This window comes from Blennius ocellaris (genome assembly GCF_963422515.1).
Source record: "Blennius ocellaris genome assembly, chromosome: 17".
NCBI classification, from domain to species: Eukaryota; Metazoa; Chordata; class Actinopteri; order Blenniiformes; family Blenniidae; genus Blennius; species Blennius ocellaris.
Window position 1 is genome coordinate 3,550,954 of NC_137666.1, and position 114,826 is coordinate 3,665,779.

The 114,826-nt window shown below is 44.0% G+C and overlaps 4 protein-coding genes across 11 annotated transcripts in view; all 4 read left to right on the top strand.

The window, feature by feature from the left end:
- Window positions 1-6,513: 6,513 nt before the first annotated feature.
- On the top strand, window positions 6,514-30,758 carry gphna (gephyrin a). 7 transcript variants are annotated; one of them, XM_080512425.1, is made up of 24 exons: window positions 6,514-6,871; window positions 11,797-11,875; window positions 11,971-12,028; window positions 12,290-12,382; window positions 13,258-13,352; window positions 13,478-13,544; window positions 14,248-14,580; window positions 15,901-16,002; window positions 18,601-18,738; window positions 20,235-20,277; window positions 20,469-20,606; window positions 22,056-22,163; window positions 22,398-22,453; window positions 23,226-23,345; window positions 23,488-23,546; window positions 23,647-23,800; window positions 23,938-24,059; window positions 24,775-24,862; window positions 25,018-25,091; window positions 25,593-25,657; window positions 25,985-26,088; window positions 26,235-26,331; window positions 26,554-26,692; window positions 26,790-30,758. In XM_080512425.1, exons 1-23 carry the CDS (start codon window positions 6,664-6,666, stop codon window positions 26,685-26,687), a joined length of 2,535 nt encoding a protein of 844 aa, XP_080368551.1. In that variant the 5' UTR covers window positions 6,514-6,663; the 3' UTR covers window positions 26,688-26,692; window positions 26,790-30,758. The 7 variants fall into 7 exon arrangements, 6 of the variants coding, with proteins under 6 accessions (XP_080368551.1, XP_080368552.1, XP_080368547.1 ...); XM_080512426.1 differs by having other exon boundaries at window positions 22,071-22,163; XM_080512421.1 differs by having other exon boundaries at window positions 11,971-12,382.
- Window positions 30,759-43,887: 13,129 nt separating this feature from the next.
- pals1a (protein associated with LIN7 1, MAGUK p55 family member a) lies at window positions 43,888-55,418 on the top strand. Of its 2 annotated transcripts, XM_080512428.1 has the most exons (16): window positions 43,888-44,027; window positions 45,648-45,825; window positions 46,327-46,427; window positions 46,934-47,041; window positions 48,495-48,572; window positions 48,806-48,946; window positions 49,291-49,452; window positions 50,279-50,356; window positions 50,474-50,657; window positions 50,748-50,819; window positions 51,527-51,598; window positions 51,742-51,909; window positions 52,000-52,089; window positions 52,191-52,303; window positions 52,396-52,506; window positions 53,190-55,418. In XM_080512428.1, exons 1-16 carry the CDS (start codon window positions 43,941-43,943, stop codon window positions 53,364-53,366), a joined length of 1,920 nt encoding a protein of 639 aa, XP_080368554.1. In that variant the 5' UTR covers window positions 43,888-43,940; the 3' UTR covers window positions 53,367-55,418. The 2 variants fall into 2 exon arrangements, with proteins under 2 accessions (XP_080368554.1, XP_080368553.1); XM_080512427.1 differs by having other exon boundaries at window positions 50,279-50,657.
- Window positions 55,419-58,689: 3,271 nt separating this feature from the next.
- ccdc88c (coiled-coil domain containing 88C) lies at window positions 58,690-95,702 on the top strand. Its single transcript, XM_080512901.1, has 31 exons — window positions 58,690-58,785; window positions 62,337-62,449; window positions 66,534-66,642; window positions 75,751-75,820; window positions 76,623-76,681; window positions 77,627-77,710; window positions 78,030-78,173; window positions 78,763-78,989; window positions 79,404-79,485; window positions 79,699-79,857; window positions 79,953-80,099; window positions 80,185-80,335; window positions 80,747-80,928; window positions 81,543-81,680; window positions 81,776-82,060; window positions 82,144-82,941; window positions 83,408-83,535; window positions 83,662-83,803; window positions 84,201-84,338; window positions 84,490-84,651; window positions 84,797-85,074; window positions 85,229-85,372; window positions 85,468-85,654; window positions 85,793-85,938; window positions 86,033-86,122; window positions 86,911-87,218; window positions 91,554-91,637; window positions 91,768-91,881; window positions 92,850-92,984; window positions 93,084-93,322; window positions 94,887-95,702. The coding sequence occupies exons 1-31, from the start codon at window positions 58,726-58,728 to the stop codon at window positions 95,676-95,678; spliced, it is 5,895 nt and encodes a 1,964-aa protein (XP_080369027.1). The 5' UTR covers window positions 58,690-58,725; the 3' UTR covers window positions 95,679-95,702.
- A 17,014-nt stretch (window positions 95,703-112,716) lies between these two features.
- The window catches only part of gpr68 (G protein-coupled receptor 68), a gene marked incomplete at both ends in the record, with an annotated part of 2,763 nt that continues 653 nt past the window's right edge, over window positions 112,717-114,826 (top strand). The window contains 5 exons of the mRNA XM_080512596.1: window positions 112,717-112,803; window positions 113,455-113,604; window positions 113,777-113,910; window positions 113,992-114,214; window positions 114,304-114,484. Of these exons, the coding sequence (XP_080368722.1) occupies window positions 112,717-112,803; window positions 113,455-113,604; window positions 113,777-113,910; window positions 113,992-114,214; window positions 114,304-114,484 (775 nt within the window). The remainder of the gene's footprint in view (window positions 112,804-113,454; window positions 113,605-113,776; window positions 113,911-113,991; window positions 114,215-114,303; window positions 114,485-114,826) is intronic.

A 114,826-nucleotide genomic window follows, 5' to 3' on the forward strand; every position in this document is an offset into this window, starting at 1 on the left:
AAAAAACATTTGATTTATGACGATAAAATATTATGATTTTAGGGAGCGGTTGGAGTTGAAGTGACTGGTCAGGTTTTACAGTGAGAAAGTCTCCTGTCACACTCAGATAAACACATCCATCACCGGCTGTCGGTGGAAGAAGTGAGATCACCGGGCAGGTCGGCTGATCGGCTCGTGCAGGACGGTGTACTGTGTCACCGCACCAAAACATGTAGCTCAAACTATATATATATATATATATATATATATATATATATATATATATATATGTGTGTGTGTGTGTGTGTGTACATATAAATACACAGAAGGAATCTGCAATATGAAGACAGATCCAATTTGCCACAACTACATCAAATAAATAAATGTAGCTCCTCGTTCACCATGTTATATAGGACAGATCTTTAATTAAATGCAGTTGAAGTGGAGTGAGATGAAGTCACAGGGAAGTCTTGACCAGAGAACGTGACTTGAAACTGAAACCTTCGGTTTTGTTTTGCAGGACATGACAGTCGTTTCCTGTCTTTACTATACTTTACTCCTGTGCATCCCCAGTGACAGATCGAATAGCCGCAATTCACTGGCAACTGACGCAGACATTCCACTTCACTGATGAGGACGGCGATCAATAGAAATATAATTTCCAGGTGCATTTTTTGGAGGGGGTCCATGGTTGTTTTTTTTACTTGTAATTAAGATCGCGATGAAGGCATCTGATTGGTACTTTTATATTATATGTTTGCAAATCTGATCAGGACTGGTAAAGGTCAAAAATGCAATCGTTTGTATCAGTGCAATTATTGTTTTAAGTAAAGTCTTGTAAGTGAAAACAGGTCATGTTGGTTGTTGTACTTTAGAATCGTATTTTTGAATTGCTGTTGCTTCAAGTCTGTCTTACTATAAATGAGTCTTCTGGCTAAAGAAAAACTTGTCCCCCTCAATAAATGTCCTTTTCTTTACCTTCCACCTCATTTACAGCAGCAGCTACACTGTATCTTTGAATAAAAATTATTAATAATTAACTGATTTTTCACATTGACTCCAAGATGTGTTATTTTAGTATTCCATCTCAAACTGAAGAGAATTAGGTTCACAAAAGAAATGTTAGCAGGTGTGGAGGCCTTTCCTGGATTTTTTTCATCAACCATCTACTAAGGAGCAAAAATGACTTGTGTTATATAATATATTCTGGTTGACTTGGTTACTGAGGGTCTTTTTTCTGTGTATTTAAAGCTTCATTCTATTTTTGTGGTTGACGGTGGTCATAGGGGTTGTTTTCTCTCTGTGTGTGTGTGTGTGTGTGTGTGTGTGTGTGTGTGTGTGTGTGTGTGTGTGTGTGTGTGTGCATGGGAAGAGTTTGTTTTTCTGTGGCTTTGCCCTGTTCTAAAACTTGAATAACTACATTAAACACAAAAATGGAGTGATGCTATTCATTCTTTTGTTATTATATATGTTCATATTCGCATCTGATGATTTTCCACAGATTGTGATGCATGTATATTCAGCTCTGACGAACAAAATAGTAACCAAAATGTGCAGTGAAATTCGAATTCTGTTTGGATTTGCATTCGTTGTACTTCCCTTACAACTTCCAGGGATTATTTAAGTCGGTGATTATTTCCATGGAGCTCTATTTACCAAGATTGTTCTGTGAGCCTGACACGTGAACATACATAAATGATATGCAATTTCTACAATGCATATTTTACTTAAACCTTGTGAGGGAATTCTTAAGGGTATTTTCCATTTTCCTCCCTAAAAGATTTCAGATTTAACCAAGAAGACATTTGGAGAAAATGACGACATTCCAATTGTATTTGCACGGGTTATTATTTAACTGTGAGCAAAATTCATGAATGAGCCTTTATGAATCTATCCTATTCTGTACGTTGTGGAGGCGGAGAAAGAGGAGACGGACGAAGGAGTCGAGTCGCTTTTTCCTTTATTTTCTCCCACCGTCTGACAGTTCACCTGTCAGATAACCAACCCCCTGTGTCACCGCACTTCCCCTTATATCCCCTCCCACTATCAACACCACACCACGTGCCCGACACACCCACTCCATTCTGGTTGGGAGAACCTCCCTCTCAGGTGCACACCACAACGTCAATGATTTGCGTTATTACCAGCTACATAAAGCATATGTGCTTTGTCAGGCTATAAGTGTGCAACAATGAGTCGATATTACACTGGCATGCATCTCTGCAAGCCAATGAGCTGAGAACAGGCGCCTAAAATATCCGTAATATGTTGAATGTCTTTTCTTCACATAAAAGTAATGTAAAAAGCGAATTCTGAATTTTGCTTGTATCCATTGTTCAAAAATCTGTATGGATATATGGTTGTTTTCTGTTTCAGTTTATTTTTTAATTATTAGATTGTTCTTGTTGCCATTTTTTTAAGGAAATACATACTTCAGAAGTCTGCATTGTTTATGTTGACACTATCTATAATCAGTAGAGAGGAATGTATTTTCTGAAACTGTCACTCCTCCCGATTGGATGGTTCCCTTCATTTCTCACCAGCTGCGACACAAACTCAACTCTTGCAAAGACGTTTTGGAAGTTTCCTACAGCATGATAGAAATAGGAATGGGTTTCTTTTGTGTGTTGGTTCTTCATCAGCCGTGAGACCGTACGGGCCCTCAGCAGTAACCTATAAGGAGTACTGTTACAGATCAAGTGACAACTCGGGGTTGTGCGTATGAAGTGGGCGGCGTCGTGACATGGAACAGGCCGTATAAAAGAGGTTGACAGTCAATACCGAGTCATCAAGGATCACTTTGCCTGACAAGGTGTGTTGGCTGAGGCTATGAAAAGCTCCGACACGGCTGTCCACAGGAAGCCGGACTGGTGGTCGGGCTTGAACTGGAGCAAATCTGGACGATCGGGAGTGAATCCTTTGGAAAAGAAAAGCCGCAGTTGGGAATTTAACATCCAAAGGATTGCCAGACCAATGCGGTCGTTGTCTCAACTCCAAGTATCTGCAAAATTTGACCACTCCGTAAGGTTCAGGAATGCCATGGGCCAGTCCGGGCTGAGCCAGGCGGGCTTGAGCGCCCCTCTGCCGCCGATAGGCCAAACGAGGACAATCTATGGGAAGGTAGAAGCCCCTCGACCAGTGAAGCGAAAGGTGTCAGTCAGACCGAAAGGAAACGGTCCAATCTTGCCTGCTTGTGACAAAAACCCAGCGCTTCGCGAGTTCAATCACGTACAATGTGGGAAAACGCACCGGAAGAAAATCAGTGTTGCGCCTGCAGCAAGACTCAAAGAGCCCGTCAAGGATTCGGAGACTTGCAGCAGGCTGATCAACCAGGCCTTTGAGGATCAGCCGGCTACAGCAGTGACTCCAGAACCAGTGGACCCTCGGGGACAACAAAAGAAGAGTGACGCCACTGATTCCGGTGACGGCTGTACGATGATGCCAGTCAGGGTTAAACATGATGCCAGTGTCTGTGAAGGGACACAACAAAGAGCTTTCTGCTCCGATGACTCGGAGATTGAAACAGTATCCGAGGACTCTGAAGGTTATCCTGAAAGGCTGAGAGACGACAGCGGCGAGGAGTTCTACACCGATCAAAGGATCGCGGAGTGGGTCCTCGCAGTCAACTCAAGCTTCTTCTCCACGAAAAATGTTGACGTCCAGAGTGTGAAACCTGCAGAGGAGCCAAACATGGTCGCTATAAGGATCATCTATAGTGGGGAATGATCCAATCGTGTTTATCTCTTCGGGACATTATTTCAACTTCTTGCTGTAGTTTCTGTGTGCAAAATCTGTATATTGTAGCTGTTTTGTGTATAAGCTGCATTCAAACAAGTATTTCAACTATGTTTGAGTTATTATTTGCAATCAATCTGAGACAAACACAAATTTTGCCTGATTGTATTACATAGAAACATAAACTAATCCATGATATCTATATGTGTTTTATGCCACAAATATATGGGTTTTATTTTCCTTTGCAAAGCACAATCAATTGTGCAGCAGATTTAAAAACGTTTTTATATTCTCCCAACATGGGTTCGCAATGTGACACAGTTTCACCCAATATAACAGTATAGTGGAGAAGGGTCGAAGTGGGAAACCTGGCTTCTTTTGCGATGATCTGATACCTAAAATTTCAAGTCAAGGCAAGTTGAATTCTAGCGTTGAGGCAATTATTTTCTATTGTACGTATAGGAATCTTTACAATTGTCACCACTGTACAGTTTAGCTTCACCCAAATAACTTATATTATCTGTATTTAGTCGACCATCATCCAAGGCGAGAGCCTCACACAAACAAAGTTGACCTCAGATGAACACGAGCTGAAACATTATTTGTGCGTGTATGTGTGTGAAGAGCAGTACTTGTTGATTTTGCTGCCCCCTTGTGGACACTTTTCTATTGGGGTGGGATCTGAACTCCTGCAGAGAGTCACGTTATCTCTACTAGAGGGAAGAACTGACATGAACTTACACCAGGTCATAATCACTGGATGAAACATATAGTCCCAGCAAGTATTGACCTTACCAAAGGCCTCCTTCCTCCTCCTCCTCCTCCTCCTCCTCCTCCTCCTCCTCCTCCTCCTCCTCCTCTGCCTCATCTTCCTCCATAAGTAAATTGAATGTATTGTATCAGGTTGGTGTCAATCAGACCAAGTGTGTCACATCTGCAGACCCGCGGTGCATTCCCGCCATGATCTTCATTCATCATGAGCTGATTAGCCTGTTGGCGCACCACAGAGTCAATCATAAAGGAATTAAAATAGAGACAACAGCGAGAGACCTAAACAACACAGTTGTATCCACTGGGTGACTTTAAAACATATAGAAAAATGGGTATTATTCTGTGGTGGCAGTCACTGCCCAGGTCGAGGAGCACTGATTTGTTCACTGCTGCTCCTCAATTTGCAAATTAAAGCAATTCTCACATGTTGGTTAATTAATCAGAATTCAAGCAGTAAACACAACATCCAAATGTTTACATGTGTTAATAAACTCCGATGTTTTCAGGAAATCAGTTTCCTTAAATTGTTTAAATTTAACAAACTGTTCATAATTTTGTGTTGCAACGTGCTAAATGCATCGCCGTGGATGATCCCTATGGTGGAGGAAGCATCATGATTAAAGGCTTGCATGATTTAAGACAAACAATCATCACCACATCCATCAAGATATAATTTATTCACTGACTACTTTGGGGGCTTTCTTTTGGCCGAGAGATAACAATATATTAGAACCAAAGATGTAACTTTGTAATGGTACATCCATGAAAAGTAGTGAAATGGTAAATGTCCCACTTCACAGAGTCTCAGAAAGCTACTCAATATAGTAGCGTGTGTGTATCCATATAACATAGAACACTTCCCGATAATGCACTTTTTAATTAACAAATCCTATCGCAGTTGAGTGGAAATCTAATTACTCTGAAAGAAACTGTATTTTCCTGACACTTTTCTCCATTTGGATTTAATCAAAGTAAGCTGACCATAAAGTGCATTTGGAAACTCAATGTCATTATCTCCTGCTGGTGATGTAATGAGGGCTGTGACGTGTATTTTAGTGGACAATCTATTGAATCATTCTTGACCTTAAAGGTCGCATTTATTAGCTTGAGCCGTGTGATTAGCAAGGCTGATGCACAAATAAAATTAGAACGCTCAAAATGGTTATTTTCTTATAATTCTGTTAAAGCTTTATTGACCCGTGAGAGAAGGACCACATGCAGCTCCAGAGCCACAGTCCAATCGACACTATTAACATTGGTCTGGAAACGAAATACATAAATGATTGTGAATATATGCACAGAATTTGGACTGTTTTTCTACATTTATGGGTTTTTAATTGATGATATCAGTTATCATTAAACACAAATTTTTGGGGTGAACCTCTCATCTGTTAATTTGCTGGAATTTTTTACTGTCATTAGAACGCTTCTAAATTGGACATTCACTAGCTGGTCAAGTTCACAAGAGAAATTCGTACTTTAGCTGAAGGAAGCTTAACTTCAGAGAGAAAATGATTATCCCTAATTATGGTGTTTAGTATTGTATGCTATTAAGAGCTTTCTTTTGATTTTGTCATTTGGGGGGTTTGTTTATATGTTGCACATATTCTCGGTTATTCCATAGAATTTGTGGGACAGGTATAAATAAGTCACTGGCTTCAGCCTATTCATGCTCTCGGTCATTTTAAGTGAACAGTATTCATTGGTGTTCGTATTTTGTATTTGTTCATTCCACCCTTTTGCAAAATGAAGCTTTATCTGTGAAAACGTATATAAAAAAAGACATCAAATATAAGTGTGTGATGTTATATGTCAGCTGCACATTTTATACTCCATGCATGCAGAAAGGTAGGATTTTTTCCCCCCTCATCCATGCATGCAATATAAATGCATTTCTTTTAATGACAGTTTGGGAGAACATAGACTTTCTTTTTTTTTGGGGGGGGGGGGGGGGGGGGGGGGGGTGAGATGTCTTCTTAAAGGAGCACTGACTGACCAGACAATACTGGATGATCATCTGCACAGAGGTCACCTCACTCTTGTCCGGGGCTTCACAACATACCAGACCTGAGGCCGAGGCCCCAAATCTTATTAGTTTTGGAGGACATTTAACACTTAAAGGACACGAGTACACGCACACACACGTACACACACACACACACACACACACACACACGCATGCACACACTCCAGCCGTCCTCCAGAGGTGCAGCAGCAGCGGCAGCGGCAGCAGCAGCAGCAGCAGCCCGCACACCACCACCTCCACCTCCACCACACAGTTTCTATGTATGCGCCGTCACAGTGCAGACGGAGGTTGTAAACATGGCGGCGGACGGGATGGTCCTCACCAACCACGACCATCAGACCAGAGTGGGGATACTGACGGGTAAGGCGGCCGCCTGGCTAAATGCGGCAAAACGCCCGCCGACGGTGCGGGGCTCGGTGGCGTTTTGTCGTCGGTGGTTCTTGTCGCCGCGTCCGTGTCACGATACCGAGCCGTCTCCGCTGCGGAGCTAGCTGGCGGCTAGCCGCTCCGCTAACCGGCGCTGCTCGCGCCGAGGTGCGGGCAAGAGCGAGGCAGCCGTGACAGGTCGGACAGGTGTGAGGATCGCGTCCGAACGCGCGTGTGTGCACGTATATGTTCATGTTTGACACTTTTGCATTCGCACACGGGGCACAGCTGTCATAGCCTGGTTGTACTTGTTAGCTTTAGGACAGTATAGTGAGATTTTTTTTTTTGGACGTCAAGTCAGAGTCGACGGGAAAAGTCCCCCGGCGGAGACTTTCAAAATAAGCTTCGAGCCGCACGCCGGTGGCGTATCTTTCCTGGGATTCGGCGCCTCTACTGTGAAAGGAACACCGTCGCGTTTCCGGTCTGGCTTTGCCGCGTTCGCGCGAGCTTGACGCGAAGTTGAACGTTGTATTTTCCAGCAATGTAGCGTTACCGAGCCTACATGAGCTGCATTATTCATTTCCCTTTGCAGGTCCTATATGTTGCCCCCCGTTCCACGGTGTTTCCCCGATACATCGTCTCCCCGAAACGCTCTTAAGGGCGGCCGCGGCGTTTCACGCTGGACGCCCCTCGCTCCTGTTTATACCGCACATATCAGCATTTTATTAATCCTAAATCGTGCGTTTGGTCGCTTCTTTAAAGAGAGAGAGAGATAGAGTGAGAGAGAGAGGCGGCAAGGCGCAGCGCCACAGGGCCAGATGATGAAGGGAGCTGTGCGGTTTGTGGGAGCTGCTCCTCGGATTAGCTCGGCTGATGTTCGTCGGTGAGTCGTGCAGAGGAGGAGGAAGAAGAATAAGAAGATGATGATGATGAGGAGGAGGAGGAGGATGAGGACGACTGGGACCAGTGTGGCAGCCACCAGTTAGCACTGCTGTCTTTTTTTTGTTGTTATTATTTTATTTTTGCATTATTTATTTATTTATTCTTACCAAAGCAAGGAGGGGAAGACGTGAGGATAATGCTAAAAAGGACGGCAGCCAGCAGCTGGCTGAGCATCCGAGCTGAGAGCAGCTTGACCCCGCAGTCCGTCCAGCAGACAGCAGTGCTCCTGTCTGTCACATGCAAACACACGATACTAATCCATTCATGTGCTGCTGGGATCATCTCTCTCACGCGGACGTCATTTGAGGTCGAGCCAAAAGCAACTTCAACAGAAAATTATTGAAGCAAGAGCCCCCCCCCCCCCCCCATATTACTGACAAGATATTGGATGTTCTTGTCAATCCAGGTCCCTTGGAACATTTGAAGTTTCCTCCCTCTTCCAATATAAAAGCCATCATTTTGAATATTGTCAGAATTATGGATGCAGCTAAATGGTTGACCATACGCCCCCTCTGTAGTCGGGACCAGAGATATTTGTTCATCTGAATCAAGGCACATGAGGCCAAACCGGCCTGCAAGAGGCTCCAATCTGGTCCGCTAAAACCGTCAAGCAAGTGGTAAATGGATTTCACGAATATAACCCTTTTCAGCTGCTTGAGAGGTCCCAAAACCCCTTCAAATACCCATCCATACGCCAATGGAGGTGACCGCCACGCCAAGGCCTAATCCATCCATTGGGATCAGTGTCTTGCTCTTCTTTAACATGTGGACAAGCAGAAATGGGGAATTGAACCTGCACCCTTCCGATTGGGAGACAAGTGCTCTACCAACTGACCCGGAGTCTAAGAATTCATTGATTTCTTTTGTCCAGATAGATAAATTATAGATACTGCTTTATTGCGTAGGCACATACAACAACGTAATGTTTCTGCACAAGGATCAAAACTAGGCTAAAGGAAAATATTGGTTTTCTATCACCTGGTAACTTGATTATGTGTCTTGAAATGATTATAACCCATATTCATCACTACTGGTCTCTTGAATACACACAGTACAATATGCTATAACCATTAAAAAATAGGTACGACAGGGACGTTTATATAGACAGATGACTATTTTGGATTGCTCTTAGGGGTGGCACTCTGGACGCAAACCTTGCGGTTATTGTCCGTCTACTTATACGTGCGCAGAAGAACTATTCACTAGTGTGCAGTCGTGGCAAGTTGCATTTTCAGTTTCCAAATACATTTGTCATGTAAACGGGCACCTAAAATGCAAGCCAAAGTTTTCTGTTGTCGCTTGAAAACATTTTTAGTAAATATATTGGGGATAGCTGATGACCTCTGTGAAGTGGCTCGACCAATTTTCTATATCTTTGTGGCCCTCAATGAAATACTCCCCCGATGTAGACGAATAAACACTAAACTCGCCATAACCATAATTTACTCCTTTTACAATAACGGACCTTGCACAGAAATGTTTATCTAACATCTTGAGCCTTCATTCCAGTTATTTTGAAGCTCTAGTATGAACTCGATTGAATTTAAGTCCCAAAATACAATTACTAATTATGACGTGCCCAGTTTTATTCTTTTATTCTAGTGCGACGTTGCTAAATTTTCACATTAGACTTTAGCATTGCCTCACATCAGACAACCCGCAGAATTGAACTGTCAAAACCAAATTCTTGTGACGCCGACATGCACAATATACATACAGCAAAAAATTGTATTCATGTGTATTTGTGCTTTGTTTGTCATCCTATTTGGCCCGTCAGATGGCGCCCTGCTGGCCGAGATGCCCCCCCCCCACACCCACCCCTCCCCACCCCCCCACCCCCTCCACTGGGTAGATGGTGAAGAGAGCTTAGTGAGTGATGTGATTGCAGGAAAATGCGGATGCAAGAGAACGAGCACTGTTATGAATGAGAACCAATCGCGAAGCGAGAAGTCATTAACATCATATTTATTACACGTTACATCACAATCACAATTATGATTTCAGACCGCACTTTCACTTAATGTCATGCAGCCCGGTAGCCCTGGTTGTAATCTGATTAGAGCCGATGCCAGATTGCTTCTCGCTTTCGTAGCATCGTGCAAAAATGGCGATTGCAAAACATGAGCAGTCGTCTCAGAAGGCGATGCTTTACGATTTTTTTTACGATTCTGTTGCCTGTCACGTGTGGAGGAAATCAAGGTTTTACGGAGACGGCAATTCTCCGCCGATTTGTGGATTTCCGTAGATTTGAAATTGATGATTTAAAAAAAATATTTTTTTGACATTTGTTAAATTGTTTAGGGGGGTGTGAGGTCCTTAAATTATATTGCTATCATCAAGGACAAGGATAGATTGGCGCTAAATTGAATCAAAACTCAATTTTCTGCTACTGCCTCGCTAACAGGAAATGAAACGTATAAATAATTAGTATAACCGATCAGTGATCAGCTGAGAATTAACGAGTTCAACCCGTTAGAATGCTCGTTTCACTCTTAGTCAGACATACTGTGTGCGGCTTGTCAGATTCCAGACTGTTAGCAGTATTTTCCGTTGATATAATACATGTTTTAAAAAAAAAAAAAAGACCAAGAAGCATTGCATCAATGCAGAAAGATAGTGACTTATTTTAACCCTACATACTCTCACTTTTCAGCAGATATCCGAAAGATTTGCAAGATTTTGTTTCCATGTCTTATCTTGTACTTGTACAAAATGGGTAGAAATTGCTGAAAACCATTCGAGACCCTCCGGAACCTTCAGCTTTTGCCATCCCTGTGTTGTACCGTGAATGTTTCTGGACTTAAAGTGCCGCGGTGGAAACGTATTCAGAGTTTGGTCTGGTGTGACGTGTTGAAGGTGTTGCTTTGGTAGGAATAAAATGGGATTCCCAATACGTGTGCTGTTGGTAAATAAGGACTTGGTACAGGACTGTCTGAAATTCTTCTGGAAGTAGTCTTATTTTTCCAACTTACGAATTGTCCCAATACTCGCCATGCTTGTCTGTTTTGTAGTGTATTGGTGTAAATGGAGGCAAGGGCTGCTCGTGAGAGACTTTTACCCAAACACCAGAGTTCACAGTCGAGAGTGATTGTTCAATATTTGTGTCCTTGAACTCAGTGTAGCAGAGTTTACCCAACAAAACAAATAAACAGTTTGTAGATTCTTTTGTCACAGCGAAAATAGGCTACAAAATGGTTTAGAGGTGTGTGATTTTTAGTATTTACCTTGATTATTAGAAGGCAACCATTTCATTCTTTATGGGGTTGTCACTGCTGCCTGTTAAGATTTGACTACAAATCCACAATTTAGTTCTAAATATTGAAGTATTTGATGGTTTATCCTTGAATATTTTCTGTTCCTGAAATATTTGATGCTTTCCGCAAACCAAAAACCATAAGAACTGTCATGTGGAACAACGTTCTCATTTTTAAAAATGTACTTTTGTAGTTCGGTCTTCTAATCGACGTGAGTTTCTTATCAATCCCATGTTTCACACAACTCAACAGAAACGAGCCTAATTCAATAATTCCGTCTTTCTTTTAGTGTATTCATGTCCACGGCTAAAAAGCAACTGATGACTTAATCTGAGGAGAATAAACTGTGGACAGAAATATGTAATTATAAAATAAAAAGCACCAGAATCTATTCAATATCTCCCAAAATGCTGACGGAATTAGCCGCAATGAACTGTGTAACGACTCTTTTGAATAATTAAAAGCTTCTTTGAGTCTTTTTCAATGTAAAGTTCTGATTCCAGTTCCCTGAATTGTGACTCCTCTGGTTGCCGTAGTCAGTCAATATAATAAACAGTTTATTTTTTGGTTGAGAGTGGAGGACTTCAAATAGAATTTTAGCCTTTAATCTCAGGATTGGTAGAACATTTACTCAATTATTTCGTTGTTTTTTTTTTAAAACTGTGTCATCAAATGCGTCACTTGTTTCTTGTCTGCTCACCGGGACCTCTGTCCTCCTTTCAGTCAGTGACAGCTGCTTCAAGAACTTGGCTGAGGACAGAAGTGGCGTCAACCTGAAGGATCTCGTCCACGACCCTTCACTGTGAGTCCACGTGGGAGAAGCTCAGAGCCTCCACGATGACTCGTACTTGTGACGGTCTGATCGGATTAACCGTGGCCCTCGACTCTCTCTTGCAGACTCGGAGGAGTCATATCTGCCTACAAGATCGTCCCGGATGAGATCGATGAAATCAAGGTAACCCCTCCCTGGCTTTGGGTCGGTCGAGACATCCCGACGGAACGCTGCAGGAACACTTCGGACTTTTACACGCTGTCCCACTCTGACCTAGAAATAATAAACCTTCCTCCGGTTAATCAATCTCAAAGTCGTTGGCAGCAACTCGTCACCTGTTGGCGGAGAACTGTTCTTTCTTCTATTTGGTCGTTGTGGAGAAATCGGCTTGAGTTTGCATGCAAAATGTTTGTGGTGTGTGTGTGTGTGTGTGTGTGTGTGCAGGAAACACTTTTGGACTGGTGTGACGACCAGGAGCTGAATCTCATTCTGACCACTGGGGGAACTGGCTTCGCGCCGCGAGATGTGACACCTGAGGTACGCGCCTACAGTTGCTGGGCTCGACTTGACGGGGGAGCCATTATTCTTTATGACGCGCAGTACAAATCCATCTGATGTGTTTTTATATCGCCGCTTAAGTTCATCTTGTCGGCTCACGTGAAGGAAGCCATTTTAGGTCCTGTGTTTTCACCTCTTTTAAACAGCACTGGACCTGCGATTCTGCAACATTTCGGCCTTGTAATTTGACACCAACCTCACTGTCTTAAGGCTTCTACACGTTGTGCGATAATAACAACGTTATAACTTCACAGCTTGCCGCACTTTACGACAGGAATCGAGTAAACTTAGGCCACGACATGAAGTTTGTTGTGTGCGGTTTGTTGCACGATGAAAATGAGGAGGAGGATATGGTGACGCGTGGTAACGGCTCGGAAAAAAAGAGGCCCAACTTGGGATCCTCATTTTGGAAAGAGAACTTGTAACGATGTACTAGTTATCATCTACTAGCAATTTACTCGATTTTCAACAAAACACGCCGTCGATGTCAGCAGCAGTCACGATGACCCTAAATTATCTGACGCTGAGTTTTATCGCCGGTTGTCTTTAGTCGCAAGGCTGTGATAGCGGCCGTCCTTGAATCAATCTCACATTGTGACGTAGGGCCACAGATTTAAAGCCGACACCAAAGATATCGCCGCGATTGCTGTATTTCCTCTGAGACGGCGTGTATCGCCCCTTAAAAAGTTGTCAAAACTGAGTTAACATACACGTGTCATCAGATTAAAAAAACAAAAAAACACGACGTGTCCTCTTTAATCATAGCGAAAGAACATTTTCTCAATCAGAACCACGGCTCTTTGGGGACAAACGTGTTGGTACATGGTGTTAATCGGCCGGCGATTATGCCGCAGGCCACCAGAGAGGTGATCGAGCGGGAGGCTCCGGGGATGGCCCTGGCCATGCTGATGGGATCACTCAACGTTACGCCGCTCGGCATGCTGTCCAGGTGAGCCCCGGATAATCTCGCTGTTCTGTTGGGCTCGAGCCGCGGCGTTAATCCCCTGTTTTCTCACCAGATTAGTGCGCGTGATACCCGCTCCCCTAATCTGCTCTCTCCTCTGTTGTTTCCAGGCCCGTTTGCGGCATCCGCGGGAAAACTCTGATCATCAACCTTCCGGGGAGCAAGAAGGGTTCCCAGGTACGAGTCTTTGACGTTGCAGCTGCGCCGGCGTGTCCATCAGGGATTCTTCAAGTTAATCCCATCTACATATCGCGTTGGAGAAAAAAAAGTATATATACGGAATTGAGGTGCAATACAGTTTTCTTCCTGTTTTGACAAAGTTGTTGCTAAAAAAATGAATAAAAGGGAAGTTAAATAAAAAAAAAAATTAAACCTTTATTGTCTTTTTCTATTTATGACATGTTATTGGTTACATTTCAGAAACTATATGGTGATAATCATAAATACTGTGCCTCGTTGAAGTTACTTTTTTTTATATATGTATTAGGTTTTTGTCACGTTTACATGTCTTTGATACAAAAGATATACATAAACCACTCAATTGAAATATATGTTGGAGATATTTTAATCTGTATAAGCAACAATCTCTAGGCCACAAATTTGCACTATGATAGGCATGATTACTGTGAGTACATAAGTTAGACGACAGTTGAATAAACTTAAATAGCGCGATTAAGTGTGGGACTTAGAAATTCGATGTGATCCAAGTTCTATGTTTTGTGATCCTTTCCACCCACGTTGATTTAAGGAAGTTGGAGCTTTTTTTTACAGATACTGTAAACATACCTGCTTACCCGCAATTACAACGATCCACCTCACTCCGTGAACACTCGTCGTGTTTCTGAAAAGTGTTTCCTGAAAGCGCTTGTCCGTCTCGCAGGAGTGTTTCCAGTTCATCCTGCCCGCCCTGCCTCACGCCATCGACCTGCTGCGCGAGGCCACCGTCAGGATCAAGTCCACGCACGCCGCCCTGGAGCAGCTGCCCTCTCCCACCCCGCTGCTGGCCAACACGCACGCCAACATGCACGCCAACGCGCACAGCAACACGCACACCATGGAGCGTGGCACCCAGTGCGAGGAGGAGGAGGAGGAGGAGGAGGAGGAAGAGGAGGAGGACCGGAGGCGAGGGCGACACGCTCACAACCACCACCATCACCACCACCACCACCAGCATGGCTCTTCCCACATCACTGCAGCCGCCATCGCTGCCAAGGTAACCGGTCCGTGGGACGGGCGAGCGCCGCCGCCTCCTGAAAGTTGACAGATTAAATTTTAATGATCACTTTTGGGGGAAAATGGGTCATTGCAGCAGCAGGCTACTGTACTACATACAGTGCTGCTGCAGGACTCGGTACACATGGTGGTAGTAAGAGTGGGGGGGGTTTACAGAAAGTAGGGATTTTTTTTTATTTTTATTTTTTTAATTTGTCAAATAAACATTGTAAAGACAGAAAAGCAACGCACAGCGCGTGTAGTCAGATCAGGGCATTCAGCATCCACATTTGCTCTTCGTAATCTATGTATTTTATTATGGAACACTTTGCAGACGTAACATGATCGGATACTATTGCTTGCACTATTTTAAAGGTCAATTCAAGTGCATGTGTATTTTCAAAACAACCCACCATGTTTGTAGTTTAGAAACAGCAGGTCATAACTCACAACTGAAAGAATGTCGACATCTTTTTATTTTTCATTTGGGAGTTTGTTCTTTAAGTACCGCCTAAATTCACTTTTAAGTCCGACACAAGCCGTTTCTGCTGCAGTATCCTGAACCCTCTTCCGGTGAAAGCCTCCTCCCTCAATTTTTGGCAAACTTCCAGCTGTTACGAACCTTCCCCACGTATAGCATCGGATGCTTGTAATTTGACCCCGGTGTCATCCTCTCCCGTTGCAATTTGACGCGGCCCTTGCCATTTCATATTCGCCTCACTGTTACAAATCAGGGCGATTAAGGCGGCGTCGCGTTACAAGGTGTCGTGATAAAGCTGGAATCAAACTACAATGAGACCGGTGTAGATTTTTCAAGGCACCACAGAGAGGCTGGTGTCTAATTACAATTCAAGACAAAGAGCCTGCTAAAACGCTGCCTAAAAATAGACTTGGAAGCTTGCCAATCAGATGAAATTGGACTTTGAAGCTTGGGAGACTGTAAAGCAGCTTATAGGAGTCGGATTATTAACTTTAACTCAATGTTTTTTGTAAATATAAAAAAATATTTTAAGTTACCCTTGACTATGAGGAAAAATGTTGGAGGCATCTTTATTTATACCTCATAATGCAGCAACCAGAGGTCTATATATCATAAACAGATATGTGCAAAAGTACTGCTCTTTTCTGACAGGGGGGGTGAAAACACTGCGCATCTAGGATTTCTCTAGAATGTCTTCATTTTGTGACCTCAAACCATTTCATGTCATTCACATGGTCTGTCTGTGTCAACATGTGCGTGTGTGTGTGTGTGTGTGTGTCTGTGTCTGTGTGTGTGTGTGTGTGTGTGCATGCCTGCATGCTTGTATCCGTGTCCCATCAGACGAGCCATGCTGTCGTCATGGCTAAGGGCGCCCCCTACCTGCCCGGCAACACGCCCGCCCCTCCCTCTCATTTCACCTGCTCCTGTACTCATGACCAGCAGGTGAGGCACTCGCACGTACACCCGCCCGTCTCCTCCTCCTCCTCCTCCTCCTCCTCCTTTCTCATCGGCCAGTTCATCACATCCGTCAGTCACAGCGCCACTCGGCACTTCGCTCCCCACACTCTGGGATTACCTGATTTTGCAGTTTTGTGGGGAGTTAAGTCGGCTTTTGAGTTCTGAGACTCACACTGGTTCTTACATATTTCTCCCTTTTTAGAGTGGGACTGTGAACGGGTTGAATGTTTATCAAACCCGTGCCGGTAAACTACAGCGGAAGCCATCGAGAAATACTGAAACACATCCTGCCTTAAAGGGAGAGACACCCTCATGTCGCCTGCAAATGTGCAGCAGCCGTGTCTAATACAGCTTCCTGAATGAAGTCATTTCAACATCAACTTTCAGGTTTAGATTTGAGAATATGAAACACTTAACCAAAATACAAATTCGAATTTAGATTCTGCACAACATTAATTGCACAGTAAACACCGGCCTCTTCAGTGTATGAATATTCACTTTCTTATTCGCTTAATTCTTCCTCCTATTGCCCCCCATATTCAATGTTCATAATCGGCTTGTGTCAGTGGAGCAGATTTGTTTGACCTTTCTGAGCCGCCATACATTAGTAAAGTTAGTAATACGAAGGGAGAAGGGAGAACATGCAAACTTCACACAGAAAGGCCCCAAAGCCGTGAAGAGACGGTACTCATCGCTACTCATGTAGTCCTATTCGGAAATGTCAAATCACATTACGGAGTTATAATTTAACACATGTTCTCAATGCAGTATTTATTTATTTATTTATTTTCAACTGATGGCTTATACGCGTCAAGCATTTCCACATTTGTATTTTTTTTTTTTACGAACTGATTTCAACCTAAAATTTGCTGGAAGCTGATCTTTTAAATCCTGTTCACATGGGACTAGTGAGATCGATTTCCGTTTAATCCTACCTTAATGTTTCACTGTATGTATGTATGCTGTGTGTCTGCTATTCCCGTTCCCGACACTGAGATTTAGTCTCTTCTCATTTCTGTTTCTTGTTTCGATAATGGGCTGCAGCGAGATCCAATAATGAAAACTTTTGATAGTATTTCTTTTTTGGGGTGCCATTGAACGACCCATTGAAAGCAAGAGAGATCAAATTGTAGTCGGAGATAATCCCTTGCTCGGTAAATTTGAGCAAAAACACGGGCTTTGTTTACCCCAATGTGAATGTGCCACACACTGATGTGGGGGTGAATTGCTAAATCACATGAAGTCCTTAGTTCCCGGTGTCTGATCGGTTGCTTACAAAAAGCTGTTGTACACATTGTCGCTTTGCCTTCACGCCCACCGTAGCACACGCTGGTGTCATTCCGTGTCATACCAGGTGGAAAACCCCTTTTTCGTCACCCAATCTCGATCTTTGCGAGAAATAATTAAATGTCTCCTCCAGGTTGTGCATAAAAAATGTCTCTATAGTCTTTTTAAATTGTTTTTTTTGACATGTCTTCATGTATTTCATTTCTAACTTTCCCTCTAAGAGATGACGGAAAGTCCACACACAGCCACAAAGACAACCAGGATCTGCAGAATACCATCACTGAACTAAACCCTGGTCGTTGCCATTATAAGGGATTTACACTCTGTTCATATTCCGACACCGTGGCATAAAGCTTCAACGATCACCACACTGCTTTCTTGAACATAGCCGTGACTCCAATTACGTCAAAACAACCATGGGATCTTGAGAAGTCGAGGAGAACGCTTTTGGGATGTGTGTGGAACAGGACAAATCTATTAAATCCAATCGCCCAGGAAAACCTTTGACGGCTGTTCAACTATCAAATAAAACTCCATGTATAAAGAATTAAAAGTCTAAAGTTGAGAATAATATCACGCTTCTTAGTGCATTTTGCAAATAGTGTCGCACACTCCCTGAAAATATTATTCCTCAAACATGAATTCAAGTATTAACTCGTTTTGCAGCCACACATGTTCCGTGAACCTTCCCAATAGTTTGAGGATGTATTGCTATAGCTTGATATCGGCTGATAATATTTCTGCAATTATGGATATAAGTTCTTTTCAGCAACATTTTTTTTTTTACAGCTACAGGGTTTGTTTTTTTTGGCAAAGTCCAAAAAATAGAATTTTACACATGAGTTGTTGAATATAGTGACATTATATATCAGTTTGGAGGCTCTTGTTGATTTAACATGGAAGGATTCACACACAACCTCAAAAACCATTTATGTTTTGGTCTGTATAAATTAAAAATATTTATATTATACAGCCTACTTATCTGCCATATTTCTCCCCTCGGTGTCATTAATGTGTTTGCTTCCTAGCCAACACCAAAAGCAATCTTGTAGCAGATGATTTTGTCAGTGTTGTCATAGCTTGTGGACAAAAATTGTTAGTAAGTTTAAATCCAAGTATAAACGTCGGTAGCATGTAAACCAATGTCCCATCTCATTTATTCCCGATTTACTTAAGAAAAAAAAGTGACATTTTCAAGTTGTACACAAATAAAACGAGAATTCTTTGACAAGCATTCAAGTGTGTGTGCGTGTGTTGTGTGTGTGTGTGTGTGTGTGTGTGTGTGTGTGTGTGTAGATCCCGGACTCGATAATTTCTCGAGGCGTTCAGGTGCTTCCTCGAGACTCTGCCTCTTTAAGCTCCACCCCTTCCGAGTCACCACGGGCAACACAGGCGACATCCCGCCTTTCCACCGCCTCATGCCCGACACCCAAGGTACACACAAACCTGCACGCACGCACAAACCAAAACAAATCGGAACCGACCAGAAATCGGGCGCCTCTCTGCCAACGAGAATCGATCCAGAAACCAGTGTCACTTTGCTGAAGGGTAACAAGTTTCCTCTGTCTATGGAGCATGCCGTCGTAGATGTAAGTTCCCCTGCTAACAGGCGTAGACAGGTGCCCCACCACTTCCCCCATCAATCACACTGGCAATGGACAGTTCCTGCATAATTCGAGTTCCTACTCCGCTCAACGAGTCCTCCTACCTTTCACCGTCGGTTGTTTTTTTTTAATTCATTTTGTAACGTACTCCCCAGCGACAGAAAAGCTGCAAATTTGAATCCTCGGCGCCAAAATTAAGCAAGATGTCATCCACTTCCTTGTGAGAGAGCATCCAATGAGTACGCCAACGATAAGACGTATACCTCCCAGCGCTCTGGCAAATTCAATTCCTCATAGTTTCTCGACGGATGTAGTCATCCTGACTCGGCTTTTCAACACTTAACAACTGTGTCCCTCCAAGTCACGTTCGAGGTTTACAGTCTCGGGACTTGTGTGTTGTTTGGAATTGAATGGGAGTGAATGGGACTTGTGAGATTTGGCGCAATCGCCACAGAACGATCCTCAGTTGTGGTACATTCACAATTAAAAGTGGACGGTGGGATTCAAAAAGTGGAAAGTACTCAAATTATGCTGGAATTGTTGTTTTTTTTTTGTTGCTGCTGTTGTTGTTGCTGCTGCTGTGTGTATGTGTGTTCACAGATGGAAGGTTTGGTAGGATTAAGAAAGTCTTTTGGTGTGAACAGGTGAACTACGGGTTTTGGTCCAGCACCTGACGGTTCAGACTTATTGATGTGGCTCAGTTGAAGGCCCAATGCAGAGCAATCGCACCGATTTTCTTTTCGTCAAACCTTGCAAGTGTGAACACAAGAATTTTAATTTGAAGTCTCTCGGAGGGCGTTGGAAAATGTAAAAAAAAAAAAAAAAAATGTATTTCCGAGTTCTGGCTGTCACATAACTGTCACTCTGATAAAATGGTCGTTATAGAAAAATCTGCCCCTCGTCTTTGAGCGAGCTGTGACTTCTATATCAATTTTCCTTTCAATTTGAGGCGACCAGACATAGGAGTGACTGATTTATTGAAATGTGAACAGATGTGATGTAAAGAAGAGTAAAATGTCATGACAGCTTTTTACACAGTGCTTTCAGACATGCTTAGCACACATCGATATCCGAGGCGTGTCGGTTAGTTTGAGCTCAGCCATTCAGAATAACCTTCCCCCCCAAAAAATCATGCATTTTTCCCTCTGGAATCAGATGAGTCGCCGCTAAAATCCATGTTATTGTTTTCACCTCTTGCGTACGAGACATGAAATAAAGCGCCCGGGGCTGTCCCGTTGCAAAGCGGCGCCGACTGAATCGACTCCGTTACAATGCGTTTCCATCGACCGATGACCAAATGCAGAACATGTGTCTGTCTCTCTGCAGGTTCAGTCACGATGTGGCAGTAATGAGAACATTCTGAGAGCCAGTAAGTTCTCTGTGTCTGTTTGTGTCTCATTAACATGCCAAAGCTTTACCCAAAAAAAAAAAAAAAAAGGCAGTTTGCATCACTGAGGAAAGTGTAGAAAGACACTCTGCGTGTTGTTTACTCAAGAGCATGTCTTCACCGTCTGTCCACTCACGCCCCGTCCTTTTTCTCGATTGTGTTTGCGTGTCCAGGCCACAGCGCGGTCGACATCAGCAAAGTGGCGCGTCGTCATCGCATGTCCCCGTTCCCGCTGACGTCAATGGACAAAGCCTTCATCACCGTTCTCGAGATGACGCCTATTCTGGGAATCGAAGTCATTAACTACAGAGGTGAGTCCTCGGAGCAGGACACCGTGTGACTCACGTCTTATTTTACCTTTTTCTTTTTTTTCATTTGAACAATTCATAAACGTCACTGGTCTGAAGCTGTCTGATGCTTAAAGGCGTGATTGGGGTGCTCTCACGCATATATTCGATCGGTAGCGTCGCGTTTACATGTCTTGCCAACCGAGTAAAAAAACGGTGTTTTAAGAAGAGTTTACAGTGGTGCTGGACACGATGTTTTACCTTGTCTTCGTTTTTCATGCAGTCCGAGCGTTTGGATTATGCACGCTATCGGAGCGGAACTGGACTTTGATGTTAGTGGTTGGTTGGTTATTGTCTTAAATAGTTTAGAAATGCAAAATGAGGCCCCCTAAAAGAGGCATCATCAGTTAAGATTTAAAGGCCAGAAAGTGATACCGTAATTTCCAGACAATTGAGCGCACATGAATGAAAGCCGCACCCGCGACATTTAAAAACAAAGCTCGGCGTTTCGTGACGCACCTGAATGCATCGGCGACGTATCTGTGGCATGAAGATCATTAACACGTAAAAATCCCTAAATTCGCCGTGTCGTGGTTCAAAGCGTGTGAAAAAAAGTGTGGTTTATAGTCCAGAAATTACGGTAAACTACTTTAGCGGTATAATGGACCTCTGTTGATTCCCTGCTCACCCTCAAAGGTTCAACCATAGACTTTCATTTATTTATTTATTTATTTTAATTTACCGTTAAAGTAATAAATACTTGAATCAGAAATTTGAACTTTGTCATGGATCATCAGTCAACTCCTGTGATTCTCGGTATTTCATCACTCGAGTCTCGACAAAACTGCTTCAGTAAAACTAAATATTGACACCCTGAAGTTCATAATGAACATTAAAGACAAGTCTGGGTTTGTCCGGTTCCTAATATCCTTCCAGTGTAGTTGACGGATCATGTGCAGGCTGGAGTTGAATCGTATCTTATAAATGAGCAAAATTGGCCATATAATGTCTTTTTCTGACACTTTCTTTCCAGCAATGTTCAATATTTGCCACAAAAACAATTTGAAAACGATTAGCTCCGGTAGAATACGTCGCTCTTTTAACTCATCGGGCCAGAACATTTATTTGTTAGGTGAGCATTAAATGAAATCGACTAACAGCTGTAAATTAAGTAAAAAAAAAAAAAAAGTTGACTCCTTCACGATCAGTAAAAACACCGGGATTCAGACAAACGTCACGTGTTGCTTCTTCTGTTCAGTTGCTGAAAGCTTCAAACATTATTTACAGTTTCATCTGCAGTGTCATTAATAGCAACTGTTTTTTGGGGGGTTTTTGTTTTTTTTTTCCTCATTGGAGCAAGAACATGCAAAACACTATCTCTTAAGCTGTCCCACAGTTCTTTGCAGTCACTTTTTTTTTTTTAACAATCGTATATACCAGTGAAGTGCAGAAGCTCTAAATTGAATTGGTCAGTGCTGCTTTCTGCAGATGGTTTGGGTCGAGTGCTCGCTCAGGACATCTATGCCAAAGACAACCTTCCTCCGTTCCCGGCCTCCGTTAAAGACGGCTACGCTGTACGAGGTGAGATCGCCGTTTCCCACGTGAAACTGGGACCCACGAGGTTCACGCTAAACATTTGCTTTCACCCGTTATGAATTCATGGGTTCGCCGGCAAATATATTCACAGGTCAACCTCCTCGCAGAATTTCACGACATTAAACATGTTCTTTGGCGGTCCTTAAACAATTTGAGCTGAGCCACGGTGATCTAATTTTCATAATTAACACAAACGCCATCTCTGTCATTGACCTGTAGCTGCTGACGGCCCAGGGGATCGCTTCATCATGGGAGAGTCCCAGGCTGGACAACAGGTCAGCGCTAATACAACTAACACTGTTAACAACACTGTCACTACCTCAAGTTGTCTCAATTTAACCCCTGGTCGTCACACTGCTGCATAAATACTGTGGATCGACCAGTTCCAGCGTGACAACAGTCAATTCCAATGCTCCTATTAAAAAAAAAAAAAAAAAAAATGCCTGGGACGCTTTCTAATGGTTTGATCAGTATGTGTGCAGAGTGAGAGCTCTTTAAGTTTTGAAGTAAATATTGATTTTCTATTAAAACTGCAAACTAAAGAACATTGTCTTATCTTTCCAGAGTGGTGCAAACCATTATTTTACATAAACAATACATAAATCCAGGTTCAATGCGATCTCAATACGACAAGAAATTTGATAAACCCCAATAAATATATTTCATGTTGTATGAAGAAGCTGTGGCGAAACACTGAATTGCTAATTGTTCATAGATAATTAGTAAATAAGTAACAAGCCGATCATTCGGCTGTTCCTGATTTCTTTACACATCAACATTGTTTATTTGTTTTTTTAAATGGGTTCTTTCACACATAGTGTGAATATGTTATATATATTATGTCATTGAGATATTTTATTTTTTTCCCCCCCACACAGCTATTCTGAGCTTTCACACTACAAATCAACACATAATCCAGTCACAGTGAGAAAAACAGAACGACTCGCGACAACAACCATGGGCAGCCTGCTCCTGGTCCCTGCGCGTCTGCCTCTTCATTTTAACCCAGTGAGCACTTTGCGTGTTTGTGTGCATGAACATCCGCAGCCCACCCACACAGTCATGCCGGGCCAAGTGATGAGGGTGACGACCGGGGCGCCGATCCCCTGTGGAGCCGACGCCGTGGTCCAAGTAGAAGACACAGAGCTGCTGAGGGAGTCGGAGGATGTAAGAAACAGCGCGCCGCGAGCCACTTGCGTCTTGTTTTAGTTCGTCTGACGAGGTTCTCCCGTCACTGCAGCGTGGAGGACGAGGACGCGTGTTGCGTTTTGCAGCTGGGGTCATTTTTGAAGGCTTGTTTTTATTGCAGGGCACGGAGGAACTGGAGGTGAGGATCATGGTCCAGGCTCGGCCCGGCCAGGACATCAGGTACAGAACCGAGTGGGGGTGGGGGAATCAACTTTTCAAAGATCGCGTTAGAAAGAGAATCTTGAGTTAAAAAGTGTCGTATCGTTGTGTACTTGCACAGGCCGATCGGTCACGACATCCGGCGAGGCGAGTGCGTGTTGGCCAAGGGAACACACATGGGCCCGTCGGAGATCGGCCTGCTGGCCACAGTGGGAGTGACCGAGGTCAGCGTGCACAAGTTCCCCGTGGTGGCCGTCATGTCCACTGGCAACGAGGTAAACAGCATGCAAAGTACTTTTGGAACTTTTTGGGGTTACTACTGAATCCACAGACCAGACATATTTTGAACAGTTTAAAGTTGGGATTAAATCGGGTGACGTTGTCGTTATCGTGTTTGCTCCTGTGTGTGTAGCTGTTAAATCCAGAGGACGATCTCCACCCAGGGAAGATCAGAGACTCGAACCGCTCCACCCTTCTCGCCACCATCCAGGAGCATGGATACCCCACCATCAACTTGGGCATTGTGGGAGACAAGTGAGAAGATTTTTCTTTTGTTCCCTCATTTGACTGTCACTACCGATCAGGTGGATCAGTGGAAAAGGAAAAAGTGTGAACTTAAGGTACACACAAGGACGAGGCAGAGATCCTGCAGGATTTAGATTCTGTCTTGAGACAGGAAATCACAGGACACAGAACGGAAAATGTACCATTAATAAGTTTATGCCGATGATTCACTTTTAGGGCACAAAAACTACAATCCCAGACATTCAATGCCCAATGAGGAGTCCTGATTTAAGGTCTCGTCAACATTGGTGTCGCTTCATGTTAGACGATATCCAACAGTAAGTTCTCACTGCTCGAGCGTCTTCCAGGTTACACAGAAACAACTCGCCACACAAATGCACTCTGTCTGTCTACTGCAGACTCCAACAAATATAAACTGACCCGGAGTGACTTCTGCAAGGCGACGCACTGCCACTTTGTTTAGATCTCAATGACCAGAGTTGAACTTCAGAGTGCAAAAACAAACAAAAAAAAAGAAGCACTAAATCCTTCACACTTCATAATGTGTCTGAACACATTATCCATCAACAATGTCCAGTTAATATTGTAATTATGATGACATAACGTGGCTACAGAGACAAAGTGACCTCCTCGGATGTGACCGACGTCCTTCACAGCCCAACAAGGAATTCAAACCGTTTGCTTCAGTAACTCCTCCCCGGCGCTGTGTTGTGTTGTGTTGCAGCCCCGATGACCTGCTGTCGGCTCTCCACGAGGGAATCAGCCGCGCCGACGTCATCATCACCTCAGGGGGCGTGTCCATGGGCGAGAAGGTGAGCGTTCCACTCGCGGCCTCTTACAGCTGACATGTCGAGCTCCCAAAACCCATTTTAAATGAGGATTCTCGACATTAGCTCATCAATATGGGGCTTCATCAGACATGTTGAGCTCTAAAGTGTATTTTCCCCGTGTGCTTTTTGCTCATCAGGACTACCTGAAACAGGTGCTGGATATTGACCTTCATGCTCAAATCCACTTTGGACGAGTTTTCATGAAACCAGGGTGAGATGCGAGACGGGGGGGTAGCTTATATGTTGCAAGTGCTAATATTGTGCCTCATACGTTATGAAATATTAGCGGAGCGATATGGTGGGCGTTGTGGTTTCCAGAGCTTGATAGTGGAATATGTTTGACCTTTTTTAATGAAACTAGTTCCCCATAATGTTAATATATTGAGTTGAATAGAATAGTTTTGGATTTCCACAACAGATTCTTTGTAAAGTATCATAGTAAGTATAAAGCACAGTGAATATTAATACTAAAAAAATAGTTTGTATATGTTTGAAATTTATGCTCTGACATCAGTGCTGTTTTTATTTCCCGGTGCCGGTCTACCTTTTTCACGTGTAATGTCGTTTGTGTGATTGTGTATTTGTGTGCTCATTTATTAGTTTTTGTTTTAGATTTTCCTCGGGGTTGCAGTGGCGATTACCGAAGCTCCCCGTTAGCACTGTGAACACCGTGACTCACGACCGCCCCGTCTCTCTCTCTCTCGTCTCTCAGTCTTCCTACTACCTTTGCCACTGTCGACATCGACGGGACGCGGAAACTCATCTTTGCTCTGCCAGGTGCTTATGCCGCCGCCTGTGGAGGAGGCGAGATGCAGACTTGAAAAAGACGAGCGCCCCCGCTCCGTTGGGAGTTGACGCCAGACAGTTTTTGTTTGTGTCGTCGGTGGTTTGGGACGTCGATCAAGACGCGCTTCCTCACGACGCACAAAAGATCAGCTCAAAGAGTCTCGCGCAGATATCAGCTGCTAAACACACTTTCACACGCGCCAGACTTGGATTAGATTCAAGTGTACATTTATAGTCTGCTTAATCTCAAAATTTCCAGCCGTCAGTCTTCCTTCATACGAGCCCTGTGCTGTGTTTTTTTTTTTTTTTTTTTCGTAGGTAACCCAGTGTCTGCAGTGGTGACATGTAACCTGTTTGTGATTCCTGCTCTGAGGAAAATGCAAGGCATTCTGGATCCTAGACCTACAATTATTAAAGCTAGGGTAAGAAATGCACACATATGTGTACAGCACCTCTTCAAATAAACCCTGTTGTGTCTCTCACTCTTTGTATCTTGGTATAAATATAACATGAGTGGGGTTTTTTGTTTTTTTTTAATTCTTTTTTAATAATACACATATTGTTTCAGCTTTCCTGTGATGTTAAGCTGGACCCCAGACCAGAGTACCACCGCTGTATTCTAACCTGGCATCATCAGGAACCACTGCCCTGGGCACAAAGCACAGGTACAAACATGGACTCATTGACATGACGCATTCCCCAACTCTAACCTCATCCGAGTGAGTATTCCGACCCTTTACCCCGCGATCAAGCATCTCCACTAACCGCATTCCATTGTGTCTTTTCACACGAGTCCGAATACAGGCGCGCGACGGAGGCTCGGCTCGACAGATGTGCATTTGAATTGCCTCGCGCTCGGCGTGACGCTCCGTTTCCTGTCTTCTCAGGCAACCAGGTATCCAGCAGGCTAATGTCAATGCGTAGCGCCAACGGCCTGCTGATGTTGCCTCCCAAAACAGAGCAGTACGTGGAGCTGCACAAGGGAGAGGTGGTGGACGTCATGGTCATCGGACGGCTATGATGCAGGTGTGTTGTTGCAGCAGTGTCGCCCCCCCCCTCCCACCCCCCCCAATCGGCCGCACTGTCTGGGCTTGACTCACTGGCGTCTGCTTCTCCCTTCCAGACTTCATTGTCACTCGCTACCGATTCACCGTGGCGGTGCCAGGACTTCTTGTCTGGACAAGGAAAACGGGCGAGGGCAGGAAGTGGTGCATGTCTACCTGGTCGCCATTAGCTGTGATGTCATATGCAACAGCCAATCGGAGCCAGCGCAGGCTGAGTCCTCATTGGTCTGCTCTGAGGAGATCACTGTATTTCAATGAAGAAGAAAAAAAAAAAAAAACGTGGAAAAAATATATAAAATATGAGATTTATTCTGTAATATTATTATTATTATTATCCTGATGATAATGATTATTAATATTCTTAATTAATATTCTATTTATTATTATTATCATGGTTCTGATTGAATATTCTCATCTTAGTAGTATCCATGCCCTCTTCTCTCCTGTTCATTTGCTTTGTGCGTTTGACATTTTTCCCTGGTAGATATAGAGAAATAGAGACTTGCCTCATCCTTCCCCCACTCCTCCTAACCTTTTTTAGCCCTTTCTTGTCATCCTCCTCCTCCTCCTCCTCCTTCTTCTTCTTCTTCTTCTTTTTCTACTTCTACCTTTACTGCTACTCTGTTCTGGCGTCGTCTATCCAGATATAGAAAGTCCTTGATAACCCGTCCCTGTCGTATCAGTACTCCCCTTCTCAGATACCACATACCGACCCCTGACATCAGTAGAGACTGAAGGGGAAAAAAAAAGAAAAAAGGAAAAATAATCGTTGGGGGAAGGCATTGAAGCTGCTCATATAGTTTGTGCCAGTACAGTCACTATTGCCAAAAAAAAAGGAAAAAAATACAAGGATTCTTTGTATTTACTACTTTAAGTTTAGTCTTCACGTATGATGCTTTTGAACCACACTAAATCTCATCATGACTCTCAATGAAAGCCATGAATTTCTTCTTCTTAGCTGGGTCAGCGGGTCACGTTTAGGGAAGAAAAGAAAAAAAAAATCAACAGCTTCATGAGTCCGATATTGAATCAAAAGGAAAAACACAAGACTTTTGGGATTGTTTTGTACTGCTGCCAATATTGTTTTAACCCTGCATTCAAGTGGTGTTTTACCCACAAGTCTCAAGTTTACACCATTGAGAACACAAATTGAAATATTTAGACTTTGATGAAGGGAAGGTGAGAGTAATGTCCTCTTAGCAGACCACTGGTTCTCCCAGAAAAAAAAAAACGACAGTTACTTTAAAAGGAATCATGTGGGATTTCAATAAGTTGCATTTCTGTCGCGGAGCTGAATGACGAGATTAATGTCTCCTGTCTGTTTCTTTCGAAAGACCGGAAACAGTCACAGAGGCTGTGTCCAAAGCGAACCAAATGAAATATTAAAACTAAGTGTTTGTTTTACTCGTTTAGTTCCTGATCTGACGTGAATCAGAAAAAAAACTTCAGGTGGACTTTCTTACTGCCAGACAGATATTAACACAGACGGTTTCATATCCGGGACATTGATGTAAGAGTGGCATCAATATAAGAAAGTGTTGACTTAAAGCTGTGAAATGTTAATAAACAGTTTACATGTGTAACAGAGTTTTGCGGCCAGTTCAAGTAAATTCAAATATGAGCGAGAGTGTTTGTTACGGACAACGATATAAAAATTATTATGAAGTAACTACGAATGAAATGTTCAGACAAAAAACAAAAAAAGAAAATTAAGTAAAAATGTCAACTATAAATTTTGAAAATGTTAATAAATATTGGCTGAATTTAAAAATGTGAGCGGTTGAGATCAAAGTAAAAACTTCCGATGGATATAATATTTATGAAAAGGGGGAAAAAAATCTTCCTGGAGAAAATTATTGAATTGAAAAATGTCAAAAAGGTTTGAAATATGACAAATGTAGGAAAGACCGAAAAACAAAAATTGTTTACAGTAAATACAACATGCAAAAACTCATGAGTATAGTTGGAAAAATAAGCTGGCTCAAATCCGAATGGTCACAAATATTTGGAATCACGTAAAAAAGTAATGAGCGATAAGGAAAACAACCTCGTTTAGATATTAAAAGTAAAAAATTCACCAACAAGATGTAAATGTGGTCAAGAAACACGTTGACAATTCAGACAAAATCAGCTTTTAACTTGACAGTCATTCTTCAAGCTGCAATTTGGTTTTAATCTCAACATTTTTGTACTAAATCATCAAAGAAAAGAACAAAAAAAAAAAAAGAATTTCCACCGTTAATTGGCTCTCACATGCAACCACATCGAAAAAGTGTAACTAACATGTAAAAACGACATTTATGTTGGGATCTTTCCAGCTCTGGATCCATTATTTGGTGCTTCAGTGAATATTTCTGGTGACTGGATGGTGTGTGTCGAAGACAAACAAGCAAACAAACAAACAAAAAAAAAAAAGATCTAGACTGTCTTAATCTGTTAAGGAGCCAAAGATTATTGTAGTTAGTTTTGAAGGCTAGCTTCTGTTTGGCCAGTCATTGGCCTCCATATCATTTATTTATTTATCCGTTTATTTCCTTTCTCAATCATAAAACTGCTCCAATCATCCAAGAGTTGTGACATACTTGATTCCCAACTTTCCAAGGAAGCTCTTGACCCGGCATCACTTGAAAGCAGGGTGTCACATTCAGGTGCTCGTAAAACTGCGCTTATTATCCACCAACGGCGGTGTTAAGGTGCTCGATCAAAGTCAAAAAGAATCAACACGGCTGAAGGCTGTCGATCAAGGCGTCGTGCGACTGCTCGTCTCTCTTATGTACTGTACCTAGTCTGAGCGTATAGAAAATCTCGTTTGATATTCAGCCCGCTGCGACTCCAAAGTTCTCCTCCCGGCGCGAAGTGGAAAAAAAACAAACAAAAAAAACAACCTGTTTACCGATCGACGGAGGCCACTGGGATGCGTTACGCGTGGGCCCGATGCACCGTGTTAATTCCTCTCATTGCTGTTGGCCTCGACACGACTTTGTCGACACGGTCAAAGGTCGGATGCTGCGTTCAGGTCGTATGTATCGGATGAAACTGCCACTTAAAAATCTCTTTTTTTTCTTCTTTAAAAAAAAAAAATGAAATTAGAATTATACTAAAAAAAGTCACCAAGATGATAATAACCTATATGTCTGATAAATCTCCGATGGTCGTCTTTTAACTCGCAGAGATGCGGGGCGGACCGTGCACTCTGCTCGCCATCTTTCCTCCATGACTTGAATGCAGCATCAGTCAGTAGTTTTCGAGCTCTGACCGCTCTCCTGACCGGCCGACACTCTATTCCGTCCCGCCCTTCCTCTTCTTCCTCATTATCCTCTTTTTTCCTTCCTCCCCTCTTCTCACTTGCATGCCCATAAAGGGGGGCGTGTCTTCCTCTTTGGGCAGGTGTTGTTCTGGACCAGGCCACCCCCCCCCCCCCCCCCACCCGGATCTGACTTAAAACCTTACGTAATGGAAATGCGATTACCAGTGCCAACAGTTATTTATTTATTTATGTTGTTGCTCCTTCATGAGGTTTGGTTCTTAGAAACCAAACAGAAACCGGTATTTTCATCGTTGGCTCATGCTGCGTTCATTGAAGAAAGACTGGAGTAGAAAAAAACCAAAACAAAACAGGGTGATATTTTGTAAAGGCAGTCGTTAATGCTGTGAATACCATTCGATTTACATTAAGAGTATTAAAATATTTCCATCTTCATAGGTCTTTTTTTTTTTTTTTTTTTCTCCCCTCCAAATTTGACAGCTCACATCAGCGATATATAACTCGAACGCAGCATCAGAGCGTGTCCCGGCACCTGCCCAAGGAGGACCAATCAAACCCAGATAGATTCATTTGAGTAAGAAGAAGCAGGTTATTGTTAAACTGCCTTTGTACTGAGTGATTCGTAACACTGGACTGAACTCAGTGTCACACTGCACACACTATAAACTATGACCAGCACTTGTAATGAAGCAATGACACAGCATTCTACTACTACTGTATAAATATAATGAAGAGGATGTTTTTTCTGTAATGATATTATTGAAACTGAAGATGAATTAATAAAAAATAATCCTGATTATTCTGTAACTCGTGGTCGAGTCTCGTTCTTTGTGGCCTTCCTCATGTGTATCGTTCGCGTTGTTAAAGTTTTTTTTGTTTTTAACACTTAAACTACAATAATGGGAGTTTATTCCGGAGTTCATCAAACACAATACATCTCAAGCTTTTAGAATTTTTCCAGCTCCAAGTTCTGAATCTGCAATCATTTAGTTTTGTTTTTCCCCCCCATTTGGAACTCGTAACTTTCCCACTTCCTAATTACTCATTAATACAGCATACGTACATCAAAAATGTAGGATTACACTATATTGGTGTGTAAAAAGCGTGAAATTCAGTTATCACAGCAGCTTCTTATTGCATTATAATATGAAGAAATTATTATTTTTAAGAACATATATTGAAATTAGGATTTTTTTATATTTCTAAAATGTGTTGATAGATAAAGTATTACACAGTATAATGAAAACAAGAAACCAATACAATAAGTAATTGTAATAAAAACACATGTTCATCATATATAGTTTATTTGCATTTAGTAACAAGTGAATGATTGACACACTAGAAACATTTTCAAACGGCAAGAAAATACATATTTAGAGTGATTTATAGTGGATTATGTTTAGTTTGACACATAAACCCACAAAATAACCTAATATATTGTGCTTGTTTATTTTTTTATTTAATGTAAAATTTGTAAGACTATCACTGACACACTGGTACACAAGCAAACCAGTTTCTTTTTTAATGTTAATATGCAGTCAGATTTGATTTAATTAGATTTTCCTAACCTAAAGTAACTTTAGTAGTCCTTCCAATATAATATTTTTTTTCCCGGAACACTTGTGGAAATTATTGTAATAAATGTACATTTGTGGTGAAAATGTGGATTTCACTGGCATTTATATTTTATCAAAATCCTAAAAAAAAAAAAAATTTGTAATTTTTTTTTGCATCTTTTACACGAATTCGGGATCAAACTGACTTGTCGTGCCCTCACGTGCCGCGTCCCTTGTAGCGACGTCACCGATTCGCTCAGAGCAGATTTCTTTAACGGCCTCGTCCAATCAGATGCGGCGTTTCATAGCCCTTGCGGGGCACGCGCGTTCCTCCCCCCCCCCCTCTCGCCTCAGTCTGGAGCTGGAAGTGACAGTCTGAGCGGAGCGGCCGGAGGAGGAGGAGGAGGAGGGAGAGCTCTCCCGACGAGCAACAAAAGTCTGTTCCAGCCAAACTGTGAATCACCCTCCGATTCGCGCCTGCTTGCGACTAAAACCGGGAACTCCCGGGCGGATGTAGCAGCGTGAGAGGGGCAGGCGGTGAGTCTGTTGTGGGGTTTTTCTCTCTCTGTCTCTCCGCTCTGAAGTGGCTTTGTTATCAACAGGTGCCGCAGCTAGCAGTTAGCCGCTAACGATAAGAAGCACTTAAATGTGTTTTCCAAACTAAGAGCGTCTTTTTGTGTGTGTGGCTTGGATGGACTCGTATTTATAGAAGGGGGGGACGGGGGACTACTCTTCTGCAGAAGAAGCAGTGGGGGTAATTGATTAGTTTATAGCCGCCCAGTTGTTGCTCTTAATGGGACCAAAACAGTCATAATTTGTGTGAGCTAGGCTAGCTAGCTGTCACTCCACCCTGAAACTGCAGCCCACTAAACCTTGGGTCAATTTTTAACTATTCCTCGTGTTAATAGTTCACAGAGGCTGTGCTTGACATTCTCTCACAGATCTTGGATTGAGGTTTTCGTCACTACAAACTTCCTATAGTTAGGCTGCTTGCTTGTTTTTTCGCCCTCCCATCACAGCTGTTACGCGAGTTTCTGGATTTTGTATATTGATAAGGTGACTGTGCCCAGTATTTGCTGCTAAACACCACATGGATGTGACATTAAACGTGGTTTCTGTGGTTATTCGTACAGATTAAAGTATGTTGGATGCTCTCTGTGGTCGGTGTGAAGCGGATTGGACATGTTGGACACCAGAGGATCGTTTTTGTTTCACTATGTTGCAGATAAACTTTGTTAAAATGCAAATGTGTGCTTGTTATCTCGGTAGAAGATGTGCCCACTTCAGATAACTCCAGCGGTACTGTTGATGGATTGTGTTGTGCTCTGATTACTGTTTTAAGCTCATTCCTGATTGACAATCTCATTTGAGATTAGTCACTATTTTAAGATAATCTGATGGTCCCAGACATGTTCTTTTCTTTTCTGGTATTATCATCGTAGTTTGGTTAAAATCAGCTGCTTTAAAAAAAATCTAATTTCTAATTATTAAAAGTAGGATTTGTAGTTGTTTCTGACTTTATTTCGATTTGTTGAATAGGTGTGAGTGTTTACTGATTCACTCATCATACTAAATTATACTAAACTAAACCAATACCAAGAAAAACTATCAAGCCAGATACAGCTTTATTGTCATACATACGCACCATAGGAGCATGCTCAACTTAGGCTTTTAAAAAGTGTCTAAAAACAAATAAGAATGATAAAAGTATAAAACCACACAGTAAAAAAATATAAAATCACACATTTAAAACAGTGATAAAGTGCCAATGATGCATCACAAAATCTGTAGTTGCACTGAGAAACTATTGCACCGGGTTTATGATACATTTTAGAGATTCTTTCACTTGATTGATAGATCAAGCTTCAACCCTATATGGTTCTCATTGAAATCCCAAGAAGTTGTGTGTTATTCCAAACGGTAAAGCCAGAGATTACAGTGCTATTTTTATATCATGAAGAGTGTTCATGAAGATTCACCATTTCAGCCTTATAAAAAATTCAAAAGATAAGCGACATACTTATGAATGCTACTATTCTTCCATGAATTGTCCTCATTTATAGAGCAAATGACCATTTTTAGAAACGTCATGTATCATCAAAGGTAACGAATGTGAATTATTTCATCTGATGGACAAAGATGTGCAGCTCTTCACATGAATATTAGTGAACTGTTAAGTCTCGACACGTGTCATTGGCCAAGCATAACTCTGAATTCACTGTGCATGGTGTGTGTGTGTGGGTGTGTGTGTGTGTGGGTGTTTCACACACAAATGGAGAATGAGGAGTCGGACGGCAAACATGCAGCTCACCGAGAGGTGTGTTGATCTTTACCGATACTGTGGCTGAGACTAGCTCATATGAGGAAATGCAACGTCATGCACTGGGCCTCAGGCTGTCATGATAATAGTGTACCATGCTGCTGTGGCAGTTTCCTCAACACGTGGTTATACTAGCCACTTTTTTTTTTTTTTTTTTTTTTTTAGAATTTGACCGAATGACAGTGTCAGCAAATGAGATGCCTCAAGGTAAAAAAAAAACCAACAATCATATACTAATGCTGACGCTGTTTATTTTTTTGTTTTGTTTTGTTGCTGATGATAGCTGAGGGTGGTGCTTTAATGACAGTGGAAAAAAGTGTGATGGGTGAAATTAGTGTGCTAAAGATCGGCCCTGCAGATTCTCTCTGTTGCTCATGAAGCCAACAAACTAAATGACGTGGTCGAGTAAGTCTGTGATGGAAGAGGAGCACCAAGCACTGCAAACAGTTACTTTGACTTTATGAGACACTCCCAAGCTGGTTCGCTTGCTTACTTGAATGTTTTGCTGAAGTCCAGCGTTTCAAAAACTCCACTTAAATAAAAATGTGTTGTTATATCGTTGCTATAGTCATGCTAGTACACTTTGTGTTCGTTCAGTTTACACAGTCGTTCCGTGGTTTGCAATATTTTGTTGTGACGATGAATACAAGTCGTCAATCTGCCATCAACACGTTTGTACCTGACTTATTTTTTTTGTTTATTTTGCTGGAAATGACAGCTGGGGCGAATAATTTATGTAACAGGCCTTTGGAATGAGGTTTCCCCCCCCCCCCTGATGTATGTGACAATATGAAATGAGCGTGCGAGGAGGATGAAACTCGCCACCTGTAGGTGTACTCCCTTTAAAAGTGATGGGCTGTCAGCTGAGTCATTGAAGCTGCAGGTGCATGCAGTTGATTTTAACCCTTTGTAGGACATTCACTATAGATTTTTTAAGACTTTAAAGCCAGTTAAAGATTGTTTTGCATTCCATTTGCATAGAATAAAATAGAAGTACTATAGTAACCCCAGAAGTAAATTCTTCAAATTGAAATCTTGATATACTTATATTATTAGTTAAAAAATATTATACTAAAATCACACACATTTCACCATTCCTGGCTTCAAAAAAGTCTTTGGATACATTTCTCAATGCTTTTGTTTTCCTATAAAATGTATCCTTAATGAAAGGATCAAAGGGCTAAAACATAATTTAATAGTGTGTTATATGATCATCAGCATTGATATTTGAGTATTACAGGATTTAGCAGATAAAGGGTTAAAACTGTACTGTATATGTGAAGACCAATATCCCCCGAAACTGCCAGCCGACCTTTAAATGGGCTCTGCTGCCAGGTAAGAGGTCGTGTCACCATGGCGACGGGGTCAGAGCCATGCTTTTACGTCCACCCGGAGTGAGCTGGAGGAGCGGAGAGGTGAGGACAGGCACGCCGGGCCGCTGGCCAGTGAAATACAGCAGTCCTCTGTTCTCTGGAATGCTCTCTCTATTTCTCTCTCTATCTTTTTTTTTTTTTCTCTCTCTATTTTTTCCCTCTCATTTGCTCACTCTGGGTCTCTGACCCGCTTGGAAGCCGGAGTTCAGCAGCTGTCAAATCCAAATGCCACAAAGGCAGGGTTTGCTTTCCCCACGGCTGACTTTTTACACCGGCCGGGTTTCAGCCTCAGCCTTTGGTGAACGATCTCTCTGTTTTTAAGCTCCAGGTACAGAAGAGGAACTGATCCTTTGGAAAAGATAACGCCAAATGATTCGACGGCTCATTGCAGACATCTGTTGCTGATAATCGACTGGCCTCACCTCAGATTGACGAAGTGCAGCCAAGTCCTGAGAATGTTCACAGGGTCGGCGGGTGGAATGAGGCCGCATGGGATGCTTCTTTTTCTTTTAGCAAGTGCCACTGTTTCGAAACCATACGTAAAAGCATCTCCTGATTTATTAATTTTTTTTCTAAAATGGTCCAATCTCCAGGTTAAAAACTGCTTAATAAGGTTGAAAATCCAAAACATCCAGAATAGCTGGAATTGCTAATGGACAAAATAGTAAAAATCACCAAAAACAAATATTGGGGGAAAATTGCAAAAAAAAAAACAAAAAGGCACAAAATGACGTAAAAAGAAAAACTGCTCGTAACCATTAGGAAGCACACAGCACCTATAAACTGAAGAGATTAAAGTAGCCAAGATGCATAAAATGACTAAAGTGGGGGGAAAAAATCCACCTTTAAATCTTTAAAAATGGCAACAAAAGCTAAAAATATAAAATATATTTAAATTGTATACAATACAAACTATGTGTTTGCAATGACAGCAATTTCTATTTCTTCAAACCCAATAACTGACAAGTTTTGTGGCAAATTTGATTTGGTGGAAAATTGTGAAAACGTCGTAAAGGTTTCAGAGCCCTTTTCTAGATGTTTGACTCAAGATACTGGAGCTCTTCATTTTCACTCGCTCTACTCCTGGCGCCTCCACCTTCCCACTTCCCCTCTTTGTCTCTCCTGCCCACCTCTTCCGTATTTATTTCATGCCTTGTTTATGTACAGCTATGTTTAATATGTCTTTATCCCAATATCCACATGCACAATAATTACACTGCAAAACGCTGACGAGAGCGCCGCAAAATCACAATGGCAGAAATTTAAGGATGAAAACGAAGCGTAATTAACTTAGAAAAATTGTACAATGAACACATTTTAATTTCAAACAGTTAGCAGACATACAGTAACAGATAATCAATGGCTCGCTGGCGTCTTCGACTGACGTTGGTAAAAACACGCAGGTGTCGACTGCAGGAGCTGCAGTAGCTGCTAAAGCATTCTGACATCCTGTACCCCAGTTTCTTCCAGTCTGAAATTGCTCGTTTCTATTCGTATCCACTTCACAGAAATCTTACTGTCATCTAAAGCACGTTTGATGCCATCAGGCCTGCTTCCTCTCATCAATCGGAATTTCTGTCTGTACAGTTTTTAAAGCCACCCTGTTGAAATACTGTCTCTGTCTACCTAATACAATCTGTGCTGGCTTCCTTTAAGCCACAGGAAACTGTTGCACAAGACCTTATTGCTTTAAAAAAATAAAAGACATGCTGATCCTGAGATTTACCCATTAAATAAATAAAAAATGCTGATAGGAAAGTACCAGCTAATGGGTACACTCTTTAGCAGAGCAGGCCTGTGTTTCTGTCAGGCCGGAGGGACAAATACATGAAATGTATGTCACTGATCAGTCCTCAGATGTGCTCCCATTGTTGTTAATTGCAGCATGACTTCACAGTTGAAGGATCAGGCCTCTCTCAGTGGTAACTAACATGAAAACACTGTGAAGCAGCCTCTTTACGTCCCCTTTTCTTTCTCTCCCACTCTTTTCCATGCCGTTGCTCGTCGTCTGGTACGGAGCGGTACGGCTTTTTTAGCTGAGGCATGTGTGTGTGTGTGTGTGTGTGTCTCTCTCTCTCTCTCTCTCTCTCAGAGTGAACTGGCGAACGCAAGATAACAGTCCAACTCTGCTTCTGCTCCCGATGACCAACTTGCATTTTGGGTTATTTTTTTTAAAAACACTTGTTAAGTCGTAGGCCATTTGTGTCAGATGAGTTGTCATGCGATGTCGGTGAAATGAGAGAGATCCAGTGTGACAAGCTTGTTTTGATACAACTCAGTGGGTGTTTGACAGTTTGTGGCTGCAGTCGTGCCGGAGCTTGTGCTCAGGAAAACAGAATGCATCTTGGCTGCAGACGACGTCTCTTTCGCCCATTTTATTTATTTATTTTTTCCCCCCCCTTCCTTCTCAGTTTTCCACTGAAAGTTCTGCTGTTCTGCTCTCACTGATTATATTTGGGAGGAGGCAGTTTGTGTAAAATAACCTGAGGTTGTCAACTTTAAAATCAGAGATGTGTTTTGGAATACACTATTAAGGCTGTGAACTGTGTGTTTGAATTCTGCAGTTGGATTAGTAAACATCCATCCATCTATTTTACCTCTTAATCCAATTTTCTGTCTTTGTAGATTGTGTTGATGGTGTTAAAGTTAGACGCTCTTAAAAGGATGAGTTGAGGATTAGGCGCTACACCTTTAATCAGCTCTGATGGTGACTGAGATCATCTACTTTGGTTTAACATGGTTTACGCTGCTATGAAGCATTACGTTTTTTTCTTTTTACATTTTGAAATGATTTGAACATGTCTTGGGTGACGACACTATTACATCAATTTCCCCTGCTGTTATAGCCAAGTTAGGTTTGTGTATTAAACACAAAGTGCTGTTTGAGGAAGTGTGTAAACCCCTCAGCTCTGTGCTTCCATGTGTTGTTTAAATTTTTTCTATATATGCTTTTAGCTTGAGCTTCCTCAGCGGTTAACATTTCCTCCGTTTCAGTTTGGAAGTGCTTTCATGTAGCTGAATGGCGTTGATCGCAGTTTTGCCAGTGGAATCAATTCCAACGTGACTTCGTGCCAACAACAACCTTGTTCTGACAGTTATTGTTATTGGCACCCCAATCGACTTTTCACATCCTCCACATGTTGACCTGCTGGGAGATCAGTTTTTAGACGTCCTTGCTGTGGCTGCGTCTCTGTCGGTAAGAGTTCATTGTCTTCCAATCGCAGTGTTTCTGGCTTGATCTCTCGTCTGTGTCGCGTCCTTGGCCGAGACACTGAACTCTTCAGTTGCCCCCAAGTTGAGGTTGAGCGCCTTACATGACGCCACCTCTACCAGTGTGAATGTGACTGACTGTGACTCAGTACTTTGAGGTCGGTGAAGCGATAAAAATGTGCTTCATAAGTGAAGTGCGTTTACCGTTAAAGATGAGCTTGCAGATCAGTTTCACGATATGGGTAAGCTGATGTTGAGATTTTAACGGGTAATCATGTGCATTCAGATTGTTTCCGAGGTACAACGCATTAAACGTAGTCCAGTAGGTGCAGATTAAGCACGTTCATGGAGGTGAAGAGCTGGATCACATTTACACATCGTCTTAGGGCGTGTTCACATTCTCCTGTTTGGTCCGGATCAGAGTTCTCTTCTGGCGGAAAAAAACGTTTCATTTGAGTGACGTCAACACACCCAAACAAGAGATCTCTGGTCCCCTTGAAAACATGGGTCTCGGTTAGTTTACAAACAATCTTTCTCGTGGGCGGGGTGAGAGGATGTGATGTGTGCAATGCATTCTGGGTAGTAAAAAAAACAACAAAGCGAGTCGCACGAATCAGAAGAAGTAGGCGCAGAAAGAAAGGGTTGGAAAAATATATCTCGTTCAGACGTGGAAGAAGTCGTGAGAAAGATTCTCATTGATGTCTGGTCTGAAGACTATAAATCACCGTTGTTTGTGGTAACCCGTTAGCCACAAGCTAAAGACGGGCTAAAGTGGCGGGACTTGGTTTCAGGCGACTAACCCAAACCCCCAAACCAGCAGCTGTTGCGATTGCGTTGCTTTTCCCAGGGGGTTTGGCCAGGTCTCAAATGTGACTGTGAAAATTCTCGGCCCGCCCTCCCTCCCAAGAGAACCGAGTCCCAAACCATCCCAGTGTGGAAGCCCCCTGAGACTCTCGCCTCAACCAGACACACATGCATATACACATTCATGCACGCACAGCAGGAGGTAGACGACGCTGGCAGATGGTGCTGTTGTGTGTTCGGAGGTTGGTGAGGGAAAGGCGGGGGTCTCCATGTTATGTATGTTCAAGCTCATGAGCCCTATCTTAAAGTGCCGTCAAGCAGGTTAGAAGATAAAAGCTTTTACGCAGAAGTGATTGGAGTGAGGGCAAGGGTCCTGGAGGAAACAGCAGAACTTCATCACCCACCACGCAGGCTTTTCCAGTCAAACTGGGTGTCTTAACGCAACCCCCTCCCCCCCCCACCCTTTCCACAAACACCGACTTGGGTGCCTCTCGCTCACAAATCTCCACCTATTGTTGCTAACAAAACTAGTAATGAATACAATCCATAGATTGAAGCCGTGTACCACAAAGACGACACGGTGCCCTGTTTATTGTTTCTGCTCTGATTTGATTGTCTTGAATCCAAAGCAAATGGTTGGCAGCAGTGTCAGACGGCAGTCTGGCCTGTGTCCAGCAGGAGAGACGGACCCAAACCTTTTTTTTATTCCTGAGCGGCGTCATTGTGATGTTAATGTAGCGTGTGTTAATTTCTGCTCCTGACCATGTTACTCAGGTAACCCATCTCATGAGAACCAACGAATCGGGAAACAGAAAATCTCTGAAAATCAAGTTTTCCAGTCGGGAGCGTCGGGCTTCGATTTGCTTTTGTCTCCAGTTCTCTCTGCGCCACAATTCGTCTCCGTGTACAAGTTAGTTGTTTAACGCCAGTGCCATTTTTCTCTGATCGATTGGGAAAATGAAGTAAAATGGGCCAGTGTTCCGGCTACGCGCTCACACAGGTGGAACCGAATCCAGATGTCGGATGTCATGAATCTCCTTACGTGAGAGACGAGCAACTCATTTTAACTGACCAACACTTTACATGTAGTAAAAGTTTTTTTTTCTTTTCTTTTCTTAGTCTTGACTTGAGTTTTTCCCCTTTCCTTGAATTTGTTGTCGACCTCCTGGAATCCTCGTCTCCCGTCTCGTAACCCGTCAGACTGATTTGAGTTTGGGTGGGTGCCGACTCTCGATTTGAGACTCATCAAATAAGAAAAACAAATGTTCCCCTTGCCAGAGGGCTCTGAGAGAGTTTGAACAGCCCTAATTTTGATCCTTCGCTCGTCCAGTAAACCTCCCAGTGAAGTTCACAGCTTAAGGCTTGTTGTTGTAGGGGGGAACCGGAGCCCTCCATTGGGTCAATCTTCGGCACTTCTCTCCACTCTGTTACGTCTCAGCATCACTGACTAACTGCCGTCTTCATGGCTCCACTGGATCGTACCAGTGCTTGCTGCACCTTGATGTTCATGCTCGATGCCACCAGTTTTGAGCGAATGAACATTTGTAGAGTTTTGTTTGGAATGATGCCTTTTAAATTTGTCTCTGAATTATGACAGGTGGCTATTCTCCAGTTATGTTTCTTGACCATTATTTTCAGAACAGTTCTCACTACATCTGCAGGCGCTGCGTTGACCATCCCTGCTCTAAAACCGTCGGCTGTGTTGTGGTTTTCCAAGTCTTGACACCAAGACGACTGGCGATTGTCCGCCTTCGTCACGTGATTGATTTGAGTATTATCAGCACCTTGTCATTACGTTAATCTTTGTAATGACTGTGTTGGACCGCAGATCAAATATACCTTTGCGAAGGTCATGTGGTTGGTGATTTACTAACCCGGTGAGTTCTATGTTGACCGATCAGTCCTTTATGACACAAGACCAGTAAAATGCTTGTGTGAGTTCAGGAGTGTCCCAAGTAATTTTGTTATTGTCTGAAGAAAAAACTCTGACTTGTGTCGAGGGCTGGACTCAGTTCTTTCCTTAAAAACATAATTTTACTCTGTTTTTTTTCTCTCTGCATAACATTTTTCCTCCCGTGATTCAAAATGTGATGGATTTATTTCTTCACTCACAGCTGTACCTTTGATTTCAGTTTATCGGCACTTAAATATCCACTAATTGTCAAAAACACTGGTCTTTCTTTCCCCTTAAGAAAGTCTGTCAGTAGTGACTGGTAGCTCTTACTGATAAACTTGGTAAAGAGGTAAAGATGATCTATTACTGTTGGTTGGATTCAGCACTCGGGCTGAACAAATCCCTTATATCTTTCTCGATCATCAATTGTTCACCTTAATTTGTGTTGCAGCAATTTTTGCTTTCTATTTTAAAGCTTCTCAAACTTTCTGCAGATGCTCTATAGATTTCTGTGCCAGTCAAGTGTTCAGTGGGCGAACATGATGGCTCCACACTGTGTTGCGTGTGGATCATGACTTCAAAAAGGTCTGTGTCAACAATCTGAAATAATAGAGAAAATGGTTCGGTTGTGTTTTTTTTTTTTTTAAAGTGTGTTGGATTTTGTTTTGTTGCACTATTATTCATCATGTTTTAAGGTCAGTGCAGATGAACTGAGAAGGCGAGTGGAGTGTGTTTTGATTGCGTACACACACACACACACACACACACACACACACACACACACACACACACACACACACACACACACACACACACACACACACACACACACACACACACACACACCTTCCCCCATCCAAGGAATTTTGTTCCCAGGACTGCCTGGCATTCCTCACTGCTACATCATGGGACCTCTGACTGTGTGTGTGTGTGTGTGTGTGTGTGTGTGTGTGTGTGTGTGTGTGTGTGTGTGTGTGTGTGTGTGTGTGTGTGTGTGTGTGTGTGTGTGTGTGTGTGTGTGTGTGTGTGTGTGTGTGTGTGTGTGTGTGTGTGTGTGTGTGTGTGTGTGTGTGTGTGTGTGTGTGTGTGTGTGTGTGTGTGTGTGTGTGTGTGTGTGTGTGTGTGTACACACATGTTTACAGTCCTGCTGGTAAGAGATAACATATCAAACCTGTTGTTGTTATTGTGGCGCTGACAGATAAGACATCCATCCATCTTTATCTCTCACAGGGTTTATTTTTACCTTCTCTCTCTTCCTCTCTACCTTCCTTGCCATGTCTCATCCCGCCCCTTTTATTTTATTTTATTTTCTCCACCCTCCTACCCACCTCCCTGTGCCGCACGCAGGACCACCCGGTTGCTGACAAAGCCGTTGCCATGGTTACGTGTGCCAGGTGGGGGGGGGGCGTCTGCTATCTGTCATGATGTTGTCTTTGAGCGACTGAAAAGAGGGACGTAAATGCGGGAGGAGGGTTCGATATAACATGACCATGTTATATTTCACGTCTCATCCACCTGTCAGCGACACGGACAATCACGTGCCTCGGTGACAGGAGGGCGGGCTTCGACGCCGCCGTTCACGTGAGCTGGAAAGTTCCAGTGCAGACGACTGGTCACACTGTGTCAGGTTTTCACTCTGTGGGGTTGGTCAGGTGCAGGAGGTTTTACCGAAAGTCAAGATAAGTTTGTTTGTGTCGCCTTGATTTGGGTTTCACTGTGTTCCTTTTGAGTTTCTCTTCAGTGCAACGCTGAATGAATGGAATTCCTTTTTTTTTTTTTTTGTTACAGATTAGCATCACAAACTGCTGGAGGGATTATGCAATTCTGCAGGCCAGACTTGACCTGAGCATTACCCTGGTTTCTTGGAGGAACACCAAGTGGGATTTTTTTTTTAAATGACAGTTTTGGGCTATTTTTTAATTACATTTTTTTTTTTTTTTTTAATTTAATGTTGTGATGCATATCACAATACAGAGTTAATAGTAATATGTTGCTACACTGTATATTTTGTTGAAATAGATATTTTATTGTATAGCGATGTCTGATAACATAGCTTTGAAAATGCGACTTGTACGTTATCACCAGATACCCACTAATAATATCCAGTATTTACATGCGAGTGTCATGCTATAATATAGAATGTGGAAATGTGTTGGTTTAGGAGATGGAAATTCACAAATTGGATGAAAAATGCAGTGATGGTGGTAATTAAAACTGAATAATGGAGGTGTAGCCGTTCATTATACGTTATAGACTAATCTCCAGCTTTAATCTCCTGTGCATGTATCTTTACACAAAGTAACGACTAACACAATAATTTCTGAGAAACGTGGCTCAGCGAAGCTGATGAAAGTAAGACTTCTGCTCTGTCTGTTCACTTCAGGGTCTTATGTCAGTTATTTTCACTAAAACACTAAAATCATGCGATTATCCTGTGGACAAGTCAGCAGTAACAATCACTGTTCTGTAATGAAGGCCTGCTTTGGCCCGCTGGTTGTACGTTTAACACCCACATCTATATTAACCCCCTCCCCCTCTTCTCTCCACAGGTGATGGTATCATGGCTGCTGCGTTCACCGAGTTGCCGTCCTAGACTTCCCCATCACACAGACATACTTTCACCTGCACTGCCGTAGGATCTGCTCAGACACCAACGCTCGGCGCCCCACGTGTGTGTGGGATGACAACCTCCCATCTGAACGGCCACGTCGCCGGAGAGGGGGGAGGAGGAGGAGGAGGAGGAGGAGGAGGAGATGAAGAGCTGAAGGGAGGACAGCAGCATCGGGAAATGGCCGTGGACTGTCCGGGAGAGCTGGGCAGTCGGACGCTACCTGTCCGAAGGTCGGCACAGCTGGAACGGATACGGCAGCACCAGGTTTGTGTACACACACACACACACACACACACACACACACACACACACACACACACACACACACACACACACACACACACACACACACACACACACACACACACATTCTTTTGTCTTAAAGTCATCCCACTCTGTTAGCGAGTTAGTTCTCCGCTATCGACACAGCAAGGAGAGATAACTCTGATTTTTGATTTTATAGGATACATAAATATGTTGGGTTTTTTTAATATATAGAATGGGGAGACTTGCGTGACACAGACTTGAAATTCAGATAAACAATCAACAGACAAATGGTCTTCACAACAAAGACATGGTATCCGGAAATCCACGTTTCCAACTATGCTACCAGTCTCATGCTCACCCACCTCTGATTAATGTCACTGTTTATCTCATTTCATTTGGATTATCAAATTGAAATAACGTCACATCATCACTGACCAGGAAAATGTTGTATTGTGGTCGCAGACAGATTTGTTGACGTTATTGCGTCATGCTGTACATTTCGGTTTCATTTATGGAGCGCCAATAAAAACACGGGTCTTCTCGCCGCAGCTTGAAATCGCTTCAAAATACAGATTAAAACACAACAATCCAACGTGTGCAAGAATTAGTGATGATGGAAAGAAGGAAAAAAAACATGTAAGCGATAGAAGGCTCTACTGAATCACACTCGCAGGTTTGAGTTCTCGGAGAGAAAATGATACGACAGAAGCATATTGCAACAAACAATTAACTGGCTGCAGACCTGATGGCGGCAGGAGACACAGGTCAGGACCAGGTCAGCGCCACTGTCTGAGATCCTGCGCAGAGACGAGAGGCTACAGGAGAGGGACAAATAGTTAGTGGAGTGTGTATGGAAGCAGCGGGAAACATAAAGCAGCTTCACTACAAAGTTGTCCAACGTGACCTGATCCAGCTGAAACAGTAAACTTTATGAAATATGATTTTTAAATTTTTCTTTTTAAGCCCGAGTTCGGAGTTTATGGTAAAATAAGTATTTTAAACTCTGTTGGAGACGTCACAGGAAGCCACTGAAGGGAAATATCACTCGTGCGAGATCCTGTTGACACTTAAAGGGTTATTTTTATCTCGATAGGATAGGAAGGAATCCTCATAGTTTAGTGTGGAAATAACAAATGCATGGTTTCAGCGATACTTTGAGCCAGTGTGTGTTCCTGACTGCACACAGGTGAAAGAAAGCAGTCCCGCAGACTTGTTTAACGTGGGAGGATGGGAAGGATAAGTTCTGGTCAAAGAAAACTCTCAAGTAGTGCTGGAGGTCAAAGTCATACCATCAAGAGTGAATATCTGCTCATGTCTGTTTAGTCTGAATTCAGGATGAGAAAATGTCTTTGGGTTGGTGCATCATATTTGTACCTGTGACTGATGATGTAAGTGTGTCTGACTGCCACTGGGTTGAAAAATCCCATAAATCTTTTGCTTGTTTTGGTGTTTTCTTTTAAAAATGTTTGACAAAAGGAAGAATTAACAAGTTCAAGTAATTGTAATGGCGTTTATATAATTACTTCATAATGATAGCCACTTCCTACAGTCGCGGCAATACATTATCTCTGAGGCCGCGTGCCGACGATGGCCTTTTAATCCGCGTGCGTGTTTTAGGAGGACCTCCGGCGGCGGCGAGAGGAAGAGGGCCGCCAGCTGGATCTGAACGCCTCGCTCAGACTCCGGAAGCTCGCCCAGAACCCTCAAATCGGGATCGACAACCCCACATTCCTGCAAGACGCATACACACCGCAGCAGCCGGCGCTCGGCGGCCAGCAAACGCACCCACTGCCGGGTAAGGAGAAACTCACACACACACACACACACACACATATCGGACAGTTTGTGGAACAGTAAAGATGTTCGAGGAAAAAACAAAAAAAATGGAAGAGGTTCAAGTGCAGGAGGAGTTGGGGTTAAGAAATTCAAGAGGAGACTGAAGAAAGGGTGAAAGTGAGGAGATGAGAAGAGAGGGGAGCAAGGAATGTGAGGAGGACAGGTCTCCCGTGAGGGAGGGAATTCCTCAGGGAGGGGGGAGGAGGCACTCCAGGGCGACTTAATTAAAGCTCTGTTTGCGGGGGTGGCACTGTTGACACACACAAACAGGAAGACACGGTGCAGCATGGGGAGGAAATGAAAAGCAGAAAGCCGGGACGGGCGGAGCAGGCCGCCTCCCGCCGCCTCCCTCTTGAGCATCTGAGACGCGTCCCATTCCGAGCCCGTTCACCGACTCCTCCCCTGGCGATTCCCGAGCGTGTCCCTGTTTACTGATGCGACGTGCGTGTGTCTTTGGCAGAGGTGGACGAGCTGCTGCTGTCGCTGAAGCAGATCCGCGGCTGCCTGCCTGACCAGCAGAGTCAGAATGACATCGAGCTGGTTCTTGCACTACTAAACAAGGTAATTTAGAAGGAATTAGATGGAAGGAGCCTCCAGTCACTCTGGAGTAATTCTTTTTTTTTTCTTCTTCCTGAAACTCGCCGACCTCTGGAGGTAGAGGAGATTTAAAAAAAACAAAAAAACAAAAGGCATCCATGACAACAGTGGCCTCAGAGGCTACACAGAATATCTTAGAAACAATGCATGTCACATATACTATGTTATAAAGGTGTGGCGGAGGTGAGATTGCCTTTGCTTACAATGGTAACAATGATTTAAACACTCCCATAAAACGATGTCTGCTCCCAGCAGTGCCAACCAGCCACACGCACTGTGATCCTGATAATGAAGATGTGCTTCTTACTTAATTCTGAAGATAAACCGGGGAGTGAATTCAATATGTTGGGCCCTACGGATTTTGTGATACAAAAAAATTCACTAATTATAAGTGCAAATGTGGGTGTCGGAAGGGAAAACGTTCCCAACACTATGACCATGTGAACTCCATTTCTCTCTCCCGTCTCCAGTCTGACTTCCAGTCGGCGCTGAAGATCCATAATGCCGTGGCTGCCAGCATGCACAGGCCCTCTCCCCCATACCCACACACACAGCAGGCACTTCCTCTGGCCATGGAGGTAACCTATATTCTCATATTCCCTTTAATTTCACTTTTTTTTCCTTTTTTCCTTTTTTTTCATTTGTCTCTTGCTCGTCGTCTGACAGAAGTGCAATTACACAAGAGTGCGACAGTGTGTTTGAATACAGTTTGAATACAGAGCAGCTCTGTTCAGCATCAATTATGTCTGAAACACTCGTGATCATAGCAACACGCGCAACTTTTTGCAGTGGGGAGTTGTTAAAGTGACTGTTTAAAATGTTTCAAGGCAAAAAAAAAAAGAAAAAATTGAATTCTGCTGACTGGCTGATGACGAGTTGTGGAAAATAGGCATTTTCCAGTCAAGCTATCGTCCATGATGCTCATATGATCACAGCCGCAATTATATCCCGGCTCCTGTGTGGAGTTGGCGAGCCGTCAGAGCTATTCATGGCTCATTTCAGTGGAATCTCATTATAGGCAGCACATTATTTGTGCCCTGCGCCGGCATCTCCGCCCCCCTGCCCTGCATTTGGCTTCAAAAAGAGAAAAGCTCCCGGTTCACACTGTACTCCGAGAAACACGTCCCTTTGTCACGCTTAATGAAGTGGAAAAGTAATGAGGAGGAATATAAACTGCCACAACGGGCCGGATTATTCGAGGATCTCTCGGTTTCCGATGCAGCTCGCCGCCGCCGCCGCTGCCATCACACTCTTGTGTTTTTGCAGAACTTTCCGGGCCAGGTACCAAGTCAAGAGAACTGAAATCTAACTTTGAATGAAGCTCGTTTTAAGTGAAAAGCGTATTTTATATCTCTTCATCATATCCATTTCTAACATAACAAGAGCAGAAAGCAGCAGTCTTTCTCAAAAGGCCTTTGTCTAAATACATCGTTATTGTTGCTGCAATTTGAAATCCCCTCCTGGGCCTGTTTTAAGAGGTAACTACAAAATTGGAGTCATTCAGTTAAATGGATGGTATGATACTTTTGGATTTAGTCACAAAACGGCAGCAACAGGAAGGTTTGGCATTTTATCGTGGGAACGTGTTTTTTCGAGATTCGGCACGTCAGTGCTGGGTGGAGTACATTCACAGTCGGTGATGAGATTGATGTCAAACTTCAAGAGCCTGCTGCTACATGTTGGCAGACAAAGTGCTGCTGAAATCGCATTCTGTGGATACGAGGCGATCGGGAGAAAGCAGCGTTCACGGGGAGGGAATAAAGGAACGTTTAAAGGAGTAAATTAGTAAAGATTTTGTTTGCAGGAAACCCAGAAACCCATGAAATCCAGCATTTAGAGTAGGAATATGTTTTGAAGCCTTTTAGAAGATGTTTATTCTTAAACTGTGTGGAGTTTTACACATTCCAGGTTCAAGTTAAATCTAAATGTGGAGTAGTTTAACAGGCAAATGCGACTAAGACAATGTGTCACGACTGTAAACTGCTCTCCTGTAACACACCGTAATGTCATTTGTTGTTGCCATGGTTTCAGGTCAGGAATATCATCCAATCAAGTCACAATAAAGAAGGACTCGAACTCCACAGCCTGCTGTCAGACACGCACATCCAGGTACACACACACACACACACACACACACACACACACACACACACACACACACACACACACACACACACACACACACACACACACACACACACACACACACACACACACACACAACACGTAGTTGCTCTTTCTGACTAAGGAATCCCAAACATTACCGTTGATCTCTCAGTGGTTTCTTGCACATGATCCTATCTCACAGCTGAGCGGTGTGTGTGTGTGTGTGTGTTTTACAGTCACTGCTCCTGGCCCATGATGGCATAGCAGAGACGGAGATGCAGCCGGAGTCGCTGCCCGCTGAAGGAGAAACCCTCGCCCAGTGGGGAGGGGAGACGGTGAAGATCGTCCGCATCGAGAAGGCCCAAGACGTTCCACTGGTGAGACTCTGTCCGTCACGACGTCAGCCTCTTCTTCTCCTTGATGCCAAAACTGCGACGTCTTTGGATCTCTGTTTTGTCTTTTCTCTGAATATCGGATTCCAGCACGAGCCAGTTTCCATCAAAACACCTATTAGACACAAGGTCCTGATAGGATATTCTGTAAATATCAGAGGTTGCCGTGCCCCGCCGGAGTCGAGCTGCTGATGAATGACGCGCGTGATCTTTCGTCATTTTCCCTCAATGTTTAATTCTCTTCAAAGCATTAAAAGCTGTCCACTAATTATAACTTTGGCAACACGTTATGCGCTCATATTGGATCTGCGCTCTTGTTTGTCCTGCAGGGGGCGACCGTTCGAAACGAAATGGAGAGCGTGGTGATCAGCCGAATAGTCCGAGGGGGAGCAGCCGAGCGGAGTGGGCTTTTGTCAGAAGGAGACGAAATACTGGAGATAAACGGCATCGAGATCAGAGGCAAAGACGTCAACCAAGTCTTTGATATTCTGGTAAATAAGAGTCTTTTGGAGAGCGGAATAGTTTCAGTGTCGCACAAGACTTGCGATCATTATTGGAGACCAGTAGTTTGAGCTTTTTTTTTTTCTCTCTGCTGGGACACAGTGTGACGACGTACGACGACTCCTCAAGTAGAGGCAAACGTGGAATTTAGGACTTTTTATCTGTTTGTGAAAAGAAGACGATTGCTGTTTCCCGTCATTTGTAAAGTGTAAACCAGGGGTGTCCAACTCATTTCAGTTGAGGGGCCACATTCACCTAATCTGACCTCTGGAGGGAACAGAGGAACAAGTCAAACATAACATATTAAACTGCAGCTACGGACAAATGCAAAGTCTTTCCTTCTTTTGATCCTTTTGTAACTGCAAGAAATTGCCAGTCTATTCTGAAATTTACATATTAAAGGAAATCAGATATTATTATATTGCAAACATTTTTTATAAACACCTGTCTCTGGATATCGTATTCGGGTTTACTACAATTTGTCATCTTCTGGAAATTGTTTTGAGTTTACGTGTCTAAAGTATCACTTCGCATAAGTTGGACTTGTTTTATTGTGAAAGTGTGTTGCGTTGTGTGACCTCCACAGATTGCATTAATGTCGGGGGTCAAATTCTGACCAAGGGTGGTTTTGAATGTCATTTTTGCCGATCTAGTCTTTTTAGATCAGCCTCTTTGTCAGTTTTCATTTTTAATACTTCACACTTCAAAAATCCCATGGCAGGCCGGGTTAGATCGTCTGGTGGGCCGGTTCTGGCCCCCGGGCCGCATGTTTGACACCCCTGGTGTAAACCTTCTGTGTGTGTTTGTGTGAATCAGGCGGACATGCACGGCCTCCTGACCTTCGTGTTGATTCCCAGCGCTCAGAGCAAACCTCCTCCCGTCAAAGAGTCTGTGGTGAGCGCTCGCTTCTCGGCAAAAAACCCCCCAAAAACAAACGCCGCCTTGTGCTTTGTGACGCCCGGGGGACTTAAGAACTTCCTTTTTGCCTGTTTGTTGTCAATCACTCCTCAGGTGCACGTCAAAGCACATTTCGACTACGACCCCTCGGATGACCCTTACGTCCCGTGCAGAGAGCTGGGCTTGTCCTTCCAGAAAGGAGACATTCTCCACATTATCAGCCAGGCCGACCCCAACTGGTGGCAGGCTTTCAGGGACGGGGATGAGGACAACCAGCCGCTGGCTGGACTGGTACCAGGTACGGCCGCCGTACCGGAACGGCCCCCAGCCGCTCTCCTATTGGCCGATCGGCGAGCTGATCAGCGTTTGTCCCCCCCCCACCCCTCAGGGAAGAGTTTCCAGCAGCAGAGAGAAGCCATGAAGCAGACGATAGAAGAAGACAAGGAGCCTGAGAAGTCTGGTCAGTTCCTCCACAAGCTACAGTTCCAACTCGTGTCGCCGTCATCTTAATGACCACATATATTAAAGTTACTTTCCCAGAACAGTTAAAAATGTAGGACCCAGTTTTTTTTTTTTTTTTTTAATACTCAATTTTTATTGAACAGTTTTCCACATAACAGTTACAGCAAAGCATATAAACATTGATCAACATTAAGCAGCATTCATGTAACAATAATCTTGTATCTGTTGTAATGAACCGCTATGGAAAGTAAATGGTTAATGAGGTGCCAGCATACATCAGTTGTCTATACGTGATAGCGATGATTTGTTCGGATACACTGTCCATTTTGTCCATTTTAAAGAGTAAATATCAGTCTGCAATCTTAAAACAAAAGTCAACCTTTCCATCTCATGTATGTCCTTAATGATTTCAAGCCAATCATCCACTGTGGGAGGGGGAGGACCCAGTTTTAGTTGTTGATATATATATCTCTAATACTACAATTTCTGGTTTGTTTGTAAACAAATCAGCTCTGGTGTGATGGATTTGGGCAACTGCGTGTTGGAAATGTGCAGAAATGAGTGGTGGTGGTCTTGTTTTGGTGTATTGGAAGTACATTTTCTAGATTTTTTTTTTTTTTTTTCCTGGTGGAGTAACTTTAAGACTGGGGAAACTCTCCAGTATTTGATTTCACAAATGAACGTCACTGGCCATGTCGTGTGCAGGGAAGCTGTGGTGTGCAAAGAAGAACAAGAGGAAGAGAAAGAAGCTGCAGTACAACGCACACAGGAATGACGGTACGTCCTGTTTGTGATTCTAACAAACATTAAAAACTGACGCTTAAAAAGTTCCTCTTGCATTTTGTTTTGCCCCCCTGCCCTCCCCCCCTCTCCTTCCTCTACTTCTTCCATCATGTTCTCTTTGTATCTCCCCGGCCTAGATCTGGACAACGAGGAGATCCTCACCTACGAGGAGATGGCGCTGTACCACCAGCCGGCCAATAGGAAGCGTCCCATCGCGCTGATCGGCCCGACCGGCTGCGGGCAGGCGGAGCTCCGGCAGAGGCTGCTCAACAACCAATCGGATCGCTTCGCCGGGGCCGTACCCCGTAAGCTCACCGAGACACGCGAGGGCGACGGATCGTTCCCATCCAGCCTGTCGGCTGAACTCGTGTGTGTTTTGGGTTTTTTTGTCGCAGACACCACGCGGAACCGCCGCGACGGAGAGCTGAGCGGTCGAGACTACCAGTTCGTTTCACGTCAGACGTTCGAGGCGGAGCTGGCGGCCGGTGAGACTCGTCGCGTTATGTTTCGTGTCCGAGGAGCAATGCGCCCGGTGAGGGAAATACAAACGGGTTTTTTTTTTTTTTTTTGCTGGGTTTCCTCTCAGGGAAGCTGATCGAGTCTGGAGAGTTCGAGAAGAACCTGTACGGCACCAGCACGGACTCGGTGAGGCAGGTCATCAACACTGGAAAAATCTGCGTGCTCTGCCTGCACACACAGGTCTGTACACACACACACACCACACCACACCACACCACACCACACCACACACACACAGTGTGATGACAGTTTCTCTGCGTGTGTGTTCTCAGGCTCTGAAGGTGCTGCGGGGTTCAGACCTGAAGCCTTACATCATCTTCATCGCTCCACCTTCCCAAGAAAGGCTACGAGCTTTGCTGGCGAAAGAGAACAAGAATCCCAAGGTTCCCATCTCTGCCCACCTCCGTCTGTGAACACAAAGCTAATGCATGCGGCTGAGATTTGACGGCGTATATGTGCATATCGCGTACAATCTGCTCTGTTTTTACTGAGTTTCCTTCATATGAAGCTTTGGGGGTTTTTAGTTTGCCCTCATAGTGTTGACTGGCAGGTTGATTTAGATATATTTTTTTGTTTGGTCTGCGCTGTGCCTCGTCAGATCTACGACATTTTTACCACTGGGTAGTAACTGTTTCGTTCAGCGATTATACAAAGTATAATAGAACACATAAGCTTGAATAATGTGAGCCCGTGAGTCCAAACTGAGTTTAAAAACTGAGTTTAAACGAGCCCTTCTGTTACAAGTGCAACAACACGGGCAAATCTTTGCAAATATAAATTTTAAGTGAGCACGCACAAATATCTGAAGTGTATATAAATGCCATTGCAGACAAAACGAATCTCGCGACAGACGCATCAGTGTAGACCCACACACGTAAGATATCGGTTGCAAAGAAATTCTCCCTGCAGACACAAAAACATCCATATATAATTATAGGCACTATTATTAAGCGCCTACACGCAATTATACTTACACACTCGCAGCTCTCTTCATTGTTAAAGGAAATAAATATTGGAGGCGTTGATGTCACTGATGGCTCACGCGTGTGTGTGTGTTTCCGTGCAGCCCGAAGAGTTGCGTGACATCATCGAGAAGGCGCGGGAGATGGAGCAGGGCTGCGGCCACCTGTTCGACGCCGTCATCGTCAACATGGACCAGGACAAAGCCTTCAACGAGCTGCTGCGGCTCATCAACAAGCTGGACACTGAGCCCCAGTGGGTTCCCTCCTCCTGGCTGCGCTGAACGGACCCGACGCACAGTCGCACGCAGCGGCGGTAGCGTAGAACCACAGAGGCCCCGCCCACCCACCCACCCACCCACCCACCGCCAACACGCCCCCCCCCCTCCACAGGTTAGAGAACCCAGACGACGAGACGCAGGTTACAACTTGGGGAAGGAAAAGCTTTTGAGGTTTTTTCTGTGTTATTACACTAAAAAATATGTGATATTACGCCTCATCCTTTGAGAAAAATATCACAGTCCAATTTTCTGCAGTTAAAGAAGCAGTTTTTAAAAGAAGCGTCTCCAGAATAAGTGAAGCCAAGAAAATTAATTATAATTCCAATGTTTAAAAAAAAAAATGGTTTCACATCACAGTTGAAAAACAACAGCTGTCATACACTTCTGTGACAAAAAGTAGATTATTATTACTGAGCTTTACTTGGATCCCCCCCCACCAAAAAAAAATACTGAGTTTCACCATTAACTGGCCTGATCCTGTGACCTTTGACCTTTGTCTTCTGAGTCTTTTGAGAGAAAAACAGAGTTGGATCGATCTCCCGCCTCAAAACTCGTCCGTCAGGTCACTCACACCGGCTCAACGCTTTCGTTTCACCAAACTTAAAAAAGGCAACTATGCATCCACTTCTTGTCTTTTTAGTCCTCCAAATATGACATTATAAAAAAACAAAAAACAATTATATAGATTTTTATCTCTAAACATTTGATCACAGGATGCAACATTTCATTCCTTGACAAGATTATCCGTTTGATTCACTGATTTCTCTCTTAAAATGATACAATTATACTTAAATTGCACAAGACGGAAAAGGTGAAAGTTTCAGCACTTGAGATTTTTGCTAATAATCCTCAAATTAAAACAGTGTATTTACAATACCGGTTGATGTGTGTTGCACTGGGCTTGGTAATTGGACGCCAGGCTCATCGACTCCCGTTTCGTCGGATGATGTTACTTCAAGATGATAAAAACAAACAGACAGAACTTGTGGGGGGGAAAAAACTAAACTTTTAAGATTTTTCGGTTAAAAAAAAAAAGAAAACTTGTGTCATACAAATCCAGCTTGACTCTCCTTCCATCACTTCCTAAAGTCTCAGAAGTTCCACTAACGTGTGTTGTCTCTTCACACACTCGGCATCTCGTCGTGTTCCCACCTGGTGGCGCTGTGCCGCATCCTCACGAACAGTGCCTGACTGACCTGTGTCGTTTTACTGTAGCTGTCACAGCTGCAACATCTGGACCTGGATTACTCGTCTTTTTCTATTTTGTTTTGTTTTTTTGTTTTTTTTTAAAGAGTTGTCAGTGACTTTGGGCCTTTTGGGTTTTTAACCCTCTGATCATTTCAACCGTTAACATTCAATCCTCTGAAAAGTTGTTTGGATCTGCGTGCAGCGTTTGTTTAGATTCACGACTCTTTAATTGAGCTTTTTATGGTGGATCCGACTTCCAACAAGTCCTGACCGCGGATTCATACAAACCAGGCGCAACACCGAATGCAAAAAAAAAAAGCTACAACACGAATCGACTGCCTTTAACATTTACCCGTCTGTGCCGCCATGTTCGTCCCATCAAAATAAAGGCGTTAGGCCTCTGATGAAGATAAATTGTGACGCTCGCACGCTGTGTAGTGCACACGTAGATACACACACACACACACACTGTGCCTGTTTATTCCCACGAACACTCAGTACCTCTGTGCTTTCGCAGTGGCTGACTCCCTCCAGCAGGGGGCAGTCTGCTGAAACTACAGGCAAATGAACACTACGACTAAAGAGAACACGGACCTGCTTCTGTTGGCAGGGCAGGTAAAACACTAGCTGTAGTTTATTGTTGTTGCTCCTGATGGCCTCTCGATGCTGAATTCATTAAAACTGTGTGAATGTGTGTGTGCGTGCCTGTTTGTGTGTGTGTGTGTGTGCGCGTGTGTGTCTTGTCCTTGAAGACAGCAAAGTATTATTATTATGACCTGAAGTAGACCTGACACCGTATCACTGTCATCACTGTGTAGAGCATTTATATATTTGTAATATTTAAAATAGATTTATGAAGTCCAGAGTGCACCAATAGAAGAGAGGGGAGGGGAGGGGAAGGGAGGGTTTTTTTGGGGGGGAATTAACTGCATTGAATGTAAAGTTAATTGATGCCACTTGAAGTCACTTCTTCCTGAGAGAAAACTTCTTTTTGTATGGATATTCACAATGAATAAAGAACTAGATGATTGGTAGAAAGTCGGTGACTCTTGTCTTCTGTTTTTGTTGAAATGCTGAATATGTGGGGAAAAAACCTCCCAAGAACAACTTTAAAATGTTGAAAGTAGTGTAAATATTTAAAATATTCAAATTATATATTGAGTCTAATGTTAAATGCCAGAAGTAGTATGTCAATAAATATTGATCACTTCCATTACATTTACATTAAATGTAAACAATACCATTAAAACAATTACATTAAAGGTCAAGAATCTTGATTAATAGTAAAAACATTGAAATATTTTAAATTGCTTCATATCTCTATTGCATGAAGCATTGAGATCATTTTAATCATCGCAAATATCCTCCAAATCATTGAGAATAATGAAAATATATCACAAATGGCCTGAAATTGGCTTGAATAAAGTAAAAAAAAAAAAAAAAATTACATGTGCAACAGATGCCTTTTAAATTTTAGTATTACAGTCGAAATGCTTAAAATAACATTGCAATACAGTTTCAACATTTAAATTTGAAATATTCGGGAATAATATACACATTTGAGAATTAATGTTCTTATGACAAATCTGTTGCATTTCAGGAATACAATGTTGAAAGTGAATTTGAAATGCGGATATGCTTTATTGCTTTAAATGTGAAAAATTAAGTCCTGAAAAATGAATATAAAATCTTAAAAATGAAGTAAAATGCAAACTCTAACTTGTATTTACTTGAAGGAAATGCAATTTTTCCCGAATTGCATTAAAAATGTTGAATATAAAGTTAAGTTGCATTGGAATATTATAGAACTGTATAGAATAGAATCACATTAAAACAGTTGCAAATAAAGTCAGACTGTAGAAGATACATGAGCAAGTACAATTCCGATAGTTGCATTAAAATGTGAGAAAACGGTTTGTATAAAACATTGTGGAATATCAATGTCTCTTTTCAATTGGAATAAGCATAAAAAGAAAATGTATTCATTAAAAAAAAAGTCTTGAACTATTTATTTTGTTGTGTGCTCTGAACGATGTACTCGGGTAGATGTAGTAACATCCATCCACCACTGAGGGGCGCCGTTCTCCACATTATGAATGCAATATGCGCGATCAGGTCAGAGAAAAGTTTGTACCGTCGTCTATCGTTTTTTTTTTTTTTTTTTTAATGTCTTCAAACTTGTGTGTTTATTTGTGATCCTGCAGGTTTATATACGGGAAACGTGCTCATGTTGAATCTTTTTGCACACTATGGATTTGAAAAGACAAATAAAATCATAAATGTTTCAGGACAAACATACGGACGGTTGAAAAAAGCCACATTTAAACTTCAATTAAGTCACGGTTGAGCTTGAAGTGTCAAATCTCCTCCTCGTACCATCAGATCAGTCTCGACTGCTTTGCATGTGAGCTGATCTTTAGTTTCCCTTTTCAACTTGTTTGAAGAGCGATCAAAGACGATACAGGTGGAGTGAGAGTGTTCCCTCCACCTCATGTCTCTGTTGGCTTTTAACGAGCCACGTTAAAACATGACCCGAATAACGTTGAGTTTATGTACAGACGCGCATATCTAACCACACACTTATCGCAAGTCAAATATAAAAGCCATTTGTAAACGAAACATAATTCAAGGGCAGGAAGTTATAAAAAGGATGTGACTGCCTTATAATAACATATATTGTCATATTTTAAAATCAACTCAAAATTCCCCATCCCTTGTTTAAAGTGAAAATGTAAACAACTCCCAGTGTCAACAAATACAAAAAGAAATCTGTTCTGCTTATGTCTTCATTGCTTTTCCTTTGTCACTTTATTGTTGATGAGATGTTTGTAATGGAGGCACATGTACGACAACAAGAAAAAAAAAACGGCCCCTTCCTCAGATTTTACAGAAAAATAAAGCAACAGTTAAAACATATTACAAATTTGTTGTGCTTTGAAAGGTGAAATTGCTCAAATGAAAACATGATCGAGCTAACATTGGGACAAAAACCTAAACATATTACACTGCATGTGACACCATTTAGTGCTGCAGGTGTCATGATCTCGCCATGGTTAAATAGCTACGCAGCAATATATTGGCTTCTTCAAGAAAGTCAACATATTCCAATATAAAATCTTTGATTTAATTTAAATTGAGTTATCTGAGCCATAGTAAAAGCTTGTTGGATAAAGTTGCAATCTGATAAAAAAATGTTATCTGATGAAGATTAGGAATTATTCAACCCTATTCCCACAATTTTGACCGTAATTTCTAAACATTTTGTCAACATTGTGACTTTATATCAATTTCTACTAAACTCAACAGTTAATATACTAAATATTTTAAAAATAAAATAAAATAAAATAAAATAAAATTAAATTAAATTATGGAGCGTTCTTATCTTGTCTCTTCTCTCCTCTTTGGCTGTCTGTCGTTGCACGGTGACGTCACAGGAACCTCAACTCCTGCACCATGATTGGCCAGTTCACACCAAAGGCGGGACCAACGTGGCTGCGGCTCCGGATTGGTCAGCTCTTGCTGTCAGTCATTCGGCTGGCGCACACTCCTCCCCGCCCCCTGTTCAGTCAGGTTGATGGAGAGCGAAGTAAACGAGGGAGGCAGAGAGACTCTGAGTGGATGTAACAAATAACTGGCATAACTTTTATTTTTGACGTCTTTTTTTTTCCCTCGCTGGTGCTTTTTTATCTTCTCCTCTTGTTTTCTTTTTTCTCCTTCGCTAATTTCACGGCGGTGTGGCCGCTTTACGGTCCGAGTCGTGTATCCCGTGGCAACACGATCAACTGTCTCTGAGAAGTTTTGGATCAAGTGTTTCACCGACAGCCGGAAATTTTCACCGGATATTTACCCGCTTAACTCAACGGAACCGAGTCAGCGGGGGCGACGCGGCGAATGTGGACGTGGTTTTTCTTACTTTAAACTTTTTTCTTTTCGTTTCCCCCGGAGTTCACGCCGAGTGGGAAACGGGACAGCGCGAGACAATAGTGGTGCGTGAGGGAGAGCGAGCTCGTGCAGAGGAGGAGGAGGAGGCGGAGGAGGAGGAGGTGGGGGATCGATGCCTCGCGGGGGCTTTGTTCTGTCCCGTGTGGTGACCTCCCGCGAGCCCGCCGCGGAAATCCACTCCATCGATTAGATGATCGATTCGTGATCGAGCGGTCCGTCGGAACCTCACAGCATGGACGTGACTGTGTCCGAGTTGCTGGCCTCCTTCATGGAGTCTCCGCTGGTGGTGTGGGTGAGTGCTGCAGGGGGTGGGGTGGGGGTGGTGGTGGTGGAGGGGGGTTGTTGTGCACACCTCAGGTGCATTAATTCACCTTCAACCCCCTCCTGCCCCCCAAAAAAGGTTTTATCTTGTGCACATTGTCAATAAACTCAAATTGCAATCATGTGCAAAATACACAAACACCTTCCATGTTGGATCCAGGAAATCCCCCCCCCCCTCCCCACACACACACACACACACACACAAAAAGAAAGTTAAACACAAGATAGAAAATGTTGCGTAATGCAAAAGAATAAAGGTCAACTTTAAAAACTGCAACATTAAGTGTAAAATCCTAAAGATTGTGCACCTTTCATGAGGTATGATTGAGGAGAATAGCAGAATATCTGCATTGGGTGGCTGTAATCCAGCTCTGGGGGTTGGATTGCAGTAATAAACAGGCATGAATGTGGAGTGGAATCCACTGCATGGACACAGTGGTACATCTGAAATCCACTGCCAGTGAACACAGTCCATCACAATGTCCAAAGGTTATGAATGAAATTGGAAACCGGAGCTGTGTGAACCTGAGCATTTGGATATATTTCCACAACGATTCCTGTACACGTTTAATTTTTCCAAGTTGTTTTAATCTTATTGATTCCTTAGTAAAGTATGAGGATATCAGGTTATCATGCTGTCAGATCAAAACGATAGTGCAGATCAAATTTGCAATAAATACAAACACTTAGTGGGCTAATTTATGTTTGTTTAGGGATTTGTCCTTCCAAATAACAGTGTTTTCTATCCCGCCGGTCACCCTGACTAATCTCTCTCCCCGCGCACCGTGACCTCTGACACTGGCGTCTACCTCGGAGGCGGGTATCGATGGCAGATCTCCATCTGATTGGCCAAATATAGAGTAATTGATCACTGCTCACACGATAGCCACTGATAACGGTAGTGGGAATAGTGGGGCATTGCAGTGAAAAGTAAGAGTTATACAGTAGGTGTAAATGTACTGATGAGAACTGCAGTAACATTTTGGATTTTTGCATTCCATCTGAGTAGGAGAAATAGTGACGCTGCCGCCGCTCTGTGTCAATTTCACCCGGGAAATTCAACAAGTAATTGGGGGGGTGATAAGGCCAGAGAACAAGTCTTGATATTTATGTTTACGGCGCGGCTGAAAACGGTTTCACCACATCTGAAGAACTGCGTCAACCCTCATACACGCCTGCGTCTCGTTTATCAGTTCTAACCTTCCCGCGGCGCGACGCTGGCAGTCGACGGGTTATCGGTCTCGGGCAACGTCCGGTTTCCAGGTGACCTCACATCCCGCCGACCTGAGCGGTTTGGCCTCTCGGAGCAGCTTTCACTTTTTTTTTTTATCTCTCTCTCTCTCTCTCGTTCGTCATTGCACATCCAGATCACTCCAAGGTCAGAGGTGCAAAAACCTTTGTTGGTCCCTTGAGGCCGATCAGACAAAGCGTCTTGTCTTCGATAAAGGGGTGGAGGGGGGGGTGGGGGGGTGGAGGAGAGTTAAGTGCCTTCCACCTAGCGTGGAGCAGCCGCTGTGGTCGCGCTGGCATCTCCCCAGCTGAGCAGGGCGTTCCTCACCAGAGGAAGAGGGAGAGCACAACTCTCAGAAAAACCCCTCGGAGTAAGTAGAGGTTAAGGGAAAAAAAAACATGCTGTCGATGGCATTTTAACTGCGGCATATGTCAAATTTGGCATGTTGTAATGCGTACCAACGCTCAGTCGGGGCTCACAACCGCGCTTTGGTGTCGTTCAGACTCGAGTTTCGATCATGTGATCACGAGCGAGCGTCCCCAGTAGAGAATTGTGTTTTTGTCACTGTGAACGGGGAATAAGGAAAATCTAAGGTAGTGTTGCGTGAACGCCCTCGAACGCCCACCAGGTACCGGCCTCTTGAGAGCATATATCCGCTGCATTGAAGTGAGGAGTCATCCTCCTCCTCCTCCAGGGTACCTGGCTGCTTTTCATCTCTCCTCTCTCTCCTGGATGTTTCTGACTGAAGCTCCACGCGGGTTTGAAACGCCGAAGCCCGCTCCCTCGCCAAGTACCAGTCCGCTGGTTTGACCCTCTCATCAAATCCTTTGGTCTGGCTCGGAGCGGCCGTGCGACGCTCAATGTCGTGCTTTGTCCGACCAAACGGACCACGACTCTTCTGATTTGTCGTGCAGCGAATCGTTTTTCCTCTGAACTAAAGTCTGTTGTTTGTGGGGGGAAAAAACAAGCTCCTGACATGATCACAGACGTGGGATCCAAGCTGTTTTCTCTTAGAAGAAACGGTTATACCTCAGTTCAGGGTATCGCTGTTTGTTAAATCACTGTAGGGACACCTGTTCAGGTATGTAGAAATAATCAAATCAAGCTTCAGGATAGAATATACAGTGACGTTTGTTGCCGTTTCATGCTAGAGGTCACATGGAGATGTTAAGATTGTTTATCGGTACGTCCAAAAGGAATCAAGCAACCACCTGTTACATCCGAGGTGCTTCAAGGGTCAAACTTATTGAAGCTTGACCCTTGACAGCGGTGCCCATTTGTGAAAGGAGCTCCCAGTGTGCCTCAAGGCCGATTCATACTCCATAAGAATAAGAAGAAAGTTAAAAATGATGTCATTTTCTTCTTCTTGGTTCCAGATCAGTCACATTTTAATAAGGTTCAGCATGTAACCTCGCTACTGTACGAACCCCGCAGCTTGTTAACATGCCGGAGGGCGGAGTTACGCGATGCCCCCGAACGCATCACACAGGGCTGTCAGCTCCTGCGGTTAAAACCGGACCAACGTGACACAAACTTTCTCTTCTCAAACAGTTCATCGAAATGTATTTCTGAAAACATTTGAAGTTTTTAGAACTTCTTCACGACACAGCCAAACTTTTCTTCCTGTTCTTATGCGACTATGCAGGGGCCTTAAATCCTAATGGGCTTGTTTGTCGTCTTCACACCCAAAAAAATGCTGGAAGGCTGACGTCATGGACCCGCCTCTCCCTTCACCTGCATGTTGTAACCTTTCTACCCAACAGCAGTGGCAGATTACAGGGTTTTTGCTCACGATACAGAAAATACCAAGGTTTTTCGACAAAATCCTCCTCTACTGCCAGAGAAACAAGTGAGGACAGCAAACGCCACATGAGGACTCTGTCTTGACTTTCTCTTCATATCTTCTTTGGTGTATTTCTACACCTGCTACAAAGACAGCAGAGTTCTCGTCGGGCACATTTCTTGACGTGATGTCTCGGGTACGGAAAACCTTTTCCTCTCGGACGTCCCGCATTTAGTGGAAGCGACACGCCAGCATGGATCCATCCTGCAGGATGAAGCTGCTGCTGGCGTGAGGGAGGTTCCTGGTCACTTTTAAACCCCACTGATTACCCGGCGATTGTTGTGACTATTTACCACTTCCAGCAGGATGATTCAGTACGTCAGTGGTGGAAGTTAAAATCGAACGCTACCAGTTACTGGTGTGTTCAGATCACGTCCGACTCCAAACAACCGCGACAGTGCAAGACGGTGAGTTTGTGTTGACGTCTCACACTTTGTTCTATCTCCAGGTGCGGACGCTGGGCCCGTTGAGCTCGCCGGACGACGCGGCCTCCGGGGACCGGGTCAACATGTTCATGGAGCTGGTGGACGGCGTCTTCCTGCACAAGATCATGACGCACATGTGAGTGGCGGCGCCGCTTTTCATCTCCCTGTGTGTGCTGTCTGGACTGGGTATATAAAGGAGCCAGGTTGTGTGAGTTAATCCAGTGTTTCCTGTGCGTGAAGTGTGTGTCGGCCCAACCACATCCTGACTCGCTGGTTTCAGGTCGTAAACGTCACGCGGCCAGATGTGCCGCTTCAAAAAGTGGCGCGGGGTGAAACGGAGCGGGGCAACGCCAGGCAGGGAAAGCAAGAGCCAGCCGAAGCCACTTTGTGGTCAGGATTGTGTGGAGAAAAGAATCTGGACTCACCTCCTGGTCGCTTCGTGTGTAACCATAGCAACTCCCACTCATTACGTAAGACTCCGTTCATCGTGGCGGACGGCGTTCCTGGGAACTTTCGCCCGTTTATAAATCAGTCGTTGCCGTAAAGGTGTTGTGCTGGATCCATCCACGCTTATCAGACCGTCGTCAGGCCGCGGCTCAGGTCATCCACTGGCTCGTCGCGTGATCTCGTTGCCTGGCAACCATCACCACCGGGTGTGAGAGTGATTGTGTGTGTGAACAGGTGAATGTGACTGAACTTGTAAACAAGAAGCTAATAATCAGATCCTGTTGAAGGCGCCCCGTTTACATGATGACGGTGCCCGGAACCGCTGAGAGCGCAGCTTTTTGGAAAGGTGGAACTTTTCGAAAGAGTCCATCTCCATGTAAATGGGGGGAAAACGCAACTTTTTTTGAAATGCTGCTACTGCGCATGCGCACCACAGTCATAGTAAATATCCCTTCTGCACATGTGCAAGGAGATGAACAATAACGACAACGGCAGCATCAAGAGTGTCGTGACTCCCAGTCAGTTTTCGTAACAATCCAAGTTCGTCGTCTGCCCATGCGGATGTCCGTGTGCCCGCCATGTTTAGGGCGTGTTGTTTCTACCCGCATGTTTTTGTGGTTTCATTGCAAAAACAGCCAACAGCACCCACTAGTGGCTCAAAATTAAAACTGCATGCTTTTGTCGTTTTCGTGTGAACAAACATCTTTTTCCAAAAAAACTTCTCTGAAAGGAAAACACAAAAAACGATGTGTTTCCACTATTAAAGAGGGCCTTAAAGTTACGTCACTTCGTGAGCAGCAACTTTCCAGGCTAACATGAGGTTGTTCAGTTGTTGATGTGTTTAAAAATTCTAAACAAATATCAAGAGGCTGCAGGGCTCAGCTGCCATTTCCAATCAGAATGCGATACTTTTAAGTGGTTTCAGTTTTCTAACAGAAGTCATGAAATTGTGTTTTAAAGAAGGAACTTGGCTCCTTTCAGTCATGCACTTTATTCTGGTGAACAAAAACACTGAAAAGTGGCGGAAAAAAATCTTTTTGTATCGAATGGGCCGTGTACAGGAAGTGATGTATGAACATATTTCCTCCCGTTTTGTCTTCATATCCACGATTTGTTCTTACTTTATTTTTTTTCTTTCAAAGAGAGAAATTTTATGCAACATTGTCGGAGCTTATCTCGTAACAAGATAAGAGCGAACATCCTGTTTTCACAGCCCACTGATTGTCCAGAGGAGGAAAACATGAGTTTCACATAAAGGAACGCCAAAATATCATCCAATCAAATGTCGATTTCTACATGTTTCATGTTTCATTTTAACCATTGGATTATTAAATTAGTGAATTAAATGGCTGCTGATTCGAATCAAAACTGTAAATATCCCTTTTTTTTTTTTCAAATTATGGCGTGTATTATTTTTTTTTCTGCCTCTATGCTGCTGTAGAAGCTTTGTGTGCAGATAATTGAGAGATTATACAGATTTATTTGAATTATTTCATGTGCTGTTCTCTCCCCGTGCTAACAGCTGCATGTTCTCTCGTCTTTTTTTTTTTTGAGTCGTATCCTTCCATAGCCGATCATCGGGCACACGTTCCACAGTGTTGGTACACACCCCGCTCTCAGACTGATTTTCATGTCTGTTACTCGCGATAACAACCGACGGTCTGGCTCGTCCTTCCGACGTGTGATAAACCTGCGGTCGACCAAAGAGGTGATAAATGAGCGCGACACCTTCTACTCGTAAAAGGTCAGCTCCTTGACATGTTGCTTTCAGAATAATTAAGAAATTCAATAGAACGCCGATGAGATTCTTCCCGTGTCAATTATTTCCACATCGAAACAGTCAATTCTGACAGATTAGAAGTCTACATATGTATCAGATTATTATTAACATAATAATTTATAGGAATTATTCGACAGTGTGAGTCTCTCTGGACTTGTTGATGGAAGCTGCACACTCTAATGTCACCACACTTTTGGTATTGTTAAAGTTTAGAAAAAAAACAAAAAACTTTTTGGAGATGGCACCATATCTGGCCCCATTTCCAACATAAATGTGTTGAATCAAGTCCCATCCAGACAACCTCCCTCCCACCTTCGCGTCCCCAATCACACCACATGTTCAAATGTTAGTCATTGTCTTCAGAAACAATGATAATCTCGCTATTGTTCTCCATGCTACGGCTGGCTGAAGTGGGGGGGTGATTAGGACCTGTTTGGGGGTGGTAGTACAGGAAAGTGGGTTACGGAGGAGGAGGTCAGGACAGAAGAGCCATGAGGAATATTGGAGGAAAGCCTCTCAGGAAGCGTTTGCGGAGAAGTCAGTCAGGGAGGCGGTCAGCTGTTAAAGCAGCGCCGCCTTCCAACAGGCAGGCATCAAGCCGCTTAGGAATTTGCACTATTTAATGTGGCTGTCCAACTGACTCTTGCATGACATTTTAACTGGGACTGAAGCTGGAAAAGACAGACTTTCCCGGAGAAGAACGCTGCTTGGCTGCCTGCTGGTGTTCAGGCTTTAGAAACCAGTGAAGAGGTGAATGAGGCACAAGGAGGAAGCTGGAACTGGAGCTAAAGAGGGACGAGAGAGCACTGAAAAGTTTCTTTTTGATAAATCTGAACAACTGAACCACAATGTCAAACATGGCAAAGAATATAGCTTACATTTTTAACAATGTCTTTCTTACAATAATCAAGCCTGTAGTCCAACAAGCGGAACCGTTAACACCAGCAGCTTTTCAGCGGTGGAGCTTTTTTTAAAGAAAATGTATTTTTTTTGCTTGATTTTTGTACTTTTCAACTCAGTGTTCTTTGTCATAAATAAACTTTGAAGAGATTTGCTTGTTTTACCAGATGCCAGTATCGGATCAGGACCAATGTACGAATCAGGGACCACAAGGCCCATATGTGCTCTGAATTACTCGAATAATTTACTGCAAAAAAAAATGACAATGAGCCTGTGTACTCACCATTGTTTTTGTGGAAAAACAAGCAGCAGTGCCAACTTGTGGCCTGGCATGCAAACTGCATCGTTTTCAGCGTTTCTCTGTGGAAACGGATATCGTTTTCAGAACGTTGCCGTGTAAACGTGAAACTTTTCTGAAACGAAAACGCAAAATCGGTGCCTTTTAACACTTTTTAAAAAAAATTTTTTTATTTCTAAACTTCATTATGATGGAGGTTGAAATATGAGCTGAACTCTAAAGAAGAGGCGAAAGCAGCGAAGTGGCCGGTGATCGGTTAGCGTGCGGCTCTGACCTCTGAAAACACCAGTGCTCTTGTTTCAACAAAATCAATGACTTGTGTAAAAAGAAAAAAAAAAAAAAGTTGCTGAGAGCATGCAGGGAATGTCTTTGTCGTGGAGCCCCCCCCCCTCCTCCTCCTGACATCAAACTGACGTCATGACAGTCACAGTGCGTTGGCCAGACAGCGCTATACACACACACACACACACACACACACACACACACACACACACACACACACACACACACACTCACTCCTCCCCCCACTGTTCACATGCAAATCAGTCTGGCCCAGGCTGACATGTGGTGATGTGGGTATAAATCCTTCTCATGCACAATAGTGACTCTGACACACACACACAGTGTGTGTGTGTGTGTGTGTGTGTGTGTGTGTGTGTGTGTGTGTGTGTGTGTGTGTGTGTGTGTGTGTGTGTGTGTGTGTGTGTGTGTGTGTGTGCGTGTAACGATCGCTGTCCTAAATAGCCTGAAGCATCGGTCTAAGCGGTGTGTGTGTGTGTATGTGTGTCTCCATAGTGACCCCAGCCCGGCCAATCAGAGGCTAAACAAGAACATGAACAACGACGTGGCGCTGCGCCTTCACAACCTGACGGTTCTCACCAGACACATCAGAACGTACTACCAGGTATGTATATGTATACCACACAGCGCCTCAACAACACAAACAACAACAACAGTCACAAGCCACAGCTGCTCCTGACCACTTGCCCCTTACGCTGCCGCGTAATCATTGTGGTGAACCGTTGGGATGCGGTGTCGCCGTAACCTCAGCTGATAAAGTTGGCCTCCGGATGAATGTTTGGCTGTTTCGTCTCATCTCTTCGCCGTCGACGGGTTTGGGCGCCGCGCAGACCCCCCCGCAGGCCAACATGGAACAACAGTGCTGTACATATTCCTAAACCGCTGCAGTTTGAGTGTCATTTGACTGCCGGCTTAGTGATGAAGGGTTGTGGATATCCAGCAATGTGCTGTAAACCATACTGGCAGGAAGGAACACAATTCTCATCGTGAATCACTGGGTTAGGGTCACACTATTTGACTTTCAATTCGATTTCCCGATTTTTTATTTTTTTTTTGTCAGTGTAACTTAAAAATGACTGCAGCCATCAGATTTTCCCAAAAGTGCTGTGATTGTCCTCAGAACTAAAATGCATAAATCTGAAAATAATAGATAAAAGAGGCTTTACCGTTCGTTAAATTCAAGCTCTAGCCCACGTTTAAGCAAAAGTGTAACAGCAACTACGGAAAACTACAAGGTACGGTAGAACGGAATGCCAAAAATGCAGAATTTGCAAAATATAAACCCTTTTTAGCTACAGAGTTGAGAAATCGATTAAATCGTCACTTTGCCCAGCTCTAACTCAACATTAAAAAAAACAAAAAAACTTCGTGAAGGTCTCTGGTTGTGACCTGTGTTGGACTTGTGGTCTTTTCTGTGTGGAGATTGCATGTTTTCCCCAGTGTGTGTGTGTGTGTGCATGTACATGCGTGTGTGTGTGCGTGTGTGTGCGTGTGTGTGTGTGTGTGTGTGAGAATCAGAGATAAGGAGCTCAGATGCAGTTGATTTGGCTGAGCCGCTCACACACGCACACACGGCTTCCTGAGCTCTGGCTCCATACACCCCCGATGTATTGCTTGCATGTCGGCCTGGTTGTTGGTACACAAGGAGGATTAGTTGATATTTAGTTCAATAAACTGTATTTTTTAATTTTTTTATTTATTTTCTAACTGGGTAAGTTCAGGCCAGTTCACGTTTTGCTGCACGAGAGAGTTTTACACGAGCAAAAAAGAAGAAGAAAAAAAAGCATGTGAAATCTGACTTTTTGCATGAATTGCTTGTAAAAGATCTTTGGATTTTCTTTTGAATCGCACACATAAACACTATATATCACCAAACACCTTTATGGTTGTAATATGTAATATTCGAAAACGTGAAATCTGCTATGACATTGCTTGTGTCCCATCCAAAAAAGCGGATTCTCTTATTTTGACGTCATTCTGTGGAAGATTTGCTTCTATTCTTTTTTTTTTTTTTTTTATCATGTGTTTTTATCAGGTGTTCTGGAATGTTTTATGTATGATTGATCAATGGACGGAGGCGGTAATCAGTTTAACTGGACATCCAAAGGTGAATTTTCCTCCCCTGAACCTGAATTTTTACATATTGATCATCTCCCGATACTTCCTTTGTAAGACATTTGATCGTAGAGGTACGTTCAGGTTTTTTTTTTTTCCCCCCCTCGATGCCTGTAGCTGCATTATTATCAGTGTAATCCCGTTTTAAACGGCCTATTGTTTGTCACTCACTTTGCTGAAGCTCTTGTGTGGCGGAGTGTTTTTAAACACAGTGTGGAGATAGCAGGTCATGACCCCGATTCATTCTGTCAACCATTTATAATCTATGGTGGCGTTCACCGGTAGCGGTCGGACTGTTTATTGCTTTCTAGTTTGATGTTGTGTTGTTTACAGCTGATATTTCGTAGATTTTGCAATCTTTGTCTTGAAAATAGTTCATTTGTGCTCAATCCAGTGTCATTTAAGACGATTTTAATGGTTTTCAATCAAGTTCTGGATTTGTTAGATGGAAACTAGTTGTAAAAAATATTAAATTATTAACATTGTGAGACAATCAAATCAATACAAAACATATTATTGGTTTTAAAATGCTACAATCAAAGACTAATACTATATTTATTGTGTGTAGCACGTGGAGGTCACGCATAGTAAAGATCCTTACTGTTGTGGTGTGTGTGAGCGTGAGCGAGTGTGTGTGTGTGAGTGAGTGAGTGAGTGTGTGTTTACTTTGGGTGAAGTGGGTCATTCTGGGCGGTGGAGAGTTAATCTGCCACGATGGTTAATCTCCCCAACCTGAACACACACACACACACACACACACACACACACACACACACACACACACACACACACACACACACACACACACACACACACACACACACACACACACACACACACACACACACACGTTTTAACATCAAGTCAGTGAGGTATGGCTGAGCATGTTGTGGGATTGGATTGGCTGCAAGGACCATGTGTGTACACACACACACACACACACACACACACACACACACACACACACACACACACACACACACACCAGCAGACCTCCAGCTGTTCATACGGAGCCAGGCGTTGGCTTTCTCCTAATTAGATGATGTCCCAGCAGACACACCGGCTGGTCTGATGAATCCTCGCCGTCTCCCCAGTGACAGAGCCCCTGTGTGTGTGTGTGTGTGTGTGTGTGTGTGTGTGTGTGTGTGTGTGTGTGTGTGTGTGTGTGTGTGTGTGTGTGTGTGTGTGTGTGTGTGTGTGTGTGTGTGTGTGTGTGTGTGTGTGTGTGTGTGTGTGTGTGTGTGTGTGTGTGTGTGTGTGTGTGTGTGTGTGTGTGTGTGTTAGTGTTGCATATGGGGATAGCGTCTGTCACATCCTCTTGTGTGTCCTTTCTATTGTACAAGCCGCTGTAACCTGATCTCACAGGCGTGGACCAGCGAGCCATGTCTTTCCACAACTCCTGCTGGGTCTCTCGCTAAGTAATTGATGAATTGATCACTTTTTCACTGGGAAATAAAACCGGCGACGGCCCAGTCAATGGAAAGGCCATTTATCGGTTGCGTAATAGCAGCTTTCCATTGTCCTGCCTCACACGTGGTTTTGGCTGCAGGCTGGACAAAAGAGAACTGATGTCACAGTTGAACTTTGGTCACTTTCTTTGGGGGGGCAGTTTGAAGAATAACAGTTGGTTGTTCATTAATTGACGCAGCTGGTAGTTGTCGCCATTCCTTAAATGCCAATAACTTTACCAGCTCAAATCAGATTACTGGCCTCCTTCGGCTCCGGGTCTGTAACGTGTTAAAACTCTTGGCTCTTTTTTTTTTTGTGAGAGCAGTTTTGTCGTCGTGCAGTAACTTAAGCGGCGGTCTCCGTCCCCTCTCCCCTCTCACTTTACCCTTCCTTGGTTACCGTGGGAACTGCAGAACAAAGCCTACATGGGATGTTTTGAACTTCGTATCCTCTGGCCTACTTTGTACACACTCACTCACACACACACACACACAGGCAGACACATACACATGCATTTTTTTCCCATGCCTTTTGTGAACATTGCATTCACTTACATTAATTTCCTGTTGATAAATTAAATCTTTACCATAAAGCCTAACCTTAAGCCTTCATCTAACGAGTTCCTATAGGAGGCTGCTTGCTACAAGTCCCAATAATGTAAGAGTATAATAACAATATCAGTGTTCACACACACATAAACCTATTCTATGTCTTCTCATATGTTAGTATGGTCACCGGTGTGCTGGTGAGACAAGTCGACAGGGTTTTATTGGGCCTGAAGAACTGCCAGTAAACACTGCTGTCGGTGTGTTGTGAAGGGGGTGAGGCTGGACTTTAGGTTGCCTTTAGATTTTTATCTCACTTCCGTCTGACAAAGTTTTGTGCTTGAACCTCGTCGCGAGCCCGTTGACTCAATCACAGCCCTGTGCTCCGTCTTATCTCCACATTAACCCTCTGTCATCCGTGCAAACAGGTTATCTGCGCCCATCCCAGCGCCTGTTACCACCGCCAGAGCAAAATAATTGGTTCTCAATGGTAAACTGGTCACAACTGGTCTCTCTGGGACTTTTCATTCTCCTCTTCTCAATAAGTTGGACGAAGAGCGGGTCCTTAATCGGGCCCCTTGACTCTGCCGGTCGACAACCAAGAAGTGTTTTTGTCGCTCTAATTGGTGCCAAAAGTCCACGCATGCCTCGCCAGATACTCGTATAGAACAAAGTCTGGTACAAAGGACAGATTTAGCTTGTGAAAAGTGTTTATAAACATAATAACTGAATGAAATCAGGATGCAGTTCTCAGAGACCTATAATTGATTCTGTTTCAGCATCAGTGGGGAAACAAAAAACGTGTACTGTCAGACTCACATCGACTTAAGGAGTCAAAAAAATATAGTTTACACAGAGAGAACCACTAGCAAGCATCAATGAAGGGATAACCGGATGAGCAATTTGCAACCAGTGATATAAATTGTCAATCTTCGAGGTGTAAACAAGCCTGCGAATGCGGATCTGTCGTTGAGTTTGCTTCATTGTCTTTGTGCTTTGTGCTTTGTAGTTCAGCCTTTCATCCCTCGTATACACGAGAGGAAAAAGCCTCTCTTTTAAAGATAGTTTTCATCCTCTTTATGCCTCTTAACTCGTCAAATAGAGTCGGGATTTCCTTTTTATGCAGCGAAGGCGGACAATTATGGGTGAAACGACTCCAGGATTCCACTCGAAAGCAGCCAAGGAGTGAAACCGTTCAGCCGCAGCGAAGCGTCGGCGGCGAAAGCAGAAAGTAATCAGAAAAGCAAATACCCGGCATCTCTTCTCTCTTTATTTGTAGAGTGTTACTTAGCGCGTGTGTGTGTCGCGGATCGCCAAAGGGCTTGGCGGTGCAGAGTAGTGGCTCCAGCGCACGTGAGCGGATCCAAGGTCTTAAAGTATTCCAGTCGTTATTTTTTTTTTCCATTAATTTTACCGCCGGATGACAAACGGCTGCTGCTTTTACCCCCAGAAAGTGATATTTTTGATTAATAAGAGTGAACAGAGCAGTGTTTTACTCATCCGACTATTTTTTAAAATGAAGTGTGAAAAACAACAGACAAGACTAGAAGCCTTTTTTTTTTTTTTCCGAGCTTTGTTGTCACTATAAGTGATCCAGATCAACACTTGTGCGCTCGGACTGTTTTGGCTACTGCGTACAGCTTTTACAAGGTCTTACAGCTTTGTTTTTTTTTTCTTCATATAATTGTTGTGGCCAAAACACATTTTTGTTTTGTTGCGTGTGCTTTTCTTTAATCCTTCTTGTCAAAGTAAAGCTTCCTAGAATAGGAATGTGTTCTAAAAAGGTCCGTTTGTTTTTTGTTGTTGTACATTTTTAAAAAAGAAATCGAGATTTGAAATGAGTAGAGCGTAGTGAAGACAAAATAAGACATAGCGTATGACAATTGGTAGCGCGTACCTCAGGATGGGCCTCTTTCCAGAGGGAACAGAGACGAATGGTTTTGGGCTTTGTACTCAGGTTTTGGAAAGACGGAATTAATTTCTTAACCTAAAATCCTTTAAACCGAGTCTTTCCGATTCGGTTGAGACTTGTTGCTTGTTTTTTGGAAACGTCTCCCGAGTTGGAACTTTTTGAAAAAGATTGAAGTGAAGCAGATTAATTATTTTTTGGTTTATTGCTAGAATGTTAAGATTTTATTTATTTATGAATTTTTTTTTTCGTGATCTCTGCATTTAGCTTTCCTTATGTCACACCATGAACCTCCCGTCACGGTTGGGCAGATTACAGCTGGTGGTGAGGAAGTTGTGAAACACTCGACCCGGTGCCTCAGTTAAAGTCAGATCTCCTGTGAACTGCCACCACTTTATTGATCCGGGATTAGAAATATGATCCCGCGGTGTTACTGTGCCATGGATTTATGCCTCGTGTGTGTGTGCGTGTGTGTGCGTGTGTGTGTATCTGGGTCAGTGTAGCAGTGGATATTGATCCCACTTGTCAGTTTTAAGTGTGATATCCCGCTGGTGACGCTGCTGCGGGATTGATTTGACCTGCCTCTCTACTAATAAACATGCTCTCACGCAAAATCATCTGAAATCAAAATCGAGCAGAAGTGACTTTGTGAATATCTCATTCCCCTTTTGGGAACGGTACAAAAATGTGTCCTCAGAAATCAATCCAGTCGTCCTCATGTTGTCGTCCAGAGCCGAGTTCCCAACAGAGTTAAAGTCTTAACTTTTCGACTATATTATTTAAGTCATGCTATACACGATCAGTAACAACTTGTTCTAAATGATAATTAATAAACAATATATTCCACCTGGTGTTTTGCTTTTTCGACTTGAAGTTTTAAGAGTGGGGTTTCTAATAAGCGGCGTACTTTTTCCTTACAAATACTCCTTTATTTGTGTGTGTGTGAGTGAATGTGACGAACAATGCAAAGCGCTTTTAGGCCTTCTCACACAACTGTAAGCCACTATATAAGTGACGTCCATTTACCAAATACTGTCAATTTTGCTCATAGTAATCATTTCTTTCAAAAATCAGATTTTTTTTTTCTTTCTTTTGAGTTAATATTCCCAAAGAATTTGCTTTATTTGCATTTTTTGTGAATGCATGCAATCAATTAGGGTATAATTCATCTGTACCTGTCAGACCAGACAACATTGTATGTATGTGTGTGTGTGTGTGTGTGTGTGTGCGTGTGTTCGTGTGCATGTCCTTTATGGTTTAAGGACACATTTAGCGTTTACTTTTGAGAGCTGTCTGTTACATTCTCACTCTTCCAGCAGAGCTTCTCGAGTTTCAGGTGGAGCTTCTGCCTCCAAGACACCTGGTGGTCAGCTCACATGTTTAATTCAAAATGTACAGTATGTGTGTGTGTGTGTGTGTGTGAAGACAAAGAGCGGCCGGCTCGCTCTCTCGTTACCCCGCGGCGTATAGAGCGGAGTGTAACGTTACCTGCAGGTATTGCACTACCTCTCCACTCGGAGTTCTCCCCTGGCGGGTCAGACGGAGCCGGGGTAAGATGATCGGGGGCGCAGTTATTTGCCTCGGTTAGCAGGCGACACTCTACACCTGAGCCCCGCTTCTCATCAAGACGCCATAAACCCGGCGCATCGGCAAGAGGGCGAGCAGCGGCGTGAATGGGCGCCTCCCAGTCCGATGGGAGTTTGGATGTTTCCCTCCTGTGAGGAGGTGTGTGTGTGTGTGTGAGTGTGTGTGTGTTTGACTGTATTATTGCAGCCAGCCTCTCCCTGTTGACAGTGACTTCCCTCCCGACAAAACACACACAGTGATCGGTGTGTTTCCCCCTCCTTAGCCAGAGGTCACGTCAGCCCAGCTCCCTCCCACGTGGCCTCTCTCTAACCTCTTCCTATGCACCCCCCCCCCTCCTCATCCCCTCCTCCGCCATGTTTCCTCATCCCAGAACCACTTGCTTTGGCGACCAAAAATGACATGTTTTTGATGTTTTCGTCTCGGGCGCCAGGTCGTCAGGGTTTTTTTTTACCAGGCTGCGTCTTGCGCGGTCAGGTGTGTTTAGGGGGGGGGACGGCTGGAGGATATTCAGGAATGGAAAGCATTCCCACCTAGTGGGCTTTTTCTCTCCTGGCTGACAGTTTGTTGACTGCAGGGTGTGTTTCCTGTTGGCCGTTTGCCTGAACACACACACACACACACACACACACATGCAGACATGCACTCAGGCTCACGAGTCTGGGTCAGTTGCTGGACTTTGATTGTTTTTTTTTTTTACACAAAAGGTGTTTGGGTCAAAGTTGAAAACAGATCGGCTACAGGCGGCTTGATTTTAAAGGTGCATACTATGTAAGATAATGGCATTTAGTTGAATGGGTGGCAGCACTGAGGCACCGTTGTGTCCAGTATGTCCTCGATCTGCTCCGAGACTTGTGTTTTATTTGGCGTGAGCAGTGTGAAACTAGGTGAAATCTGAAGGTTAACAGGAGAATACTTTTACAGGGTCATATCATGAAAGTGGCACCATGTTTTGCTACGAAAGCAGCAGCAAACCATCGACATAGCGCACGTCTTCCAAATGATTTTTAATTGACATTAATGTAGTTCAGGCCTCAGTGTACAGATATCCTGGTTGTAGACGGAGTTCCAGGTCAGACGCTCGGATCATTTATGTCTCTTGTTTGTCTTCTCCGCTGGAAAAAAAAACACAACATTCCCAAATTTAGATCCAAACACCTGCAGGACTGTGAGGCTGAATAAACAACTTTATGGACGAGAGACACTAGGAAGGATTTTCTAACACAATAAACTGTCCTATTGTTTCTATCAGGCCGGACTGAGCGCAGAAAAAAATAAAAGTATAATAAAAGAAACAGAAGCTTTTGCTGCACTTTGAGAGCAGATTTCTTCTACGTTTACACTTTCTCAGGGTTATCTGGTCAGTTTTGCTATTAAAAGTAATTATGGATCTTATTTTTGACTTCTTATAATTATATTTTGAACTTCCCTGTTTGATTTCTCAACATCCAGACTCATTTCAGCCCTAAATGGACGAACAGGCACAAACTTGTCAAGTGATTTGATGCCCGACAGACTTAAATAGACCAAATCGACTGTACAGACAAGAAACATGACCGAGGAAAATAATGGCGCCTTTTGAATATGAAGAGAGGATAATTGGTCGATCCCTCGTGGATCGTCTAGCTTTTTTTTTCTTCTTTTTTTTGAATACCATCCAATAATGGATAATGTTACCAATTATCTCCAACATTGCTATGTAATAAACATTTTTTCCAATTAATTTTATGAGAATGTTTCTAATCTAATATCTTCTTTAAATGAGTTACCAAATTCCTACATAAAATATTAAGCATTTTTATGGGGGGGGGGCAACCTCCTACTTTGTGCAACATACCAAGGAGCGGTCCTTTCTGTTTTGATCCAACGGTATTTGTATTGGCGGAGGAGAGCATGCACACAATAACAATACATACCCAATGACCTCCGATTGTGGAAATTCAGAATTTGTCTGATTTACTGTGCTGCTTAATCGTCCACATTGGATGTAAATAAATCAAGAGTTTGGCTTCACTCTAATGTTGGTTCTTGTAGACCACAGTATGATGTTTATGATTAATGTACATTGATGATTAACTGTTTCTCTCTGCTTTCGATTTTTTTTTTCCAGGAAACCTTACAGCAGCTCATCGTGATGCCACTTCCCAACATCCTCTGCATCGCCAAGGATCCTCTGTCGGGTAACAGATACTTCCACTTCTTTTTCCATCGAACTCTGCTGATTTCAGATATTGTTCCCTCTTGTCTGTCAAGTCTGTAACGATGTTTGCCAATGGCTTTTGTTTGCTGGGGAATCTAAACAGTTTAGAGGTTTTCCAGTTGGGGGGAAAAAAGACACTGGAGATAGAAAGACACTTTTTCTGTGCACAACCAAGGTGGAAAATTGCTTGTTTTATACATTCATTTTATACATTACAACACCTGAGTGGGGAGGTGGGGGCAATTTTGCTTTTATGTGGATGACGCACATTTTTTTTCATTTCATGTTGCCTGAATGTTTTTGTTTTTTTCAGTTCATAATCAAACTGGCAGCAACATTTTCCTTCTCTTGACTTTCTAAAGCTTGTACATGTCAGTAAATACAGCAACCCGGAGACGACCCAGTTGAAATGACGACAAAAAAACAATAATATTAGAAATAAAACTTCTATTAAAAACACTTCAGTGCCCTTGAGGGAAATAAATATGTAAAAAAATAAGCTCATGCTAGCAGTGTCAAAGCCTGGCCTTACATTTGCGGGGGGATTTTCCAGTTACGTGAAGGAAAACAGTGTCATCATCATTCAGTCAGTGATTAACAGTGTATGTACTTGAATACTTGGATACTCTGAGCGCGGCCTGAGGGGGCTGCGGCCGTAATCGCCGTCAAGGCTTCAGACATCAAAGACTGACAGTGTGACTTTATATTGTCACGTGAATCCAGCCGTGTCATAATGACTCCAGAACAGATCCACGAGTGTCTCTGTGTTTTGTCCCCTGCAGCCAAGAGCATGGATGAGCTCAAAAGGCTTTTGTTGCTGCTGCTAGGCTGCGCTGTACAGGTAACACACACACTTACACACACACACTTACACACACACACCGTGCCTCTCCCAGGAAGCTTTCGCGCATGTGTCTGTGTCTCTTTTCGTTTTTTTGCATGTCTGAGCACAGCTGTTGATTGTGCCTCCCGACGAGGTGAAGGGTTGGACTGGATGTAGGTGGGACTTCAGAAAAAGAAAAGAAAAAAACCCCCCAAAAAACCATCAGTGATTTAGTGCAGCAATCACTCAACAGTGTTGTACCACAGCGAGGCGGAGGTGTTCGAGCGGCACAATTAGGCCGTTGAAGCCCGAGGGAATGTTTCCGTGTTTGCGTTTGGGAAGATAAACCGACTAAAATAACAAAACCACCGAATCTCACTGAAGAATTTCAGTGGCGCGGCGAGTGAAGAGTTAATCGGGTAATTGCACAGAAAGTGGCTATTCACGGGGGAAGTGGGGGTCGCAGGTGCTTCCTGTGTGTTTGTTTTCCTTTCCGCCTCTCCCGTGGCTCTGAACCCACCAGGTAGTTTTCTTCCTCATTTCATCCCGCCCCCTGCTTTTTTTATTTATTTTTTTTTTTTTCACCTCGGCTCTACCCTCCTTTCCTCTTTCCCCTCGTTCCATCTCTCCTTCTGTCCCACCTCCTTTTGTGTTCCTTTTCCCCAACCTATACTGGTTCGACTGGTTTCTGAAAGAAGGAAAGAAAAAAGAAAAAAACCACATGGGAGCCGTTGAGTGGGATGACGGAGGGAAAAAGAGAGGGAAGGTTGAATGAAGTAACACACAGATCCCTTGCTGATGACTAAATAAAATGATCATTGAAGGTCGTTCTCATTTTCCTCTTCTGTTCCAACCACATATACAACATAAACAACAGCTTGCAGCTTTTGTTTTTTAGTGCTGCTAAATATATGAGTTGTTTGAATTTGAACTGTGTGTGTGTGTGTGTGTGTGTGTTTTCAGTGTGAGCGTAAGGAGGAGATGATAGAGAAGATCAAGCTGCTGGACATTGAGACCCAGGCGGCCATTGTCTCTCACATCCAGGAGGTCAGGAAAGCGCCGCATCTGCCGCTGGAGGGCAGCTCATTATGATCCCCATAGTTTCTCCAAATCAAAAGCAAAACTTAGCTGAAAACTGTGAATCAGTGCTGAGAGTTATTTCTCTTCGTGCAGTTTTGAATGTTCCGTGATCGCCTCACATTATAAGAGTTGGTGGATTGAACCGTAAACTGTGTCAGCTGCTGTTGCACAACAGCCTGGTGGACAGCCATCGATTTTTAATTAATCAAGCCAAATTATAGCAACATTAAAGATAATGTAAAATTTTGTGTTTAAAGAAGCTTGGTGTGTGGCTTGCTTATTGCAGGTGACCCACAACCAGATGAACGTCCTGGACCTGTCCTGGCTGGAGGAAGAAACCGAGGTGGCTCACGAAGAGCTGGAGCCGCTGTCCCGGAACATGGCCGTGTCCCTGAAGCAGCTCATCGACCAGCGAGACAAGGCCAGCGAGGTACAAACAAACACAGCAGCCAACCCCCGGCACATTTTTGTTTTTTAATGTCTGGTTACATATTTGAAATCAGTGATCTGTTTTAATGTGTTGAGAACTTCCCTCAATCGAAAATGAAGTTGTGGCATTCCAGTTAATCACAACGTCAAGTCAGATATCGATTTAGTTGCCTCTAATAGTCATATACGGCCCTCAAAACCAGTAAGAAATCAACATTAACGTCCAAAAACGTGACTAAAATGACTACAAACCAGGAAGTCAACCTACTTGTCTAATTTTTTTTTTCTTCTTCACACTGTCAACTGCTAAATGCTGCTGCAATTTGGCTTCAGTCCTACTATAATTTTCTTCCATCCAATCAAATCTCACAGCTCCTTGCTTGTCCGGGCAGTTCCTTACCACCCATGTAGTACTAGAAGACACAACTCAAAGGCTTTGTTGTTCTCTGGATACCAGAGTTTAATTATCACTTCTTACAAACTTTTCAGGTTGTATTTTTATTTTATCTGGCATGTCCTTTTTCTTTTTTTTTGACATGTGATTAAATCCCCTGCAATGTTGATGTGATGATAATCACCCTGCATTCCAGGTCATAGTTGATCTCACCCAGGAGAGAGACTACCTCTCCAGTCAGCAACCCCAGGAAGGCTGCCGCAACCTGAGCATGGGCAGCCCGGAGCGCGGGAAGACGTCCGGTGGCGTGGGAGTGAACGGCGGCGGCGTGGCCACGACGGCGTTGACCAAAGAGGAGAAGCAGCATCTGTCGGTGGAGCTGGCCGACACCAAGGCCAAGCTCCGCAGATACAGACAAGAACTGTGAGTCCGGCTGCCAAACCAAAATCATGTTTCCAGAAGGTGGCGTGGAGAAATCTGCGGATATTTCCAGCGGGAAAGGCCACAGCGTGGCGCTAAAAGTGGCAGCTGGGACTCATTATACAGTCAACATAGCTTATTATGCCGTCTACCTCTGATAGATCTGCAGCGTAATCACACAGCGGAGCCATCTATTTAGAGAATACACCCCCAATTTACTATCACCCTCTGCAGGACATGCTCTCTGAAAAGATGTGTAATGGAGTCGTATTCAGTTGTTCTGCTGCTGGTGGAGTTGTTTGACTTCACTCGTGTCAGCTTCTCGAGATAATTCACGAGTGGAGTTGGTCACAAAGGCTAATGATGAATAGTAAATTATTTATTTATACTTTACATGTGGTGTGTGTGTGTTTACAGGGAGGAGAAGACGGAGCAGTTGATGGACTCAAAACACGAGGTGGAGCGTCAGGATCAGGAGCTGCAGAGGCTCAAACAGGAGGTGAGGACCTGCTACACTACTACCATGTAAACAAGCGGCTTCAGATCAGTGGGACAAACGCCCCCTGCTGGCTGAGAAATCCCAAGCAGGCGCCTGAACGCAACACCGATCTCCCAAACCTGATTAAAGCATTAAGTTTAATGTCATGTTTAGGCGACTTAAATTAGATTATTGATTGGATTAATGTTATGTGTGTGTGTGTGTGTGGTGCAGACCCAGTCGCTGTCCTGTGAGGCCCGTTCGGTGCGAGCGTACCGGGACGAGGTGGACTCTCTGAGGGAACGAGCCTCGCGGGTCGACCGGCTCGAGACCGAACTGGGCCGATGTAAAGAGAAACTGAACGACGTGCATTTCTACAAGACCAGAGTGGAGGTACGATTCCGATCATCATGACACGAGGGAGTGAGAAAATTCAAACGCATGCTTTGTCGTTGAGGTTGCGTTATTGTGTGTGTGGGGCCTCTCAGGAGCTGCGCGACGACAACCTGACTCTGATGGAGACCAAGGTGTTGTTGGAGGAGCAGCTGTCGGCCTCCAGGGGGCGCTGCGACAAACTGCACACGCTGGAGAAAGACAACCTGCTGCTGAGAGCTAAAATCCACGACCTGGAGATGGTATTCACCCGCTTTCGCCGCAGCGAAGAAACATCGGTTTGAGTTGAATAAGTGTCGTTGATGGACATTGATCTCTCCTGTGCAGGAGAGGGACAACGAGCGGCGCCGGCTGGAGGAGCTGGTGGAGGAGAACATGCTGCTGGAGATCGGACAGAAACAGAGCATGAACGAGTCGGCTCACCTGGGCTGGGAGCTGGAGCAGCTCACCAAGAACCACGACAACTCCAACACTGAGAGTGAGACACACACACACACACATCTCTGACTTCCAGTGTTTTATTTTTGTTTTCTTAGAATTTAATAGGCATTATTACCCTCGTGATATTGTTCCAATATTACAAAAACCAATATTGTTCAAAAACTAGACAAAGCAAAGATGACGATCTGCCAGTTGCAATCAGGATTAATCGTTTAAAGCAATAGCTCCTTCACTTGAAAACAAAGTTTGATGTAAATAGTTTGTGTTGTTCATTTGTTCTCCTGGTAGCCAAGGCCCTCAAGGAACGATATCTTAAAGTGAAAAGGCTCTTTCACTGTACACTCGCGAATTAAATGCTGTGAAATTCCGTTACCCAGAGACGCCAAACAAAATAAACGGTCTTGGGAGTTTTAAGGGGTTGACCGATGTCCGTCTCTCTCTGCCACAGCTCGCAAGTCACTGGTCCACGAGTTAAATGAGTGCGTATCCAGCCGGGTGTTGAAGCTGGAGAAGGAGAACCGGGAGCTGCAGGCCTCCATCGAGAGACTGAAAGAGGAAAGCCACGTCCTGCAGGAGCAGCAGCTCCAAAGCCAGGAGCTGGATCGAGAGAATCAGAGTCTCAGCAACAAGGTCTGAAGCCTGAATGGATCTTGAGTGTTTTTACACTCATCATACGTCTTTCATCAGCACAAAAAAAACAACCTTATGTTGTTTGAAATCATAACTGAAACGGTTCAAGATGTTAATCAAAATGTATTTATTTCATTTCCCTTATTAGTAACAACAATATTGTGACTCAGTAGAATCTGTGATATTTGCAGATCATCTCGAAATCATTTATCTATTTATCATTTAATACAAACTTATACAATCAAGAATTCCGAAGTTATCTGAAGAAATATTAGAACCTGCCAATGCATCATACAAAACGCATCCTCATACAGGCTGATTTGTATCACCTGGAAACAGTTCTACATTATCTTTTTGCATTAGTGGCTTATTTTTTTTTCCTATATTATGTCGCATGGCCAAAGTATCACTCTCTTTTTCCTCAGAGGACAAAGCTCAGATTTTTCTCTGCTGCTGTGAATTAGCGAGCGAAGATGGGCTTTCAGGAAAATGCTTCTAAACGGAGAAGCTTTGTCGTATGAGATTATACTGTGAATCGTTCGAAGCCACTTATGTAGAGCAAACCATGAACTTGTCACTCAAAACTGCTTCTGTCTCCTTGACATGTCTGCTAGCTGGAGCGTCTGCAGGGATTATTGGATCAGGAGAGGCTCACCAATCAGGACATGGAGTCTCTGGGAGACGAAATACTGAAGGAGAAACAGAGTCTGCAGAGAGAAATGCACGCCCTGAGGGCGGAGAAGGACCGGCAGGTCAGTCACACCCACACCTGCAGCCAGGCATAGTCCAGGCCAGGAAAAAAAACAAAAACCCTTCCTTTAATGATTCCCCCCCCCCCCCCCATCAGATCTCGGAGCTGGAGAGTGAGAAGCAGCACCTCTCCGAGGCGGTGAAGTCCCTTCAGGAGCGCGCTCAGTCCAACAGCGAGGCCCGGGTCCGCGAGGTGGAGGCGAAGAACCGCCTGCTGCACCAGAGCATCACTGACACCAGCTCTCGCCTGGCCAGCCTGGAAACTCAGCTCAAAGTGACCAGCGAGGAGGCGGAGAGGCTGCGGGAGAAGGCCGGGCGCTGCGAGGAGGTGGAGCGGGAGGCGGCGAGGCTGGAGAGGAGCAGGGACGCTCTGAGCAGAGAGGTAATCGCCTTCGGAGACCTCGCGAAGCCACAGGCCGAAACAAATTTCTGACGTGTCCTCCCCCCCCCCCCCCCCCCCCCAAGGTGGCAGCTCTGCGCACATGCAGTGAACATTCCGAGGCCCTGGAGAAGGAGGTTTCCTCCTTGGAGCAGGAGGTGCGCCGGCTAAAGAGGGACGCGGAGGAGGCGCAGCGGGAGCAGCAGCGACTGGCGAAGCAGGAGGCGGAGAACAGCCTCCTGACGAAAGAAAACCTGGAGCTCCGCTGCTCCATGGAGAACCTGCGCTCCTCCTCCGCCCGCCTGCCCACGCTGCAGGAGGAGCTGAAGGAGGCGCAGAGGGAGACGCAGGAGCTGCAGAGCCGACTGGAGGAGGCCAGGGAGGAGGCGCAGGGAGAGAAGAAGAGGGCGGAGAGACTCGAGCTGAGCGTGGCCGCCGCGAACCAGGAGAAGCATCGCTTGGAGGAAGACGTGGAGAGGAGCAAGGAGGAGAGGGCGGAGGTGGAGAGAGCGAGGCAGGAGACGCAGAGCCGGGAGGAGGAGCTCCGGAGGGAAGTGGAGGAACTGAAGGAGGAGCGCCGGCGGAGGGAGGAAGGGGACGAGGAGAGGAAGAAGCTCCAGCTGGACCTGGAGCAGTCGGAGAAGGGGAGGAAGGGCATGGAGAAGGAGAGCTGGAGGATCAGGACGCTGCTGGAGGGGAAGGAGACGGAGTTGGAGGAGAGGACCCGACGTCTGACCACCGTGACCAAGGAGGTCGCGGCTCTGAATAAGGAGGCGGAGAGGCTGAAGGAGGTGGCTGTGAGAGCCAAAGAGCTGGAGCGGGAGAACAAGGAGCTGCAGAAACAAGCCACCATTGACAAGAGGACCCTGGCGACACTGAGAGAGGTGAGAGACCCAATGGCTCCTGATCGCTCATCTTGGATTTTGCCGTGCATCTCTGATGTGACTCAGAATGACCTCTATCTATCCATCTGCCTCAGATTTGACATGAATATCAGCGCATCCAAATACCAGTGTGAAAAAACTCTGCATGTCTTCAGTGTGTAACTTCTGTTCTGTTAAGAAAAGTGATAAACATCAAACATCTATACTTGTAATATATAAGAACTTTTACCCATTTTCAGGCAAATTGTTTGACAGTACTAAATGTCTGTATCCTTTAAACACAAACTGAATGTTCAAGACGTAACTTAAAACATAGCGAAAAAGCTTTTTTCGATACTTGGATTTTGCATCTGATCGTTGCAAACTTTGCCAGCAGTTCCAATTCTTCCACGGTTTTCTACACAGGAACAACATCGTGTACTTATGTATTGTTCCACTCATGCGTCCTGCTTGTCCGCGTGTGCAGGACCTGGTGTCAGAGAAGCTGAGCGTCCAGCAGCGGAACGTGGAGTTGGAGAGGCTGAACGAGGAGCTGGAGAAGATCGGACTGAACAGAGAGAAGCTGCTGCAGCAGGAACACACACTGGAGGACAGGTAGTTGCCTCACGTGGCAATCAGACGCTCAGATCTGCCGACCACGGTTGACAGATTGGTGGTAGGCAGATTTGACGGTACTCTGGAGGCACAGTAATAATACAATAACGTTGGAATCGACTCCAGCAGGTACAGGCTGCTGGAGTGCCGGCTGGAGGAAACCGTCCAGCAGACGATGAAGGTGAAGGAGGAGAAAATCTCCAGTCTGGAGAAGAAGCTCGAGGAAAGCAGCTCACTCAATGCTACGTTGCGCACCGAGCTGGCCACTGTAAGGAAACACACATTTTTATTAAAATACTTCTTCCCCGTTTGTTATGTTCAGTTTTCACAACAGTCAACAAGAGTGAAACATTACACAAAATCAACAAGTTATATGGTATTAGTTGCTAATTAGTTATAGTTTGGCGCTTACTGTTGATTTTATTTGAATGAAAATGAAGATAGTTTTAGTTTGTGGATTTTTAAACCACAATTTAAAACATTCAACCAACCAACAGCCATTATGAACTTGGCTGAGCTGTTTTTGACTGATACTGCCAACTAGCATATTAACATAAGTCGATGTTTTTGTTTGGATTATATTAGAAAAACATATAGATAATCTCCGGAATGGGACAATATTGCTCCTCGCTGATAGTTGTTTTTGTTTTTTTTACGTGTTGCAGGCTCGTCAGACTGTTTCTGTGCTGCGCCAGCAGCAGGAGGAAGAAAACTACAGCACCCATCAGCACTCTAGCAGTGAGCGAGGCGCCACGGCTGAGCTGCTCCGGATCAAAGATCATCTTATCGATGTAGAAAAGAATGTGAGACGTTTTTTTCAATTCATCCATTTATCACGTACTGCAATCTTTTCGTTTCCCCAAGTCTTCATGAATTCTGTCTCTATGTCTATGTGATCATTTTTGCTCTCAAAATTGAGATTTCAACCTGGAATTTTCTCGTCACTTTCTGCAGAACTCCTCGCTGCAGACGGAGAGCAGTCTGTTGAAGGAGCAGCTGAAACAGCTGGAGAACCAAAACACTTCCCTCAACAACCAGATGGTGGCGCTGCAGCGACACGCCACAACGCTGCAAGAGCAGAATTCAGCCTTACACACACAGACTGCTAAATTACAGGTAGATGGAGGAAAAAACAACGAAAAAACAGGCTTTTAATTTTGAGCAGGGGTTTGAAAATGCACCGTCGGCACTTCTGGCGACTGAATATGTCAATGAAGAGTGTTAATAGTTTGTTTGTTTTTTTTCTTTTTCTGTGTCATAGGTGGAGAGCTCCACGCTCTCCTCCCAGAGTGCGTCCCTCATGGCCCAGAATGCAGTGCTGCAGGGTCAAGTCACCGCCCTGGAGACGGAGGCGGAGTCCTGGCAGCGGCAGCGCGAGGAGGCGTGGCGCGGCAGGGAGAGCGTGCTCAGCGACCACGAGCGCCTGCTGAGCGTGCACGAGAGGCAGGCGCACGAGTACGAGCAGCTGATCAGCCAGCACGCCGCGCTGAAGGCCAAGCAGAGGGCGCTGGAGAACGAACAGCGGGCACTGCACGGAAAGTAAGGGAACGTTGGCGGCGATCATGTGACGAGTTAAATTGTAAAGTTGCTCTTTTTGGGTTTTTTTTTTTTTTTAAAGTCTGCAACAACTTTTTAGTAGAGCGCCACATACGTTGCGTGAATTTAGTATAACAAATGGACACTGTGTCTGCAGGTACTGTGTGCTGCTGCAGCAGAAAGATAAATGGGAGGAACAGGAAGGGCGGTGTCAGAAGGACAAAGAGGATCTCAGCCAGGAAGTTCAGAAGAATCGCCTCCTGCAGCAAGAGAATCTCCAACTGAAGTCAGACGTGGACAGGTACTATAAAAAAATAAATAAATAAATAGAACTTGATCCCGAGCACACCCCACAATACAACTCAACACGTGTTCAATCGTCATCGTCGCATTCAGGCTGACGGAAAGCAAATCGCAGCATGCAGAGCAAAGCGAAGGCCTCCAGCAGCGCATGAATCAACTGAAAAGCTCTTTAAGCACCTCCCAGCTGGAAGTCAGCCAGTGGATGGCGCGATACGACTCACTGACGGAGAAACACCAGGGCCTGGATATCGCCATGACCAAACTGGACAACCACTGTGAGGTAAACGGCCGGCTTTCCTTCGCCACGAGGGAGCAGGAATGAACAGTGTTTGACTTTTAAAGTCTTCTCGAAGACTCGGATTCGGATCGCCTTCCCTGCGCGCGTTCGCTAACGTGTGCGTGTTTTGCGTGTGCTCAGCTGTTGGGTCGACTGAAGGGGAACCTGGAGGAGGAGAACCACCACCTGCTGAGTCAGGTCAACCTGCTGAGTCAGCAGAACCACACTCTGCTGGAGAGGAGCATGGAGAGCAAGGAGCTGTACCACCAGGAGCAGAAACTCTACATGTGCGTACACGTAGTGGCACTGGTAAACAAAGATGGCTGACAAATGTAAAGCACGGCTTGTGAACATGTTGTTTTGCTCCTCTTCCCTGGTTAGAGACAAACTGAATGCTCTCCGCCGTCAGAAAGAGAAACTCGAGGAGAAGATTATGGACCAGTACAAGTTCTACGACCCCACGCCAAAAAAGTACGTGCTTACTCATATCTGGATTTATGAATGAGTGATGCGACCTCTACAGAGCTGTCGCTGTTATGGCAGAAAGAAAGAAAAGCTTTTTTTTCTACACATTCATGTTGCGGGAAATTACTGACAGCGTTTTCAAAGCAGCATTGAAAGTTCAACCGCCGTAACATTTCCAGTGTAACACACAGAATTCATAAATTGTAGTTGTGTATAGCTGTATCATTCTCCCCATCCCACTCCGACTATGTTTAAACAATCTGTGTTAAACGCTAGTAAAGCTTCTCGCAGGTGAATTTCCACACAGAAATGATGTATTTGTCCGAAATCTATTTTTTTTAACTCAAATCAGCCACGTTTCTTAAAACGTCCGTATTGTGGCTTTAAGGAAAAGGAGGTAACATTAATCATTTTTATCACACTTTTACACTATGAGAAATACTATTAAAAAAATGAACCTTTTTGGCACCACACTTTTTTTGTTTCTTCTCAACGAAGGATTTCTCTGCTCCTTCATAGATTATGTGAATGTAACACTAATTTATGAGCACTTCTGGCTCTTAAAGAAAAAGACCGATGGTTTTGCATCTAAAATAAGCCCATATTTGATCAAAACTCTTGCGTCTGATGTTAAGTTCGTTAATGTGGTCATTGCACGTTTACACATTTGTTTCAGTTCTTTAGAATATGGTTGAAGTTTGTTTTGGAAAACCACCTCAGTACGCAACTTCAAAACATTGAGGTGGAAGACGCGAGTCGTGCGATTGCGATTGAAACTGTCGTGATGTCATCAGGAGGAGCCAGTGGTCCGGGGCCAAAGCTTTAGCCAAGCTCATCAAGCCCCGGAAGGAGAGCAGCAGGGAGAGAGCCGGCGAGCGGGACAAGGAGGCCGTCAAGGAGAGGGAGCGGACGAAGAGTGCCCCGGACATCCCCCTGCCCGCCCCGCCCCCTCTCTTTCCCCCGGAGACGCCGCCCCCCCAGAGGAGCGTGAGCGACTCGCACGACGGCGGCGGCGGCGGCCACGCGCACAGCAACCACCACAGCCTCGCCGCCAGCCCCAGCCTGGGCCCCAAGAGCCCGGCGCTGACGCCCATCAGCCGAGGTGAACACAGACGCGCACTTAAACACAAACAAAAACATCAGTTGCAGAATTTGACACACAATCTTGAGTCGTATTTTAGCCCAGTGTGAATAAGCATAGCCGTAGATGGTTGTCTTTGCATTTTATCTGCATAACATTGAAAATATTTGAATAAATATATACATGTCTTGCTGAGATATAAATTATATCAACACTTATATTCCACAAGCAAAACCTTGGGAGGATGCACTTCCAGTGTCACGACTGAAGAGGGCGCTAATGACCAACAATTCACTTCACACAGAAACGTGATGAACTAAAGAGAGTAGAGAGCTTTATTCCTCCCCAGGCGGAAACACAAACTTACAACAGCTCAAGGTAAAAAGGTGCAGAACTTCTAAAGTTAAGGAATTAAAATATGTAAACATATGTAAAAATCTAAACAAGAGCAAAAAAGAGCACAAAAAATAGAATATGTAAAAATAAAAATAAAAAACAATCCAGTAAAAAAGAAAAATCCAGGATTGATATACACACAGTGTAGATAGGTAAAAGAGACGACACTGAGTACAGGTGTAAGCGGTACATGTAGGACATTTACAGTGCGTTGTATCCTAACATGTTGAACGTGTTGAAATGTGACCCATGTGAACTTAACTCTAACAAACTAAGTAAAAAAAAAACCCATTAAGCAATAAACATAGTCCTAAAGTCTTCAAAATCGAGATATTGGAAATTCTGCATTTTTCTAATGCATCACAGAAGTATGTGTTGTGTTTAAGGACTGCTGTAATGGTGACGACTCACGAGCTGAGAAAGACGCTGCTTCCCAAGTTAACATCTTTATATCGGTGAACAATTTTCAGGGATTTTGTTTGGAAGGCCTATGCACTGGATGTCCACTGTTTGGCTTCACTGTAATCTTGAACTGGGTGTCTCGGCCTCTTCCGGAAGCTTTCCAGAGGCCTCCTGGACCAAAAAAAAAACCACAGGATCTAATCTATCTGATGTAGACTACCATGAGACTTCATATTTGCATTAAAGGTTTCTGGGGGGGTAAAAAAACAAAAACCTGCTCTTATTATTGCCTCATAGTTTAATACTAACAAATCTGTGCAAAAGAACGACAAACATCCAGTTCGTTGCCGTCTTTGGCCGGCCACGCTGCGCTGGACATCACTTGGATGTCACCGCCTGTGTTTGGGAGTCATCCATCACCGGGGGACGGCGACACGGGAGGACGGACGCCGGCGGGCTTTTAGAATAACGAAGCAATCTGAAATGACAACAGGAATCGCTGTCAGACCGCCACCGGTACTTCACACGAGACCGACGTTGAATCTAATGTCAACACAAGTCGTGGATGTGCTGGGAATCAAATGACGACATCGATGATGTTTGCTTTAGATGCGGCGATGGCCACGGTCTGCAGAGAAGTGCTGCAGAAAAGTTTTTCTGGTTAACAAGAGAAACACTCAAATTCTTCACAGTCTGTTCCCAGACGTGACTTTATAGGATATGTGGTTATTAAGTTTTATGACCATTTAAAAAAAAACAAAATATTAACCCATCCAACATGGATACCCATTTCTCATCACACACTATGTTGTGGGTAAACATCCCTTTTGTTTTAAAGCGTCAGAGCCTCTCCTCCCTGTCACTACCTGATTTCAAGCTTTTTAACCATAATGCATGATCTTGACTGTGTTTTGGTCTCTGGTGTCGGGTTTTCTGTTGATATTGTTATTTCTTCTTGCCAAACAGTACCTTTCTAGTTCGCTCACTTCGCTCGACTTGCTAAGTTGAACAAGTAGTTAAAATATAGAATTCAAAAAAGCTCGGCGATGCCAATAAAACAATACCGATCACAGGACAGGAGTCAGGATTCTGTTGCATCACAGTGCATTCCAGTACTGTGGGCAAGGCCGATAAATGAAACTTTTTTTTTTTTAGGTTAATTTGAGGAATTATTACTGAAACATAGTCAGAACAGTGAGATCTGCTGCTATTAAGTTTCTCTCAGTGGCATGGTGAGTTTCTCTACTCACCATGCCACTAGGTGGAAGTGTTTCAGTCTATTTACTTTTATTTATTCCACAGAAGAAGTAGAGGAAAGAAGAGCTCCACCCTTCTGGCTTTATTTACTGTTGTATTGAGAGATTAGTGCTGCTTTATGCACCATTCAAATGTAAGATAATTATAATCTTTTCAAAATGAGATGAAGAAACGACCCCACTGCTCCAAATATTCTTTGGATTGTTTTTTTGTTTTTTGTTACTGGAGCAAATAAATCGGAATGACAGGAGGCGCTTTTGTGCATTTTCACCTCGGTTTACTTTCTATTTCTCATTAAAAAAAAATCACATATCATCAGGTTAAACCTGTGAAGTAGGCAACAAAAGCATCACTCTTATCATCTGAGCTTTTCCATCGATGAGCCAGAACATCGGTGAGACTTTTCGTCTGTTATGACGCTAAACTGCCACCAGTTGAACTCAACTCAGCCCTGATTCTAACTCTGTTTTCTTTTACGATCAAATTCTGTTCCCTCGTTTGATTCTTATTGTTTTTTCTTGCATGTCATCTTTTGTTTTTCAGTTTCTGGTGATCATTAACTTCCTCAACGATGTGTTTTCTATCGTTTTCTCACTTTCATTTTCTTTATATTTCTCCTCCTCCCCCACCCCCCACGTCACTTTTTCCTTTTTTCCCCCTCTCCATCTCAGCTTCAACCGCTCCAAAACGCTTCCATTTCCTTCGCAGTAAAAGTCAAGACAAGCTCCTCCCCTCCTCCTCCTCTTCCTCCTCCTCCTCCTCTTCCTCCTCGCCGCCCTCCTCCTCCTCCCGCCCCTCCCTCTCTCTCACCAGACGTCTGCGATTTTGGTCGTCCTCTGACATCACAGCCGACGTCGGCACTAACCAGCCCATCTCAGCCGGTGGAGTTTTCTAACGCTCCCCTCTTCCTCCCGCTCATCATCTTCATCATCATCAGCATCATCATCGTTCTCATCTCCACCACCAACACCATCGACTCCAAAATTTTTGCAAAAACTCACAAAAATCCAGACACAAACACTAATCCTGTGAAACACTGCATACAGACCAGCACACCTCACACGGGCAGGTGCATGTCGCCGGACAGTGTTTTACTAGTAAGTAGTGTGTGTAAGAGTGTGTGAGTGTGTGTGTGTGTGTGCGCGCGGCTGCTTCGGTATTTTTAACCGTGTCAGTCAGTGAGAGCAGCCGTCCTCTCAGCTCGGCTTCGTGACGTCTTGAGACGGACGTGTCGGCGCCGCAGAGCTCCACACTGAATGTCTCGCCGACATCGCCGTCTCAAACGCGTCCAGGCACCTCTGCTCAGCGTTGATCTGCGTTTTCTGCTCTTTTAGCTTCACCGTGGCACTATTTTTATTTATTTTTTCCTGTTTGTGATGCAGCTCCGCTCACATTTACCACAACAAGCCTCTTGCAGTTTTCCCCGGTGTGTTTTAAATTCATGGCGTCCGGAAAGTTTTCTCAGCGCTTTCGCTATTATCCTCATTTTGTTGCGTTACAAACATTTTGGAACGAGACTGTAACGACAAAAATGTGGAAGAAGTAACGTTTACAACACTTGTGAGCACTTTTTAATAATAGACACAATAGATAGTAGATAACAAGTCCAGTCCATTAAATTCAACTTTATTTATATTGCACCACATACAACATAAGTCATTTCTATGTAATTTTAACAGAAAGAAACCCAACAAATATACCAAGTGCAGCACTGGAAGGGATCAGAAGTTATGTTTTTAATTGGTACACACTGAGTTGTAGTGGTTAGCACTCTTGTTGGAGTGGATTTTTTTTTTTTTTTTTTAGGGGGTTTCCCCCCCCAAAACACAGATTTCCGTTTATTGTCTGTAGATATGAATGTGTATGTGACTCTGTGATGGAGCGGCGAGCTGACCAGGACGTAACCTCCACCACCCTGTGACCCTGATTTGAGTTGGATGAAGCCAACATGAATGAAAGGGGGAAGGAAAGTTAGAGCCGTCACTTCACTTAGACTCGAGCGTGTTTTGGTCTTTCTGAGGAAGAACATTCAGGCTGTATTTTCTTTTCTGCTTGGATCAATGTTGCATCTTTTATTGGTTATTAATGATTCACTGTGATAAAATGTGTGGATGAGTAACAGGAGGGGTAAGCTGATCCCCTAATATTCGGCTTTGCTTTCTTGCTGCATTGACATCACACATCTCACCTCACCCCTTGTGTTTTTCGGGCCTTTGGCACTCTCACAGCACGCCGTTTCTTGTATGCCCCGCTCTGTGGGTACAAGGGACGCTCCCTCACCATGCTCTGATTGGTCCACAGGCGACAGAGGCCGCGGCGTTTATCGCGGCAGCACTCCGGGGACCAGCAGTGAAAACGTCAATGGAGAAGACAGTCCTGGAACAGGTAATTTATGGACCGGTGATTGAAAATGGCTCAAGCGGAAAACTCAGGACACTTTAATCTGGGGTTTTTTTCCCGACACGATCTTAATTTAAAAAAACATGTCATGCTGAATCCTTCGTTACAATCCCAGGTCAGACCCATAAGAGTCATTTGAGCTCCACACCGAACCATCATTCGTCCTCACTGGGGCTCGCCAACAATTCCAACTCCAGACTGGGACCAGGAGCCAATCGCAGGCCCAGAGGTAGGTCATGGATTAATCCTCAGGATGTCGGAGTCTTTAGCTTTCACCTCCTACCTGAACATTGTGGCTTTTTCCTTTTTTTTCACCATGTAGGTGCAACATTTTCAGTCTCTTCTCTCGTTACTGTCATATGGAGGCTTCAAACAAGCAAAATATTCCATTTAATTAGTTTTTAATTCTCCATAAGAGATTTTACTTAATTATGCGACACAGTTGCGCCTCTTCAACTCACAAAAATGCTTATTCGGTTATTAAAGTGCTGCAACATGAGAATTGTACTATTAAATTTCGAAGAACTGATTCATTGTGGACTCCGATACGCGTTTAGCAGTGACGCATTAGTAACTATACGAGAATAAAAATCATTCCAGTTTCTGAACTTTCAAGGAAGCTCATAAATCATCTCTGTCGTCTCGTTCACTGACTGTTTCAGCCTGATGAGAAACTGCTGAATCCATTGATGAGCAACTCCATTGATTAATCTCCAGTTTAAAGTAAAGTGTCTTATTAATTGTGAACATAACAGGATCTGACGATAAGTGATATTAACATCAGCTTTGATACATTTGCAGATTTAAAACCACGCGAGCTTCTCTTTGTAAGAGCAGTTTATAAATTGTTTGAGTTTTTTTGTCCTTCTTTGTCGTGGTGTCATTATTTTTATCAGTTACTTTCTTTCAAGAACCTCTTGCATCCAGACTGTAGAGCATCTTCCTGATTTAACTGAACTGAATGAGAGAAACATACGGTGGCTTAGTTTAATGAACTAATGCAACACAGCAACAATACAACGATGATAAAGCAAGACAAGCGCTCCTTTCTCAAATAATTTATTGCTTTTTATTTGCAGTGATTAGAAATCATGCAACATTTTTGAAGAAATACAAACGGTTGAAGCTGTTTATTGATGTTGGGTAACTTGTCTTACATTGTCGATGATGCAGTAAAAAAAAAAAAAATGGTTTCAGGTATATTTGACGAAGACTCTCGCCACAACGCGTCTGACTCGGTGTTCAGTCCGCCCGGCCACCCAGGAGGACGCCCCGGCTCGGCCGACTTCAGCCACAACACCTCCAGCTCCAACTCGCCCGTCAACTGCAGAGGTTGGAGGCGCGTTTCAGCGCCAGCGTTTTTTTTTAAATCTCGGATGACGTTTAGAGTCCCGTGACACCCTGAACTTAACTGACCGATATTTCTCTCAGACGCCTCCGATCGTCAGGCTCGCTCCGCCAGCCTCTCCAGTGACGACGTCACGGGCCTCAGCCAATCGCAGCTGGCCCTGTCGCGAAGCTCCACCCTCCCATACGACCACGCGCCGCAGAGGGCCCAGCCGCAGCGGGGAGGCGGGGTGAGGAGTAAAACGCGTCCTTCTTCTCCCGGCAGCGAGATGGTGACCCTGGAGCAGTTTTTAACGGAAAGCAACCTGCAGTCTCCTCCCGTGGTACGAAATCCACTCAGTGTTTGAGCAGGGGAGTAGATCGTAAGAAATCTCATTCATGTTCACGCATGTCAACAGAGGAGAGGACGGGCAATAGAGACTCGCTCACATTCACAGGAGAACGTGGAAACTCCACACAGAAAGGCTCTGAGCCCGTATTCAACCAGGAAGTCTTCCTTCTCACTGCTCAACATTGTGGCGCTACTTATTATCAGCAAAAGACCTCATCCATGACATAAATCACGTTTTTCTGCGGGAGTGCTGCTGAACAATGCCAGAGTCGGCGTTGGAGCGGATTCCCGGCAGGGAAAAACACAGATAACAAACCAGAAGTTATAGCATTTTTCAGGCACGGAGCCATCGGAGGACTTCAGATTAGCGTTGGAGTCAAGTTTAATTCCCTTTAAAGTGGTGCAAACGTCTCAAGTAATGTACAGTTTGCGAGATGCAGTAAGAAGTTGGTGATAAGCTGACACTGGAGCAAACGCTGGTTCATCTCGGCCGGTTCCAGTCGTCTCAAACACGCAATTTGTATCTTGGACTGAGAAGAAAAAGAAAAAAAAAAGTCACATTCCAGATGATCACAACATTGCATGTTGGAGAACAAAGAGATCGCTCTCGTGTGAAAACATTGCATTCCATTCACGTAACGGTGATACTACATATTTAAAGGCGACACCATCCATCCGTCTTCTGTATACACGGGGTAGTTACAAGTCACAAGGCAAAACACAGAAAGGCAATTTCATTAGTGCAGGGCCACGCTGCTCTGAGCAACACTACAAGTCACTGAAATGGTGCCGTGGGAACGACTGCTTGTAAGTACAGATCACATCGTGAGCAGTCGTATTGGCGTTACTATTGTTTCCTCACTGAGCGAGTGAGTGGAACTGTTTTGTCACCGTTCCGAGGCCGACTCACGGCCCGTGAATCTGCTTCTCGCGCAGCTCGTCATCCGCGCATGAAAGAGACCGACGTGAAATCAGCGTGGGAATATTACAAAAATGTCTGTTCAGCTGTCATAGAACACCCATAATAATTCTTTCAGATAAACCTGCAGAACATTAGACTCGTTCAAATAAAAAAATTTTAAAAATCCCCATAAACTGCATCTATTCCTGTGAAAACAGGGCGACTGGATGAGGTGAAGTTTAAATCAACTTGATTTACGACGATTCCCACCCCGACTTCAAAGGTTCAGTAATAACCCGCGTCAGACATCTTACCGTAGACCAGACGCGACTCCCCAACAAGTACATTATCACTCAGAAAGTACACACTTTAAGGACAGAATTACACACACGACATGTACGGAAAGACGGTTTCTGGTTTAACATTTACCAACGAAACACAAGAACAGATTTTCCACTTTCTTATTCTCAGTGGCGACGTCAAGTAAATTCTACTACTTCGAAAAATGTCTAAAGCTTGAAGCTTTTTCCTTATAATGTCAGTTGTTCGCTTATTTGACTGTACGTTTTTTTTTTCTTCGATTATTTTTGACGCACTTATATTTACTGCTGATCAACCTTATCTTCTCTTAATCTTTGAATCCGTCTGTCCCCAGGTGTCGACAGGAAGCAGGGAGGACTTGATGGCCGACTACTTCATCAGAAGCCCCGCGCCCTCGGTGCCCAACAGAGACCAGGTGACGCCCACCAGCTACGTCACGCCCACGGTCCAGTCGTCCAATCAGAGGCCGGGACAGAGCGTGAAGCCCTCCCCCCGCCAGCCCGTCGGCCAGTCCCCGGCCCCGCCCCCGCCCCCGCCGCACCGCACCGGCCAGTCGCTGAGCCGCGCCTTCAGCCTGGCCTCTGCCGACTTGCTGCGCTCCAACGGACCCGACGGTTTCCGCGGCAACGAGGGCTCCCCCGGCCAAGCCGACGCGGTGGTCCGGCGGCAGGGCGGCGGCACTAACGGCCGGGAGCGCCCGCTGTCGGCTCGGTTCTCCGGCACGGGCGGTCAGCACGGGGACGGCGGCTTCCTGAGCCCGACCATCCACCACTCGCCCTCGCTCAACCTGCAGACGGAGCGCTACGCCGAGCGAGAGCGAGACAGGGCCCGGACCCCCGTCTCCAGGAACGGACCCTCGGCGTCCACCCCCCACCACCGAGGAGAGGTCGCCATGGTCACGCCGGTCAGGGCGGTTCCCGCCGCCACCGCCACCGCCACCGCCACCGCCTCCGCCCCCGAGCACGGGGAGGTCCAGAGGGAGGGTCGAGCGGGCGACTCCTCCCACTCCAAGAAGGAAAGCGAGAAAGCGAGGTGCGGCTCGGCGGAGCGGCCCAAGAGCACGCCGTCCTCCCCCGACCCCAACAACGACCCGCAGACTGTGTGGTACGAGTACGGCTGCGTCTAACCACAATCCCCCCCCCACCACCACCACCACCCCCCCGCGACCTCCCGACCCCCACCGGGGCCGAGCACTCGTTTTAACAAAGCGACTCTCGCTGTGTTGTGGGTAAACGTCTGGAAGTGGACGGTTACCGTCTGTGGCGAGGGACCTCGTCTGAACCCTGGGAAGCGAAGCCACAGTTTAAACACAACTCGGCTTGAAAGAAGGAACCGTTTCTGGGATGAAAGTCTTGCAAGACGGAACGACTGGAGCTCGGTTCCGTGACGACGCCCGCCGATGCTCCCGGGTCAGGGACTCGTCAAGTCGCGTGCAAAAATGCGAACATAAACTTAATGAGATGAATTTGGGATTTTAATCACCGATGAGGTTCACTTTTGGACTTTGAAGGGAAACTGGAGAAAAACACACTGACGCACTGGGAGAAATGACTTGGGGGGGGGGGGGGGACTGAATAGGAGGACAAATATTAGACTCCAGTTACAAGTATTCAGTAATTCCTCACGGTGCAGCGTTTCAGAGGCGTCTCATCACGTTTTGCACCTGAACGTCTTCCACTTGAACTTCACGGGGAGTTTTGAGTCGTTCAGCTCATCGCTGATCCTGCAGGAACAACAACAACAACAAAAAAAAACCCCAACGTGTTGATTGTAATGGATGTTTGGACCAAGTATTGATCCAGATGCTTCTTTTTAATTCTTGAAGCTTTTATGAGCTACGGATATTTTCTAAGGAAGTCGGAGGGTCTTTTAAAAACACTGCAGGGACGGAGGACGAGTGCTTCACGCTTACGTGTGTGTGCGCGAAGGATTCGCTGATTCTGGGGTAAAAAAAAAAACGTTGGCGTCACGTCGGGCCCGAGTTGAAGACGACACCAGAAACACCAGAGCGACTGAATGTATCAGGTTTCTCCTTAGCAAAGCGGAGAAATCGGAGGGATTCGAGCTGAAAGCAGTGAGATGGAGAGAGAATAAATAGATGGATGCTGGAATGAGAGAGAGAGAGAGAGAGAGAGTTGGACAGATGTGGGGACAAAGTGGAGAGATAAATAGGACGGAGGTGGAGGGACTCCTCCCAGTTAAATTACAGTCTTTCTCCCTCCAGCTTTAGATTCGGTCCCAGCATGCAACACTCTGACTGACACTTTACTGGAAACATCGCTCGTCTCTAACACACACACACACACACACACATATAGAATGATATATATTCCGGCACACAGACATCGTGCCCTTGAGGCGGTTGGTCAGTGGCTTCGCAAACAATTCAGCCAGACCTAATACACACACACACACACACACACACACACACACACACACACACACACACACACACACACACGAGGAGAGAGATTCAGGTTGAATTCCCCGCAGACGAGCAAAATCCGTCACGTGTCTCCGGTGGATTCCTTCCGGGGTTTAATGACACAATTTGAAACCAAATCTCTTGTGGTTTGATGATCAAATTTCATATTATAAAATAAAAGAAAGCCTCGTTAAAGTTAATTCTCCCACATCTAAGCATGAAAGTATGAAAAGTGACCCACCACCTTCACTTCTCCCGCAGTTGCTCGAATTCAACCGCAGCATTTAAGGCACGAAATTCAATTTCTGCCTATTTTTTCCCACCCAACACACCGTATCAAACGCTGAATAAGGTTTCAGTTGTCGAATGTCGTTTTGTGTGGATTTCCACTTGACTTTTCTTCTAACGTCATTCCTCTTGATGACGGAATGTTTCAGGAGAATCTTTGATACAAGCGTCAGAATTTGAGCGTCTATTTTCTGATATGATAGAAAACGATCAGATAAAAGTCCACCGGAAGCTCGAAATATCAAAACGGAGATTTAGATTTCCGCTAAATGTAATCTAGTATATTTCTTATAGAAATTTGCGCTTGACCCTTCGATTGACATATAACTATTTCCTTTTTTTGTCTTTTTTGTCCACTTCTGACAATTTTTCAATTAGTTTCTGTTGATTTTTCAGTCATTGTCTTTCAGTTTTTATCTCGTCAGGATTCTGGTGCTCGTATCATTATATTTGGGGGAAGATTTCAGCCGGAGACACATGAACGGTTTTGTCGTGGCTTCTTTGTTTACACTTCCTGCAGCCTGTTTTGAAAAAGACGAGTGAAGAGAGAAGGTAATGAAAGTAGCGTTTGAGGGCAACTGGAGATCTGACAGATTCTGCTGAGAAGTGACAGACTGCACTCATTCACCAGCACTACATTGATGATGATGATGATGATGATGATGATGATGGGAAGGAGGAAGACGTAACACTGGAGTCGAGACAAAAGAACATTTTCAACATTAATATGCAACCAGATAAATTATTTTTTTTCCTGCAACGTTTGTACATTTTGGTAGAGTCTCCTGAACTGGTCACATGGTAGAAGACTTTTCTTTTGAAAATCCTTGAAACCAAAAAAAAAAGAAGAACAAAATATGAATTCCTGTGATGTTTCTGTGGATTACATTTTTTTTTTTTTTTTTTTTTTTTTAATTGAAAGAAAACTGCTTTACAACCTGGAGTAGTCGCCAGCTTCCAGTCGACAGGAAATCTGTAGATTGATTGTTTTTTTGTTGTTGTTGGTTTTTTTTTTTAGAAGCTGTTCGTGCAAAAAAAAAAAATGTTTCTGTCCTGCTTCTTGTTGTCGTCGACTGGGAAGGAAACGATCCTGCTGTAACTGGAAATACTGCTGCTGTAGCTCACTTTAAGACTGCTATGCTGTGACGTGACTACTGTTTATAAAGACTGTTTAAAGGCTACTAGTTTGATGGAGCAGAAAACCGGGGATGTTTTTCCACACAGCGGCTTTTTGCTAATAAAGATTTTTAAAGTTGCACTGACGACCTTCACCGTGTAGTCGCATCGTCTTCATCAGTTTCTGACTGGAAAGTGATTTTTTCCCCTGTTTTTTTAAATGACGCTATCGAAATAAAAGAGTAAAAGGTACAACGGGGAGGAATAATGTAAAAACTGCACCTCAGGTTTATCTGATTTAATCTCCTTTAAACGTTTATGAAATAGAAACACTGTTATAACCATAATTAGAAAAAAAATTTTTATATATATATTCTTGTTTCGCTTCATAAAATGACAACTTGGGGTGTAATTGTTATTGATTTTGGACAACTAATTGAAAGATTGAGGTTTATTACATCTATAAAAAAAGAGAAAAAAACAAGAAGAGCGAGTGTAAATAGTGACATAAACATACTAAATTCATGTAGAAATCTGAAATAGAATGTTAAAATCTGCCATTCAGGGAGAAAATACAACTGAGCCTCTTACTGTTTAATTTCCTCCACTTTTAAATAAAACGGGATTATTGTGAAAAATGTTTCCCCCTAAAACTTTTTCTCTAAGGACAAATCGAGAAATTATCTATACAAGTATAAATTCAGGAAAATTGGATTTAAAATGAAAGACAAATCTTCTGTCAGGATTTTTTTTTCTTTCACAGAACTTAAACGCACAATGTGGTGCGCGCGCGCGCGCTCATGAGTGCACGGACGTGTGCACGCGCGCACAGTGCGTCAGCTCGCGAGCCGGCGGTCGGTCGGTCAGTCCGGTGCAGACCCTCGCGGCGGACAGACCTCCGCTCGGTTTCCCGATGCTTCAACAGGTCGTCTCGGTTCTGGACTCTGGAAGTGACCGGACTTGAAGTGTCTCCCGTCCCGACGAGGACCGACCGACATGCGGTGTCAGTTTGAGATGTTTCCCCCACCTGGCGGGACTCGAGCGGCTGCGGCGGATCCAGATGTTTCTCCTGGGCGGACCGGAAAGCTTCACTAAGGGGAGAGCCGCAGAGCCCCGGAGCCTCCACCTGCTTCTTCATCACACCTGGTGAGAGCTCATGTCTTCCTCTGCGGTCTCCGCAATCTAGATCCACCCACGAGCACATCGGAGGGATATGAGAGTCTTGACAGGGCTGGATGATGATGATGATGATGATGATGATGATGATGACTGCCCACTCTTTATCATGAGACTCGCACACCTGGGTAACACTCACGAGCTCATGCGTTTAAAGCCTCATTAGTTCTGTTGCTGTGTATGATTTTGATTTCTTCCTCGTATTGCTTCAATTGCATAAACGACAAATATCTGGATCGATTGTTCACTAAATCATATTTTAAAGTTATTATACACATTCTCTGTTTTTGTCTCTGGAAAAAAAAAAGCATTTAGTGTCGAAAAGCTTCAACAATCACCTTCATTAACAAGTGGAATGAGAAGTGATGTGGTTCAATTTCAGGATTTTCACTGTTGGAAGAAAAAGAAGTTCACCCACTCGTGAAATACCATTCTATACCACCAGGTGGTGAACGTGAGTCGGAGCAGAAGCTTTTCTTTCTCGATGTTTTTTTTCATGTATATTCATGACAGCTAGGTAGAGTTTTTATATGTAAATGATCCTTTTAACATCTTTTTTGATGATTAAATTGCACACGATATTTGTTATTTCTTTTTACAATATTGTTAACCTTCAAGACTTTTTGAAAAACCTGCTGTTCTATTTTTTTTTGTTGCACTCTGAAGTATTGGAAAAAAAAAACCTTTGGATAATTTTTTTTTAAAAGGAGATTCATTGGTTCTTTATTCATTAAAACTCGCATATAAATGTGACTACATGAGTAGCTCTCGGGAGTTGTGCTTAAATTTCCTATATTGTTAAAGACCAGTAAAAAAAAAGAGCATTCGCTCTCCACTCTTACTTAGAAATCACAGATATTTTCAATATGTATCTAAATGTTTTCCTTTTCCGAAACATAAACACATGAAATATGAATATTTCAAACGTTAAAACACATAAAATATTCATGTTTCCTGCTCGTCAGACTCAGTTTTAGAGCTCCAGATGGCATCCTTTCTGTATATAATGGACTTCACCAATATTTGTCTTCACGTTCACCAAAACACTGAGACGCAGCTCCGGCCACCACGGGGGATGAAGCAGTTCAGCATCTTTACTGCCGCAGGAAACTCCATATATGGACGTTGGCTTGAACCGAACTGCCCACCTTGAAAGTAGCCTGATGTGACGTTTTCAATTCAACCTGAAGGAATCCATGGCGTGTCTTTGTCTTGAATGTCTCAAGAATTGTCGAAAAATAAAGCTAAATCTAATGCAGTTTGACAATAGATTTTATGAGGAGCACAATGTTGGTATCCGACAGGCCATTACCTATTTTATTTGATAGATTCCACTGTCAGGGTAGAAAGCAGTGTCAGGTGGCGGCTGTAAATATGGCACAGACAATGAATTCACTGCCAACGTCTCCATTAAATTCACCCGTGTCATTTTTTTTTTATTTTTGGGAAACTCAAAGATCATTCATCAAGCAGATTTAAAAAGCGTCTCAAGCTAAAACGAGAGAGTTTGAGTGGGGCGTGACAGTAATTAATGTCTTTGGCTTGTATCAATTTATTAATTTACTTACTTACTTACTCAATTACTTATTTTAGTAAAAGCTCAAATGAGTGATTTGATGGATACAACCACTTTCACTCTGGAACTTTAAATCAACATGTTGTCATTACGCCGTTGTGCTGGGTTCAACCCAAAGCTTATTATTTGTTTTGGTTTTTTTCCTTCCAACTATTGTTTTCCTGAAGTCGAGCTTTTTGCTATTGATACTTTTCACTGCATGTAATTTGACGTGAACATGAGGCTAAGAAACAAACGAAACAGCTGAGATAAACTAACAGCTCCTTTTAAAAAAAACACAACAAAACAAAAAAAAGCCCACCTACAAACAACAATAATGGCGAATGATACGCCTAAGATCGAGCTGCTGATTTGCTGCTATTTGTTTTAATGAGACGCGATGTTGGATTTCTTGAATACAAAGTCACAGCGCCACTCAGAGGCCTGGAGCGGGTACGACATCCTTTTGATCCGTGTTCATGAGATTGTTTTTGCTCGTTTGGACAGCTTCAGTTCAGTGGCTCCGACTCTGGTCAACAGGAGTTTAGTGGAATCGTAGTACTGAACACAATCTTGGGCCTGTACACCGGGTCCACTTTCGGTTACGTCAGATCGATTTCCTCTCCAAAGTTTGCTCAGATGAGTGCAACAACACAACATTTTCCCCTAATTAATATTCCCCAAACTCCCTATTCTAATCAAATAAATGATTGAATAAGTGTTTGTTGTCGATGGCGCGGATTTAAAAGGCTAACGGGCTGGTTTATTTTTCCTTAAAACTCCCACTACTTCTGCAGATTCTTTTTTTTTTTTTGCCGTACGTCACCAATACTTGGCAATGCAGACTTCCTGAGCAATCAGGGAGTGTCTTTAATTCTCCCATGGATACAGTTTGACTCTCTGCCATTGCAAACAGAGGCTCCATCCAGCAGCCCTGCTGGGGTTAAAGACTATCTCGCACAGAGAGTCCGTCGGAGGTGTGTCGGCACGAGGAAGACGAATGACCGTAAGACGAGGCAGTAAAAGCAGTGCGACGTGGTGTGATGTCCAGACCACAGGCTGCAGTAGAACTCCTGACCACCGTCATATCTGTCATGTTGCCTGGTAATTACTTTTGACTGGTGGCGCTTCCCTGAAAAAAAAAAAAAAAAAAAAAAAACCCGGGCACTCTTTTATAATCTCCTTACGGCTTGGCTTTGGGGCCGGAGCCCAGACGCTGGGCACCAGTTGGACGGAGAGCTGTGGCTCTTTGTTACGGACCTCATTCATCGGTGAAAGGGCCGGCTCAGCGCTCCGCCAACATTAGCAGGAAGGCAGTTTAAAAAAAAAAAAGTCTTCTCCTATTTGTGATGCCAGTGGCTTTACGTCCGAGTTTCAGCCAAGGAGGTAAATGTGGAGGCCGGGCGCCGCCGAGGGCGCTTGACGTTGTCTCGTGGAAGTCTGGGACTTATTCAAGGGAATAGCAGGATGTTCCAGGGACCGGCTCTCAGGAGGCTTCGTAAAGGCAAGTCCAAAGAGGGAAGACTTGATCCTCTAACGGGCGTTTCATGTTGGGGTGTTCCGGGACTCGGTTCACTAGGGAGCCGAGAATCTTCACCCCTCCGTTTGGTTCGGGTGTCGTTCACGTTCACTTCTGAGACCGGATCGAACCACCTGAAAAATGTCGCGCCATTACACCTGCTGCTGGCCTGGGGGGGCGCTATCGCCCGAAACAAACACTAACCAGAGAGGAAGTAAAGAAGAAACACGGCTCGTTGTTTGGTCGGGACCGAAACCGGAATCCCGCTGCTTTAGCCTGTGGCGGCTAGGCTTGGTAGCTTGTGGCTAATGGGTAGCCACAAACAACTGCTGTGTGTTGACTTTAGACCAGATATCAATGAGAGTCTTCCTCACTACTTCTTCTACGTCTGCCCGTGAGATTTTTGAATGCATTGCGCACTCCGTCACATCCTCTTACCCCGCCTACGAGGAAGATCATTTGTAAAGACCGACATTTTCAAGGGGACGAGAGATCTCTTGTTGGCTCCGGTTCAGAGTTGGTGGGAGTGTCGACGTCGACCAAATGAGACGGATCGCGTTTTAGTTTATACCCAAATATGCCTTCAGTTCGTGTGCGACTTGTAGACGATCAACTTAGGATAACGCCGTGCACACGGGAAACAATGTTCTTATTTGGCTAATTCACACCCAAAAACGATAGTTGGATGTGTTGTTGGGAGAAGTTATCAAACATATCGAAGCGTTTTGGCAAAAAAAAATCAAAGTTGTGGAAATGACAGCAATACAAAACATTGAGATCAAGACCTAAGAAGATGTACAACGCAGGAAATACCTCATAAAGTCTGGGAATACGAGCCACAGAGAGCCGCCGGAGGAAACGTCTCGCCACAAAACTGCAGCGTCTCGACTTAAAACCGAGCCGACATTCACCTCTTTTAAGTTGTTTTTGCCATGCGAGTTTCTCCTCTAACAGCCAATATCGTCCTGATTGGAGCCTCAAGTTTGAAAGACAGTGTGTGATTATGCTTCCGTCTAAGAACCTCACTTAGTATTCTGTGTGTGTGTTGGGAGGTCGTGAGCGCTACAGCTCAAGTTCTGCTGGACGTGTGTGTCACTATGGATACCAAAGGTGTGGAAGACGACGGTACGCTGCCATGTACAGTTACATTTGTCGTCACTGTTCCTATATCCTCGTAGTTTTTTTTCTTCCTAATACTGAAGAGGAGATGATGCATGAATAATATATACGCAAGAAAAGCCCTATTGCCATGTTGCTCATTGTCTTTGAGCACTATAGTCGCCTCTCGAGGGGTTTCAGAAGCTCACGGACCCTAAAAGCCTCCAGTTCAGCTGGTGTGGTGATGAAGGACTAAATTCTCGTCACAATTCAAGTTTAGACGTGCCTCTCAAGAAGACTCCCGCTTGTTGAAACCTGAATCACATATTAGTTTCAGTATAGTCATTATTAAACTGTCCAGTTCATTGTGCGGAGGCGTCCCTTCGTCATTGATATATCTCGACATTTTAATCTCTGCAAGCTTTCTTTCACAACACCAAACCCATTAAGTAGAATTTTGTCTCGTACTTATTTATTACCATCCACTGAAAGGTTCGGCCTTCAACAGCTTCAAAGTAGGAGCTTTTTCTTCTCTCTTTTTTTTTTTACCAAAATATATGCAGTACTAAAACTTAAGGATAAAATACAATGGATTCCTTGAAGTGCTGCTCCTGACATCTATGCACTTTAGCTACTCATCACCACCCGTTCATTTGAATCTAATGTAATGTCATTTGAACACAGTCCATGCTTTCAAATGTAGACTTGTTTCTTTTGAATATTCTCAACAAAGCAGCAGTTCGACAAAGTCATCGACGAAACTCTGTCACGGTTCATTCCTGCATCTCGGTGTGTCTCCGTGTGCGACTGCTGGAACGACGGCTTCATTTCTGTCGGTTTTTGTTTGGTAATTCCCTGCAGGCCTCCGTAGTGTAAGAAAGACGTGGACGTTACGCACGGAAATGAATCAAAAATGAAAAATCTGTCATGAGTTCATGGTCCTTTGCTCAGGAAATCCAACGATTCATCTTGTATCCTGGTTAAAGAGAGCAGTTGGACTGCACCTGATGTTGTTCTCAGAGGGAATATCTTTGGTCCCAACGCCGCCGCCGCCACCGCCGCCGCCGCCTGATGCAGGAATCAAAGTGCAGTAACAAGATCTTCTTCAAGCTAAGAAAAGGGCACGTATTCAGTTTCAGTTTATTCAGAATAAACGGCGGAAGTCTGAGGAATGATTCGCAGTTCGGTTGTTCAGAAGAAAACAAAGACCGAAAATATGTCCCAGTGCTGTTTTGTGGGCAGGTGACATCTGGGAACTGCGGCGCGCGACGACCACATCGATTAGCGTTTCTCAGTAGAGACGGCGAGAAAAGAGAAGAGAAGAGACTCAAAATCACAAAATCACCACCTTGGAAATGCTGGCAGGGAAATCTCTTATTACGAGTCATCAGATGAGAGCGTTGTGATGTCGGTGAGCCACGTTTGTCTTCTGCACTTCACTGCTGGAGTTCTTCAAGTGTGGGTGGTGCTTCTGCTTCGGATGGAGTCGCTTCGGTGGACGCTGTGCGTCGGGCTACACGCTAATCAGGAGTTTGCTTGTTGTCGCTGGCTACTGCAGCGAATATTTCCAAACTTTTTAGTCTGATGGAAAACTTTAAACTTGCTGTTTTTACCTTCGCCAAAGTTGGCCAAGTAGGTTATGTTGTACTTATTTATTGGGTGGTTCTTCTTCTTCTTCTTCTTCTTCTTCTTCTTCTTCTTCTTCTTCATGCCAACTCGTGACGTTGGCGAAGGTCTGCGCTCTACCGAGTGTAGTTCTAGTTGTGAATGTGTTTGTTGGTGATTTTATAAGGTGACTTTCTCATCTGCAAGGATAAGCTCCGCCCCCCTCAACCAGATAAAACTGGCGAGGAAGGAGGATGATGAATGCGCGGAGGAAGGTTTTCCCATGTGAGGAGACACGTCGGCCCCTCCGGGAGGGCGACGTCGACAAAGCCATGCATCTATCATGTTGTCCCCAGACTTCTAATTGCTCCTAATTGCCACACGCCCCGCCTCGCTCTGTACATTTGTTACAGTCGTTCTGCTCGATGAAATGCCGCAAACGACCACAAGCGAGTTTGTGTGCCCTTGTCTGTGTCGGTGAATCATTTGTTGACGTTATTCAAAGCGATGGTCTCACCAGCCTCCAAGGCAGTCGTCTGGCTGCACACATTCATCAAACTGTGGAATGAGGCGTGTGTGTGTGTGTGTGTGTGGTTAGATAATAGCATGCATCAAATCATATTTTCATCCAAGACGTCGGATCTCGGTGAGCTATTTGTAGAATAACATGATTTCTGTTGATTTACCTTTACAGTTAGTCATAAACATGATGTATCCTGATTACTTTTATTGATCAGGCGATAAATAAAACCGATGCCCGACTAATTAAAAAGGTGACGTCAGCGGCTGATGGGGATGGATGAGAGAAGTCGTGGATTCAACGGTTTATTTTGAGAGAATATAAAGATTCTCTGGAGATAAACCAGATGATTTATGTAGCGACAGACGGGAACAACGTTCTTTTGTATTTGTTATTTTAATTTGCTGATGATTTAGATTTGACGGCCATAGTTGAGGGTGAGGATGGAGAATAATCTATTGCACAAAGGCGTTAATTAAGAATCCAGTGTTTGTGTCACTCAATGAACTAATTACACGTACAAAACTAGAACGACACTCGGTAGAATGCAGACTTTGGCCAACGCCACATTTGTTCGCGGAACCAAGTTAGCGTCACGAGTACGATAGCCGTTGTAGACGCTCATATCGATGCTAACCAGGTAGGTCAGGTAGCAAAATCACTGTGTGAAAAAGTGAGTAGGGAGTGTCTCCATGGCAACAGACGCTGATCTTCTTTGATCTCCTCCATGAGGTGCCTCTCTCACCGACTTTGTACGGGAAATTCTTTCACAGTTTTTTGGGAAACGGTTCGCCGCTAACGTCCCAAAATCGAATCGATTGGCCCTCGGATGATGACAAATCATCCCTGTAAATTCAGGTGAGTAGTTTTTGCATTAAGTTGGTAAAATGCTTACAGAGCGATGATTTCTCGGCCAACTTTTGTCTGCGAAGGTAATTTTTTAGTCACGGTCACATGTGCAGTTGGAGTGTCCCAGCTTGCTACTTTACAGTTACAGTTTCTATAAACTCCTGTTTATTGAATGATTGATTGTATGATGATTGGTTGTATTTCTATAAGACTTGTGTAACATCTCTCTGCAACTAACTGATATAGCGTCAACTGGATTGTTGAATCAGTTGTCGATGATACAAGAAACTGGAAGCTTTAAGTAGAACTGTGCCTCCACTACGTCTGAATGAATAAAAGAAAGAAATTCCAATAAGTCACTGCTGTTCAGAATCGGTGACTCCAGTGGTTTAGAAGATGGATGTATAGAGGACCTAGATGTCCAACCGACTCGAGGATAAAGTGGATTGTTCTCCTTTCTTAATAAAGACTGACGACACTCGCGGTGCACCCTGGTCATTTAAATTGCTCCGTGTGACAGTGAAATGAGGATAACTGGACTCTGAGCCCGCCGGACTGAAGCTCCACGAGATCAAAGCTCAACAACAATCCACATCCGCTTGCGCGGCTGCAAAAACTCGATTCTGGGAACTTGGGTGCCGTGTGGCGAACGGGAGCAAACAAACGCATGCAAACATCCTGCGATTTGGAGGAAACGTGTTTATAACACATCGTTTGTACACTGTTGTATTTGTTATTTTTACACCCATCATGTTTTCTTTTTTTTTTTTTTTTTTTTTACAGATAAATAGAAAGGCTTTTTGTTTTTACTGAGCCTCTCGACCAATCGCGCGCGCCGGTTATGTAATGTTGGCGAAGCATAATACTGGTGGAGATATGACTGGCGATGATGATGGGAGGGGGTGACGAAGCTCACCAGTGATAGAAATGCCACGGGTACAAGATTTACAACTCGCTCTTGTTGCCATGGTTACGCCTGAAGGAGCTGCATTGGCATTGGAAATGCTGCAGGGAAATAAGTTAGGAAATCGACCGCAGCACTCCCCAGTAAAGCCAGTGTGGTGGACACCATTTTTAATCATTAAAGGCGAACCTCTACTCATTAGTGGCCAGGACTAAGACACATCCTCTCCTTCATTTCATTTATTTATTTGTTTTATTTTAACAGCTCAACTCTGGATGGTTTCGCAAACTGTCATGATGTAAAAAAAAAAAAGTTCTGGTGTCAAAATGATGAACTATTGTTTACAGCATGAAATGTGACATTTTTCTTCCCGTTGACTAAACGGACCCATTCTCTAGTTGGCTTCCTGTTGCGGTGAATTGCATGATTTATTTTTGCGATGATGTGGTAATCAATACGAATTAGAAACTACAGTTTGTCAATCTGTATAGATTTTATCAACCGGCTATTGCTACTCCATGTATTGTGATTTATGCATTCCCTACATGTTTCAAACAAGAGTTTATCCCAAAGATCATCAGGATTTGAATTTGTGTTTCCGATGTGACACCAAAAACATGTTTAGTAAGCACAATAAAGTCAACAACCATGCTCTGGCAGTTAGATGTTTCCAAAAAAAAACCAAAACAAACAAAAAAAAACCTTTAATAACTAAAATTTAGGCAAAAAAGAATTTTCCCACTGCAACACAAAGAAAAATACACATTAGAGGTGAATTTTCAACACTCATCTGCCAGCTTGTGTTGCTTTTTGTTTTGGTGAAACATCTAAAAGGGTGGAATTTCATTTCATGAAATTCATTGGGTTACCTCAATAGCGAGCAGAGGCTGTGGTTGCAGGCGGACGGAGGGGGTCAGGAGGTCTGCAGACCACTGGGAGAGACGAGCTGCTGCCAGCCGGGCGGAGATGAAGTGTAAATTTACTTTAGCTGCCAAGTGAGCGCCACCAGTCACGTGTTCACGACGTCCAGAGGCACAAAGCATCAGCAATATTTCTCTGCTGTCAGTGACGCTGCGGTGGCTGGGGAATGTTGACTTGGGTGTGTTTGCTCCCCAATGGATCTGATAGGAAATGTCCAAAAGCCCACATGTTTATCGTGATGGAATATAACTATATCTCATGATTTATTGTCCTGGGGTTTCTCAATATCAGAGAAACGTTTAACAAAACGCTGTGTCAGCATTATGCCTCTGTAAACTGACATATTGCTTTTAAATTGAAACTATTTTTTATTGGGAGTCAACCGTGTATTTCTACTTAGAATAGATTGTGCTTTCGGAAACTCTTATTTCCATGTTTGCTTGCTTGAGTTCGTGCTGAGGCTCCACAAGCAGATAATCTAATAATCTAATGCGATATCATGGCTTTAAAGACAGAGACGATCAGTCAAAAAAAAAAGAGGAGCAACAGTAGAGTTTCAGAAAATATCCTACAATAAAGTGAATGAATGGAAGTTGTGGGGGGGCGGCTGAGGAAATGCCTCTGATCACAGTAAGAACAGGATCATTATTAACAAAGTCAACAATTCTGCACGATGAAAATAAACGACATCATTGATTATGTGTGTTATTACTGCTTATCTGACCTGCGTGTCTTTAGTAATCGTCATCAGTGCGTTACATGAGTAAAGTGGCACATTTTTATTTGAGTTTTTGCAAGATAAAACTCAGCGTATTAACTTGTTTTGATGACGGTGGCAGAAATTTGAGAGTGAATCTATTAGATTAAAGCTCCATTGTCATTATCACGTCTCCGCTGGTGTCGCAGTCTGTGTTCGGCTGCCACCCCTTTGCTTTATTGACCCCCCTCTTCCTGAACATCTGTGATCCACATCTCGGCTCTCAACCGACACGTTTCGCTTCAGAAATCAAATGTCAAAATTTGCAAAATTTTCAGATAACGTGGTCACAAGCATAAGCAAACAACAGTTGTGTTGTTCATCAAAGAATTTCAGATTTTAGATGCGGGTTTACAGTTACATTCTTATTAAACTGGAAAGATTCTCAGGAGTTTTTAAATACTTAATATTACTTAGAATTTTAGTTGGATATTTAAAATATTTCTAAACTTGTGTTGTCTTTTGCTTTTATTTCAGGCAGGAATCAATTCGATCCTAAAATGTGACGAGTTGTTTGAGAATATTCAATTCTGGTAGTTATGACGACGGGGCTGGCGTCAAATTACAGGGATTCCACGCCGCATGTCGGCGAGGCACGTTTGCTAAAAGAGACGGCTTCAGCAGAGTTTGGACGCAGGCTTGGCCTGCGTCCAAACTCTGCTGAAGCCGTCTCTTTTAGCAAGCGAACAAAAGGGCCTCGACGGGTAAACCGACCCCCCCCGCGTTCAATTTTTGATGTGCAGGAATCCAATCCGCGGCGTCGGATGAGAACGGCGGCGTTCAAGCTGGCGGCCGTTTCTGCAAAGACACGCTGCTGTTGAATTTCTTTCTTTCTTTCTTTCTTTCTTTATTTTATAACGTGACTTTATTAAGAGGGTGAACTTCACCCGTGACCTCCCGACACCTCATACCGACCGCAACGCGTTCAGCCCCCGCCCCCCCCCCAAATCGATTCGGGCTCCGCTGACTCGGCGCGAACTGAACCGGCCCGAGCGTCATCATTTATTCATTCGCCGTTTGGTTCCTGCAGTCATCTGCTCCTCTCGTCTCTCATCTGGCGAGATGCAGGCAACATGTTAAATGCATGGAGTTCGTGGATTGTAGATTTGCTTTTGCAGGTTTATTGTACGTACGTCAATCCATTTTACATTGACGCCGTATTCCTACACGAACGAAATGGTTAACGGAGGACAAACTTCTTTTTCTCTTCTTGAATCCAGTGTTGGCCTGAAGTAGCGTCAAGCTGTTCATGCATCTCTGCAGACTTTATTGTTTTTTTCCCGTCATTTTTCACTGATTTATGTACTTTCTGGGTTTTTTTTCCGACACAATCTATTGCAACGGGGCTCCATCTGGTTATTCGCAATGTTTTGCCATGCAGAGCATGAATGCACAGTATATGGTTTATTACGCCCAGTCATTTTCAACATCTGTATCGCGAATGTCGGAATTAAGGCACAATGGTACATTTGCAATACGTTGAGTCGCTCTGCATGTAACTAGAGGTGAATGAATGGCTTAGTGTGTGCATGCATGTGAGTGTGGAGTCACAGATGCAACACATTCTGTATTTGGGCAAGCGTGTGTGTGTTTTTATTTAACGCAAATATGTATGTTTACCTCAATTTTTAATGCCAAGCACTTTGAATTACATGTCTGAAAGCAGCTTTGTTTTACATTTAGCCGAGTTACAGTTTCATTCAGTGACAGTAGTACTCTGTGTGTAAATGTGTATAAATCCCGATTTATGTCAGTCTCCTGGCTGAATAAGGGTTAAAAATCTGGGCTCGTTTGACCTTTGAGGAATGCTGAGTACATCCAGCCATGCTTTTTTTTCCTTACTGGTCCTTTTAGGATAACCAGAGAGAGGCAGAGCGTTCCAAAAGGGCAGACCAGGAGAGAGAGAGAGAAACCGATACGACGCTTGAGGTTTCGAAGTGTGGCGCTAAATGGTTTTGTGATGTATTATTATGGAGCCATTCTCAAGATGACGGGATGCCAAAGCAAAGAAATGTAGTTGGAGGTTTTTTGTTTTTTTTTTTACACGGGGAGGCCAACAGATGCTCTGTAACGCTGGAGTTCACAGAAAAGCAGTGACATTCAGACACTTGTTTTTTTAAGGAAGTGGTGTCAGACACAAAGAGCTGCATGGGAGTTCAGCTTTAAATTCATGCTATTAATATCAGTCACAGAGAAAATGGGCCAGACTTGTGTGAGAAGAAATGTGAGGATGATATGTTCACTAAAGAAAAACCGAATAGCTATTTTTCTTACAAAATAGTGTTGAGATTAAATTGTTGTGAAGTAATGTATGTGTTGACTTTTAGCATGAATTTACAAGTAATTCATTACTTTTCCAGTATTACAAACATGAGATACTTCAGTTATATATTTCATGATTTTGGACTGTTTTCAACACGGACATTAGATTATATTCACAGTTGCTCTGATGCATTATCAACATTACATTCCAGATTATATTTATAAGACATACTTTATGTCGGTAGTTTAACTCGGTTATTTATTTGTGGCCTTTTCAGTTCATAAAGATGTTTCTGTAATAGATCAGTGAATTACAGCTTATACAACAAATTGATAAATAAGTCTGCAGTTACTTTTTAAAAATAGATTAGCAGCTTCTTATTTTCTGTAAAGTAACTCCAGACTTACTAACTGTAATCAACTAGTGATTTTCAGCAACTTCTTCTTTTCGTGTTCATGTATTTCGAGTGTGGGAGGAGTCTTCAGATGAATCAATGGGTCAACTTCCCCCGTGTCTCTGACGTTACAATGATGGCGGTGGGTTTAGCACTTTGCACTGCAGGATTGAGACGCGCCAGTCGTCTCTGCTGCCGGTAAGGAGGAAGTATCATCATAAGGGAGGCTTACAGGATTACAGTAATGTTGTAGGAGAGTCACGGTGCAATCAGCTGCCATGCGTGGACAAATCTGACTTTGCTGTGCGGTTTACAAAATGAGGTGTCGTTGTGAACTTAATGTGGATAAAAAAAAAAAAGTCTGTAACTTGGTTTTGAAGCAAAATGCATCTTGCTGACTGAAGACTTCTTTAAGATGAATGTTTTCTGTACATGGTCACTGAAAAGTAAACAAATAAACAAACTGCAGTGTCGATGCTGCATCGTATCTCTTGCTTTAGGTTTTGAAGAACATTTCATGTCTGAAAGGCTTCATCGGTTCAAAAATTAAAAAAATAAAAAAAATTCAAATTTCTTGTGTTTTTCCTTTGTTCCACAGAGGCTGATGAGAACCAGACCTGTGGATCTGAGAAGACGAATGTTTCAACAGACGGGAGAAGTTTAATCCTCCCCCACAACCAACATGAAGACGTTCGTCTGCTGCCCGTCGGCTCCGACTCCTGAGTTCACGTTCAGGGTGAATTAGTGGCGGAGCGGAGTGCGACGGCGTACGCCATGTCTGAGGAGGATGTGATGAACTGCACCATCAGCCACGAAATCCACCAGTACCTCTTCTCCTGCGTGTATATCCTCGTCCTGCTGGTGAGTGAGGGGATGATGATGATGATGATGATGATCTCCCCATACCACGAGAAAACTGCTGAAGTGCCGGGACACTTTGACACGCTCAGTCGGTAGAAAAGGGCCGGTTCCTCTTTGATGCATAATAAAAAATTAAAAAAAAAAAAAATCTGTGTCAGCAGACTTGTACTTAGCACTTCTACTTATTGTTTGGACACTGCCTGGTAAACAGTGGCGTAGTGGTTGTCGTTCTCGATGTCCGTTTAATAATAATCTGTTTCATTTGACTAAATTCGTTAGAATGTGTAAAAATGCGAAAGTGATTGAGGCCCCATTTGCCGACGTAGTTCGTCTGCTGGGCCACGGGAGGGCGCTGTTGTTTGTTTTTGTAATGAAATCACACAGACGTGTGCAGAGAACAATGCGCTGTACACGTGAACAAAATGGAGAGAACCCGACATTCTGGAGGACTGATGAGGAGTCGGATGTTATAAATCTACCGATATGGATGATAAATCTAGAATATGGGCCGCGAATCATACCGCTACGGGTCGGCCATGTTTGTTCACAGGCGCGTGAGCAGAACGAACGTATTTACGTATTTATTTTCGTTAGGTTTTGCAGAATAACCTCATTTGGACCTCGCTCTGAATCCGGCCTTCTTGATTCTAGGTGGGCATTCCCTCCAACCTGTACTCCCTGTATCACGCCGTGCTGCAGCTGAAGCAGAAGAACGAGCTGGGGGTTTATCTGATCAACCTGACTGTGTCCGACCTGTTGTACCTGGCGTCCTTACCTCTGTGGCTTCAGTACATCTTCCAGGTGACGTAGCAACGGCCATACACATGGTAACCTGTCTGCAGCTCGTCTCCAGTGGAAGATAGTGGAAGAAAAACACATTTTCAGTGATATTCAATGAGTTGTCTTAAGTCTGTGGATCCTCTTCTTCATGTTGCTCCGCTCTCATGTCATACATGCGCTTGCTGGGTCTCAGGATGATGACTGGCGTCACAGAGAATGGTTGTGTCAGCTCTGCGGCTTCCTGCTCTACGAGAACATCTACATCAGCATCGGCTTTCTGTGCTGCATCAGCCTGGACCGCTACCTGGCCGTGGTGCATCCTCTGAGGTACACCTGTGACTCGACTCTCCACAACGATGGAGGCTTTGCTCCAAACAGAAGCAATGATTCACCTCACGATGTCTTCAGGTTCGCCTCCCTCCGCTCGATGAGTGCGGCGTGGATTGTTAGCGCCATCATCTGGCTGAAGGAGGTCGCGGTCGGCGTGGTCTTCTTCCGACACAAAGAACTCAGCAGAGACCGCAAGAACCAGTCGGTGTGCTTCGAGCACTACCCCATGCAGCCGTGGGAATACCCCATCAACTACTACCGCTTCACCATCGGCTTCTTGTTCCCCTTGGCCATTCTGATGGTACGACATCTTCATATCTCTCTCTCTCTCTCTCTCTCTTCAAGAGAAAAGTGTATTTTGATCTGTCTGTATTTATTCTCCCGGTGTAGATCAGCTACCTGTGCGTCCTGCGCGCCGTGGGCCGAAGCGCAGGAACACAACCGGACCAGAAGATGAGGATCAGACAGTTGGTCAGCAGCACCATCCTCATCTTCCTCGTCTGCTTCTCGCCGTATCACATCTTCCTGTTAGTGCGCACCCTGCTGGAGCGGGAATGCAACTTCATCGCAGGTGCCGTTCGGTCCAGAGCAGCTATCAAACAAAAACGACGGGAGAGCTTTTAGTTTCTCAGCGGTGTATATCTTGTTCACAAACACCACCTTGTGGCACGGAGTGGTATTGCAAGAGAGGTTGCATAGCTTAAGTTGATTTTTGTGGGTGTTTTTTGTGTACAGTAACTACAGTAACTGTACATAAAGCCTGAGCTATTAAGATCCTGTGTGAAATGTGCTCTATTGCAGGCTCATGGAAATAAATTGTGCTTTGTTTTGCGCACATTTTGCAGGTCATCAACTAAGAGTGACCTCATGTGCACGGTGTTAACTATTGGATGGGAGTTATCAAACATATAAG

Excerpts from the sequence above, each read along its gene's own strand:
- pals1a (XM_080512427.1), top strand. The coding sequence starts at position 43,941 with ATGGCCGTGGACTGTCCGGGAGAGCTGGGCAGTCGGACGCTACCTGTC. Across the intron at positions 47,042-48,494 it reads CACTTCCTCTGGCCATGGAG|GTCAGGAATATCATCCAATC; the intron begins GTAACCTATATT and ends CCATGGTTTCAG. Across the intron at positions 49,453-50,278 it reads ACCAAGTCTTTGATATTCTG|GCGGACATGCACGGCCTCCT; the intron begins GTAAATAAGAGT and ends TGTGTGAATCAG.
- ccdc88c (XM_080512901.1), top strand. The coding sequence starts at position 58,726 with ATGGACGTGACTGTGTCCGAGTTGCTGGCCTCCTTCATGGAGTCTCCG. Across the intron at positions 78,990-79,403 it reads CGCAGATACAGACAAGAACT|GGAGGAGAAGACGGAGCAGT; the intron begins GTGAGTCCGGCT and ends GTGTGTTTACAG. Across the intron at positions 91,638-91,767 it reads AGAAGACAGTCCTGGAACAG|GTCAGACCCATAAGAGTCAT; the intron begins GTAATTTATGGA and ends TTACAATCCCAG.
- gphna (XM_080512421.1), top strand. The coding sequence starts at position 6,664 with ATGCACACACTCCAGCCGTCCTCCAGAGGTGCAGCAGCAGCGGCAGCG. Across the intron at positions 16,003-18,600 it reads CCTGTACTCATGACCAGCAG|ATCCCGGACTCGATAATTTC; the intron begins GTGAGGCACTCG and ends GTGTGTGTGTAG. Across the intron at positions 20,278-20,468 it reads TGAGAACATTCTGAGAGCCA|GCCACAGCGCGGTCGACATC; the intron begins GTAAGTTCTCTG and ends TTGCGTGTCCAG.